General features: G+C 34.3%; 9 protein-coding genes and 1 long non-coding RNA gene across 15 annotated transcripts; 7 read left to right on the top strand and 3 right to left on the bottom strand.

The window, feature by feature from the left end:
- Positions 1 to 10085: 10085 nt before the first annotated feature.
- LOC110721254 lies at positions 10086 to 13369 on the bottom strand. Its single transcript, XR_002511418.1, has 3 exons — positions 13143 to 13369; positions 11383 to 12405; positions 10086 to 10270 (listed from the first exon to the last, which is right to left on the bottom strand). It is a non-coding gene; the product is annotated as an uncharacterized LOC110721254 (long non-coding RNA).
- Positions 13370 to 26270: 12901 nt separating this feature from the next.
- Positions 26271 to 38700, top strand: LOC110721244. The gene is made up of 6 exons (XM_021900395.1): positions 26271 to 26375; positions 33087 to 33576; positions 33674 to 33827; positions 34267 to 34568; positions 35598 to 35681; positions 36867 to 38700. The coding sequence occupies exons 2-4, from the start codon at positions 33090 to 33092 to the stop codon at positions 34271 to 34273; spliced, it is 648 nt and encodes a 215-aa protein (XP_021756087.1). The 5' UTR covers positions 26271 to 26375; positions 33087 to 33089; the 3' UTR covers positions 34274 to 34568; positions 35598 to 35681; positions 36867 to 38700.
- A 12886-nt stretch (positions 38701 to 51586) lies between these two features.
- LOC110695835 lies at positions 51587 to 53728 on the top strand. Its single transcript, XM_021873085.1, has 3 exons — positions 51587 to 51731; positions 52625 to 52668; positions 53148 to 53728. The coding sequence occupies exons 1-3, from the start codon at positions 51635 to 51637 to the stop codon at positions 53502 to 53504; spliced, it is 498 nt and encodes a 165-aa protein (XP_021728777.1). The 5' UTR covers positions 51587 to 51634; the 3' UTR covers positions 53505 to 53728.
- Positions 53729 to 62596: 8868 nt separating this feature from the next.
- On the top strand, positions 62597 to 65095 carry LOC110721236 (protein ABHD17B-like). The gene is made up of 6 exons (XM_021900386.1): positions 62597 to 63339; positions 63419 to 63455; positions 63610 to 63846; positions 63998 to 64045; positions 64148 to 64605; positions 64720 to 65095. Exons 1-6 carry the CDS (start codon positions 63038 to 63040, stop codon positions 64790 to 64792), a joined length of 1155 nt encoding a protein of 384 aa, XP_021756078.1. The 5' UTR covers positions 62597 to 63037; the 3' UTR covers positions 64793 to 65095.
- Positions 65096 to 78020: 12925 nt separating this feature from the next.
- On the top strand, positions 78021 to 86702 carry LOC110721231 (heat shock protein 90-5, chloroplastic-like). The gene is made up of 19 exons (XM_021900384.1): positions 78021 to 78441; positions 78667 to 78740; positions 79208 to 79333; positions 79411 to 79504; positions 79631 to 79714; positions 79811 to 79954; positions 80304 to 80420; positions 81324 to 81368; positions 81448 to 81525; positions 81646 to 81750; positions 81835 to 81975; positions 83520 to 83612; positions 83732 to 83809; positions 83890 to 84144; positions 84381 to 84483; positions 84580 to 84754; positions 84843 to 84948; positions 85958 to 86047; positions 86129 to 86702. Exons 1-19 carry the CDS (start codon positions 78169 to 78171, stop codon positions 86333 to 86335), a joined length of 2388 nt encoding a protein of 795 aa, XP_021756076.1. The 5' UTR covers positions 78021 to 78168; the 3' UTR covers positions 86336 to 86702.
- A 2018-nt stretch (positions 86703 to 88720) lies between these two features.
- LOC110721221 (splicing factor 3B subunit 1-like) lies at positions 88721 to 98640 on the top strand. 2 transcript variants are annotated; one of them, XR_002511417.1, is made up of 5 exons: positions 88722 to 89152; positions 90487 to 95001; positions 96865 to 97240; positions 98213 to 98295; positions 98412 to 98640. XR_002511417.1 is itself a non-coding variant. In XM_021900374.1 (3 exons), exon 3 carries the CDS (start codon positions 90534 to 90536, stop codon positions 94362 to 94364), a length of 3831 nt encoding a protein of 1276 aa, XP_021756066.1. In that variant the 5' UTR covers positions 88721 to 89152; positions 90140 to 90262; positions 90487 to 90533; the 3' UTR covers positions 94365 to 94480. The 2 variants fall into 2 exon arrangements, 1 of the variants encoding a protein (XP_021756066.1); XM_021900374.1 differs by lacking the exons at positions 96865 to 97240; positions 98213 to 98295; positions 98412 to 98640 and adding an exon at positions 90140 to 90262 and having other exon boundaries at positions 88721 to 89152; positions 90487 to 94480.
- A 3415-nt stretch (positions 98641 to 102055) lies between these two features.
- LOC110721212 (DNA-directed RNA polymerase 1B, mitochondrial-like) lies at positions 102056 to 114822 on the top strand. Its single transcript, XM_021900366.1, has 19 exons — positions 102056 to 103106; positions 107115 to 107315; positions 107417 to 107550; positions 107697 to 107766; positions 107872 to 107930; positions 108608 to 108728; positions 108839 to 108952; positions 109028 to 109159; positions 109281 to 109697; positions 109874 to 109924; positions 110608 to 110678; positions 111089 to 111173; positions 111409 to 111561; positions 112542 to 112616; positions 112896 to 112985; positions 113074 to 113121; positions 113269 to 113383; positions 113479 to 113582; positions 113871 to 114822. The coding sequence occupies exons 1-19, from the start codon at positions 102291 to 102293 to the stop codon at positions 113979 to 113981; spliced, it is 2967 nt and encodes a 988-aa protein (XP_021756058.1). The 5' UTR covers positions 102056 to 102290; the 3' UTR covers positions 113982 to 114822.
- Positions 114823 to 117463: 2641 nt separating this feature from the next.
- On the top strand, positions 117464 to 122784 carry LOC110721196 (putative U-box domain-containing protein 42). The gene is made up of 4 exons (XM_021900341.1): positions 117464 to 117546; positions 118472 to 119638; positions 120003 to 120312; positions 120476 to 122784. The coding sequence occupies exons 1-4, from the start codon at positions 117514 to 117516 to the stop codon at positions 122074 to 122076; spliced, it is 3111 nt and encodes a 1036-aa protein (XP_021756033.1). The 5' UTR covers positions 117464 to 117513; the 3' UTR covers positions 122077 to 122784.
- LOC110721204 (putative pentatricopeptide repeat-containing protein At1g68930) lies at positions 117503 to 127050 on the bottom strand. 2 transcript variants are annotated; one of them, XR_002511411.1, is made up of 2 exons: positions 123501 to 127050; positions 117503 to 117616 (listed from the first exon to the last, which is right to left on the bottom strand). XR_002511411.1 is itself a non-coding variant. In XM_021900357.1 (1 exon), exon 1 carries the CDS (start codon positions 126082 to 126084, stop codon positions 123853 to 123855), a length of 2232 nt encoding a protein of 743 aa, XP_021756049.1. In that variant the 5' UTR covers positions 126085 to 127050; the 3' UTR covers positions 122949 to 123852. The 2 variants fall into 2 exon arrangements, 1 of the variants encoding a protein (XP_021756049.1); XM_021900357.1 differs by lacking the exon at positions 117503 to 117616 and having other exon boundaries at positions 122949 to 127050.
- Positions 127051 to 127702: 652 nt separating this feature from the next.
- LOC110721172 (transcription factor bHLH49-like) lies at positions 127703 to 132306 on the bottom strand. 4 transcript variants are annotated; one of them, XM_021900331.1, is made up of 10 exons: positions 132012 to 132306; positions 130221 to 131234; positions 129912 to 130142; positions 129748 to 129813; positions 129610 to 129678; positions 129272 to 129343; positions 128947 to 129150; positions 128464 to 128551; positions 128376 to 128390; positions 127703 to 128297 (listed from the first exon to the last, which is right to left on the bottom strand). In XM_021900331.1, exons 2-10 carry the CDS (start codon positions 131037 to 131039, stop codon positions 128239 to 128241), a joined length of 1623 nt encoding a protein of 540 aa, XP_021756023.1. In that variant the 5' UTR covers positions 131040 to 131234; positions 132012 to 132306; the 3' UTR covers positions 127703 to 128238. The 4 variants fall into 4 exon arrangements, with proteins under 4 accessions (XP_021756023.1, XP_021756007.1, XP_021755999.1 ...); XM_021900315.1 differs by having other exon boundaries at positions 128947 to 129153; positions 131953 to 132305; XM_021900307.1 differs by having other exon boundaries at positions 128947 to 129153; positions 132012 to 132305.
- Between the last annotated feature and the right edge of the window lie 9033 nt (positions 132307 to 141339).

Raw genomic sequence — 141339 nt, 5'->3', positions numbered from 1 at the left:
TAAATCGTACAGTAACTTCAAGAAAGTTGATCATTATCCTGCTGCAGTGGCAAATGATATATTTCTGAAAATCCATCGAAGTGGCAATCCGTTGTTTGCAGATTGTTTTCCACCGGTGATTACGGAAACAAGTTTTGTTTGTATGCACCGTGTCAATGGGATTACCTTGGATTCATGGATCACGAAAAATTCCAATTGGATGTACACTGGTGTTGCCGGAAAACCAACTCAACTTACTGATAAGTTAAAATTGGTTATTCAGTAAGTACACTTGTTTCAATTGAGTTTATGTTATGTTTCTATTTACTTATTAATTGATTTTCACCAAATCAATAAAAACTTCTCCTTTAAGCAGGGATTTGGGCTTTATTGCACTGCATTCTCTCAATTGTGGAGTCAAAATGAGTTTGACTATGAATGAAATCTTAGTAACTGATCAGTGCGAGCCTCCTAGAGTTTTGGCTGTTGCAGCGTCTTCAATATCATCAGATGGTACTAATTTTAACCGCATATGCACCTTTGTTTTAACTTGCTCTTGACTTTTACGACCCATTCGGTTATTGGTAATAAATTGCAGTAATGCTTTAAATTATGGGTAATGATATGTATAAGCATTAAATATACTTCCTATAATGGAATTAAGTTAGAAATTCATGACAAAATCAGTTAGAAATTCATGACAAAATCACGTGTATATCGGTGTAGTTAATGTATTTTATCTTAAATATTTCATTTTATATCTAAGGGCCATGTTTATCATTTTCCTTAACTTATTATTGACTTTTAGTGGATTTGTTGGAATTTTTCCATAGACTTGTGGGTTGAATTTATTGTAATATTAGGCTACTTTTTTTTTTCCTATATTCTTCTCCATTTTTTTTATAATATAATAACACTTTAATGTTAATCATTGATTATTATCCCAATATTGTTTGTGTGTAGATTATAGTGAAGATACTTTGCAGAGCTTGAAAACCCTATTGGAACAAATTTGGACTAAGTGTGGGATCATAAGAGACCAATCTGAAGCTGGTGTGATAACTAGTTCTTTGAATGAGAAGAAAAGCTTGAGGTAATCTTAATCTTTCTTTTGAAAAAATTTCATTCCTTTTATGTTATTGGTTAGTTGGGTATTGACTCTCTTTTACAACTGAATTTAAAGCCAAGTGAGCATGGTAAATAGTGAGAGAGTGATAACCCATTGAATTAGTAGGGTTGTGTGACTTATTAAGATAACTAAGTGAGAGCAAGTCTAAAAAACAATTAAGAAAATTCTCATTGTTAGCGTGTAGTTAGGAAAATCCCAAAAGTAACTATATATACTCTAAGCATTGTATTAAATGTAACATTAGTAACTAATTAGCAGTTAAAGGGCCGTTAGTTTCTATTACTTCACTAAACAAGGTTAAGCCAAGGTTAATTATTGGAGAAAAGTTGAACAATTATTGGATGGTGTTGCATTATTGCCACTAAATCTAGCAAAATTGCCCCTAATCCTTTGCTGCTATCATTTAATTATTTATGTAATTACAGAACATGCAGAATGTTACTATGTTAGTTGTCAGAAGCATCAGACACATAAAGAATTAAGACCTTTGGTTTAAGCTTATTTTATCAGCCTCATTTGTGCTTACACAGATATCTGCCATGGATGTAATTAGAGGTGAGAGGTCATGCTTTAATATATGAAAGTTAGCTCATGCTAATGCTAGTTTATGCTTTAATCTTGTTCTTTTAATATTTTAAAAAGAATTAAGATTGATCTGATACATGCTTTAATATACGGTGATTGTGGCATATATCATGAAACTGAATACAGCAGTTCGTTGGCTTTCCAAAATTCACACAGCACAAATTCATTTGCTAATCTTGATTGAGGAATTCCTAATAGCTCAGGCTCATGGAACCAGGACTCATTTTCTGAACACGTACAACATTCATCTAGTGTGGTGGATGTACATAGAACATATAGAATTATAGATGCAGCATGTCAGTGAATTCTCGCTCGTCACTGATTCAGACCATAGTACAGGTCAAATTAGACCATAATACAACTCATAAACACTGATTAGTGATTATACATTGATTCGGACCCAAATCGGTGTTGGATAATCATACCAATATAAGTTGCATTGTAAAATTCAGACCTGATTGGCTGATTGTTTCTATTTGCTAGGGACATTGATCAATTTCTTAAACCGGCTACTTTTTGGACAAAGGAAGTCAGAATTTATATTGTTATCAAACTTGGAGTGTTTGTTGCGGGCGTGAAGGAGTCGGTTGGTAGGCTTCTGAAACAACCCCAACATGTATTACAATTTCGAAACTTGCTTTCACAAGATTCAAAGATGAGTAATTTTGTTTTGCAAGTTCCGACGAACAACATCGACAAACAAAACCGGCGTTATAATGCTGTGGAAGTTGATTGTTGTATCCAATTCTTGTCGAATACTTTGGCTCATTTTGATGTAATGTGCAGGGTATGCTTATAATTTACTTTATTACTTTTTATATTTTATAAATTGAAACATTTTTGTGAATTAATATTTTTAAGCGTGCTCTCTTTTTATAGGTACAAACAGGTTTCATGAATCGAGTTGAATTGATCGAGCATTATGACTGCAATTATCCAGAAATGATGAATGAGTTATACGAAGCAAAGTAGAAAATTATCAAACTTTTAGAACTAAACATTATAATGATGTAATGATTTCAGCTCGAGGTGTTGTTCAAGCTGAGCTTTTGGCGGCGGTTTAATCCTATTCTAAGGGATGCGCAGTGTTTAATCTGCTGATGTAAAGATCATAAGCATAACAAAGTGAGAAAATGGGACAAGATTTAGCGCTCTCTTGTATAGCAAAGAACTTCATCAATATCCGAGGTTTTTTTCAACTGATACCTTAAATGAATACTACCTTAAATAAAATTTGTCTTAAATAAAATTTTCTAACCCATATTTCTTTAGTTTAACTTATGTTTTCACTTTTTTATAGCCTTGTAAAAGGTTTTTTTCATTAAATACTACTCCGTAAATATCCTTTATAGTATTAAAAAATCATACTACCTCCGGTCCAATTTACTCGCAACAAAGGGGTATTATTTGTGAGACATCAAATATTCATTTGTTGCGAGTAAATTGAACCGGGGATAGTATTAATTTATAATATATTTTTCCGTATTTTTCATTTTTAAATTTGTCTTATTTTATATCTGTTCTGTATCCATATCCGTACCCATATAAGTATTTATGCAACCTAGGTAGCAAATGGGGAATGAAGAAATCAAGATAATGGGTGTGCAAACAGTATATTCAGTTTACTACATTTGTTCCATAAAATTGGTGCCATTAGAGACATAAAAGAACAGAGAATGAGGTCGCAAGTACCAGTCTTGAAGTGGTTGAAGTATTCTTGCAATTCTTTGACCTTAAGATAAGAATGAAAAATTAGAAACAGATTCGTAGGAAGTGTATAACATGCTTAGCATAGGACACTGGAAAGTAAAACATCAAGAAATCCAGGCTGATGAGATTTACCTCCTCAGTAGAAAAGCCAAATTTGCCAAAAACTACCGCAAAGGCAAGATAAATTACACTAGGGTTCACATATTCTGCATGCCAAGAATATGAAACAGCATGAACATCTTCATTTATTTATAAACATATATTTATGTCCAATAAAGGCAGAGATGCGTAAAAACAAAGATCAGAACCACTCAAAAAAAAAAAAAAAAAAAAAAGATCAGAAACCATACCAGCTCTTGCCAATCTTAACACAATGTCATATATGAAATATGGGGGATGATCTTCTGCACCCACCCTCGAGGCTAATTCTTCCTTCAATGCAGTACGGAGCCCTTTCAATGCAGTACGGAGCCCTGAAGCATCACCCAAGAGAGAATTTGCTTTACATATTCATGAGAATATATTCATGAGTAGCAGAATCAACCAAGAACATAATAGAAATCATCTAGGCAAAGTCAATATCAGAAACAAGTACCACATCCTCTCTCATCAAAAGCCCACAAGAAATGGTCCCTGTTGATAAAACGACTCCCTTCTGCCTTACGACGAAGTTCAGCAATACTAATCAAATCAAAAACAGTCAGAGGTGGAGGAACTGTATAACGAAGTTCAACAATTTCTCTCAGTTCAAATTCATTATGGAGCAATATACTAAATGGAATAGTCGATGTCCTTAATCTATCTTTGACCTGCAACAAAACAAATCAATAATAGTTAGAAATTTCTCACTCAAAAAAGAGCATGTATTTCCATGGTTGTAATAATAGGCGAATTAACCATTAAATAACCACAAGTGCAGAATTAAAGGGTTGATGCCATAAAGCATATAATCTACACCATGTTTTTTTTTTACCCGAATAAGTTCCAACAGGTCAGATTTAATAAGCCAATCCAACTCTTCATGGGCAGAAGAGTGCATGTTTAGCTCCACTAAATCCTGTATTGCATCAGCCTCTAAGCTGTACAAGGCCTTGACATCAATACACTCCACAGCTTTGGCAAGCAAAAATTCTTGACACTTCTCGCTCAACACATCCCTAAATATCTCCAACAGTAAAAAAGTATATTCATCAACCTGCTCCAAGAAAAAAGAAACAAAAAAAAAAAAAAAAAAAAAAAACACATCGTGAACAGCTTTAAACTTCATTTCATGATAAACTACTAAAAGCAATTTCGGCAAAATGAACTAGAAGTGATGAAATGACTAAGCATCAAAATGGATACCTTTATGGTGCATATTTATCTAAATAAATGTAAACTCCTTTTTCAGTATGAATGAAGAATTCTAAAAGATTTCTTAGCTAAGGATTTTGTGTTTTCGCGCATTATTGAGGGAGGTTTATGACTTATGAGAACAAAGAACAAATATCTACTCCCCACCGTCCCTTAACCTTTGGTACATTTAATTTTAAGCAGTCTACAAAATAACATTTTCCCAAAAAACATGTTTGACCAATAATATCTTTCACTTTGTGTTACAAATAAATTCCGTTTTGAGAGTTAAAGTTATGAAACTTTGACCGAATTTTTTGGCATATCTATAATGTATAAAATAATCCAGTAAGATTTTGTTAGATTCGTCTAAATGTAAGTTTATTAATATCAACTTTTTATAATTTTCTAAATTATACAATTTGAGTTGTTAAAGGTCAAAGACGACTCTTGAATACCGTACAAAATGATATGGTGCAAGTAAAAAGAAACGGAGCGAGTAAAAGTTATAATATAGTACTACACTGCAACAAATCCAATAACATTTCGAATAATAATCTCCGTATTAGGCATGAATGGGAAATTGGTCAAACTTCAAAAAAGTGTCACCACAACTATAGAAATGTAGCAAGCATTAAGGGAGGGAGGGATTAGTTACAAATAGGAAACTCGCATTCGACATTTTGTACTCCCTCTATTTCAAACTGTTTGCCACACTTTAAAATGACTTCGCTTACATTAAGAACGGGAGTAGGGCATTAGTCATATTCCTTACCGTCAATCTCTGATACTGCATTCATCAGAAAGAATAGAATTATCACACAGAAATTGCAACTAGATGAATCAATACTTGAAAGCTGTACCTGTATCATAGCAGCAACATTACATTCGTTCAAAAGAGAGTACCCATCCCAATTAATATTTGTATTCGCTATCCACTTGCAAACTTCATAGAATGAATCTCCCTGTGAAATAACAAATTCATAAAGATTAATTAATTAACTAAACTTTCAAGAAAGAATGAAAGATATACAGTAGCACACTACTTTCCCATTACTTCCTAATTAGGCTGTAAAAATGATCAAGATTGCAAACAAATTGATGCAAAAGATGTGAGCAGAACTGAAATCCTGCGTGAAATTCAATTGTTTAATTTTGAGCATATGATTTCATACAAACAAATAGGATTGCCACAAAGAATGTTTAGCTATTGTTCAGAATATCATTTGTAATTGTATGTAATTTATCATTTTACTTGAATTTAGGGTTTTAGTTTGGACTGAATTATTTTCCTTTGAGGAACTGGAAGCCTCCATATTATTTTCCTCCCTTGAAAACCATTCACATCTTCATTTTCAATTTCACGAATTATAGTAATAGCTGATTTTATTGTGAATCCCCCTGTTGGTGACCCTTTCCAGTAGATTTCATCCACCGTTTCCTCATCATCAATAACAGAATGTGCAGCAATTTCTCCCAATACATTCTCAGGAAGGTAATCTGAGAAAAGCTCAAGCTTCCAGTCCACATTTTTGTCCCACTGTAGGCGTCGTTCGAAGTACGCCTACGTTAAAAGCATGTGGTGAATATGCTTGGCACTCATAAGAAGTGGGAATTGACATAACGATTAGGGACAAATAAAGTAGAGAAAATAAGAATAATAAAATTCTGGTTGCCCTGTACATCAGAAATGAGGGGGTATTTATAGGGAAATGTGCTGAGGGAGCACTTGGAACCCTAAAATGATAAAAACCCTAAAAATTTATCCCGTGACACGGTCAGACTGTACCGTCAGACGGTACACTTTCCCGTGACACGGTCAGTTTTGGAGTGACGCGGGAAATTTTCTGAAAACGGAATGAAAAACGCGTTAAGGGTTTACGCGGAAAGGACTCGGAACATCCCGTGTCACGACAGACCTCCCGTGTCACGGGAAGTCCCACCGTCAGACGGGAAGGGTTCCCGTGACACGGTCAGGCTGTACCGTGACACGACTCGGAACATCCCGTGTCACGACAGACCTCCCGTGTCACGGGAAGTCCCACCGTCAGACGGGAAGGGTTCCCGTGACACGGTCAGGCTGTACCGTGACACGGTCAGTTCCAGTTCATTTTTCCGTCTAAATTCATTTTTAACCCTAATTTCTTTCGGCTTTTTAAGTGCCGATTGATAATTTCGGCCTTTTTCCTGACTTTTATTATTCGGGCTAAAATAAGAAAACAATGAAATAAAAATAAATAAAATATTTTGGCCAAAAATAAATAATAAAATAAAAAGGTTTGGGCTTAAAATTAATTAACAAGCTTGGGCTAAAATTAAAACTATGCTTTTACCAAATACCAAGACTAATCCATGGACCTTTCAAAAATAAGAATTTAATAAAATACGATTTTTTAAACACTCTCGGGATTAAATACTAAACCCGACCAACAGTGGCGGTGAAAGGTTATTTATCATCGGGTTTGGTTTTGGGGAGACATTTTTAGGTGTCTACAGAAGCCCCCACTTTGACTGAGTTTGTAGAAACGTCAGTTTTGAAAACGATAGTCAAAGTAGTCGATAGGGATGGAGAATGATTTAAGACGTTATGCGATCCTAAATCACTCTGTATACGTCGATACCTGCAGAAAAATGTTAGTTCTACAGATAAAAGAGTAAAGGGATAGAATACGTATCTGGCACCAGTGTGTCGGTGACAAACGAATTTGGCAGCTTCCTAAGCTTGAAGGAATCCACCGAGTGACATTTGTTGAAATGCTTCCCATGCTTGAGGAAAGCCGACTGAAGAGTTTGGTACCTTTCTAAGCCTGAAGAAAGCTACCGGATAATACTTTCCATGCCCAAGGAAAGTCGACGAACGAATTTGGTGTCACTCTATGCTTGAAGAAATCCACCGCTAATGCCTTCCATACTTGAGGAAAGCCGACAAAGGAATTTTGTGGTTTTCTATACTTGAAGAAAAATCCACTGATGATGCTTTCCATGCCTGAGGAAAGCCGACTTGGCGGTTTTCTATACTTGAAGAAAAATCCACCGATAACGCTTTCCAAGCCTGAGGAAAGCCGACTATTGCGGAAAATTGATAAGTATATGGTGATTCGATTATCCCCGAACGTGGGCCGCAGATGATTCACAATTTTAAGCCGATTATCCGACCATATTAAATGCTTAAAATGCCAAAAAAATAGGCTTTGACGCTTTCCAGGGGTAAGATGGTAATTTTAGCCCCCCCTAAAATATCAGTTGGGATTTTCCGCGTAACTGTAGCGGAAAATAATCGCCCAATAAACTCGGAAAGTCAGCCAAACTGGTCAAAAAGCCAAGAATATTCCCTGACCAAGCTCAGTTTTGTCGCGCCACGTCATCAGGTTCCCGTGACACGGTCAGGGATTCCCGTCAGATGGGACTAGAATCCCGTGTCACGAGACTCCTATTTTTTTTTTCTTTTTCTTTTTTTCTTTTCGCTGTTTGAATCAGTCAACAACGGTTATTTTTTTTTCTTTTTTGTCCTTTTCTGTCTTTAAATTTACATGCTTGCTTTCACCATTTCACATTTCTCCTTCACACTTGCTTTCACCCTTCACCATTTTTGCTCCTTTCTTACTAAAAACTGCCGCGCCACGCTTGAGGTTAACCGTCGGCCGTCGAAGCTCGCCGTGACACGGTAACGGCGACCGTGACACGGTTAATCTGATTTTTTTTCTTCTCCCCTTTTTTTTTGCTGCAGTTTTTTGGCTACTGTACTGCGCTGCTGCTGTTTCCGTTGCTGCTTCTGTTTCTGTCCCGGAGTTGCCGCCCAGATTTGTCGGAGCTTCGTCAGGCTTGAAGGTCGCCGTGACACGGTTAGTCTTGACCGTGACACGGTTAGTCTTGCCCGTGTCACGGCAGCTGCGCTGGTGGCCGGAACACGTTTTCGAGTTTTGGAGTTCGAATTTCACCAATTTTGTTGTAATTTCTCGATCTTCTCCTCATTTTCGACCCTTTACAAACATTCATGTAAGCTCCCTTTGATTTTTGCTTTGAATTTGCTTCACATTAACAATTTCATGACAAACCCTAAAAAATCAATTTGGGGGTTTTTTATTTTTAAGCTTTATGTTGAAATTCTTGCCATGATTTTACTTGTATATGTGTACATGTGTGTTTGTGAGAAATTTGAGACAAAAATTGCATGATTTGATGGAGAATTGAGCAAATCACCATTTTTGGGTGCTACTTTGTGAAATTGTGATGATTGTAATTATTATTATGATTATTATGTTGCTTGATATTTATTTTTATTGCTTGATCACGCCTTTATTGCATGTTTAAAGGGAATTTGTACTTGTAATCACGCTTAATAAGATAATTAATAATCTTGTTTAGGGTTAATGTGATTATAATTTCAAGTGATCGCCAATAATAGGTTTATTTGTGCATTATATTCAACCAACATAGATAAACAGGTTTAGGGTAATCCTATTGATTGCATGTTAATTAAAAAGCGCACATGAATACGATCAGAATAAAGTAGAGGCCTATTATTAGGGCAAGTTCAATCTCTTTTAGGTTGGATTTGTACCTTCATCCCCGAACCCTTATTTGGTTCTAGACCTTATGGAGTTGACGATCTCTTGGATCGTTAAGGGGTGTAACCTTCATCCTATGAACGGTTTACAAGTTCCTAAAAAACTTGTTGGCGACTCTTTTGCTCTATCTTCTTCCCTTTTGGACGCCACTGTACTTTAGTGTATGATTACAGTGGGGTTCAAGCTGTTTTTTAGTCGCTTTTTAGGCCTTTTTCGACGCTAAAAAACGTCGCAAAAATAGTTATCAACGCTGCTAAAAAGTGTCGAGAATACGTGAGTCGAGAATTTTGAGGGACACAAAAAGCGTCGAAAATATCGACGCTTTTATGTGTCCTACATAATATACGAAGTGTCAGAAAATACTTATTTCGCGCATTATCCCAAATTTGTGTAATTTTTTAGCGACACTTTTACATGTCCACATACTCAAATTTAGCGACGCTTTTTGTTGTCTTGCGTTTATTCGTGTCAGCCTATGGTATGGCGGGAAACTCTTGAAATATGAAAATGTACAATATGTATACATTAAAAAGCGTTTAAAAAAAAAATTTAAAGCTTTTTTTTTCCTTTTATTAAATTATTACCATCATACATACATTATAGTTATTTAAATTTATCATAAATAAGAGTATGTAGTTAATTACCAAATTTATAAAAAATAAAAAAATAATAATAATAATAATCAACAATAATAAGAGTACGTAGTGAATAACCAAATTTATAAAAGAAAACATCAACACAATATATATATATATATATATATATATATATATATATATATACTAAAAATTAAAAATAAAATAAAACGTCGCATATTATAGTAGCTTGTCCCTAAATAAATACATCACTAATATAAGACTAAAAACCAAAATAGATAGATAGATGATGGCCTTATATATAGTCGCTTGTTTTAATGCTCAAGTGTTCCGACCTATTCTCTTGTTGCACCTACATTGCCTTTTCCAATCTTCAAAAAAAAAAAAAAAAAAAAAAAAAAAAAAAAAAAAAAAAAAAAAAAAAAAAAAAACTATAAATTAGTACATTACATAATATAGGCTCAAGATTCAACATTCTGTATTCAAACAACTAAAAGACCAATGTATTTAAACCAGAACATACATTGCTGAGAAAACTACAATTTTCAGAGCATATTAAGGAATAAGGACTAGTCTACAATAGAAACTAATAAAAGTCTTTGTATCAACCAAGTATAATGAAGCGCCATAATTATACTATGATAAATATCAAAGCATAAGATTAAACAATTTATATGAGGTTCAACACGTATATAAGTAAATATAAACAATGACAAAGCTAATAAAAAGGATAATCGACGCTTATACACACACACACAAGCTCTGAATTTCACACACACACACAAGCATTTTGAATTTCACATTTGATTTCAATCTGATTTTTAGTTCTGAATTCAGTTCTGGATTTCAGCTCTGAATTCAGTTCTGGATTTCAGCTCTGATTTCAAATCTGATTTTTAGTTCTGAAATTCAGTTCTAGATCCAGCACAGCAACAAAACTAGACAAGTAGACAACAATAGATGCAATGGATTAGTACATTAGAATATTGAGAAGACGGAGAGAAATAAAACATGGATTAATATAACACTTGCATATAGTGTCGTTTATATAAATTGTCTGCAGGCCCCTTAATACCAAAGCAATGGTGTAGAACTAAAAAAAAAGTGTATAGTAATAATTAATGTAATAGTAACAATCAATATCTACATTATGCATAAATGAATCATAAAGTTGTTTACATAAAACATGGCAAAATGTTTATGACTTACAGATATGGATATCCATATAACATAAGGAAGTTAAATGCAAAAATATCAAGAATCCATACTCCATGCTCAAAAGGTCAAAAGTCATATTGATTAATTATATCCTACCTTCTTATGAACAAAGAATGTGACTGATGAAAGCTCCATTCAAGGTACGATATTGGATATTAAAGTTTCAAAAATCAAAGCTGATGAATATAAGAAATCAAAGCTGATGAATATAAGAAATCAATAAGCGGCAAGACATGAAGATATCAAGTGTAAGACAATGATCTACCGTGTAATGCCGATTCTAAATAAATAGTTAATAGCTGCTCTTAATCTCAATGGCTTCACAAATAGCTAGTGTTCCAGCCTCAAATCTGAGCTAACAGAGTGGAATATTAAATTAAGATCATACATAAACAAAAAAACTCAATCATGGATATTGATACTATGATATAAAACCTAAGAATGAATATTTCATAATAAAAGCAACAGCTACTGAAGCTAAATGTCACCTAAGCCAAATTTTATACACATAATAAGTACTCATCTTTATTAGAATAAATCACCTTAAGTGTAGAGAGACTAAAGATAATTCATTTACAAGAATAAGTAACCTCTTACATGGAGTAAGACTGTAAGACGCCACCCCTTTCTTAAAGGAAAGCGTTTTGGCTTGGGAAAATTAGTCATATCTCACACCCCACCTAGTTACGTACTCCTTTTCCCATCTACCACAACCACAAATAATTAAGAATAACAGCAATAAAATACAAGAACTTATCAAATAATGAGCATACATCAGACGCTACAATAAACAATACTTGCTCAACCAGTGCACCAAATCAATTCAAGGCATAATATTTGTCGAATTTTCTTACTTAAGCATCCACTGACCTCTTTTGTCCAGTTATTAATACTCCCTAATTACCTATTAAGTTTAATAATAAGCTATGTAGCAAAAGCAAAACCATTACACTAATTTTATTAATTTTAAAAAATAGCTTTATGCATATGTATAAAGTTCCCAAAATATAGTCCCTCTTAGTCCAATTGCCAATGAAATAACTTTTGAAGATTTAAGAGCCCTTCATAACATCTCTACCAAAGTTGCAATATGGTTTTAGGACCATTTTATATTCATGTACTGTCTTCCTGATTGGAATTTGAAACATTTCACTCTGATTGGAATTTGGAACATATTATAAAAGCAAAAGCATGATATGAGAGTCCAATTTTAGAAAACAATACAATCATCCAGAGACATACCCATAAAGGTTATAAATTAGTCCAACTTGGAATGAAATTCAAGTTCCTGCATTCAACAAATAGCAAAATAATCCATAATCTGATTAAATATACAACCTAATCCATAATCTTCAATTTAGGTATCGTTTTTCACTTTGTACCAAAACCTTAATAACCAAAGAATTCCTATATTCAATGAAAAAAAATCTTTTTGATGAGACATCAATATTAAAACAATATAATTCATAGCAAAGTAATCTACTTCACCAATGTACACTAGAAGAACAAGTATAGCACATATATGCCAGGAACAAATTCCTCCCCTTCCACACTGCCCACCGCACAGCTTACTAGTAACCTTTCTCACTCTCTCTCAATGAATTACATTCAATGATTGTTAAAATGCAATCAATTTCCTTGTTTTATTGATTTTCTAAACACAGATAAGCGCCACTATAGACCCCCCTAGTATTCAATTACATCGAACTCTAAAAAATCCAAACCCAATTTATGCAATTTCTGAACTCATACCAAAAAATTGCAAAACAGAATCCCAATTAACAAATTAACACGATACAAGATTAATTAAAGAGATCGAAATCGTCCTTCATTCATACAAAGAATAAAAGAGGGCTAATTATTTGGAATTTTATTCAAATGGTAGAACAAAAAGAAACCCTAAAATATCTATTGCTCATGAATCAAACCCATTTATGACCATAATTTCGTGACATTACTTCTAAACACAGTCTAAAGAACTCAATTTAACAAAACAAAATTCAAGCCATGGAAGAAACAAGGTACCTGAATATTATCGACAAAGATCGAAAGAGATGAAATTGAATGCCATTAAAGGTGAATAGAGATATTCAGCAAGCATATGAGCAGTGCAAGGAGAACCAAGATCTGATTATGACATTCATGACGCTCTAAACCTCAATGCGAATTTAGGATGAAGTAGAGTCGTAGAGAGGATGAATAGTAAGGGTTGAGAACAGAGAATTGAAAGGGGTTTCGTGTTTGCTTTGGGCGGTTTTAATATTCTCAAATTAAATCTGAGATAGTGAACCGAGATAATTACAGTCACGTGACTGGCACAGTCTAGCAATCTAGCATTCTCGACGCTTTTTGGCGTCAAAAATTTATATCGACCTAAAAAGCGTCCAGAAAACACGCATATGGTATTTACCCACTAACACTATTACCTCGGCGTCGAGGCTTAAGCGTCGAGATTTTACTCATTTTGTAGTAGTGTTAGTTCCTTTGTAACTAGTGGAATTTCTACAGAAGTATGTCACTCTATAAATCAGCATAAATCAGCTACATTGTCTTGTAGTTCCTTAAGCTCTAACGTATCATAAAGTGTTAGTTTCTTGAAGGGATTTAGAGCATATCTTGACCAAGGAACACATGAAGCCTTCCAACAAGGTGTAAATGAATTAGCTAAGGTGTAGAACCATGAACTTATTTAGGAACACCAAAAATCATTTGATAAGTCTTTATGAACAGATATGAGCATAGTTCCTACAACAAGGAACTTTGTCAGGTTCGTATTTTTATAGCTAGATAATGAGTTGATTGCATATCATTTATTTTGCTGCTTACATGGGAATCAAGTTGTTTGTAATAGATGTCTAATATGAATTTTCTAAATATTCTAATTAAGGATGTCTATGAGGAACAACCTTTAGGATGTGAAAATCCTAAATCTTTTTGCCATATTTATGAACCTAACAAAGCTCTTTAAGTGTTGAAGCAGGTTCATACTCAATGGCATAGGAGATTATTCAAGTTCCCTCTTGAAGCTAATGAGAAAATTAATTGTTTTATTTTCAAGAGGAACTTATTGATTTATTAGCTGTAAATACTTATATTGTTTATATCTTTGGTGCAACTAACGAATCTTTCTGTAAGGGATTTCTAACCTTGTAAAAGCATGATGGGGAACTCATTTTCTCTTTGGATCAGCATCCAAAATAAGAGAAAGGCATGGTGGTCTAATCGACAAAAATACGACAAGGAACTTTAAAAAAAAGATGGCCAGTGACATCAAAGTGACTTAATGAGTTTCAAGTCAAAAGTGATTGTTCGCATCGGATGTGAGTGTATCAAGAGGATGGAACAAATCCTTGAGGAACTCGTAACTTAGCCATCAAATTTCGGTCCATTGCAAATTTATTGTGATACATGGTGAAATATAACTTGAGGTATGTCCTCTTACGATATTACATAGCTGATGTTGAATTGAGTGTTGTATTTATTAAGGAACTTGCAATATGATGTTTGAATATGTGGAATCTCTTTCTTATGCTTTCACCTAATTAGTAAAGTATGGACTCTTTTAAGGAATAAAATATGTTGAAGTATGGCATGAGCATATATACATATTTCTTTCTTATAATTGTTAAGTGTGGTTTCTTGTGCACATTATAAATGAAGTAAAATACATACATACGCTTAAGTGTAATGTGTCACACTTAATTATGGTGTTGTAAAAGACATATTTACTTGCCTAAAAGTGTCAAAGGGTATCGTTGAGTATTATGTATGTTGTCAAATACAAAAATCCTAAGTTGCCAAAGGAACAATGGAAGAAACTTTGATGGAATAGGACAGGTACATTCCCAAACTATTTTATCTCATATGGTTATATATTCTAGAGGAAACGAACCTATGTTTTTGCCAACTTTCAAATTATCCACACCATTCATCTTCGAAAACAACATTATTCTACAACATTACGTTGAGTGTTCGTGTTGTGTTATGGTTTGTGTTTCTCATTTTCATATCTTACATATACATAACTTTGAAGATCCTTATTCATTATGTTTTCCTTAGCTCATTCATATCCTCCCACTCTATTTTCACTTAATCCATGTGCTCTAAGTTAAACTCATCCCTTTTTATGGTTCAATGATACATGAAGAGTTGATGAATACATGTCGAGGGGGAAGTTGTGAAAGGAATGAAGTGCGTATGATTTATCATTTGATGTCTTGGAGGAATAATCAGCTTGAGGAATTTCCATAATAAATTTCAAGATGAAAAAGAATGATAAGGAACTAAGGTAAAATAAGGGAGGAACCAATTAAAGTGGTTCATATATTTGGTGTGGAACTCAATAGTATATGAGTAAGTTCTATCTTCATTACTGTAAAAGAAAAATTTGAAAGTCACCAAAAAAAAAAAAGGTGATTATTGAATCTTTAGATGATGAAGGATTTTATTCATGAAGCCTGAGAAAGCTAAGGAACAGAAGGAGATATTGAAAGAACTTGATCATGAATATTCAAGTTTCACTTGTGAACATGTTCCTTAAGGAAGGTTGGTGGTTGAAGTGAAGGGAACTTGGTAAGTACATATATATCAAGGTAATTATGTGTGTTGTTGTGTTTCGTTGAACATTCAAGAGTGTGAGATGAAGGTAATTAAACTCTTATGATTGTTAAGAACCTTATCTCAAATTTCTAAACTAAGAGCACAACATTTGTCTCAAGTTCCTTCTACTCGAAATATTTCCATTATCTTCTTTCATATCTTTTGAGCTAAATATTCATTATCCTTTTCTCTAACAAACTTTCAAAATCAATCTTTGCTTGATTTTGTATCTAATCTGTCAAGTTCCTTCATTGGTTTTGAAGTTGGGTCTTTGGATTGTGAATTGGAAACTTGTGTAGCAGCATCCTAGTTTGAAAATTGAGTATCTTAAGCTTTTAGGAATACCAAGTGTTTAACCATTTTTATGGTGGTATGTATGACATTTTCCCTTATGTATGTATGCATAAATGATTAAATTGAATTAATAAATGTGTGCAAGAATACCCTTTTCGATAATGACAAAAGGGGGAAGAATATGTGTGTATGTGATGCTTATTATGTGATGTGCTTATAGAAATGCTTATTGAATAATTATTGTAGCAAAGATAAGTCATATTGATGTACGTCCATATAATGTACTTCAAATTACATGTTATTATCCTTTTATGAGTAGTTCCTTATCGTACATGCATGAATTGTTCAATAGCACCTAATTTGCATGATTAAGGGGGAATATATACACATCTTCTGTTATCTATCTTGTGATAATCATCATTTGTTTGTCATCATCAAAAAGGGGGAAATTGTTGTAAGGTTTTGATGATTGTGAACAAATGATGATTATCTAACTGGTATGTGTATTGAGATGTGCATGAACAAGTCATGAAGCATGAAGATGATTGAGTACAGGTTAGACCATCATTGAAGATGGTTCCCTAAATACAATGTATGGATCGTGCTTGAGTTCCTCAAGGGGAACACAAAGAGAAGAAGTCTAAACGTACAAACGTATTGTTAGACTTTACATGCAGTTCCTAAGAAGAATGAGAAGATGTTCTTTGCAAGGAAGGAGCAGCAGTTCCTCAGGGGGAACAAGTAAAGAGAAGTTCCTTAGAGAAGAGAAGTTCCTTTGCAGGAACAGAAGTGTCGGAGTAGATGCTTCACCAGAGAAGAGAAGTTCCTTGACAAGAACAGAAGCATCGGAGTAGAAGCTTCATCAGAGAAACATGAAGACAGAAAAATAGGAGTATATTTTTCTAGGAATCATGTAAGTATGTTGGAAAAGAGAAATTGTCTGGAACGAGCCTAAGGAACTACATTGGAACTCCAGTCAGTAAGGAACTTAGTGTTGATGACCAGTAAGTTCCTTACTAGTCAGTCTAGAATTCGTTTATAGAAGGAACACGAGTTTGCACAGCATTAGAAGTCTGTTTTCCACGTTAAATAGTCATTGCATTTTGTTTGCCTACTTTATAGGAAGTTAGTTTTGACTTGGTATTAATATTTATTATTAGATTTTATTTTATAAAAGATAAGTTTTTAAAATAAAATCTGATTTTCTCTCGGTCAAAAAGATAACTTATTTTCCTAGTTTCTAGGGATTTAGTTTTCAAATAAACTAATTTATAAAATGATTTTATTTTATAAAACAAATTTTTATAATCAAAATCTGATTTTATTGTAGTCAAAGTCGTGGGAATATTTTTTTCAAAGTGGTTACCTTAAAAGTAGGAGTTCAGTTGAGATTTTGTTTGTTAAGGAACAAAATGAATCTGGTCTATATGTGAAGTTAAATTAATGAACGAGTGTGTTATTTTAACTTATCTTCTTAAAGAAGTCAGTTTTAAACTCCTATTTTTTAGCACAAGGACTTGGTCCCCAAGGAACTTGTGGCTGGAATTCGCAAAACGTGCTGATTGCTTTCCTAACAAAAAGGAAGTTATTGGACAAGTCGTGGAGCAACTAATTGACCCATTATTGTTGCTTATAATCAGAATTAGTTTTCTATTCGTGGGCTTAAAGATTCGGACCATTTCTGATCATAAGGAACATGGGCAATTAGTGGGTTTTCTAATCTTCTATAAATATAACTTTTTTAATTCTTTCAAAACGGTCTGACTTTAGAGAGTCATTCCATATAGTGTCTCGCTTAAGTGGAATAGTTTTTCATGAGAAATATATCATGTCTTCCACGTTGGTGAGTCAGTTCCTTTAGGTTCCAAGTTCCTTACATGTCTCAAAGTGTCCAACATATTAGTTTCGTACATCTATCTTTCATATGTATTTGAGAAATGTTTAAGGGTTTGAGTGAACTCTTGTATTGAGGAATTTGTAAGGGTTTGAGTGAACTCTTTTATTGGGGAATTTATAAGGGTTTGAGTGAACTCTTGCATTGCTGAATTAGAAAGTTTGAGTGAACTTCTATTTGTGAGAAAGAGAATAGAAAGAGAAGTGAGAAGAGAAGTGAGAAGAGAAAGAGAAGTGAGAAGAGAGAAAGAGAAGAGAAAAGTAACAAGTTGGGTGACTTGTTCCTCGGGGCTTTGAGTTCATTGAGGAACTTGAATTAGAGTCTTTAGTTTGTAATAGGTCATTTCCCTATTCTAGTGAAGATTCTTTTCCTAAAATCCCTTGTGGTCGTGGTTTTCCTCCTTGATTAGGGCCAAGGAGTTTTCCACGTAAAAATCTCTCTTGCACTTTTAGTTCCTTTAGCTATCTTTCAGTTCCTTTAGCTTACTTAGTTTTATTTCCGCAAAAAGTTTGGCTAAATTGTCATACTACAATTCAACCCCCCCCCCCTTCTTGTAGTATTCATTGAAACAACAAGCTAACTTGAGGAAAGCGAAAGGAAAGAGACAAGTAATTGAAACAAATTTAGCTTTGAGACGATCTAGGAAACGAGTAGAGGCTAGCAATCTGATCTCTTCGTAACCAGTCGGTGCGTGCGTCCAAATAATCATAATCAAAAGAAGGTCTGTTTGTACACTCTTTCTATATATAGAATCTAAATATATATATAAGATATCTTTTTCTTTTTATTTTGTTGATTGAATTAACAAAATAAAAAGAAAAAGAGAATCTATTTAATAGTCTTAATAATCCAAAGGGTACGTAGAAAAACTTATTCAATACCCTCGACTATGACTTTGGTATCTAATAATTTTTACCTACTATTGGATTTGAACCAATGACTCCCGTCGTATGGAAGCAAAACTCTAACCGCTGAGTTAAGTAGGCCTTCTATCATTACAAAGAGGACTAAATATAACCATTCCATAGATTGATTATAAACCGAATATTTCTTATAAGCAATAGAAATCAAACAGATCAAAGAGATATGATGGTATACCGGAGATATTTCTCTTTTCAAGAAATTATCTACATAAACACAAGGGTTATAGCTCAGCTAGGTAGAGCACCTCGTTTACACGTGCGCTAATTTTTTTCAAGGAAGTCCATCATGCAATCAAAAGAATGAATCTTTTCGAAAAATCGATGTCTTACTCTAGGCTTTGAGGAAACAAAACAAGAGAACAATAGCCTCACAATGAATTCTAGTTCGGTCCAATTCAAGTGTCTATTAAGTTACCAAATATAACCCATTATTGATTTGACATATTGATAGGGTGAATACCCAACCTATTCAATGATAGGCATAATGAGTATAAGGGCCTAAAAAAATCTCTTTTCGTCCTATGAACTTTAAGGTGTATGAAGTTTCATATTGGATTCTATAAGCGAAATGATAGAGACTCCATTTAATTTACAAATTCATCTAGGCCAAAAGCATACCTACATCAAGATAACTCTTCTTTGAAACACTTTGGTAGTGCTTTTGAATCAAAGTTCAAATGAATAATGAATTTGAGCACACGGAACCATTTTCTTTCTATCAAGAAAAATATGGTAGACTAGCTGATATCTATATCAATTAATGAAAAATCCCAATGCAAAAAAATTCATGTTGAGTTTTTGAAATAGTTCAAATCATTTTGAGAATACAAAGTTTGATCGGTTTTACCGAGAAGATCTACGGTTCGAGTCCGTATAGCGCTACTAAATATATAGTAATGAATATTACTAATTTTTTTTAATAAATTAGTAATTTGATTGTTAGTGTAGGCGTCGTTTGATGCGCCTACGTAAAAGCATGTGTGAATACGCTTGACACTCATAGAAAATGGGAATTGACATATACGATTAGGGACAAGGAAAGTAGGAAGCCGCTAACAAGTTTTTAAGGAACTTGTAAACCGTTCACGGATCATAAAAGACAACCACGATAAAGGGACGATGATAGACAACAACGATTGACCCGTGAAGGTTACACCCCATTCATAATCCATGAGATTACTAACTCCATATGGTTCAGAACCACGAAAGGAGGATCAAGGATGATGGTACGAAGTGAGTCATGGAGTCGCATTCGCCCGTATTGGCCTTTACTCGATTCTTATAGTGAAAAGTGATTCATGTGATCTCAAAGACATGCAAACAAAATATTTAATATGCTCCAAACTATTATTGTGCTAAATTGGTTTAATATTAATGCACACATAATTCTAAAATATTGCGATCACTTGATTAAACAACAAGATTAAAAAGGAACCTAAACCGTTTGTCCAAATTATCTTATTAGGCGTGCTTTTCAATTACATATTCCCTTTAAACATGCAATATGGTGAAAATAGTATAGTGCACCCGATTAGACATATTTTAAAGAACATGGCAAAAAAAAGAACATGCTAGTGTTTGAAAAAGAACATGCTAGTGTTTGACAAAAGAACATGTTTGTGTATGACAAGAACATGACATTACAAAGAACATAAAATCTTTACAAAAAGAACATGTTAGTTTTGATGGTTACTCGGGAGGTTGAACGTGTTTGAAAAAGAACATTATATTTGACAAAAAAGAACATGTTATTTTTCATGGTTATTCGGGTCGTTGAACGTGTTTAAAAAAGAACATAATATTTGACAAAAAAAATCATGTTTGCATTTGACAAAGATAGAGGTGATCATTGGGCGGGCCGGACAAGGTTAAAAAATCATCTCACTTCTCAGGATGGGACAAGTTTGGGCCGAAATTTTTGTGCCCAAAATGGTCCGACCGTGCGGGCTTTTCAGATCGAGTAAAAAAATAAACTAAAAGGCATAAAAAGGCATTCCCAAACCCGCAATAAAAATTTAAATTTATGAGCCGGGTCTGACTCGATTTGGGGGCGAAAAAATTCAGCCCAAAACCTGTCCAAAATTGGTCTAGGCCGGTCTAACTTTGATCACCTCTAGCCAAAGAACAGAAAGTCTTTACAAAAAGAATATATATGATAATACATTAAAGAACATGTTCTTTTCCCTGGTTACTCGATATTTTTTTTATTTTTTTAACATTAAAGAGCATATTGTATAATGTAAAGAGCATATATTTCAAACTCAAAGAACATAATAACACTAGTAGAAAAATAAAATAAGGCACCCCCATAAAGGCACCGGTTCAGGCCAAACCGGTGCCCTAAACCGGCCCAAAATTGGGCGCAATTTTACACAAATAGAAAAGGCACCGGTTCAGCCCAAACCGGTGCCAAAAATAAAAAGAGCACCGGCTTGAACCGGTGCCTTTACAAACCGGTTCATTTAAATATTAAAAAAAAACCGCCCTTATAACTACCCCCCAACCCTAATTCATTCTCGGCCGTTTCTCTCTCCTCTCCTCTCCTCTTTCTTTCTCCTCCTCCTCCTCCTCTTTCTCTCTCATCTCCTTCTCTTTCGCCGATCTCCTTCAATCCTTCATTCTTTATCTTTCTGGATCTCTTCCTCCTTTCTATCATCACTCGAAAACCACCAACAATTCGAAGACAACAACATGCAACACTAATTTTGAGGGTTTTCAATCGATTTCTTGGTTTTTTTTACCATTTCAATCGATTTCTGGGTTTTTCGATTTCAATTTTTTTATTTTCAATTATTTCGATTTTGATTGTTTATTCCGATTTCTTGTTTTTTATAATTCGAATTTAATAGTTTTTTTTTTCGATTTTGATTTTTTTAATTTCGATTTATGGGTTTCTTTTTTCTATTTTTTTTTCCTATTTCTGGTTTTTTTTCGATTTCTTTTTTTATGGTGTTTTTTTCGATTTTGATTTTGTTTTTCGATTTCAATTTCGATTTTTGGGTTAATTTTCTGTTAAAATAATTGATTATTTTGGGTTAATGCATGCGGTTTTGGGGTTTTTATTTTCGTGATTTTTAGGTTTTTTTCCTGGGTTTTTTTTTCCCATTTCAATTCTCTTCTAATTGGGTTTTTTTTTTCGATTTTCATTTTTGATTTTGGATCTCTAGGTTTATTTTATTTTTGATTTCATTTTTGTTTTTCGATCTCTGGGGTTTTTTTTTTCAGATTTCAATTTTTTTTTTTCGATTTTAAATTTTTTTATTTTCTGGGTTTTTTCGAATACTGTGTTTTTTAATTTATTTTCTGGATTTTAATTTTTTTATATTTATTTTCAGGGTTTTTTTTATTAATTTAATTTAATTTTATTTATTTTCTGGGTTTTTTTTATGATTTTCGATTTTGATTTTTATTTTATTCGATTTTTTTTCTGGGTTTTTTTTATATTTTTATTTTTCGATTTTCTTTTTAACTGATGTTCTGGTGTTTTTTTTTTTTTTCTTTTCAACTGATTTTCTTTTTTATTTTTTTCGATTTTCTGGATTTTTTTTAATTTTTTTCGCAGCTTAATTAAATCATTTTAATCAATTTATTTTGGTTGTTTTAGTTGGTGCAGGTACTTAGATCTTAAATTGAAGAATCAAGATGCTAGTATATTGATTTAGATGTTTTATGGGTTTTTTTTTATTTTAAAGTTGTAAATTTTTATTTTGATTTATATTGTATTTTTTTTAGTCATATGTTGTAATTTTTTTATTTTGATTTATATGTTGTAATTTTTTTTATTGATCTATACTGTAAATTTTTTTTGATTATATATATAATGAACAGATTTGATTTATATGTTGTGATGTTCGATTTATATTTTGTATTCTCATTTAATTTTAGTTTATTTAATTTTTAAGAAAACAAATTTAATTTTTTTGGCACCGGATAACCGGTGCCAAAAGTGGTGAATTAAATTTTGTTGGTACTTTTTGGCACCGGTTTGAAACGGTGCCTTGTTAAACCCCTTTTTGGCACCCCCCACATTGGCACCGGTTCAAACCGGTGCCTTAGGCCTGGTTTGAACCGGTGCCAAATTCATTTTTTCACGTAGTGTAATCAAACTTAAAGAACATATTATGCATGCGTTCATTATAAATATCTATAATGTTCTTTTTTTCCCCATGCTCTTTTAAATATACCTAATGTTCTGTCTGGGTGCACCATGCGGATGGTGCACGCAGGTGCACCAACCACACATTAGCAATATGGTGATCATAAAAAATATAATAGAATAAACATTAATATTGTAAGAAATTTAATAATAAATTGTTAGTCAAATAAAATCATAATAAACCTAAACTAGCAATATAAAAATAAAATAAGTAATTAAATTAATTAATTAATTACTCACATTTCGCGCGCTCCTTTAAATTGCTACATCATGAATAAATTGTTAGTAATTTCATTAAAAATATAAATCAAATGTAAATTAAATTAAATAAAAAGTAGAGTTGATTTGGTCCAAACCTTGGTCCAACCCTCAGTTAGTTATACTTTTCACGCCTAGGTTTAAGGACACTACTACATTTTTTACCAAATGTAACGGCCTATTTTTATTTTTTTTGAAATAAAATGTAACGGCCTATTATAGGCTAATACAACAGTATTTTAATTTCCGTTGCAATAGAGTAGGTTAATGCCACAGATTTAACACTTATCTTTTATATAATTTAAGAGATGTTTTCTCAACTTCTCACCACATCACTCCAAAACCCAATCTCTCAATTCTCATTCACTCCTCTTTTTTTTTTTTCTCTATATTTATTTAATTATTTTGCCCTCCAAATAACTTCCACCTATCCTTTTTTTTAAAAAATAAAAAATTAAAAAACCCTCTAAACAAAACTTCCACTATTATTTTTCCTAATAACACACACAACCCAAAAAAACCTACCTACATAGTATTTTATTATACTACCCAATTTCTCTTTAAAAACAACAATATTACAATATGCACATTTTTTTTCCAAAATCGTGTGCACTTTTTTTTTTTAATATCGTTACTATAAGTTCCACTATTTTCCTTTTTTAAGATTCTTCCAGTTATTTATTTATATTTATAAAAATCAGTTATCCTTATTATTAATTCAATAATCATCGAAACAAAAAATATATACATAATGTTTTTTATGCAACAACACGTTTTTTTTTCGACAAGTAGTGTGACTGGAGTAACTCCTATAATATTGACGAAGTAACCCCTTATAACACTAAACGTATAACCCTTATAACACTAGCGGATAACACTGAACGAGTAACCCTATAACATTGACAAAGTAACACTTATAACATTGGCAAAGTAACTTCTATGCTAGCTACACGGAGTATCCAACCCACATAAAAGAGTAAGTTACTATGTCACAAACAACTTAACGTATTTAAAATATATTTTTGTTATTAGATCTTTGTAATATCTTTCTATAAAATATATATCTCGTGCATTTTTCACGGGTACACTCTAGTGTTCTTAAAGGTAGAGCTAATGCCACGGTTCTAAAGAACCATTGCAATAGCCTAGCTATTTCAACAAAAAAGGGAGCTGATGCAACAGTATGTGATAATTGTATAATGAATAATTTAAAAGCTCTCGGAAAATTTCAGGACTCCCCCCCTATTTGTTTGCCCAAATATTTTAAAGAATTTGAACCCTTACGCGTGTTACTATCCTAAGGCTTAAAATAAAGAAAAAGGAAAAGAAAAATGAAAAAGTAGAATTATGTACTAACATTTTCTCACAATTCTGAGCACCCAATTTCTCACATTCTCACGTTTTCCCCAATTCTCCATTTTTCCCTAATTCTCCATTTTTGATTCTACACTCCCACCAAATTCTGAGAGGAAAATTACTAAAAAAATTACTCAAAAATTCTAAAAGGAAAATAAGCAAAGAAATCTGAGGAAATAGACTAAGGCGACACTCAGGCAGTGGTGGTTGATAGCGGCACGCAGACGACGGTGGTGGCTGATAGCGGCACTCAGGCGGTCCTATTTTTATCTTGCATGTCCCTTCCTTTGAGCTGATTGGTCGAATTTCTGTTTAAGGTATACAACAAATTTTCGTTTTTGAGATTCTTAATTGAATTTTACGTTATTGTTTTTTAGCGTAATGGGTTTTTTTGGGGGAACTTCATATAAATGGATAACTAAAACCGAATATTCCTCCAGTTTTTTCTTGGGGTTTTCTTTATTTTGTCTACTTTTTCTTTATTCCATTGTGGGTATGTCAGATTTTCATTGTTAATCTTTGATATTTGAATTGTTTGGAGAGTAATCTGAATTGGGTTTTTGATGTTTTTTTTTGGGTTTTTTTTTAATTTAGCTGAATTTCTGAAATTGATGAGAAATCTAGTTGAATTTCATTGTCTTCACTTGTCTGAAAGGCTTTAGGTGCTTCAGTTTTTATTTTATTTTTATTTATTATAACTAAACCTTTTAAAATTTTATTTGGTGAAGTATTTAATTTTTAAGGGTGATGTTCTTGTGTTATACGGAGTGTGTAGCTAAATATATTGCCAACTATAGTATAAATTTAGAAATTCATAACAAATTTACACATTGTTAGGTGTAATTAATGCTTAGTTAATGTCAAATATGTTCTAATTATAGTACCTCAGATTATGTTTAACAATTTTAAATATGTCTTGGCACTATGGTAAACAAGTCACTATCCCTTGTATTTTTTATGCAAGTCACTATCACTTGTGAAAAATGCAGAAACATAATCACTCTCCATTAAGATATTTTTTGTATACCTTTTACAACATTCCCTTTTGAGTGCAGATTTTTATAACGTGAAGTTAGTAGTCTTGTGTATGATTGTGGTTTGCGGTACATCCTAGTCTTATGTAGGAGATAGCCAGATAGGAAGTTAATAGATCTTTGTGTATAGTCACTGGAATAATCACTTTTGATGCAAGTCACTATCTGGAATAATCACTTTTGGTTCATATAGTCGACTCCACTTATGGACTTAGGCTTTGATTGATTTGATATGAAGTTAAAAATTCTCATCTTAAGGCGTTACTTTCATGTTATATACTTATATTAGAGAAATTACTTTTATTCTCCTAGATAGCACACTTTTTTTTTTGAAATAAATACACTTGTTAATGACTTTTAGGAATGAAGTTAATTACATCAAGAATAAATTGAATGATTTAGATTTATATTTTACTAGATATAATGTACTCCGTTTGCATGGGCGGACCCACGTGAGGACAAGGACCATTGTCCCCCACTTTCAAAAAAAAAATCAGAGAAAAAAAGAAAAAGAAAAAGAAAAAAAAAATCTAGAAACCAGCAAAGCCCCAAAGCGTGGGTGAAGAAAAGAAGGAAAGAGAAAGTTAAGGAGAAAAAAAGGGAGGAAAGAGAAAAGTGTTAAAATCAGAAACCTAAGAGAGAGAGATAGTAGAACGGAAGCAGCCAACGGCACCACCGGACCACCGACCACCCGTTGCTGGACTTCTCACCGCAACACCGCCACTACCCGTCAACCCAGCCCACGTATGCCAGTTTTTTTTTTCTTTTTTTATTTATTTATTATTTCCTAATTTTTATGTTAGATTATAAAAATTAAAGAATTAGTTTATGAGTAATTGTGTTTTTTAAATCATGTTTTTGAATTTATTTGTGATTTAGTTTATTTGTTATTAGTTTGTGAATTGAATTGTAAATTTGTGAATTATTTGGTGAATATGGTGAATGGAAGATTTAAACTTTGAAAGTAGACAAGTAGTTTGTGAATTTAATTAATACAAGTATGTAAATTAGTTTGTGACTTTGTGTATTGAATTAGTTAGTGATTTGGTTTTTTAGATTTTGGATGCTTATTGTTAAAAAGATGATTATTGAATATTGAGGCTTTTTAAAAATGAATTAGGATATGTCAAAAATAAATTGATAAGTAGTATGGGTAATCAACTTATGAATGATTGTTTGGTTGCTTTAATAGAGAAAGAAGTGTTTTAATTTTACAAGTCCCCGATGAAGATATCATTGATTGATTTCAAAGAATGAAGACTCGGAGGATATTTTAGTAGTATGTAACCAAATTGTATTATTCAATGGATTTTGAGATTGTAACTTTTTAGTACTCGTATTTTTAGTACTCGTATTAAACAAGTATGTATCCGAATTATATGCGTTGTGTACCCGTTTTTTTAAAAAAATAGGTTGATGTAGTTGAATTATCGAAATTGTCCCCCCACTGTCAAATTTCTAGGTCCGCCACTGTCCGTTTGGTTTGTCTATATGATGGATGAATCAAATTTGGATTGCACTACCCCAATATGTCATTAGTTGCATGAAATTTGTCGAGTTTGCTAAGAAACCTCCCATATATGCTAAGGAGCGATTGATACCATTTAAGAAATGTTAAGTGGTCTAAAGGTTGTGAGTCGATTATTAGAAGCGAGAAAATTATCCAAGTAGTTTTCTCCAATTGATAACTTTGATGTTTAGTTTTTTTTTTTTTTTTTTTTTTTAATTGATTGGTTTTTGACACATTCAATTCAGGTGATGGTGAAGAGGTTGTGGTTAGTGGCAATGGTGGTGAAAATGTAGGTGGGTGGTTATGTGACAGTCATTGTCGATATTTTGGATGGGTCAGCGGTGGTGGTTGGGCTTGGGGTTTTAGATGAGTGGGGGTTTTAATGTTGTTGGTTGCGGTGGTTTACGGTGGTTGGGGTTTTAGGCAAGTAGTGTGGTTTTAGTGAGGTGGTGGCTGAGATGGTTTATGATGATAACGGTTTTAGGTGGGTGGTGTGGTTTAAGTGGTTGCTGGTTGCCGTGGTTTAAGGATGGCTGCAGTGCTTGGGGTTTTTTTTTGGGGGAGGGGGTGTGGTGTGGTTTTAGTTGATTAGTGAATAGTGGCTGTCCTAATTTAGTGTGACATTAGTTCTTGAGGTTTTTAATTAGTTTCCAATGGTGGGTTTCATGTGGGGTGATGGTCAAATTGCATTAAGTCAACGAAAACCGGTTACTTACCTACTATAACAGGTAAAAAAAGGGTAAAAGACCAAGATGGGAATATGGGTGTTATAAGTTGGATTTATGAATTATTAAGATAAGGTTGGATTAAAATCCATTTTCCCTATAGTTTAAAGTGTTTTATTAGTTGTATGAGATTTGGTTTTCTATAAAAAGGAATATGTCAGTGTTATGTTTGATAGTGATAACTCGGTTGTTTGTCAAAGATCTTTTGGACACTATGAGAAATAGAAAGGAGATGGGAAAAAGAGAGTGCAGAGTATTACTACCTTTGTCCCATGCAAATTGTATGAGATTTATTTTTCTATTTTGCAAAATCAATTAGATGGAGGGATTATGAAATGAATAAAAAAAGGTGAATGGAGTTTTTACACAACCAAAATAATTACAAAGTTTTTGAAAAAGCATCTAATTGTTTTTGTTGCTTCTAATGTTTATCAAATTACTATAACTATCCCGAGAACATGTACTTTATTTTTCCTTATATGGACTACTTTTGAGTTTTCCATGTCTTACTAGTTCTATACTCAGTAAATGGATGAACTAACAGTATAGTATAGGCACTTAGTTTGTAACTAATGCAAAAAGAGTCTTATTTGTTATACATCTAGTGAGAGCTTGTTATTCTAGTCATCATGTATAATATACATCTTGTAAGAGCTTTATATAATTATATATGCTTTTAAAGAATGTGTATGTTAGTTTTCTACATGATTCTAACTTACCGCTCCTCACCATACACACACATATATAGCCCTGTACATAAACAAGAGGTTGTACTTTTTGTTATATAACTTGTGCTCCATTTGTTTTGGAGGAAAACATTTTCCTAGATAATAACTTTCCAATCACCTTTCCATTTTCCTTTGTTTGTTTTGGCAAAGGAAGGAGAGCCATTTTCTAAAGGTGAAAAATCGCTCTCCGAAAAAGGAAAACAATTTTCCTTTAAAAAGCAAAAAAAAAGCCACATTTTCTAGTCTAATCTATTTTTTTACTCCCCTTGCTTTATCTTTCCATCGTTCCTCTTCTTTTAACTCCCATTTCTTTTTTCTCTTTAAATTTTTCCATAATCAAACAAAGAATGGAAAATGTTTTCTACAAAAACGTATTCCATTGAAAATGGTTTTCCTTGAAAACATATTTTCCAAAAAAAAAAAAGGTTTTCCATCGAAAACAAACGGAGCCTTGGTGCTCAAGGAATGAATTAGTCTTTCCATCTTCCTCTCTATTCAAACTTTTTTGTCTGAGATAAATTGTCAAATAATAGACTACTTCTTGTTTCACAGAACTGTTTAGTGTTGAACTTGTGTGCCTGACTGAATTCATCAATCACTTCTTCACTTTATTATTGTAAGCTTATTGTACAAGCACTTTTAAAAGGATGAACGACTTAAGAGAGGATGATTTCTACAAGAAGTTCTCATATTGTTCTGTTTTAGAAATTACAATAATGCTCTATTCTGTTTAGTTCAAATCATCTCTTATCACTCTGTTCTTTTTGGATGACATACATGTCTTTTGTAGTTGAGAGTTGGTGACATATTTGTAATTTACAAGCACATCATGTTCTATATTGTATAATTGATGATGTAATGTCGATTAAGTTGGGCCTTACGTGGTTTAGATTAATATTCATTGTATTTATTATAAAAGTTGGGTTAATAATTTATGGTGCTTCCAAAAAAATAAAAGTGTAGCGTGGGTGGTGGCAGTAGGGACATATGCTACTACTGCCATTTTTTTTAAAAAATATGAAAAAATGTTATTCGTAACTGGCATTAAGATTTGCTAGTTACGAATAATATGCTTTCTAATTTGAAAATAGATTATTTGTAATTGGCGTTAAGTTAAGCCAGTTAGGAATAGTACATTAATTGTAACTAACATTAGTCGGTTACGAATAATTTTCACTAATTGTAACGGTGGCATTCGAAACCATCAATGCCAGTTGCAAAAAGTGAATTTTGCCCGTTACAAATAACATTTTTTTTACTAGTATATATATAGGATATATCTTCTCAGCTTCAGATATTTCATATTCTTTCTTAATTCAGTAATACCAACTTGTGTTTAGTTTAAATTTGTTCATCAATTCTTCTTTATCATGCTATTAATACCTTTGCATGTATTATGGTCATGGATTTTCATAATTATTATCAAGCATATACAAGTTGAATTGTACTACCTCGATATGTCGTATGTATGAAATTTTTTGAGTTTTCAAAAGAACCTACATTGAATCTAAGGGAAGATTGATGCCATGTAAGAAATGTGAAGTGGTTGGTTGCAAGTAAATGAAGTCAAAAGACACATTGTTTTAAGAGTGTTATTTGTCATTGAAGATCTGGTATTTTCATGTTAGGGGGTTTAAGTGTATGTTTGATAATGGTGACTCGTATATTAGTCAAAGGTTTTTCGTATATTTTGAGGAATTCAAAGGAGATGGAAAAAAGAGAGTGCATTGTACTATTAACCTAGAAAGAATGTCGAACCAAAAAAAGAAAACTTAGAAAGAATGTGTGTTTGGAGTTTTTACACAACCAAAACATTTACAAAAGCATGTAGTTGTTCTTGTTGCTTCAAATGTGAAAGCATGTACTTTATTTTTCTTATATAGAATAAAACTGAGTTTTAGAGGCAAGGCTACGAATGCTAACACTTAAAGTAAAGTGGTCCGGTGCAATTTTGTTAAATTGAGACCTAAAGTCAATACTTTGAGGAAAAGTATGTTACTAAATTAAAAAACCAAGGCCCTTTTATAGTAGTTTCACTTAAGGACCCTATGCGGTCGACCAACTTGCTCAGAACCTTCGCTGTTGAGTTTTCAATGTCATTCTAGTTCTATACTCAGAAAATGGAGGCACCGTTTAAGCACTTAGTTTGTAACTAATAGTCTTATTTGTTATACATTTTACTAGAGCTTCTTATTGTAGTCATCATATATAATACACATCTTGTAAAAGCTTGTTATATGCTAGCTTTATGACAATTTACTCATAGCTTTCTTGATGATTCTAACTTAAGGTTCCGCACGATACATGTATTAAGCCCAACACATTGTTCAAGGAATTAAATTAGTCATTTCCCCTTCCTCTCTATTCAAACTTTTTTGTCTCGGATTGTCTAATTATAGACTCTCTTGTTTTAGAGAACTATTGATGCTGAACTCTCTTCTGCCCGATTGCTCCTGGAATCTCTTACTTAATTCATCAAATACTTCTTCACTTTAGGTAAGAAATTCCTCTTTCACATTTGTTCATAATAAAAACATATATAACATATGTCTTCTCAACTTTTGCGGTTTCATATTTTTTTTTCTGGGTTATATAATAATACGAACTTGTGTTTAGTTGAAATTTGTTCATCAATTCTTCGTTATCATGGTATTTCCTTTGCATGTATTTTCCTGGTAATTAACCCTCATATACAAGTCGAATTGCACTACCTGATATTTCATATGCATGAAATTTATTGAGTATTCTAAGGAACCTCCCTTGAATGTCAGTGACGATCAATGCCATGTATGAAATGTAAAATGGTTAGTTGGTAAAGAGTAAATAAAGTTAAAAGACACATATTGTTTAAAGGGTTTTATTAGTTGTATAAGATCATATATTTTCATGTTATAGGATAGCTTGAGTGTATGTTTGATACTCTGGTTGGTTTAATAGTCAAGGATTTTTTGTACACTTTGAGGAATTCAAAGGAGATGGAAAAAAGACAATGCATGGTACTATTAATTTAGGAAGATTAGGGTGTTGTTTGGTTGCATAAAAGAAATGGGGGAAATAGAAAATCTTGGGAATTTAAATATTGGGGTTTTGTTTGGTTGACCACAAAACATAAAAATGTGGGAATTTCAAATTCATGGGAATTTTCAATTCCCACAAAACATGGGAATTAAATTACCAAGTGCCCCCTTGGTAACTTGAAATTTCCATGATTTGCAAATTCCTCCATGAATAACAAACAACTTTCAACAATTCATGGGATTTCTAATGTGGGAAGTTAATTCCCATAATTTGTCAAATCCCATGGGAAATTATTTCCCTTTTCAACCAAACGACCCCTAGGTGTATGGATTTTTACAGAACCAAAATAATTACAAAAGCATCTAAGGAACCTCCCTTGAAGCTAAGTGACGATCGATGCCATCATTTTCACGTATGAAATGTAAAATGGTTAGTTGATTTTTTTGCTTGAGATTGGTTAATTATAGTCTTTCTCTTATTTTAGAGAACTATTGATCGTTGTTGGAGTCTCTTACTTAATTCATCTGTTATTCTTCACTTTCTCTTTCTCGGTAAGAAATTCGTCTTTCACATCTGTTCTTAGAAGCATATATAAGATATATCTTTTGAACTTTTGTAATTTCATATTCTTTAATAATTGTGTAACCAGCTAGTGCTAAGTTTAATTTGTTCATCAGTTCTTCTTTATCATGCATTTTCCTTTGCATGTATTTTATTCATGGATTCTGATAACTATTAAGCTTATACAGGTTGGATTGCACTACCCGATATTTCATATGCATGAAATTTGTTGAGTTTGCTAAGGAACTTCCCTTAAAGCTAAGGAAAAATTGATGCCGTGTAGGGAATGTAAAGTTTAAAGATTGCCGCGAGTAATTGAAGTCAATTAAGTCAATTGACACATTGTTGAAAAGGGTTTTATTAGTTATATAAGTATTTTCATGGTAAAGGAATATCTAAGGTAAGTTTGATAGTGATGACTAGATAGAAAGAATAGGTGTATGAAACTTTTACACACCCAAAATAATTATTAGAAAAAGCATCTAATTTGAGAATTTTAATGGTTTCAGCAGTTAGACAATAAAGTGCCGAAATAATGAAAAATTCTCAAGTTAGACAATAAAGTTTGAATACAATAAAGTTAGACAATATAAATTTTCCCTTATGTATTCAAACTTTATTGTCTAAGAATTTTTCATGGTTTCAGCAGTTCGGATTTTTCTGCAATAGTAATACTTTCCTCTTTCATTTGTGTTCTTGAAATCATGGATATGATATGTCTACTGAATTTTGCGATTTTATCTTTTGTCTTATGTATTAATTCTGTATTACCAGCTTGTGTTTAGTTTGAATTTGTACATTCACGTCAATCCTCCTTTATAATCTTTCATTAGTTTTATTAATCTATCACTGTTTTTTCTTGATTTAAAATGTATTAATTGGAAATAGTAATAAAGTTGTATGCACTATTTAGGTTATGGATTTTCCCGATGATTACAGAGCACAAGTCGTCGAAGATAGAATTTCCATTAGTTGTGGTGATAATGTACTGCAATACAAGCAAATAAGGTTAACTGAATTGGAATCAATGGAGTCTCTCCATCATTGTTTGAGAGAAATGGAGAGCAATGAGTGGTTTCCTACTATTCTTTTTCCATTTACTTTTGAGGGTTCTAACAACCCAAATATAGTAATGGTTAAGGTAGTTGATGGCAAACCAATCTCAGAATTTGATGCGAATTGGTTTTTTCCAATCCTGAAGGTTCGCAAAGACTTCACGTTGGAGGACAAATCCTTCAATAATGTGCGTTTGTATGCTAGTATGGGTTTTAAAAAAGTTATGTTAAGTATTGTCAAGAATGTTGTAACATTTAAAGACAAAGCTTTTAGACCCATATTGGATTCTCAGCATATGTACATGGGTGAAGGCAATAAAGTTGTTTTTACTAATTATGAAAAAAGAGGTATATATTAGTACATCTTTATTTCTTTTAGATTTAATAATATAATATAAGATTGATTGATTTTTTTTTTCCATTCATTTTTATTTTGTTTTTTTAGAAGCGCATCATGATTGGATGTTTGAAGCAACTGAGTTATCCAAGTTTTTCAAAAGCATAGGACAATATAAGGCAAGGGGTTCAGTTACCATATATTCGGAACTGAAGGCCTTTGGTGATTGGTTGATTACAACTTGCCATAATGATATACTTGGGTGAGTAAAACGAGTTAATCATATTTTTATTTATTTATATTTATATTTCCTTATTTATGTTGTATGTTAAATGATAATATAATATATGCTACGTATGTAAATTAAAGTATACACTTAATTTTTGTAAAATTTTATTATTAGATAATGACCATTATGCCATGATCGGTTTAAAACGGAAGTTCATTATTGTCTATTCATTTAAAAAAATATATATATGAAAAGTTTACTGTTGAATGACATTTATATACATTTGATTTTGATTCTAAGTTTAGTTGATTTAATTGATCTTTTTGTTTGTTTACAGAGACTTTAATATGATTTTCAAAAATGTGAATTTTTTGGAATGATAGAATGAGAATCGAGTATATTATTGAATTATATGATTCTTTGGAGAGTGGTCGATGTGTAATATATCCTGATGCTGAAGATGCATTTGCAGATTCTGAAAATTACAAGATGTCAAGGCCGACAACTAGAAATTTTCGAGATGTTATTAGTAATACAAAAAACGCAATCCTGAAACATGCGCAAAAGGAGGCTGACGATGACTTTTTGAATAAATCTGACAAATATATTCTAGGACTTCGAACTACATATCCTAGTTGGCGGCGTTCAAATATATTGGGAGCAACTCCTCGTATGATTGCAGCAACTCCTCAATTAAGATTAGGGCATTTGATATTAGAGCAAGGATTAACTCGTCTAAGAGATATATATTGACACGCCTTTCAAGTTACAAATGTAAGTGAATTTTAAGTCTATTTTACTTTTCAATTAATTATTGTTATCAATATTAAGTCTATTTAGTTATAGATTTGTAAGGATAAAATATAATTTTTTCTTTTATAATATAGGTACGATGTCCACTTAAAGAAGTGCAACATATGTATCAATATGTTTTTCCTATACATATGATTGCTTTTGCAAAATTACAAGATCAGATTCAGTTTGATGCTAAAAGCAATGTTCAATCGTTAGGGATGCTCAAGGAATGAGATAAATGAAAGGGACCAAGGGAGAACAAGAAATAAAGGCGGTTTAGCAAACTAGATTTGGAAAGAATTTGACAATTTTCATCTATTCTAATCCTTTTTGTAATGGACTTGATGTGTGTTTGGGAGTAATATGTAATTGTCAAACTTTAGGAGTTAGTTGTGGTCAGTAGTATTAGAACTTAACTAATTTCGGTTGGCTTATTCTGCCTTTCATTTAGACAATGAACGAGCTTACTTATTACACAATTCAGTGTATATGTGAAGTTGAATTCATGCTTTTGAACATCAATGAGGCTTAAATTTTGCATGAAATTAGTTAATAAGACTAGTATTATATAACTGAATTATTGCATTTTTTTATATGGATGATGCTCAATTAGGAAAATTTGATGGGAAAATTTCAATGAGGACTGGTTATGTGGCTAAAAAGTTCTCAATATGCAACATTCACTCACCTTGTGACGATGGCGAAGAAGTTACCAATGTTGTTTGTAATGATGCTGGCTATTAAATAAATAGGAAAAGGCAGAGTTCCTATAGAGATGATGAATAGATGGAAGATGAACCAATGGTGGTAAGAAAGTGTTCAAACCATGTCATGTAACATTTATAAATCCAGTGGAGCAATTGGTTATTGATGGTTGTGGTTTTACTAGAAAAAGCTTATACCTAGGCCTGAGTTCGATGACATGGTATGCAAAATAGTTTACATGATTTATACCTGTAATTAACATTGCTTCAAAGTCACTAAGAAAGTATAGTTTTGTGATTGCAGATTTGCAAGATAGTAACTTACAAAAGGAGTGCAAGTGAAGAAGGTAGAAAAAGTTCTTTAGGTGCGGAATACTTATACACAATGGTAAGGTTGCTTCATTTGACTGGTTCACTGTCACTGTCCACAGTATTCAACTGTCTTGGGAATTAAATTTTGCTGATCCATGATAGTTAATTCCTCGGTGGACATAATGTATTGTAGTTGGTTGGCTCTCTTCCATTGCCATTGCAGGATCAGTGCTGTTAAGCCATTTAGTTTAATAGCTGTCATTCGCCAAGCTATAAATTATAAAGAATCAATCGATTGCACATTGGGAATGGTTTCATAGGCAGCAGTGGCATGTCTTAAATGGTTTGTATAAGTGTAACTATGCTCTTTTGTGCACTAGGAAAAATGACATGATGATAATCTGGGGTATTTGATCATTTTTTATGGTTTAAGAATGCTTATAAGGGATGTCTAGTCTCTGTTTCGTTCTGGAACTAACTTAAGTGGTTGTCAGTTTTGGACTTGATTTGGAGTGTAGTTTTTTTTGGGTATGCAGGTCCACTTATGTGTCGTAACCCTTTTGATGGTGTCTGTAGACATGTAACTTTAGTTTCCAGTTGACATATCTAATCATGTGTCCATGCTCTTATCCTGCCGAAGTGTTGCTCCCTATGTTTGCTATTAACTTTTGACATTTGAGGAAGGCAGGGGGTTGCGATTGTAAAAACTGCTTTCCCAAAAAAAAAAAAAACAAAACCATTGGTCTTGGATCCTAAGAGGTCTAAACTATTGGTTGGGTCTAATAAGAGATTGAGGTTTATTAGAGTTCTGAACTTGGCCAAATAGAACTGTAGGGAGATCAACATGTGCCCTCTGTGCGCGCAACTGACTATTAGATTAGTATGCTTCATGAGGATACATTGAAATAATGCGATTTCTGATGTGATTTCGGCCTCACGTAACTCGCCTTCCTACGGGTTCCCTTGCCGATCTAGTGACACACCAACCACGCCCCTTCCCTTTCTCCGATCATAAAGTTTTCGGCTTTCTAAAGTCTCTGCATTACATTGTATCCGGGTCATAAAGTGTTGACAGGAAAATAAGCAAAGTTGTCATTAGGAAAGGACTGTCATTTGGGGGGGGGGGGCTTGAGCGAGTATCACAGTTTAGATGATAAGAGAAAAGCAATAGGTGCACTGTAGATCAATGTGTGCCACAAGATGATTTTGAAATTCTATTCTTAAACTGAAATTTGAATGCTTGGACATTGCTTATGGGCAGGGTGACCTTCATGAAGATTTCGTCATGTGTTGTACAGTTTATGAAGAGATGACTAGTATGGCTTTTCAACAGACTGTCAGTAGTTGAGATGTGATGAGGATAGCATGGTGGAAAGGGAATTAATGAAACCATTCTTTGGCAAGAGGTGATTTCATTTTATTTGTCTTTTATATCTGCTACAGATAGACATAGCATAGAACATAAGCATGTAAGGTACAATTTCATGGCTTTGGTAATTGTAACTTATCATCCCCTTGAAGAGACCTAGTTCATGCAGGCGATATATGTAAGGTATTGCTACACCTATCTTTACTTTTGGCCTTTGAAACATTTGAGGTGAAATGCAGGATGTTAAACTTGTGTGGAAATAGGTCCCTAAAAACTTGATTTTTCATTATTAATTTTGTGCAGAAATATGCTCATTACATGACCCCATTTGCAAACTATTAACTCCAAAGTTTTGGCAGCATTAAAACTTTCATTGCATCTACTATGGAAAGCCCACACTATTGGGTAATAAATTTATAGATTATATTTATTATTTGTTTGGGCTTTGGACCAACTGACCAAGTATTTACCTATGATGTAGGAAAACAAAGGTGTTTGCTTAGGAGTCGAAGTTATTTCCATGGGAAATTAGGCTTACTGGGAGTTGTGGAAGTGAAGTGTTGCTTGGTTGGTTGTAGGTGTAGGAAATTTGATTTTCTGAGAATTGAGGAAGAAGGCATGCCTTTCTTTTACTGGAAATATAATGATGAGGAAGAAGAATAGCAACAAGTTGGTCGATCTATTCAGAATTAATGAAGTTGGAAAACATACAGGAGAATGCTAGATAGGTGCTGGTTGTTTGTGTTTCTTTTTTAAATCATGCTAATTTTTTGAATTACCTTACATTTTTGTTGCTTAGATCAACCTAAAGTTTGCCTTAATTTCCCTTAAATGAGCCTGATTGGATGTCCCCATGCTATGGCTACTCATCAAATTTGATTACAACTGTGATTGGATGTCTCTCATCTTATTAAACCTATTTTTCATAGTAATTTGTTTGATCTTTTCATTTTTTTATGCTTTTGTTGCTCAATTGATGGAGTATTGATCTGTTTTAATCTATTTTGCAGCATCTATTTTTTCATGGGGTGGTTGGAAATTTGTTACCTATAAATCTATAATTGCTTGGTAAACTTTTGATCTTCTTCCCCCCCCCCCTTTTTTTTTTGAGGTACGATTTTTTTATTTTATCAGGCTGCTTTTTGATAAGGTTGATTTGGTGTTCATTGTTTCCAAGTCCAATGGTTCGATGCGATATGCTGAGATGATGCTTGTCCAGTTTAGTTTGCTGGCAGCAAGATCACCATGACATTGACATATGAACTTCTGAGTATCTTGACACTTTTTCCTGTCGAGTATTGTGCTTAAACTAAATTGACTGTTTTGCTTCATTTTTGCAGATTGGAAGTGTTTCAGATAATGAGTTGCTGGCTTTACTTGACCTGGCTCCTGTCCACTGACACATTGCTATGAATCAAGGTGGCAATCTGCCAATATTATTCACTTACTCGAGGAGGAAGCTACTTGAGTCTTTTAGCCAGAGTTTGTTATTAATCAAAGTTTGTTATTTTGCAGTTGTTACTTGCTTGCTGCGTGTGTTAGTCTGTTAGAGAATCTAAGAGTTTTCTTAACAAATAGGGAGTACACTGTGGCAGTCGATTTCATTCAGAAAAGTTGCTTATGCTTGCACAATTGGACATTTCCCTTCTTGAATTGGGGCATAGCTTGTATTACTGAGTGACTTCCTCTCTTTAATACATTCATATCCTTATCTTTTCTTCTATAATCTTCCATTATTACTGTTTCTTCTCGGTTCTGTGTTGGTTATCTGTTTGGGTTCTTATCACACATCAAATACTGTAAAAAGAGCTTTGGGAAATTTCATTGGCATGAAATGGATTCACCTGATGAATATGGAGATTGTTTGGTTAAAACTTTGTTCCTGTCTTCCCCTTATCAGCCTGAGATTCTTTTTTATTTGGTTGGCGTGGAAGTTGTTTGCAGGAACTCTTTAGGGGTTGTGTTGAAGGTCTGAGTGTCTGACGTGTCCACATTTAGCTAATAGGATTGAAGTATCTCACTTTGGGTTATAAATTCATATAGTACTACAATTAAAATATTGTTTTTATAAGTGACACAAAATTCTGACATTGTTCTTCAGCATCTCCAATTATAAGTTAAAAACAGAGTGTTTCATTTCAAGATGATCATCTGTAGTCTAGCCCAATAGTCTTGTTTGACCCACTCATGAGAATATGAGGGTTTAGACAGTAAAAAAAAATGCATTTTGAGATCAAAGCTCAAATTCAACTTGAAAAAATTAATTTCGAGCAGGTTTTATTTGTCAATTGTCATGGCAAGTTACATCGTATTGTAGTTAAGTAGCTAACTATATATCGTTGCAACTTATAGCTTGATTATATTATATCTTCAATTGCTCAAGGTAACCTACAACATTTTGTAGCAGCTAACCAATTTGGAATTGCTATTGAACATTTACAGTGGTTAATATTATTGCAATTTTGTAAATTAAGCAGATGTAGCTCTATCATTGGAGAGGAAAACGAAGCAACCTATTTCCAAGAAGTGTATGTTGCTCAAATAAGCAAGGTTGCTTGAAAACAAAATCATTAAATTACAATGGAAAACCTTTTTTTTTTTCTTTTCTTTTTTTTTTTTTTCTGTTTTTTTTGGTTCATCCAAGGATTCCAAGCTACAAAACGTTGTATACTACCATTGTTATACTTGTAGCCTAAAATCAATCTATCTATAAAACGTGATCAGTAGAAGAATAAAATTAATAAGGTTACTAGGGCGTGAACAAAAAGAAATTGTCAACATTTTATTCTTTATTGCTCAAGGCCAACACTAGATTGAGTTGCTCTTGCAAAAACGATTATTATCCGATTTTTTAACGATCATTTTACATTTTTACTCATTGTCTTAAGAGATTTTATACTATTAACAAGTTAGTAGCCCAGACGTTGTCCCGGGTTACTACTTTTGAAGTTGTGCAATTGTGGGTTTTTTTTTTTTTTTTTTTTGTGGTTTGGATATTAAAATCTGAAATTGATATAATTGAATGTGTGTTTTTTTTTAATAATTAAATAATGTGGTTTACACTTATGTATATTTCTTTTCCGTTTTTATAACATGACATATTTTTAAAAAAAATATACGTGGCACATGAACGTTTTTATAAATGTCTTTTAATATATTAGTTAGGTCCTTAATTTCAATTGTATAACATATTAGATATCTAAAATAAATTTAAAACATAATCAAATACTTTACCAAAACGACTAATTATAAATTTTAGGAAAAATACACTTTAATAATCCCAATTATGGGCGATTTACCTACAATAATTTCAACTATGGTTTATTATACAGTAATCCCAACTATTAGGTGAGTTTTCCTCCAGCAGTCCCCAAAACCGGTTACCTGCTGAAAGGGTAAACTTTTTTTTTTTGTTTCTTAAATGACACATGTCAGTACATGAGTGGCCTAATATTACAATTAAAAAAAAGGAAAAAAAAAAAACAAAAAAAAAAAACCATCCCAACCACCCCTAGCCCACCGGAAACCGCCACCAACCCTTAGCCAAACCTCCAGACCACCGGAAAATGGTCGACGAACCTGCAGACCACCGGAAAACAGCCGACGGGCCCTCCCAATCCCCAACAGCACCAACCACGATCCACCCCAACCCCTATTGCTCCTCCCGCACGGCCAGCGATGCCAATTACTCCAATCCTCCCGCACGGCATGTAACGCCTCTTTCTCTCTCCTCCGCTGACGAACAACCACCGAATTCTCACGAACACCCACGAATACCCACCAGATTCTCACGAACACCCACGCTGACGATTTGGGTGCGATTTAGGGCTGCGATTTTGGTGCCTTTTGGTGCGATTTGGGGCTGCTGGTGGTTTCTCGGGCAAGGGTTAGGTGATTTGGCCGGTTTCAGGGATGCGGCTGGTCGTGGGAGTTGTTTCTGACTTGGGTGGCTGGTGAAGGTGGTGTTTTAGAGTTGTGGCAGGAGGTGGAGGTGGTGGTTATGGCTGGCATGGTGGTTGCCAGAATTTCTTTTAGTTTTTTTTTTTATTTTAATTTTTTATTTTGGAACCACTCATACGCTGACATGTGTCAAACAACCTACAATAACTAGTTATTGACTTTTGTTCACCGGTTTGGGACTGCTGGAGGAAAACTCACCTAATGTAATCCCCCGTATTTTTATATATTTTATAAATGAAAATTTATTTTATTTATAATATTTATTTGTTATTTTTCATAATTTAATTTCAAAAGTTTCAAATTATTAATCTGGGTCAAAAATTATTTGAACAAATTATTTTATGCACTTTTATTCTACAATTTATGTCCAATCACACAAGCCTAACCCATTTGTTTACTTAATCAACCCATTATTTTTATGAGGCCCAATCTTTCTTTTTACCCTACAATAATTCTCTCCTATAAATACCCCATGAATCTCCAAAAATTTCCCACACAAAAAGGTTAATCTTATTTTCATCCTCCTTTGTTTCATTATTTTGTTTAATGTTAATTTAATTGTTTTGGGTTTTGATTTTAGTATAAAGATTATATTTTTAGTATCAAATTATATTTTAATGGTATAAAGATTATAAATTTCAGATTATATTTATGTTATAAATATCATATTTTATGAATTATAAACCTAGGGTTTCAATTTATTGAAAATCATGATTTTAGGGTTTTTATGAACAATTGATTTAGGGCTTTTATAGTAATGATGTTTTGAAATTTTGGTGATTATAACTAATGATTAGTTTAACTTAATTCCAGATTATTTTGAACATCTAAATTTGTGTTTTAATTTTTAGAATTTTATTCGTTAATATTAATCCCGTTTAAATCCCGGTCAGGTTCTGAAATCATCCGATTTTGACAAAAAAGTAGTGTTTTTCATGTGGAAACAACATTTTAAGAAAGACTCGGGACCTTTGGTAGTGAGCACCTCCCTATCGTGGCCAAATTCAGTCTCTAAATATGATTTTCGGGCAGTTTTTGATTTTCACGAAGTTTTTTTATACTTAAAATATTATCCTTGAGTTTGATTAATAAAATTAATTATGTTTAAAGTTAATTAAGCATAAATATATGTTTTTATTGAAGTTTTAAGTGTTGGAAATAGTTTTTAAGTACTACTACTTTTGATGTTTTATAAAGAGGGTTTAATCACCCATTAAAAAGGGAGATTTTTAGGAGTTTTAAAATAATTTTAAGATTTTTATTAAACTTTAAACTTGCTGTAATTTCATGTATAAGAGTGTATTTTAAGGTTTTTATGAAGAAAATTTAAAGAACTATATATAAGCCTTTAATTTTAACTAAAGGGAAGGTTTTAAAGTGTTGTTTGATTTGGATTTTGAAGGTTTTAAAGTAAGTTAGTATTGCTTTAAATTTGATTGATTGGGTATTGATTGAGATGTTATTATTTGGTTTAGGAGAGGAGTTTATTGAAGGTGATTTCTAGATAGTAAAGTGGCATACCAATTTGTTTACTCAAGGTACGTACAGGTTACGAAACCTTTCTTGTAGGTGCATGTTTAAGGACGGATCGAGAACTTAGTATCATGTATAGGGATGTCTGAGTTAGATTGTTTGGTTATACATTGTGAATTTCATATATATGATGTGCACTATTTTATATTGCAAGAATTGTTTGTGCTCTAATTATGCAAGGTGCGGTTAGAGGCAAAGGTATGTGATTTGTGGAATGATTTATTTATTACTCATTCATGATTATTGAAATATGATGAGTAACGGAAGAATTCAAGTCTTATAAGACAAGGTTAAAGTTTTGGGGTGCCTTAAGCACTCAAGGTGTTTATACACCGAGGTAGTAAAGGAATAAATAATAAATGTTGTTTGTCACTAATAAATCAAGAATTGAAATTGGAAAGTTGTTTTACTTGATTGAATTGATATTGGATTGATAGTATTGTTTGCATATGAGTCATCACCAAGTCTAAACCTGTAAATCACGTAAAGTGCAAGATGGATGAGCAATAAAACTCTGGATTGGTGCACTTCTGGAGTAATGACAATCAGGGGTTGGGGTACACGGGGTATTAGCCGTGTACTTTTCTCGAGGTCGTCTGATCTACGTGTCTCTTATTTCAAATATTATTCAAAACTAGGAGTTAGGTGAGATCTCATACTAACTACGGTCACGGAGTCGCGCCCGTGGTCATTGGATGTTTATTGATGTTTCCGAAAGGAGGCATGAGGTTTTTCTTTTATTGATGTTCCAAATGGGACATGGGTTGGACAACCTTGTCTATTGCTGAATCCAATGAAATAAAGAAAAAAGTTAGTTAATATTAACTAGTGAAGTCTTAATAAATTTGATGGTTGAGTCATGTGCCGAGTCTATAAACTAATGATGCGTAATGGTTGATTATTAGTAGCATGTTAGGGATTTCTTTTATGTTTTGCAGCTTGTATGTACTCAGCTTTGCTGATTGCGTGCTTTTGTGTGTGTCTTTCTTTGGTCATGGCCTTCACCTTTCAATAACCCTGTGACGATCCAATTTTTACACTTGTAATATTGGGGAGCAGATTAACCACGGGTTCTTACATATGCAGCATTCGCATCATGGTTGTGGGATTTTGAATGGAGAGTTGGTTATTATTCGCAGTTTATTTCTTTTCATAAGTTTGAATTTATTTAAACTCTGGTTTTATTTATTTACTACTTTTGTGGGGTTTTGAATAAGGGCCTTAATGGTTCCAAGTTGTATGATTTAATTTGGTTTTAGTTATTGGTTTTGAAACTTATTTATAACTGAGTTAGTTTTTCCGCTGCTATTTTCTGATAAAGCCTTAACGTTTGAACACGTGGCGGTAGCACGCTAGTAATTCTCTTGGATTTTCTTCAGGGTATTTACAGGTTTTAAGAGAGAATTATTGGGGTGTTACACCTAATAGTTGGGATTATTGTAGAATAAACGATAGTTGGGATTATTGTAGGTAAATCGTCCATAGTTGGGATTATTAAAGTGTATTTTTCCTAAATTTTAATTCCAAAACTATCTTAATCTGTTAACTATTACTAAAACAAAATATATTGACATCATTAAGTGACACATGTCAATTTCTTACGAATTTTTTTCCCGCCAAAACTATTTTTGCCATCATCATTTTTTTTTTGAAGAATTCATTTAAGACTATATAAATACAATATTTCTTTCAAAATTAATTGATGAGATTATTTAATCCGTGCAACGCATAGGACTAAGGGCCTATTCTCATTGACTGAACTCAGCTGAACTGAACTGAACTGAACTGAACTAAAATAAATATTTTATAAGAGAAGGAAATTAGGAGCTGAACTGAACTGAACTGAGCTGAGCTGAACTGAACTGAACTGAGTTGAACTGAACTGTGAACTGAACTGAACTGAATTTCAACGTAAGAGAACAGGCCCTAAACTAGCAATTCACTAAGGGCCTGTTCACATATACTGAACTGAGCTGAACTGAACTGATTGGAGTTAAACTGAAGTGAACTGAACTGATTGGAGCTGAACTGAACTGAACTAAACTAAATTGAGCTGAAATAAATATTTTATGAGAGAGGAAAATTAAGAGCTGAACTGAACTGAACTGATTGGAGCTGAACTGAACTGAATGAACTGAAATTAAGTAAATGTGAACAGGCCCTAAGAAGGAAATTAACCATTTCTTATTTTCCTTTGAACCGGTTTGGTTCACTTCATTAGTTTTTTTTTAATGTTGTTTTTTTTTTATTTTGATTTAGGATTTTTTTAAGTTGGAAAATTTAAGTCGTATACAAATATGCAGAGTAATTTTGATCACCAAAAAAAAAATCGTCTAGATTGTATCACAAAAATTTGGAATTTCAAGTAGTATTGTTCTATTAACACCACCGCAAATTTATACGACAATAACGGTTGTTAAGGTATTGTTCATTTTAATTGTATATACTCTATGTTAATGTAGACTATTTTAAATATATTTGAGTTTAATGTGTGTAATAAATCAAACCCAGAAAAAAAAAACTTAAAATCGAAAAAAAATTCAAAATATGAAAACAAAACCCAGAAAACAAAAAAAAAATTGAAATCGGAAAAAACCCTTAATATTTGATTTTAATCGAAAAAAACCCATAAAACAAAATTCATCAATCTGAAAACAAAAACCCAAAAACGCAAAAAAATTGAAATCGAAAAAAACCCTTACTATTTGGATTTTAATCGAAAAAAACCCAGAAAACAAAAAAAAATTGAAATCGAAAAAAAAATCGATTAAAATCTGAAAAAAAAAAATCAAAATCGAAATTGATTAAAATAAAAAAAAATCGATTAAAAATTCGATTAAAATTAAAATCGATTAAAAATTCGATCAAAACAATAACCCAGAAAAAAAAGATTTAAAATCGATTAAAATTAAAAAAAAAATCGATTAAAAAATCAATTAAAACAAAAATCCAGAAAATCGATTAAAACAAAAACCCAGAAAATCGATTAGAACAAAAACCCAGAAAATCGATTAAAACAAAACCCAGAAATTCGATTGAAATCGCTGTTGCATGCGGTCTTCAAAAACCCAGAAAATCGATTCAAATTAGTGTTGCATGTGGTCTTCGTGGTGGTGAGGGAGATGGAGATTGAAAAAGAGAAATATAAGGAGAAGAAGGAGATCGAGAAACAGAAATAGAAATAGAAAGAGGAGATCGAGATCGAGAATGGAGAGGAGGAGAGGAGAGAGAAAGAGGATGAGAGGAGAGAGAAGGATGAGAGGAGTGTTAGGGTTGGGGGGGGTTTAAATGGGACGGGTTTTTTTTTTAATATGTTTATTGCTCCGGTTCACAAAGGCACCGGTTCAAACCGGTGGCCTTTATGTTTTTGGCACCGGTTTGAAGTGAACTGGTGCCATATGTCCTGTTTCATAAAGACGCACATTTTTTAGCCCATTTTTGCCACCGGTTTGGCCTGAACCGGTGCCATTTGGGGTTGCCTTTTTGTATTTTTCTACTAGTGTTCGCAGCTTTTTTTTATTTTTTTTATATCATTTCAAACCTTAACGGAATTTTTGTTGGCACGCAAATCGATGAAACAATTGAATTGAGTTGCAATTTACAATTTATTAGTACTTTTGGGTTGTAATTTGCAGTTTTTTTATATGGCTGTAATTTGCAAAATAAATAAATAAATAAACAAAATTAAATGGCCGCTAGACAATGCACGAAAGATCAGCACAATGCAAGCTGCACTTTGTAATGTTGGTATGGTACTATTATATTGACCTGCAATGCATTGATCCGACTCGCTTTAATCCATTTACAAATTAAAGCAACCCGTTGTAATTTGTACCAATTTATTCTAACCACCCATCCAATTAACCCCTAAGGAAATTGAAGAGGAATTTTCAATTGTGAAACCACGAGAAATTTTAAAGGGAGGAAAGTTAGACATTTGTAAATGCATAACATTGATTAAAATATTATTAAAACACATGATAGAAAGAGAAAAGAGGAGAAAGATAGGAAGAGAGAGGTCTGTAGGTGGACCCCATCTATTTTTTAGTCGGATTGTATCACGTGATGGGGGACCACATGTTGACTGTTCCAGTGAAAGTTTATATGATATCATTGAATCATCAATGGTACTATTTATGCATAAATTTTGTACAACTTAATGCGTATATAATACCATTATGTGCATATACGGTATTACTGTACATTCAGTGGTACCATTTGATCATTAATTGATACCAGAATATGCATTCGTTTGTACATAAGTATAATTACATGAATATCCCTTGTTATGCATTTATAAATGCCTAACTTTTCTCAATTTCTAGTTCCTCGTGAAACCACTAGGATCAAACCTTGGCCTAATCCAAGAGCTTGACCAATTGCTATAAGCCCCTTCAAATTTGTACAATCACAATATATATTATTATTATTATTATTATTATTATTATTATTATTTTGACAGGACAATCACAATACATATTTACCCACATATACATTATCTACCATACACGTTTAATCACATATTGACTAATTAAAAAAAAAAAAACACATACTGATCAAGTTTTTCTTTTTTTATAATTGACCAACCATGGGAAGGCAAACCGCACACACATACAATTCTAGTAACGATGTTTTTTCGGTGGGACAAAATTTTACACGTTAACAACTCTCATGCATTGCTGTTATGTTCATTTGCTTCTATTCTTCTTTAGGGGACATTCAACTTCAATTATTTTTACAAAACCAATGGAATTATAGATTAAATATTTATATATTTTCTCAATTCTTTAACCAATGTAACAATAAATAATAAAATACATGTAATTACTAAAATACTCATGATTATGTTGGTGTGAAATAAACTTGGCAAACCCAAGTAAGTTGGCTTTTGTTCTCGTCGAGTGCATGGCGGCAGACAAGCGCAAAACACCAATGCCTTTCGTTTTACGTTATGTAATCTTCTTCACACAAATCAATTTACCACCTTTTAGCTTTGTCAAAAAATTAACTACTACGGTTATTACTATTTACTAAAGTATTGCTAGTGTAGTACTTATTATGTACTTTATTAATTTTAAAATATATGTCACTTTTACTGTTAATTTATGCTTTTTAGTAATTGTCGCTTTTTAACGATAAATTTGATATTTTTTTTTTAATAATGTAATATTCTTGTGGGCAGGGTTCTCTTGCAACTTCACCATAATTGTACAATATCTAGTGTAGCGATTATTACAAAACGAAAGGAGTACTCTAAAATCTATTTGTACGGGGATAATTACATTAACCTCAAATGGCATGCATGCAAGTATCTAGAGCTAGTGACTGTTTTTTCTATCTAGCTATAAAAGGCTAGAAAATAATAACATAAACGAAATTTGATATTAAATTGAAGGATTTTTTGTGAAAAACTACCTTCTATATACAACTTTTTGTGAAAAACTACCTTTTAAAAAAATTGTTGTAAATGACTACCTCTTTTTAAAAAAATGTTGTAAGGGACTATCACTTGCCGGAATCTGGCCGTTGACTCAAATTTTCGGCGTTGACCATCCACGTGCTGGTCACATGACCTTTAATTTTTTTTTTCTTTTTTTCTAAGCATATGCCACCAGCAATGCCGCCATCTTCACCACCGCCCCACCACCACAACACCTCAAAACACCCTTACAACTGCCCTCACGCATCCCAAAACCAACCCAACCCCACTTGAAACCACCTCCACCCCGTCGAATCCAACACAAGCCCTCAATCGCTCCGCAATTCCGCGACCTTAAAACAACAACATCATTAACTTCGTTCCCCTGTCATCACCGAACCACCACACTCCATCTTTACCTCTTGACGCCACCAATGAACACCACCACACCCCACCAAGTTGCAAGTAGTAGCCATACTAACCACCATCCCTACCACGATACACTAACAACAATAGCGCAACAATCAAATTTAAAAATTAATTATTGCAAAAGTACCAAACAATTGAGGAAAGGAAAGGAAGGGTTTTAGATTTCGAGGGTTCGAAGGAGGGTGGGCGGGATTTCGACAACTGAGAAATACGTGGGTGGGTGGGTTTGACCAGAAATTGATAATTTATTTGAGGGTTGGCCGGAAATCAAGAATTGAGGGAAAGGGGTAAGGAGGGCTAGGGATCGGAAAAGGAGCATTGCAGGGGGTGGGGATGGTCGGAAATTGGAAAAAGGGAGGTGGAAGGGCAACAAGCGTGGTAGTCGGCAGGTGTGTAGGGGTTGTCGGAAGCTGGACAAGGGAGGGGGAGGTGACGGCGAGGGAGTAGGGTGGTCGAAGATTAGAAAAGGGAGGAGGAGGAGGGAGTGGGGTGGTCGAACACGGGAAAAAGCCGCCAAATGGTTTAGTCAACACCGGAAAAGTGAGTCAACGGTGGGATTCTGGCAAGTGGTAGTCATTTACAACATTTTTAAAAAAAGAGGTAGTCATTAACAACATTTTTTAAAAAAGAGGTAGTCATTTACAACAAATTTTTTAAAAGGTAGTTTTTCACAAAATGTTGTATATAAAAGGTAGTTTTTCACAAAAAATCCTAAATTTAATTACTATATTACTTATACGACTTTAGATTTATCTTTTCAATAATTGTAAATTTTACATCGACTGTATTTGTCTAATATAAAACGGAGGGAGTAACGTGTGTAGGAACTAGGAACTCGATCTGTCATCCTCTGCCTCACTTGAAGTGCACCGGCTTCCTCCCCTTGGAACCCTTTTGCATTGTTATAGGCACATAGAATCCGTCAAAACAATTTATTCTGTCAACAAAGTTCTTGCCTCGTGATTTTCTTTGATCTATTGGTAAATACAACTTAGACACATGCTTTTCACGAAGCTTCATGCAAAGCTACATTGATCTGATCTATTAAAGTGCCATTTGTATCAATTTGTTTTAAATTGTAAAGGACCATTTATGCACTTAATTACTCCGTATTATTAATTTTGTAATTTATATTAAAAAAATAATAATAAATAAAAAAAAACTAGTGAATTATAATTCACTCTACGATCTCAGCGTGGTTATGTAAAAATATTGCTCATAAATTGTGAGTCGATGAGACCTAGTCCATGGGCAGTAGATTTATTAATAACTTAGAATTTAAAGAAGTATTTCTTATGTGATTTATCTAATAACTACCCAAAAGATAGGTTTCTTTTCAAGTTAAGAGACCCAAATAATATCCAAAATTATTCTCTAATAGGAATAAACAAGTCATGAAAAATCAAACAATTTAAATTTACACCTTCAATTGGTCTCGGCTCCTAGATTGCATGAATGTGCTGAATTAAACAAAACCCCAGCACTAGGGGTGACATGGCCGAACATGCCATTTTTGACACAACTTGCTCATAGATTGTATAGGTGGCTCTTTGTAAAACGGTGATAACTTAGGGCCTGTTCTCATACGTTGAAATTCAGTTCAGTTCAGCTCAGTTTAGTTCAGTTCAGTTCATCTAAATTCAGTTCAGTTCAGCTCAGTTCAGTTCAGCTGAGTTCAGTCAATGAGAACATGCCCTTAGCTTAAGCAATTTTATTTTATTTTTTGCCAAAAAACACACTTGTATGTAATTTATTTGTCTTTGAAAAGTTATTGAGCTAAGTTGTTTACCACTTTACCTCTAGCAAACTTGAATTACTTTAAAATTATAAGTATTTTGATATATATATATATATATATATATATATATATATATATATATATATATATATATATATATATATATATATATATATATATATAGCGCGCGCCATCCCTTTATATCATTCATGTTGGATATCTTTCTGTTCTAAATTTTAAATCTGATGTTCTAAACTTTTCCACAAGGGTTCTAAATTAAATCAGATGTTCTAAATTAGTAATCACATGGTCTAAACCATAACTTAGTTAAGTTTGATGTTATAAATTTTAAATAACTTGTTCTAAAATTTTGAATCATATGTTCTAAATTTCAAAAAGTGTGTTCTAATATTTTTAATCATTTATCCTAGATTTTAAAACATATGTTCTAATTTTTACTCATATGTTCAAAATTTTTTACTCGTGTTCTAAATTTTTAAATTTTTATTCACATGTTCTAAATCTTAAATCAAATGTTCTAAATTTCATAAAGCAAATTTTCTTAATTTTTACTCACATGTTCTAATTCTTAAATCAGATGTTCTAAATTATTACTCACACAGATATTCTAAATTATTACCCATATATTCTAAACTTTAATTTGAGTCACATGTTCTAAAATTTTACTCAAATGTTCTAAGTTTTAGGTACTTCTCATATAAGTATTTGATCTTACATATGGGTTTATTCTCAATGGATCCATCCCCTATTCGTATATAACCTAATAAAAGAGAACTCGATACTTCAAACCGTTTATTTATTCATAACATATTGCAACACCAGATTTATAGTTTATACCTGAACTCATTGAAAACTATATTCAATTATTATTTTATAACTGTAAAATTTATTAATTATTGTTAGAGATATGAGATATCGGAAAATATATATGTATCTCATATCTCTAACAATTATCTAACATTTCTTACTCAATATAGCTTGCCAATAAATCACACGTTGATTAATTCTAAGTTTTATTATTAGGAAAGAGATTTAGCAATGCATACCAAAGAAGCAATAAACCTCATTTAATTTATTGACTTTAGGATGATATTCAACAATTACTTGGTACATTGGGAAGGCTAAATAAAGAAAAGTAAACAATAAGAAACTCCAGCTCTAATCCAATCTATCCCAATAGAGTTCGATCACGAGGTAGAGTTTCATGAAAAACAATGCATTTTACATATACTTCATACTATATACGATTTGAAATTAAATGTGTATATGTTTTATACTCCGTATTAATTTATAGAATAACGTGAGAAAGAAGTACGTACGCATGTGTTTATAGAATTGAGATTGTAGTTCATATAGCTAAGACTTTGGCCTTAAATAAACAATATAAAATAAATTTACTACATTGAATCCATCAAATTATTAATTTCAACCTAGGTTGTAACAATTTTAGGACCTCTATATAAAATCTTCTTCTGGTATTCTTCAATACTATTATTATTCTTTCACCTTTGTGTAGTTGAAAGAACAAACATACCCATTTTAATTTTCTGCAAGCACAAGATGATGCATGTTTCTCCTCCCTATTTACTTTCACTACTTCTCGTTTGCTTCTTTGTTGGCACCACCGCGAAGATCACAACTTCAATCCCTCACAATGGTACGTCCTTTAATTGAGTTTTTGTATGGATTTTTTTCTTTATTGGTATGAAATTGCATGCATGGTTATTTGGGAGTTAATAAGCTTTTTAATTCATATAATTAATACCAAATAGGTTTCTTCAAACACAAATAATTAACAAAGAGGTTTATATATATATATATATATATATATATATATATATATATATATATATATATATATATATAGTCAATAGTAAGGTGATTTTGCAAATAATTAAATGAGTTGAGGCTAGTTTTTTTTTAGGCTAAATAGCTAATTATTAGCCACAAAACATTGAATAGAAAACTAAGTTATTATTTTCTCTTTTATGGACGTACTCGTACTTCAAAGAGACCTGGCAAATTATATTGTCAATACGAGTAATCACTAATACATACTGTACGTATAACTATATAGGGAAGACTAGAGTATCATATACCATACGATCCACACCCAATACTACGTACTTAATCAACTATGGACTTATAGAGTAAGATATATACAGTAGTTGACATCATAGGTGGCAAATAGGGAGTACCCGTGGCTTTAATCTTAAAGCCGCATGATGTAACTACTGTATATTTATAGCTAGGTTTGGTTCGGACTCCCTATTTTATTTAGTCTGATCCATTAAAAAGTCGAGAATTAAACTAGCTATTATATTGAAATACTACCTCCGTTACATATTAGTTGCAACTTTAGAATATTTTATCTCTCACAAATAATCCCCAAAGTTGCAACTAATATGTAATGGAGGTAGTATATACTTAGATTGGTATGTACTTTGTATCATTGACACTGTAATTGACATATTTATTCGAAATTCTTCCTTAATTACTTTAATTTGTTGGTTGATTGGATGTTTTAATTATTTGATCTCCATTTCTTAGGTGGAATTGCTTCCAGAAAAGACATTACGCTTTCTTATACAAAGGTATAATTTCAATTACGTACCTTCATCCGCATGCACCCAACAATATTAATTTAGCATACAATATTTACAATTTTCTTATAAATTACAAAATACATCATGCAAATAAAAACACGGCAGTCTTTTTTTCATGTATTTTTAAAAAATTGTAAATGAAACAAAATACATCATGTAATGTATTTGAAGAATGGGTGGACGAGATTTGAACCCATTATCTTTATGTCATGTGACTCTGATACCATGCCATGTTAGGACCAACTCAACCAAAAGCTTAAGCTGATGGTTGATGCCCAAGAATATGTTTTATACTCTGTCATATATGTCAAATTCATTACCATTACTATCATTTAATATTTACATTCGAATAATTATACATATCTCTATATCGCAAAATATATAGGGTATAGCCATATATACGTATTTTATTAGTTAAGCACACAATTAGATATGTGCAAAGCTCTTAAATGACATATTTTATACAGGTAACACCAATGATAAAAACTAGCACCGCTACTAGTAAGCTAAACAAGCTTGAAGGAGAGGCGATAAGCTGGGTGATGAATCATCGTACAAGAAGTTTGAATCAAGTGAACATGGAAGTAGTAGAGACTCCAAATAAGAAGTCATCTACAAAAAACAATGTAGTTGTTACAAAATGCGACAATGTATCTTCAAAGGTTTCATCAAAATCAATATCCTCGTCGACTAAAGAAGGTTCAAGTAATGAAAAATGTCAAAAACTTGGAAGAAAACTTATACCAAGAAAACAAGATATGGATACTTTTGTAGCTTATGCTGATTATCGTGGACCGCAACGTCATCCGCCAAGGAACAACTAAGGATAATAATTAATCAAATATGCATGAATTACTTAATTAATACAAGCTTGATCTCTATAGATTTTTGTTTTGGTTGCACCATTAAAAATGGTTTTATAAAACTGTACGTTTTTTTTTATATCTATCGTTTTTTTGTACTTTGATTTATCTTTTGTTTGTTGTTTGTAATCTTATATAGTATACCTATGTCTTTTAAGTAACAAAGATTGTCATCAAGACCTAAGTTTTTCCCTAATGTCTAACATTTTGTAGTTGTATGCTACCAAACTATTACAATAAAAAAAATTCCTTCTTAAAGTCGTCGATCAATCTTTGAAATTATACTATGATGAAGGAAAAAAGAGAAGCTTTTATTCTATATATACGCACTCTTGGAGTAATTAATGTTCGTTAATCCAAAACAAAAGAGGAGAAGAGGAAAATCAAAAGGGGAAAAAAAGTGAGGAGTTAGGGTGTTGTGCGACAGCGGAAGCAAAGGTCGAAAACAAACAAGAAAACAATAAAGAAATTCAATGCAAACAATAAGAACAACACCAAGAATTTACGTGGTTCACTATCGATGTGATAGCTACGTCCACGGGCACCGAGATCGAATGATTTCACTATAAACTGCAAAGATTACAAAGATGATTCTTGTATTTCTCAAGAACGGCTCTCACTCTATCTCTCTTCACCCTAATACTGATATTAGGGAGGTTTTATATTAATCCCTAATTAAAAGATACTTGGGCAAAAAGATAATAAAATAAGATAACCTAAAACCGCAAAATCCGCGTTCCGTATTTTTCCTTCTCCGCCCGGTCAGACCGGGCAAGGTCTGCCCGATCGGGCGAAGGCTCGCCCGGTCGGGCGAAGGCTCGCCCGGTCGGGCGCGAGAGCAGCTTCTTCAACGAATTTGCCAGGCACCTCTTCTTCTTCCGCCCGGTCAGACCGGGCAATGTCCGCCCGATCGGGCGGACAAAGCTACGAAGTACGAGTCACCTAATATACTTATCAACAATCTCCACCTTGACGAGAACTCGTAGTCAGCAAACGACCCCATCAAGACATAGTGAAAAAACATCTCAAGCCAAACCCGATGCAGGACTCATGCATAAGCCATACATCCCGATAAGTCTTCAACCAAGACCCATCACATACTCGTCTCCAAGTATAACAACTCATAATGCTCCACCTGCATCACAAGCCCCGGGCAAGCTCCACCTTAATGCCAACACACCTACACCAGGAGCTCCCCAACTTCGCCCCTCAGGGCCTACTACATCACGTAGTAATCAATATTTAGCAAGTCTAAGCAATGTTTAAACTTGCTAAACGGAACAGGCTTAGTGAAGAAATCAGCCGGGTTGTCAGCAGTCCCAATCTTCTTCACCTTAATCCTCTTGTCAGTACGCAAGAAATGATACCTGACATCAATGTGCTTCGTCCGATCATGGTGTACTTGATCTTTAGCTAAGCAAATCGCACTTAGACTATCACAATACACTGTAGCAAAATCCTGTGCAATACCCAGTTCACCTACTAGGCCTTTGAGCCAAATAGACTCCTTAGCTGCAGAAGTTAAAGCCATATACTCAGCTTCAGTAGTTGACAACGTAACTGATGACTGCAATGTAGACTTCCAACTAACCACAGAACCACCCAAAGTGAACACATAACCAGTCACAGACCTCCTGGTATCCACATCAGCTGCATAATCAGAATCACTGTACCCAGTGACCAAGCATTCCCTACCATTCCCGTACACAAGACCAATATCAGCTGTCCCTCTCAGGTAGCGAAAAATCCTTTTCACCCCTTGCCAGTGTTCCCTCCCAGGTCGAGCCATAAACCTGCTTACAACACTAACAGCATGCGCAATATCCGGCCTAGTACAGACCATAGCATACATCAAACAACCAACCGCGTTTGCATATGGAACTCTAGACATATAAGACAACTCCTCCTCTGATTGAGGTGACATAGACAAAGACAACTTACAACTAACAGTAGTTGGCGTACTTATAGGCTTCGATTTTTCCATCCCAAAACGAGACAGAATCTTTTCAATGTAGCTTTTCTGAGTCAAGAAAAGCTTACCTCTAGCCCGATCCCTGTAGATCTCCATACCCAAAATCTTCCTAGCTGCACCCAAGTCTTTCATGTCAAACTCCGAGTTAAGCATCTCCTTTAATCTAGCAATATCAGATTTATTCTTTGTGGCAACCAACATGTCATCAACATATAACAAAAGATAAATCATGGAACCATTATCCAGCTTACTATGATACACACAGCAATCATATGAATTCCTGTCAAAACCTTGTGAAACCATAAAAGAATCAAACCTTTTGTACCACTGTCGGGGGGATTGCTTAAGTCCATACAATGACTTTAGCAATCTGCAGGCATAGTGTTCCTTTCCAGGAACTTCGAATCCTTCGGGCTGCTTCATCAGAATCTCCTCCTCCAAATCGCCATGAAGGAAAGCCGTTTTAACATCCAACTGCTCCAGCTCAAGATCAAAATGTGCTACAATTGACAATAACACACGGATAGAAGTATGTCGAACCACAGGTGAGAATATCTCAACAAAGTCAACCCCTTCTACCTGACTGAACCCCTTAGCAACTAGCCTAGCCTTAAAACGTATTTGCTCAGTTTCCGACAACCCTTCTTTCTTCTTGTAAATCCATTTACAACCCACAAGCTTCCTCCCTTCCGGTACCTTTACCAGTTCCCACACTCTGTTCTTGTAAAGAGACTGCATCTCTTCACCCATTGCGGCAAGCCATTGCGCAGACTCACTACAACTAATTGCTTGTTTATATGTGGCAGGTTCAAATGACTCTACATCATCAGCTACACTCAATGCATAACCTGTCATCGCATCAACACAGCAATTTCTTCCCTCCATCTCTTCAATCAATCTAACAGGCTTCTTGATAACTCGTTTAGGCATCTCAAGAATGGTGTCAGGTTGACTAGATGACCCCTGATTAGATTGCTCCACCTCATCCCCAGAGTTAGAATGAGTAGGAGTAATCTCAGGTTCAGGAGTACCCGGCACTGGAACATCAGCATCATCATCAATATATTGTACCCGAGGTAAATCAGCAATGGTAGACTGATGTACCTCAAGTACCCCATCTGTCTGTAATAAATTGTCTCCTTCCCTTCTCAAATCTGAAATCTCTGCATTTTTAATTGAATACATGGTGTTTTCATCGAAAGTAACATCCCTACTAAGAATGACCCGACCCTCCGAAGGTGAAAAAATTCTAAACCCCTTCACACCATCCCCGTACCCAACAAAACACCCCTTCTTGGCTCGTGGATCCAGCTTACCCTCAATAACATGATAATAAGCAACACAACCAAAAATCTTCAAATTCGAAAAAATTAGGCAGCTTACCACTCCAGATCTCAAACGGAATTTTGGAATCAATTCCAGAATGAGGACCCCTATTAATGACATAACAAGCTGTTAACACAGCTTCACTCCAGTACCTCCTCCCAAGCCCTGCATTAGAGAGCATGCATCGAACTCTCTCTAGCAGTGTCTGATTAACCCGTTCTGCTACACCGTTCTGCTGTGGTGTCTTCCTGACAGTATGATGCCGACCTATACCCTCATCTGCACAGAACTGATTAAACTCGTCTTTGCAAAACTCTAGCCCATTGTCCGTTCGTAGCTTCTTGATCTTCCTTCCTTGTCGATTTTCCACCAAAGCTTTCCATTGCTTGAAAACTTTGAAGGCCTCATCCTTTGACTTAAGCAACCTAAGCCATGTGTATCGGGACTTGTCATCAACAAATGACACAAAATAGTGGTAACCTCCCATACCTTCAACTCTAGATGGACCCCAGCAATCTGAATGGATGTAATCGAGCACTGCATCAGTAATGTGAGCACCCTTGCTGAACTTTGACCTGTGTTTCTTACCAAACACACAATGCTCACAAAATTCAAGGTTGGCAACCTTGACCCCGGATAGAAGACCCCTCTTGGACAATAGCTGCATCCCCTTCTCCCCCATATGACCAAGCCTCATGTGCCAAATCTTAGTCATCTCCTGGTGAGATACAGATGCGCAAACCGCAGAACTAGGCAGTGTAACACCCTCAAAAACATAGAGGGTGTTCCTTTTGATACCCTTAAGTACCAACTCAGAACCTCTGAAAATACACAACTCCCCATCTGAAAACACACCATTGTACCCCAAGTCATCCAGGGTACCCAATGAAATCAGATTCTTTCCTAAAGCAGGAACATGCCGTACATTAGTCAAAGTTAACCTCCGCCCATCAACAGTCCTCAACCTCATGGAACCAATACCTGTGACCTTACATGGAGCATTGTTACCGACTATAACCATACCCCCATTGCGAGGTTCATATGTATCAAACCAATCTCGACGTGGACACATATGGAACGAACACCCCGAATCTAGAACCCAGTTATCAGATAAATCATCAGACCTAGCAGAACTGACTAATGCTAAATCTTCCTCTGAATTATAGCTCTCATTCGGTTTCTCTTCAACTACAGCAGCCTGGGACTTGTTTTTCCTCACCGGACAATTATTCCTAAAGTGACCCGGTTCTTTACAGTAATAACATGTTTTAGTAGTAGTTTTACTAGATCCATCCTTGCCGTTTCCAGCACCCGACCCAGCATTGTTCCCCTTGTTAAACCCCTTATTCTTTTTAGACTTTCCGGACTTAACAAATAACCCACTACCATTATCCCCATTATCACTCGTAGCTTTCATTCTGAGTTCCCTAGTATGAAGTGCTGCCTTCACTTCTTCTAAGGTTATAGAATCCTTACCAACAACAAAAGACTCTACAAAATTCTCAAAGCTAGACGGTAGAGATACAAGTAAAATCAACGCAGCATCCTCATCATCAATTTTAACATCTAAATTACGTAAATCAAGCAAAATAGAGTTAAGTTTTTCTAGATGTTCCCGTAAGGAAGTACCTGACTGCATCCGGAGGCTAAACAACCGCTGTTTCAGTAATAATTTGTTGGTCAACGACTTAGTCATATACAATGACTCCAGCTTCAGCCACAATCCAGCCGCCGTTTCCTGATCAGCCACCTCCGTGATGATTTGATCATCAAGACTAAGTAATATGGTAGAGTGTGCCTTCTCTTCCATAACTTCTAACTGCGAGTCAGTCGGTCCGTCTCCTGACTCCGAAGTAGTACTCTTTGGAGCCAACGGACGCCATATCTGCTGTTGTTTTAACAGAGCCTTCATCTTAATTTGCCATAGCCCGAAACTATTTTTCCCGGTAAACTTCTCAATTCTTATTGTTGAATCTCCTGCCATTGTTATCTTCAAGAAACTCTCCAAGGATTGAACCTGAGCTCTGATACCAATTGTTGTGCGACAGCGGAAGCAAAGGTCGAAAACAAACAAGAAAACAATAAAGAAATTCAATGCAAACAATAAGAACAACACCAAGAATTTACGTGGTTCACTATCGATGTGATAGCTACGTCCACGGGCACCGAGATCGAATGATTTCACTATAAACTGCAAAGATTACAAAGATGATTCTTGTATTTCTCAAGAACGGCTCTCACTCTATCTCTCTTCACCCTAATACTGATATTAGGGAGGTTTTATATTAATCCCTAATTAAAAGATACTTGGGCAAAAAGATAATAAAATAAGATAACCTAAAACCGCAAAATCCGCGTTCCGTATTTTTCCTTCTCCGCCCGGTCAGACCGGGCAAGGTCTGCCCGATCGGGCGAAGGCTCGCCCGGTCGGGCGAAGGCTCGCCCGGTCGGGCGCGAGAGCAGCTTCTTCAACGAATTTGCCAGGCACCTCTTCTTCTTCCGCCCGGTCAGACCGGGCAATGTCCGCCCGATCGGGCGGACAAAGCTACGAAGTACGAGTCACCTAATATACTTATCAACATAGGGTTTATTAAAAGTCACGTGATTAGCATGTTACTAAATCAATGGTAGAAAACGTGGTCAACATCCATTTTACAACAGTTGGTGATAACTTTCAATAGATTTTTCAGAATGAGTAACCTGTGGTCATTTATAACATTTTTTAATGTAACTTTATTTATATATATATATATATATATATATATATATATATATATATATATATATATATATATATATATATATATATATATAAAAAGGTGATTTCTCATAAAATTTTCTTATTATTTTTTTGAATTTGATTATACTTATGTCAGGCTGTCAACAATGACGGGCTAAAAAGTGATAAGTTTAAGTATAATAAGTAGATCAATTTACTTCGGACTCCATTTAGTCCAAAAGAACAAGGCCTAAACTACTCTTTCAAAATTGCAACATCAGACGGCTAATGGATAATAAATAATGAGATTGGTGTTGTCCACTCTTGGATAAGTTAAGTCCCACTCCACCCTACCTCTTAATCATTCCTCTACCACAACTAATAGAATTATTATCTCTTTGTCCCCGTTTATCTCTTGAAAATGATCACATTGGCATTTAGGTAAAGTACTGATTTTAAAAGCAAATGGACTTTAATATAAATTCTTCCCATCATACTAGATTACTAGATCATCCTTGTATAATTTTTTTTCCCTATGTTCTTTTCACTTCGTTGTAATTAGTAGTGAAATGGCTAATATATATGTTCACTTGGCCTTCAATGATTAACTATAGGCAATTAAGCATTAATTGCAAATAAGGCCTAAAAAAAGTAAATTACAAAGTTTTCTCTCTCATCTCTCTTCAAGGGTTTTAATTTTCTTGGCCTTTTAGCCAAAAATAGTCTAATTACTTCTGATTTTTTTTTCTTTAATTCAATTTAGCTTTTTGCGTTGATAGATGATGTATGACTGTTATTTTTTGGTGTTTAGAGAGCCACAATGACGAGTGATGTAAGAGTCTTCAACAGATTCTTATTATGGTAGATGAGAATCGATCTCAGGATCACCTGAAATTGGGAGGGAAACTCTAACCACTTGAGTTATCCCTTGGCCCTTGCTCACATGTATGACTATTATTACTTTTGGTTCAAAAACAAAATACAATAAATTGATTCATTATTAAAGGATAAATTGATAATACTATAAAAAAATAAAATTTATCTAATAAAAATTAGAATCATAAATCAAATTTATAATCTTGACCCACGACATCATGGAGTCGAAATATATATTAGAACCTTAATACGTGTATTGATATCTTTAATTTGGTCGGGGAAACAACAACTCAATTATGATAGATGGACATTTTCCTCTATTTTGTAATTTTAATTTGCTATATATGGTCTGGTGGGCCACTCCATATTCCATAATCTCCATGTTTAGCCATACATGATTACTACCTGCTTTGTAGATTAGTAGACGATTATTTGTTATCAAATGCTTTGTTTTTTTGGTTATAATATTATACACAGTAATAAATTACTGGTATTATGTGTAATAGGACTACATTTAGGTTTTTGGGAAATTCTACATAATATCCCTGAGGTATTGACTATTCCACGTTGTTCCCCTTCCTTTGAAAAGTTCCATGCTGTAACCTCAAGGTTTCCAAAAGTGATTAAACAGTACCCCTGTTGTTATCCTTCCGGTATATGTTGCCGTTAGTGAGGCCCACTTTACACCTATTTAATTTTTTTTCTCCGTTTTCGTGCTAAAAAATGTCTCATTAAAGGTTTTAGGGGTCATTTTAGCTCTAAAGGATCCAAATTAACCTTGGATTTTGCAAAAAAATAACGTAAAAGCCTCGTTTTGTGAATTTGAATTCTCATAGTTAAATTTAGAATTCATAAAATGGGGCTTTTACGTTACTTTTTTGCAAAATCTGAGTTCAATTTGGATCCTTGAGACTTGAGGACTAAATGACCCCTAAAACCTTTAATGAGACATTTTTTAGCAAGAAAATCGAGAAAAAAAATAAATAGGTGTAAAATGGGCCCCCACTAACGACAACATGTAACGGAGGGATAACGGCAGGGATACAGATTAATTACTTTTGATACCTTGAGGTTACAGCGTGGAAGTTTTCAAAGACAGGGGTACAACGTGGAATAGTCAATAACTCAGGGGTATGATGTAGAATTTCCCTAGGTTTTTTTTTTTAAGTGTGCTAGTGTGTATCAATGTATATGAAGAATAGTTGTCCTAAATCGAAAGAGTAGGAATCTATGATCGTGATTTATTAACAACAAGATTTGTGGGATATATGACATATATCTCCAATTATCATTCTTTTTTTTTTCTTTTTTGAATTATCACCCATTATTAAGCATGTATGTGTATAGAAAAAGATTAAAGTTTTAATTAATGTAATGCCATTAAAATTAACATTCATGTTAGTAATTGGAACTCACCCTCAAAAAGAGTTCATTATTGTCAAGCAAGTCAAAGATCCATATATATGACTATAATTGCTCCTTTGATATCTATTTTTAAGGAAGGAAGAGTATGCTTTTACATTAATTTTCCAAATAAAACTGGAAATTTTTCTCAAATTTATATAATTATACACAATTACTCACTTTAGCTAAGTCACCAGTCTCGCCACTATAGAAATACATGTCATCATCATATTGTGTCCCACTTATTATTAACACATTAAATACTTCGTAGTTATTCACTTATTCCTCTAGATATTTGATCATTATGTAGCACTCTATTTACAATAATTCCATTTTTTAAACTTCTTAGTTTGGGTTTTCCCTACCAAGTATAGTTTCAATCACCACTACGTACACCAACCACCAATTGATATTTCTTAGCTATATTTGGTTATATGAAAAAACACGATAGAAGTGATGTTCTTCTTCATATTACCAACCCTTGACCTATTGATATTATATTTCATTTCAACTCTAAGATATGTCACTTAAGATAGGAGAGTCGGTTAATAGAAGTGTTACATAATATTGAAACAGTGGACTTTGTCCTTAATGTACATTTTTTTAGATTTTAAAAAAATTGTATTTAATTTGTCCACATAACAAAAAAAATCTATGTAATTATTAAAAATATGATTATTTTTTTAGAATATGCCAAATGGCCCAAATATACACATAAAATTGCTATATCTAAATGGAGGGAGTAGGCAATATATCATATTCAAAATCATAATTTTCACCAAAAAAATATTCAAAATCATAATTCATAATTCTATGGGCCTCACATACAAATGGTAGGTATTAATTAATCAAATTTAAACAGAGATAAAGAGGGAAAAGTGTTACAAATTGCATAAAGTTGCTTAAAACAAATTTGCATAATATCTTCTATTGCCTTCTTAAAACCGATAATCACTCTCACTAACAATTAGGCCAATCATTCTACTTTGTTACATCTTTTTCCTTCCAATAAACAAACAAATTTTCCAAAAATAAAACAAAAATATTAAAAAAAATAATAAAAAAAATCCAAAATTATTGCTCTAAATACAGCCAATATTTCCACTTAACAGTTGTTATTTTCCTATTTAACACAAATTATGTGATAATCTCAAACTCATTTGTCCTAACCAAATTTTAATTTTTTGTTTAAAAATTATGGGGTCTGCAACATCATCAATGGCATCAAAATTTGCCTTTTATCCTCCAGATCCACCAACATATAGAATTACAAGTGATGAAACAACTAAAAAACCCGCTCTTTCGAATGTTCTTAGGAGGGAAAATGTTGATGTGTTGAAGTTGTGCACAAAAAGAGGCAATCAAATTGTTGCTGTTTTTATTAATAACCCTTCTGCTACATTAACTGTCCTGTATTCTCATGGTAATGCTGCTGATTTAGGCCAGATTTTTAACATCTTCTCTGAGCTTAGTGCTCATCTTGATGTTAATCTTATGGGGTTAGTGTCACATTTATATTATAAACCTTATATTATACAATTATAGTCCAATTTTATTAATATGTCACACATTTTACAGGTATGATTACTCTGGTTATGGTCAATCTTCTGGGAAGGTATGTAAATGTAATGTCTAATGTAATTATTATAAATTTATAATTATAAGCATGTTAGATAACTTAATTAATTATAGATTTTCTGCTTTTATATTTGCTAATCATTGAATATTAATCATGCTTAAACTTTTGTTTTTGGTAATTGTTTGATTAGCCAAGTGAGCAGGATACATATGCAGATATAGAAGCAGTATATAAATGTCTAGGAGAAAAGTATGGAGTAAAAGATGAAAACCTTATATTATATGGACAGTCTGTAGGAAGCGGTCCAACTCTTGAGCTAGCTATTCGTGTGCCTCGACTGAGGGCTGTAATCCTACATAGTGCTATCCTCTCAGGCATCCGTGTTATGTATCCTGTCAAAAGAAGTTACTGGTTTGACATTTATAAGGTCTATTGTTTTTCTCTTATGCTCATTTCTTTACCACATTATTACTAACATGATCGATATTGGTCACTGTTTGCGAGTCTCAGAGATTAACCTGTCATTGCTCAAAGTTTTCAATCGTAACTCTAACTTTGGTGTATTATTTATGATGCAGAACATAGACAAAGTTCCTCTAGTCAATTGTCCTGTTTTGGTTATCCATGTAAGTACCATGTTTTCGAGTATTTGGATCATTAATTTCTGATAGATTATGAATTTTGACAGTTAACAGTCTGACAGTACATTTGTTTTCGGGGTTTTTAAGGGAACAGCAGATGAAGTAGTGGATTACTCCCATGGTAAAAAGTTGTGGGAATTATGCAAGGAAAAGTATGAACCGTTATGGGTGATAGGAGGACATCACTGCGATTTGGAGCTTTATCCAGAGTACTTGAGACATCTTACAAAGTTCATTTCAGCTATTCAGAAACTACCGCCTTCTCAAGATATAATACTAGAATCTGAACAAATTAGTGCAGATTTGTCAGAATCAGGTGGTGATGTAAAAGGAATTAGTTTTCGGTCTAGTACAGATCAAAGTGAAAAGTCTTCTTCTCGACTAATCAATGAGCACCGTGACAAGTCTAGAACAAGTGTTGATGGTAAGGAGAAGCCGAGGGCAAGCAGTGACAGGAAAGAAAGAGCAAGGAGGAGCATTGATAAACAAAGCAAAACCAGAAATAGTACAGATCAAACTGATAAGCCGAGGAGAAGCTTTGATAGGTAAGCTAGCTAATGCTGAAGATCAAGTAGTGCAGTAGTATCTAATAAAAGTTATATGCAAATGATATACAAGTATTTCGTGTTTTCTAAATTTGTACTGTGTTATTCTGACAGGTTTGGAGACATGGTGAGATCGGTTGGGTTATGCAATGTTGATTGTTTTAAACAAACAGCAACCACAGTTTAATTAACGCGGATCAGAGGACTTCTAGACTGCAATATCTTTACTGAATCTCTCAACATATCGTCAAAATTCATTCTATTCTAAGTTATTCTGATTCCAAAAAGAAACAATAAATCTGATGTGCAAATGCTGAAGATATACTGCGCCTAAAGTGGTGAAAATTTGTATATCATTGAAGAGTATACTTTGGTGTTGGTGTTAAGAAATGCTTAATGGAAAGCTATTCTTTGCTGTGATAGTTGATCGAGTTGTTCATTTTTACATGATTACACAATAAAAGTGTAGAAAGCTGATCTTTTCCTCATAGCCCTTAACTGTGATTAGTCTCTTCTTTGTGCAGTTTCTGAGTATCAGCTGCATGATACTGACCAGGACATATTTTAGATTTCTCCATCATTCGAAAGATTTCTTAACTCGTACATCATTAGATGTAATCAACTATTACAGTCTACATACAAAAGACTGATAGTATGTTCTCTTAGATAATTGAATGTCAACAAGCTTATACAATTATATATATGATTGAACTTGTGCATATAAATATGTAAAGATTGAAAGAAACATGATGCCTGCTTTCGACTTTCAAATTGATTATCACAATTCACAAACACACACGTGATAAATATGCGAAGGGATGGGGGATGGAGGTGTCAATTTCAGTTGAAGAATAAATAATAACAAACTCATACTAATAGTTTAAATTAAACAAGACCAATCAACTTACAAATTAAACATTGTTCATGAACTTCTTGATAAATTCTTACTCCGTATTTTCTAAGATAAAAATACCCCTCCCTCTATTGTAATTATAATAATAAAGGGTTCATCAAACGTTTAGAAATTGATGGAATAGCAAATTGGTGGTTATGTTGTGTTATATGTACCTCAACGCACAGGTGCAAGGGTCTCGACGTAGTTTAAGACCCCTAGTCCCTAAAGTGTTAGTGTCCCGCCAGTGACACCTAGTCTTGTACGTTCCAAAGATGCCATGTTTAATGACTTGATCATCCTCTTCTATGCCAGACGAGATCAATTGTCCATTTTTATCAAGAAAGAAAATATGTTCATCATCTGGGATCCCAACAACAGGAAACCCTTAACTATTCCGGTTGCAATTGAACGTAGCAGTATGCTCTTTTCCTTCCCACCAAAAACAAATAGGACAGCACAAGAGATAACAATAAACAAAAACTCCCAATTAAGAAACATTCACCAATCTTGCAGACATAAATGTGATAAATCAGACCAAAAGAAAGAAAATCCAACAAAATGAAAACAAACCCCCCGGAAACAATCCATCGAATACCAATAACACAACATACTTTCAGAAAAATTGCAATCAATATTTTTTATAATTATGTAAACAAGAGTTCAAAGCCTATACTTTTCACATATCACAATCAAGCTAAGTTATGATACTAAGGTCTTAGTAGAGTAATCGAGATTAATATATAAAACAAATTGAGAACAAACATGACAATATATCCACCAAGAAGATATCTATCAATTCGAAGTCCAAAGTAGATTCGGAAAAGCATACATAATAGAAACCAACCAATTATACCCTAACGAACAGATAAAAGGGTAAATATACCATACAAATGCCCTGTTGCTACTGTAGCCAAACTTCCGTTGATCTATAACAGGGTACTTGGTAATGAACATAAGCAAACGTAGAAGTAGACTTACTCCCTCCGTCCCCGAAAGAACGACTCATTTGGCCTAATTCTTGTCCTAAAAAGAATGACCCATTTACATTAAAAACACCCACTAATTTACAACAATATTTGAACAAAGTTAGCTTCCCATATACCCGTCAAAAAAAAAAAAAAAAAAAGTTAGCTTCTCATATAAAAATTTGATTTTCCATGTAATTTTATTACTTTCGTTCTCTATAGTTTTACAAACTCCATGTAAATTTATCTTTTCAATATACTTTTACTCTTTTTTATTGAACTTTCTTAATACCCGTGTAATCAACTCAAGTAGCTCGTACTTTCGAGGACGGAGGGAGTATTACATATGCCAAAAGAAGACAAGCAAAGACCTTTAAGGGAGTGAAATGAGTTGCTAATTGTCACATCAATTGTTTGAAGGTGCGCAACTGTAAAGTGAGTTCTTTAAACACTTAGGAAGGGAATCAAAATGTGAGCAACCAAGGCTTGCTATATAACTAGCAATGAGGATGCCACCAAAATTATAAGGGTAAAACGTAAAGGGGCACATGTAATGGGGGAAGAAAGTTCAATATCTGAATACACATATGGAAGTTGAAGATATGGGGATATGAGTATTATGTACATAGTTAAGGGTCTGTTCTCATTGACTGAACTGAACTGAAATGAGCTGAGCTGAACTGAACTAAACTAAACTGAACAAGTTGTGTAGTACTCTAATTTTCTCAATGACTTTAACAGTAGAAATGTGTATAAAAAAAAGAACCATTTGAACAATGAATTGGATCGATATTATTATTATTATTATTATTATTATTATTATCGTCGTTGTAATAAGAGCTTAAAAGAATGAAATTTGGTTTTATATCATTAGCAATATCATTAGACATGAACTGAACTGAACTGAATTTCAACGTATGAGAACAGGCCCTTAGTATTATATACTCCTGGATCACGGTACTCCATACCTAATATACTTGAGTTATTTTGCCTAAGTCATATGTTATTTTGCTTAAAACCTTGTGTCATTTTGCAAAAATAATATGTTTTTCACTTATTTACTTCAACATCATGCATAAAAAAAAAACATGCATTTATTAAAATAATATGTACTTAATTAAAAAATAACATATATATAAATTGAAATAATAAGAGGTTCACATCAAAATAACATGAATTTTATAAACCTGAAGTACATCGAAGGATCAATATTGAAAAAAAAATAATTTGCAATTATTAAGTATTATAAAATTATTTTAAAATAACAAATATATAAATTGAAATAATAAGAAGTTCATATTAGAATAATATAAATTTTATAAACCTGGAGTACCATGCACACGGTACTCCAAGAGTAGCATGGAATTTGCAAATTTCTAGTCTCCTCTAGATGATGGAACATTAAGTAGCTTTTAGACTCACAAGTACATCAATTTTACAAAGGGATTCATTAAATAAATAGCCATGATCATAATCTTCACCCAAACATCGCCCCTATCCCCTAAATTCTCTCACACACAACAGCAACAACTACCAACGCTTAAGGTCCATTCTTGAGCCAAAAGGAAAAAATTAGATTATAAATAAAAGCCTATAATATATTGGCAACCAAATTTAACATAAACGGTCCCTCTAGGTTTTCCTTGGGAGAGTGTGTCTAGTTATCTTCTAGGGTTTCCTTCTTTGGAAGGTTTTTGTCGTTTTTTCTATTATGTATTTCAATGGCTTCTGAATCTTTGGAAGCTAGCACTGTGATGGCCAATAACAATAAACAAATCACTATTTCCCCTATTATAGATAAAGAAACAAAGAACAAAAAAAAAAACAGAGGATTCCAAACTCCGGAAGTTGAAAGGGCGGTTGAGTGGATTGATGAAGCGGAAGAGGAGGAAGAAGCTAGGGTGGAATTAGGGCTTGTAGGTAAAATTTGGACTGAGCGCAATGTCCTTTGAAAGGGCAACCATGGGCAATTTTTTTTTTTTTTTTTTTTTTTTTTTTTTATAGACATGCCTTGCTCCTTGGTGAAATTGAAGATAGAGTGAAACCTTTGGATGTTGAATTAAAGGAATTGCCAATGTGGGTTAGGGTCTACAATCTGCCATTTAGAGGAAGGATGAACTCTTCTAATGTCGAAGCAATTGGAAAGAAAATTGGAAAGAAAATTGGAAAATTTATTAAAATGGAGAATTCAGGATGTGCTGGTATTGACAAATCGATTTGATTAAGAGTGCTTGTTGATGTGAACAAACCCCTCCTCCAGAAAGTGAAAGTTAAAATGTGTGGTGGGATTGAAGAATTCTTTGAGGTTAAGTATGAGAAACCTCCCCTTTTCTGCTACTACTGCGAAAGATTGGGTCATAGCGTAAAAGACTGTGACTCTGTGAGGCTTTCCAGGAAGATGAGAATCCAACTCTGAAATATGGGGGGTGGCTCAGAGCCTCCCCTTGGAAGAGAAGTATGGCTGATGATAGTAACTCTATGGATAAGAATAAACCCTCGTGTGCAAAAGGCTTATTTGTAACAAAGCCAAAGATGCCGGTGAAGAAGGTGATGAATGCTGTTCTTGAGAAGTTGAATGACTGTGTTTTATCTCCTGTGTTTGAAAAAGGGGTGAGTAACTCTCCCTGTCTCCATAACTCTCTTGATAGTGAGGAGATTAGGGGAAATGAAATGAATAAGGTGAACTCGGAGGAGGAGAATTTAGTAATTGATCATCAGATCAACGAGGGGCTGGGAAATTTAGAGAGCAGGAAGGCTGATAATAACAAAGTTAACAATAATATAAGGAAAGTTGTTATAAAATGGAGAGGAAAAAATCAAAAGGGGGATACTATTTGCAATGTGCTGACTGGAAAGGTGAGAAAATTGAGGGTTGGATAAGGTGGGGGAGAGGAAAAAGATATGAGTGAAACTGATCAGGATGAAAAATAAAAAAAGCAAACTGTGAAGAAGGGAGGAGAGCTTGCTGGAGTTCTTGATTCGATGATGACTGATGAAGTGGCGAGCCCCACAAATTGGGCTCACGGTGACCAATGAGACACACCCTTTCATGGAATTGCCTTGGTTTGGGTAGTCCACAGGCAATTAGTGCGCTTAGGCGCATTGTCATAACTGAAGCCCCGGGATTGTGTTTCTACAGGAAACTAAGCTTAGTTCGTTTGAGATGGAAAAAATAAAACAAATATTAAAATTTTATGGGATGATTGCGGTTGGGTACAAAGGTGAAGGAAGGAGAAGAAGTGGTGGGATTGCACTTCTGTGGAGAAAGGAGTGGGAGGTGGATATTCAGAGCTACTCACTTAATCATATCGATGCATTTGTCAAGTGTGATGATATGGTGAGTTGGAGGTTCACAGGTCTTTATGGTTTTCCAGAGGATGATAACAAATGTAAAACTGGTGAGCTACTTGTCTATTTAAACAATGATGATGGCAGACCTTAGCTTTGTGTTGGTGACTTAAAGTTGATGTTATGGTCATCCGAGAAGAAGGGTGGGGCAAATTTCAAGTACAATGATGTAGTGATTTTGAGGGAAGCTATGGATAGGTGTCAACTGTCAGATCACTAAATCCGTTTTGGGCCCAATTTAGTATTTTGGTCAAACTTCCTCATTATTCATCGGAATCGGGCTTATAATATATTGTTGGAAAGGTCTTTTCAAGTCCAATGGGGAGTTGATACCACCGTCGATGAGTAAATGCTTTCATACCCTTATCATAAACCAAACTAAAATGGGCTGGACGTTTTTATAAATAGAGTACGAAAATAATTTCGAAAACAGAAAGATGTATTTTTATTAAAACAACCACATTACTAGACTTTTCACACTTTCACTTCGTTCGATAATCATTGACGCGAAAGATATTCATCACTGGGTTTGATTTTTGGGGAGACACATTTGGGTGTCTACACCTACTTTCACCAGGGTGAGAGTGAAAGACCTAAAATAACAATGGACTATGATAAAAAAAAATAATAAAAAAAAAAGATAAAAAAAGTAGGAAGACACAAAACTTCAACATGGCTATATTGAACCACCCAAAGTTAATTAACCCGATCTTTATGATCTTTATCAATTTGGATACAAGTTTTGGGACTTCATTCATACGCTTTATTGGACCAGGAATAAAAGGCACCCTTAGCTTGCTCTTGATCTCAACCAACCCCATAGCTTCAATAAAAGCTTGAAAGTATCTAGTTTTATAATTCGTAGTATGTAATTGTAGACACCCATTTGTGTCTCCCCAAAAACCAAACCCAGTGATGAGTACCTTTCATGTCGAATCATAATCGAATGAAGTGAAAGTGTGGAAAGTCTAGTGTTGCGGATAGTTTTAATTTCTTTTCTCTTCTCTCTGTTTTGAAAACTTATTTTAAGAAAACAGTCAATCCAGTTTGGTTGGTCCATGATATGGGTCCAATAGTAGTGTAGTTGGATGGGGCTTGACAAAAGATTTCCAACGATATATTATAAGCTCAATTCCGATGAATATTGAGGAAGTTATGGTCAATTTACTGAACTGGGCCTGGTTTGAGCCTTATATGCGGCCCAATGATCTAGAAGAGGGCTTAATATAGATTTATCATTCCTAATGCAATTAGGAATGGTTTTAGTCTTCTAGATTCTTCTAGAAGGTTCTTTTCATTCCTAATTCAATTAGCATTGATAAATTGACTTTTGTTGACTTTTCAGAGTTTTAATTAAAATGAAAGAGCATTTTTGAGGAAAAATAAGATTTTATCCTCCTGTACGGCAATTTTTATCTGATTTTAAGAAAACGCGTGAATTTCTGAATCAGCGCCAAACACCAGCTGTAGCGCCTGGCGCTACTCTTGGCGCCTGACGCTAGCATTGGTGTCTGGTGCTAATGTTGGTGTCTGGCGCCAATAGCCAGCGTTGGCGCTAATTCAATTTTATGTGCGCCAGAACTCTATTTTGTTATTTTATCTTTTTGGCTGATTTTCTTTTTAAATAACGTCGTAAAACTCCGTTTTCATTCACGAATTCTCACCTACAATCATCGATTCTCTCCAATCTACCAACTCTCATCAAGACTTACTCTCTCTCTCTCTCTCTCTCTCTCTCTCTCTTTCTAAACTAGCTTCTTTCAAATATAAAAAATTCCGCATTCATTAGATCTAGATACACCTAGCCATATTCGAAGTTGTCTTCGCCCTAGACGTGAAAGGTTTAATTTCTGAGGGTTTGGTCCCAAATCTCTTTTTCCATTATTTAATTTTATTGTTTTGTTTATTATTTTCCTTGAAGTTACTAATGTGTGTATTTTGTTATTAGAAAGAGGTACGAGGCATCCAAGTAAGTGTTTTAATTGATTCTATTGATGTTATGGTATAGAAATCATGCTTAGATTGTTATTTTGATTCCTAGTATCATGTTAGAATGTTTTCCTTAATTTGATGTTTAGGGTGACAACAATAAATTCCTAGTATCATGTCTAGGGTAACTTTAATATCAAGTATGATTAAAAGTATGATGCCTTTTATATTCTTCATAATATTTATGATTGTTAGTATCATGTTAGGGCTAAAGATTTGATTTTTATGCTTAGTGACATGCTAAGGTTTGTTAGTAATCTTGTTAGTATCATGCCTAGGATCTTGCTATTTTTATTATGCTTTAACATGATTATTATTATGATAATGATTTTATTATTATGATAATGATTTTATTATTATTATTATTATTATTATTATTATTATTATTATTATGTTGCTTGATGAAATTTATTTATTTCTTGATCACACCTTTTATGCATGTTTACAGGGAATTTGTACTTCTAATCACGCTTAATGAGATAATTAATAATCTTGTTTAGGGTTTATATGATTATAATTCAAGTGATCGCCAATAATAGTTTTATTTGTGCATTAATATTCAACCAACATAGATAAACAGGTTTAGGGTTAATCCTATTGATTGCATGTTAGTCAGAAAGCGCACATGAATACGATCTGAATAAAGTAGAGGCCTATTATTAGGGCAAGTTCAATCTCTTTTAGGTTGGATTTGTACCTTCATCCCCGAATCCTATTTGGTTCAAGACCTTATGGATTTGACGATCTCTTGGATCGTTAAGGGGTGTAACCTTCACCTCATGAACGGTTTACAAGTTCCTAAAAAACTTGTTGGCGACTCTTTTGCTCTATCTTCTTTCCCTTTGGATGCCACTGTACTTTAGTATATGATCACAGTGGGATTCAAGCTAGGGGATTAACGCTTGAAATATTCCCTACAGTAACTATATTTATATCCAACTTATCTCACACATTAAAAATCAGAATATAATTCCCATGCACATAAGGAAGGTTATTTATAGGAAGGCTTTAAATCCCCTTTCGGAGTTAACTCTATCACGAATAGAGTTAATGGCATACACTACTATGCATAAAATTTGCTCTTGCAAATCCTTACAACTTATCAAACAATGAATAAATTGTTCATGCATATTGAGAATACCCAGAGTTACTCTGTTAGCATTCCAACCCAACCATAGTCTTCCTCTTTTAGAACAAGAGTAGTTACAAGCCCAAATCAGGCAACACCAATCTTTCTCTAAAAACTCGTTCATTTCATCTTATTTTTTCTAAATTAAAATTATTTTTACTGAACTGAAATTATTTTTGCTGAAGTGACACTTATTTTAGGAAAATTTGACATTTGCTACCGGTAAAAACACCTTACTTCACATTTACTACCGCTTTAATTTTTTTTTTTATTTTACTACCACCCAAATCCCAAAGTTATAGATATCATTACCTTTAGCCTTGTGTCGTTACCATTTCCGTTAGTGGGGACCAAAACCACCGTCCAACCACCTCAATGCCACCTTCCAGCCACTGCTCCATCTTCAACCACCCTCATTGCCACCATCTAACCTTCATTTCCTCATCACCGCCGACGTATAAATGATCCTCTAACGCTGGCGACCTCACCCATCCATTTACCCCATCAACGCTACCCCAAAACCACCATGACCAACTTGTCCAAACCACACCACCACACCACTGCAAAAACGACGTTAGACACAAACGCGCGGCTGCGCATGGAATCCCCCCTCAATGCCCTCCGTCGCGATCCCTCATCACGACCCGAACTCTCGGCGTCTCCCCGACCACCACAACACCCAAAAAATTGTTTCCCTTTCCCCCAAATCGACCCCTTTCCTCTAACCGGAAACAACTGATTTCCCCTTTCCCTAACCTAAATCGAGCCGAAAACGACTGATTTCCCCTTTCCCCAACCTGAATCGAGCCGAAAACGACCAATTTTCCCTTTCCCCAACCTGAATCGACCCCCTCCCCTTCCCCCACCCAAAAACCAGCACCAATACTTAAACCCATTCCCCAAAACCACCTTAAACGGGTTTTAAGGTTTCGAATCCACACGTTCAGGATGGTTTCGGGCAGCGTGGACTTTGGGAAATGGTTGTGGTGGAGTTCGTCGGCATCGGGGGACCGTTTGGGCGTCGGCACGAACAACGAAATCCGACACATGGAAAGGGATGGTGGGCTGGTGGCTGACGGGGAGGGGGAGATGGTTGGGAAATTTTTTCAAAAAGTTTTTTTTTTAATTTTTTTAATAAATTAAATTATTATTTAATGAAATAATGGGTCCCACTTAACGGAATCTGAATTCCATTAAGTGGTAGCAATATCTATAAATTTGGGATTTGGGTGGTAGGTAAATAAAATAAAAAATTAAAGCGGTTGTAAATGTGAAGCAAGGTGCTTTCGCTGGTAGCTTAGCAAATATCAAATTTTCCTTTATTTTACTGAATTGATTTTTTTTTGTACTAATTTTCTATTTAAATTTTTGTTAAAGTTACTGATTTTTGTTGAATTAAAATTATTTTTGCTAAATTGAAATTATGTTTATTAAACTAAAATTATTTTTGTTGATTTTCTGTTATATTTGTTTTTTAAAGTTATTGTTTTGTGCTGAAATGAACTTATTTTTACTGAACTAAACTTATTTTTAATAAAATGAAATTATATTTACTAAATATTATATTTTTTATAAAGTGAAGTGAACAAGGCCTAATAGCATCATAATTATGAGTTTTTAACTTTTGTTTTAAGCAAACCAATCACATCTCCATTAAGTAGCCTTTTTGGCATCAATGACCCCTAGTATTTTATGTGAGGACACTGGAGAGAGATTACCAATTTACCATCCATCACCGTCTTTATGTTTAGCAACAAGCATGAGCTATCCTCCTCTTTTCACCAAGCAAGCTATAAGAATATTACATTTTATTTTTGAGGAAAGGTCTAGAAAATTTTATTCCATTAGAAGCTATAAGCATTGAACATTGAGCTACTTATAATCTTAATTTTTCACGACATCACTTGAAAACTAGGGTCGGCTATTAGGATGTGCAAACAGCCCAATAGCACAGGGTCTCACAATTTTTGGAGCCCCAAAAGTCTGACAAACTAGATTAGTATAGTAAAAAAAAAAAATCAACGCTAATAAGAACATGTAATTGAACTTGGCATATGGCCTGTTCACATTTACTGAACTGAACTGATTGGAGCTGAACTGGACTGAATTGAGCTGAAATGAATATTTTATGAGAGAAGAAAATTAGGAGCTGAACTGAATTGAACTGAACTAATTGGAGCTGAATAGAACTGAAATTAAGTTGAAGTAAACAAGCCCATAGTTGATATAAGATCTTTGTAAGATCTTTAAGGGGGAAAGATTGAATCTCGTTGTCTGTGCAAGTGTGAGTGTGCATGCATTCACTTTATAATTTCTTTTTCTTTCCTTCCCTTTCTAAGAGTAGTCCGTATTTATTATGCTTAATTTTATTTATTTAATTTTTTTCCCCAAAATCTTAATAATTATCTCTACATAGTATATATCATATTGTCTATATTTATGTCATTTTAAAAGTGAACTACCTATTCTTTTAAATAGTAATGAATGTAAAAGTGTCTAACCGAATATTCGTATGAAGTAGAGTACCTACTTCAAATATTATTTGTGACTTAAAAAAATAGCTAACGATTTACGGTGTTTAGCTATTGTATAAAAAAATAAAAAATAAAAATTAGCGAACGAAATTAACACTATAAAGTTGTGTAAATAGCACAGGGCCCCTAAATGTTTAAGACGACCCTGTTGAAAGCACCAATGTGCCCCTTCCTCTATTTTCATATTTTTAAAAAGTGAATTGCTAAACACCGCCAACAAAAATGATCACCACCGCCAACATTCGGTGTGAATGGACAATTGTACCCTTATTACTTCACCACCCCTTATCCTCCCGATGACCCACAACCCATTCTGATCTGCGATGACCACCACCACCCTGATCGGCGACCCACCATACCCTCCTCTGTGATGACCCAGGTGGTTTAATATATATATTTTTTTATTTCAAGCAACCTCTTAACCGGTTTTGGGCTTCGGTTACCGTGCACCTTAACCGATTTCATGGTAACTGAAGCCCAAAATCGATTATCGTGCCCGGTAACCGGTTTTCAGATCCGGTTGGTACGGTTGTCAGAAAAAAAAACCACCACCTTTCCGCCAAAGAGGGAAGATGGTGGGTCATCTTTGAGGGGGATGTGGTGGGTCGCCGGTCAGTGTGGTGGTGGTTGTTAGTCGTCAATTGGAGTGGTGGTGTCAAGGTGTTTGTGATTGGTGGCAAGAGAGAAGATAGTGGTGAAGTACTAAGGGTATGGTTGTCAATGCATGTTGACCTTAAGTTTTGATGATGACTTAAAGAACCTAAGCAAACCCATATAAGTTTAACTTTCGTTTTTAGCTTTGATTAATGACAGGTTTATGCTATGAAATTCTTGAGTAAGAAGGGAGCGTGGAACAAGATCTAAGTCAGCTATGGGAGGATAAAGAAGTCAATCAGAAGTCGTGTTCCTTTAGTGAGGAATTGAAGCTCCAAAGTTGAAGCTTCGAAGGAGAGTTCCTTGTGTGAGGAACTGAAGCTTCAAAGTCGAAGCTTCTCAGAGTTTCAAGGAGTCTAATGTATTTTATCTTTTATTTTAGGTTTCTTGTATTTATGCTAAATACAATGATAATTTAGGATTTAAGTGGATTTAAATTTATTTATGATAAAGATTTTATTTTCCATATTTTAACTTGTTAATTTTCGAAAATATCTTTTAAGTTAAAATATCTTTTGTGAAAGGATTTTCTGTTTTATTTTTATCCTATTCTTTGGAAAATCTGTTTTGGAAAAATATTCTCTTAAACGTGTGTTTTACTTTGTCAAAATAAGTTGAGATAATTTAGGAAGCAATAAAACCACTTCCTAGTATTTCGATTTACTTGCTGCCCAAGATCCCACTCCTTGCACTTCCTAGTTTTAAGGGAGTTGTGGTTGAGTGGTGATTGAGGCAACGATTTTTTTAAATTTCTAATTTTTCGATAAATAGATTCGGTTTTTTGTTGAGAAAAACATACTTGAGCATTACAATCTTTTAGCTTTCAAAAGAGTCATAATCCACTTAAGTCCGTGAGTGTCTTTGTACTTAGCAATTTAGAGTTTAATCTTGAGTTGTATTGGGATAGAGTTTCGGGAAACTCTAAGAGTGTTTTATTGTTTTGAGTGAAGCAAAGAGAAAGAGAGAGTTAGAGAGATCAACTGATTGAGGGATCAGTTGAAGGGAGCTTAAGTTCGTTGAGGAACTTGAGTTTAGAGTCTTAATTTGTAATAGGTTGTTTGCCCTATTATTATTAAGAGTTGAGTTTAAAATCGCTTGTGGTCGTGGCTTTTCTTCTTGATTAGGGCCAAGAAGTTTTCCACGTAAAATCTCTCTTTGCACTTTTAGTTTTTGTTTGAGTTCCTTTATAAATTCCGCAAAAATTACCCTACTTCCTCTACAATACAATTCATCCCCCTCTTGTATTGTTCATTCGAGTCAACAATGCACACTAAATGTTGGTGATTTTGATCATTTTGAATGGCGGTATTTAACACCTCCTTTAAAAATATACTTTCTAATTATTTTTTTCAAAATCATTTAATAACTACCTTATTAGACATTTAGACCCCATTCAATTCACATTATTTTTGTTTAACTAAAATTATTTTTATTAATTTTCTATCATATTTTTTCTTTAGAGTTACTAAATTTTACTGATTTGAATTTATTTTTACAGAACTGAAATTATTTTTATTGAACTAAATTAAATTTACTAAACTGAAATTATTTTACTCAATATATTTTTTTTCAAGGTGAAGTAAACATGACATTAATTCTAATTTCCCAAATCCCCTCAAAAAAATAAAATAATTTCCCACATATGAAAAATAAATTTTGTATTATTAATTTTAATATCTTTCATCTTTCAATTTTTTTTTTAAATATCTTTTAGTTATACCTTATGCTGCTGTGCATTATTCCTTTCGTCCCTAAATTACATTTTACTCAGTAGCTTTTTTATTAAGGGCTCCGAGTACTTAATTATAAAATCGTTTACAGTAAACGATAAGATGAATAGATGATGATGTGGGAATCATCTACACCTTACAATATCCCACACGCAACACTCCAAGGAACTACTACTACTCCATTTTGAATTTCCTCCTCCATTTTCTAGAACCCTCTACTCTCTCCCTTAAACCCTTTCAACTGAGAGCCTAAAAGAGGGGCTTTCACTCTTCATTCCTCACTTATCTTCATTCAAAATCCCTCCTTTCTCTCTCTTCAATGGCACCTGTTCTTAGCAGAACTATGGCTTCTGCATCTTTAGCTTCACTTCCTTCTGCTTCTTCTTTCACCCTCAAAAATACCCACAACAAAGTTTTGAATTTGAGCAGTAGTTTTTTCCCGCATAATAAATTACCCAGGAATTGCCCAAAGTTTAGCATTGAGAAGAAGTTTCAGAGAAAACCCAATAAATTGTCTGTTCGTTGTGATGCTGCTGTTGCTGAACAAGAGGCTCCTGAGGCTGAGGGTGAGAAGTTTGAGTACCAGGCTGAGGTGGGTTTTCTATTACGCGTCGATTGGTGTAATTAATATTTTGATGCGTGTATCGTTTTATTTATTGTTTATTTTTTTTAATTGAGTGGATTTTTTTGTTGGGTAATTGTTATTGGATTTGACAATTTGATATGATTCAAAACTAGGTGAATTTAGTTCAATCAATGATTTTGTTTGAGGGTTTTCGATAAGGTTGAGTGTAATTGCTGTGGTTTTTCATTGCAGGTGAGTAGGTTGCTGGATTTGATTGTTCACAGTTTATACAGTCACAAGGAAGTGTTTCTCCGAGAACTTGTTAGGTTTGTTTCTTTCACTCGCAAAGAGTGACATTATATGTACTATTTTTTTCATTTCACATGTAATTTGGAGTTTGTAAATTGTGCGATTATTGTAAAGCAATAGAACTTGAAGGTTTTAACAAGCCAGCAAGTCGCGCCATGGTGGCTTCGTTGTTACCTTGTTATCATTAAATCCGGCATCTGCTTTAGGCTCGGCTTTAGGGCACTTAAGTCCTTAGGGTAGTTGTGTTTTTAAAATTTGACAAGAAAACAAAGATTTGATTAAACCTTAATGAATTCATTTTCAGGAAGTTGTAGTTGCTTTATCATGTCTTGATTACCTCAGTTGAACTTCGGTTCTCTAAACATGCATTTGCAATATCTTGACAAAATGGAGGTTTTTTGATCTTGCATAAATGCGTAGAGTAGGAAGAAAATTAAATAAAAATGAGCAATATCAACTGATTAGAATTGATTTTTCTGTTCAGTAACGCAAGTGATGCATTGGACAAGCTAAGATTTTCAAGTGTGACCGATCCCTCTCTACTTGGGGAAGCAGGAGAGCTTGAAATTCGGATCAAACCTGATCCAGATAATGGGACCATCACAATTAGGTATGCATTCGATCAGTCGATATGCTGCAATTTCATTAATTATCGAATTCTGAGTTTGTATGTATCTCAATCTTTAGGGATACTGGTATTGGAATGACAAAAGAGGAGCTTGTTGATTGTTTGGGTACTATTGCACAGAGTGGCACTTCCAAGTTCTTAAAAGCATTGAAGGTACTCGAAACCTTTTTTTGTGATATAGTTGTATGTTTTGATTAAAGTAATCTGTGCATGAAATCATTAATAATTTACTGTACTTTTCATAAGCTTTATCTCCTAAAGTTTTCTGTTTATGTGCAGGAAAACCAAGACCTTGGTGCAGACAATGGTTTAATTGGACAATTTGGTGTTGGATTTTATTCTGCCTTTCTGGTTGCAGACAGGGTACTGAGATTGTGCAAACTTTGTTTTGTTGTTACTTTGATTATGGAGTTAATGAACGAGACAGATTTTTAAACTAGAATTTGCTCCTCTCGTCAGGTTGTTGTGTCTACAAAGAGCCCAAGGTCTGACAAGCAGTATATCTGGGAAGCAGCAGCTGACAGTAGCTCATATGTAATCAGGGAAGAAACTGACCCTGAAAAGATCCTGAAGCGTGGAACAGAAATCACGCTGTACCTAAGGGTATATATGTTTTTACTTGCTGATTCCATATGTTGTTATGTACAATAATTTCTACTGGAGTTTAAAATGCTTTTCATGTTTGTGGTGACTTTGATGTGTGTGCTGTGTTCATTAGTTTCTATGATTTCTGCAATCTGCATATTGGCTAGATAAATCATTTTTTGTTCAAGCTAGAAGTACATTTCTGGACAAGAATATGCCTTTTATTGCTTTATAATACCTATGAAGTTGCATAAGCTCATTTGCTTGATTGCTTGTGCGTGAGGAAACTTGAGGGTCATCTTGGTCATATACCTGCTAATTTTTTTTATTTATTTATTTATTTTTTTTTATTTCCTAATTTTTTCAGCCTGATGACAAGTACGAATTCTCAGATCCTGCCAGAATTCAGAATTTGGTGAAGAACTACTCACAATTTGTTTCTTTTCCCATCTACACATGGCAAGAAAAATCAAAAACTGTGGAGGTAACATGTTTTTCCTTTTACATGTAGCAATGTCACTGTTAAGTTTATGAGAAACATAGAATACATGTGCAGATGTGCTACATTAGTACTTGTTATGTTTGATTTTTACTGCAGATTGAACTCCTAGCTTTTGCTTGAATTTTCCTTGTCGCTTTTGTATATGGTCTATCATTTAATGATTCGAAATGTGAAGGTTTAGAAGTTTTGGTTTGTTCTTTCTTTGCCACCTTTTGGTAGTGGTGAAATTGATTTGATTGAATTGTAGTATCCCGAACTCAATGGATTTTAGAAATAACAATCAATCAATCTAACTTAATTTGCAATCTATATTATAGTGCAAATGTTTTCCCCTCAACATACTGGGTATGTATGTAGTTGAGGCTTTAAAAAGGCTTTAAATCAAGCATTTTTTTTTTCTTTTTTCGTTTGGGGTTTGAGGGGGCAGGTTTGGATAAGGGTTGCAAGTAATGTGTATTCCGTGAGATCACATAATGTCATACTTTAATTGATAATTTGTTATTGCATAGAAGTATTTGGATGATTTAGATTCCGGTATCTTAGTGGGTTGAAAAGGTGTTAAAAAAAAGTTTGTTGAAGTTATCTTAGCTTATAATGTCAATGAGACAACGGAGTTCATTTTGAATATTTATTTTAATTTCCATAGCAAGTTAAATTGAAATAGAATTTTGGATTCCAGTAAACTGAATTTGAAATTTAAATATTTATAACACTTAATAAAACACCAACATTGAACTTCCTAACAAATAACAATCTACAAATTCTTCATTGTGAATCTGACTTGATTACATGTATTTAGTCCAAAGAACTTGCACAGAGACGCCCCTACCATTTAAAAAGTTGTTTGATGTTCAGCATGATGTGAACTTTTTGTTGGCCTTGCAGGTGGAGGAAGAAGAAGAACCAAAAGAGGGAGAAGAGAAACCAGAGGTGGATTTCATTCTGCTCTTGAAGTTGATATATGCTAGAGTAGTGGTATTTTGCTTTAATTTTATTGTTCTTCTTCTAGGATGGAAAGAAGAAAACAAAGACTGTCACTGAAAAATATTGGGACTGGGAGTTGACCAATGAGACTAAGCCCATATGGGTGAGTGCTTTCCTCTTTCATTGGAATGTTATCTAAAATTGTTGCATCTTGGACTCTTTTGCTTTCTGAGTGTACTATGAGAAATTACTGATCATGATGCATTTTGAATTTACGTCTCAGATGCGAAGTGCTAAAGAAGTCCCAAAAGACGAGTACTATGAATTCTACAAGAAGACTTTCAATGAATTCTTGGACCCACTTACATATACTCACTTCACGACAGAGGTATTATATATCTAGCCTTTTCTTGTTTTGGCCTTCAATTGATACGTATTTGGTTGTACTTGACATGAGCAAATGTAATTGCAGGGAGAAGTGGAGTTTCGGAGTGTTCTCTTTATCCCTGGGATGGCACCTATGAATAACGAAGATGTTATAAGTCCTAAGACAAAGAACATACGGCTGTATGTAAAACGTGTCTTCATTTCAGATGATTTCGATGGTGAACTGGTCCGTATTCCCCCTTGTTTCTTTATATCTTGCCTTTCTCGGAAATTCCCTTTAGCTAACCAAGCAAGTGAGTCTTGCAAATTATACAATTGGGTGGTCTATATAAATCCATGGCACTATGTCTTTCTGTTCATGCTATATGTGGCACTTGAATTATGTAGATTTCTCAGGCAGAGTTACAGTTCTGTCACTTCTATGAGCTGTGTAATTATGTGTGTGTGTGTGTGTGTTTTTTTTTTTTTTTTTTTTTTTTTTTTTTTTTTATTTTTTATTTGTGTTTAAAAAAAATTCTATCAGCTGTAATTATACATACATATATATATATATATATATATATATATATATATATATATATATATATATATATATATAATCAGAAAGTTGAAAATGGTTTAATAAGTTCAAAAGACAGGTGGAGCTCATGTTTTATGTTTTCGGGAAAACGTTTAGGGTTGAAAGTGAATTTATTGATCAGTAGTTCAGTACTAGTCGTAGAAGGAACTACAAGTTATGAACCTGGAAGTATAAGTTAGAAGATACTCCTTTTGTGTGCATATTATCGTCCTCTTAGGCATGGGTAGAATGAGCATGCATATTAAGAGTAGATAATTGGATAATGTAGGTATTTTAGGTGGATAATGAAAATGTAAGTATTGAAAATGCGGTAGGAGAGTTTAATGAGGGCCCTACATCACATGAGACATAAGAAAGAGAGTGAGATATAAGTGTTCAGGCCTACACCACATATCACTTAAGGTAGCTACTCACACTTATTTGGGGATTGCTTGAAGTTGTATACAGTGTAATTATTTGAGGTAGTTAGATAATTAGCCCCCCCCCCCTGCGGGTGCGGTGGCTCTCCTAGGTCTTATCACTGAATGTCAATGCGTAGCTGCGATTTTTGTTTAATCTTGATATTGATCCGTCTGCCATTTTTAAGACATTCTATTTGATTTTTGGCTTTCCCTTTCAAACTTTTGGCAATTGAATTGTGAGGTGAATGTTGATGCCTTTCAAAGTCGGATTGTGGTTGATGCCTGCTTTGAGCAAGTTGTTCTAGTTTGCTTGACAAGATGTTTCATGTGTCATACTTTGCAGTTACATCTTGTCTAAACCATAGTCAGGGTAAACTAGCCACCTATAAAGAGATTTAACCTAATCTTTATTAGGTTTAATTTTGTTCAGGAGTATCAGTAGGTTGAATATCTGCTCAAAATAAATGACTCTACGTACATGGGTATAGAAGTATGTATTTCATTTTGCACTAAGGACATGCAACTTTTCATAAAATGATCAAGTATTTACATGGGTGAACACTCCTTTATTTTAATGCTAATAACCAATAAACCAAATCTATGCAATTTATGGAGGTTGACTTGTTGATTTTTGATACTAAGTGACGTAGAGTTTCAAACATTGCTTGCAAATTGTTTTGTAGAGTGAGGTGGTCAATGGCACTTAGAAATAGTTTTCAAGGTTAACATTCATGCAGGCAACTTGGACAAGTACTAATTTTTTACTGTCATATCTTTATTCCTCTGCAGTTCCCTCGATATTTGAGTTTTGTGAAGGGTGTGGTGGATTCTAATGATCTTCCTCTAAATGTGTCTCGAGAAATTCTTCAAGAAAGCAGAATTGTAAGGCCTACTTCCTTTTCCTTTTTTTTGGTTGATCTTGCTGGTTTCTTTATATGGTTGTATAATTTGATTAATATTTGTATGATCATTGGTCTGAACTTGATCCTACTGTGATGCAGGTAAGAATCATGAGAAAAAGATTAGTAAGAAAGACATTTGACATGGTGCAAGAGTTATCAGAGAGTGAAAATAAAGAGGTTAGCAATACTCTAATCTAATTGCATGATCCTCTACTGAAGACTATCTCTAATACTGATATAATGTGAATTTGCTTTAGGACTACAAAAAATTTTGGGAGAACTTTGGTAAGTTTCTAAAATTGGGTTGTATCGAGGACACTGGAAACCACAAACGGCTTACACCTCTTTTGCGGTTCTACTCATCAAAAAGCGAGGAAGACTTGATAAGCTTAGATGATTATGTTGAAAACATGGGTGAGAACCAAAATGCTATCTACTACTTGGCAACAGACAGCCTTAAAAGTGCAAAGAGTGCTCCGTTCTTGGAGAAGTTGATGCAAAAGGAAATTGAGGTATGTTGTGTTTTTTAAATTAACTATGATCTATTAGATATCAAATCTCTGGTTGAACTGACCCATATGTATTTTTAAAGCTTCATTTGCATTTGCTGCAGATTAGCCTTTTCTAATGAAAAATGATTCTCCTTGCTTAGCTTATCAGATGGAAAACTTTTCCACTTAATTGTATCAATAATTGTATGATGTTTCTAAACCTGTGTACCAATGTTCTCGTTGGTGATTTGTTACAGGTTCTGTTCTTGATTGAGCCTATAGATGAGGTTGCCATCCAGAACTTGCAAACATATAAAGAGAAAAAGTTTGTTGATATCAGCAAGGAAGACCTGGAACTTGGTTAGTCTGCTTTTTCCATCTTTCCTGTATGGAATGTAATCTATGTAACATGATCAAAGAACTTTCTAACCTTTTTTTTTTTTTATAAATTCTCAGGTGATGAGGACGAAGTAAAGGAACGGGAGACTAAACAAGAGTTTAATCTTCTGTGTGATTGGATGAAGCAACAACTTGGTGATAAGGTTGCAAAGGTCCAAGTATCAAAACGTCTTGCCTCATCTCCTTGTGTGCTTGTTTCTGGAAAGTTTGGGTGGTCAGCGAACATGGAAAGGTATGCTAATTATGTTGTGTCTTCTTGGTTTCAAGTTTGGGCAAGTTTATGTGTTACGAATTTGATCGCAATTACTGCTCTCCTTTAGGTTGATGAAAGCTCAAACTCTTGGAGACACCTCAAGCTTGGAGTTCATGAGGGGCCGGAGAATATTAGAGATCAATCCTGATCACCCCATTGTTAAAGACCTTTATGTAAGTTTTATATTATATTTATTTAGCTCTAACTCACAATGATGAAACAGGAATGAAAATAAACTCATATGTTTCTAAAATCTGTTAATAAGTGTTACAAACATTAATAATGGCCCATAGGTAATACTCCCTGTGTTTTTAAATACTTGCTTCATTTCTCCATGCGCGGAGTTTTAGGGGAAATTGGAGAAAGTAATAAAATATGGAAGTAGTGGGTTAGGTGGAAGAATATAAAATTATTAAAACCAAAAGTAGTGGAGAAAATTGGAGGAGAGAGAATATGAAATTAATAAAATATTATTCATGTTAGGTCCACCAGTGAGATAAATGAATCAAATATTGTAAAAGCTTTCCAAATAAGGAAATGGAACAAGTATTTAAAAACGGCCGAAAAAGAAAAGTGGAGCGAGTATTTAAAAACGGAGGGAGTAGATTACAAATTGTGAAAAAGTAGAGAGAGGTGGGTGGTTCTGGAGCCTTTGTTAGAGAGAAATTTTAGAGGAAAACCTTACTAAACTACTTATAGAGTTATAGTATGCGCAAATTGTTAAGTTGCAGGCTTTAGTGCTAGCTGAATCATCTTTTCTTGAAGCTCCTCAGAATTGCAATTGCAATATACTGTTTGATATATCCATCTGTTGAAATTAGATGGCTTGAAATAAAGTATACCCTAAGTTTTTGCTTGACAAGTGCATATCTTTGATCTTATTTTAATATTGTAATGGCTTCTACAAATATGGAAATATCATATTTGGCTAAACTGTTACTCCCTCCGTTCATTAGAGATTTCCCCATCCCATTTTCTTCACATTTGCTAAGAGTTGTATTGGGTAGGTTGGTATAATTGCTATTTATACATAGGGGTAGTAAATAAAGTAAAGAGGTGGTGGGGATCATGTTAATAAAAGAGGAAATTGGGCAGTCTTTTAAGGACTATTCATAGTGGGACAGAGGGAATATCTATGTTGAGTGGGTGACTAATGGGTTATTTTTATTTTGGTGTTTATAGGCTGCCTGCAAGAATGCACCGGACAGCAATGATGCCATAAGAGCTGTTGATCTCCTATATGAAACAGCCCTTGTATCCAGTGGATTCACGGTGAGTTACAAACTCCTACGGAAATCAGCTTTTGGTATTTTCATGTGATTAGTTTTAACATGCGATGTATGTTGTTTGCAGCCTGACAGCCCTTCAGACTTAGGAAACAAGATCTATGAGATGATGACAATGGCCCTTGGAGGGAGATGGGGAAGATTAGATGAAAGTGCAGAAGGCTCATCGGAAGACAATTCATCAGAAAGTGGTGCGACAGCTGAAGAAGCTACAGATGGCCAAGTGGTTGAACCCTCTGAAGTCATTACAGAGAATGACCCATGGCAAGATTGATGATTGTAGTTATTGTTTGGTAGATTGAACATTTTTGGCTCAGATATTTTACTCATTTTGTGGGGAGATATCGTCCATGGAATTGTATGGAAGAGGGAAGGGATAGCTAGACATGGCAGAGTACGGTGCATTTTCGCCTACTTTTTGAGGGAGTCGATTATACTAGTACTTTTCTTGGTCAGAAGATTTCTAGGATAGAGCTAATATTTAGAAAATCTTATTTTATTATTATTTTAGGTGCTTATATGATTGTCAAAAAAAGCCTAATGTGTGTTTGCAAAAATGCATTGAGCATCCGGAAATAAAATTATGCATATTTTAAAGAACATGGGCGAAAAAAAGAATATTATAGACATTTTTTTAAGAATGCAAGCATATGTTCTTTGAGTTTGATCATTATGTTCTTAGAATTTAAACTATTTGCTCATTGATGTATTATGATGTTCTTTTACTAAAAAGTTTATGTTATCTGCAATGTTATGTTTTTTGTCAAACATATATTAATGTGCTTTTTTTCAAACACTAGATTGTTCTTTATGTTTTTTTTATTTTTATCGAGTATATCGTGTACATGGTTTACTCGGATATACAAGTCAAATACTCGTTGAATTTATTAGTTTGTTTTCTGAAATATGATTTGCGTTGGTGAGTTTCCATGGGGAGGAAATTGAAGGATACAAACATCACAAAGGTAAATAAATGTAAATGTGATAACCTATATCATTGATATTTTTTTTTATTATTATTTATTTATTTAGAAGGGGGTATATTGTCCCATTTAAAATGTGGATTGCTAAATACCTCCAACGTTTTTTTTTTATCAAACCGCCAACAAAAGTGATGAAGAGACAAAATTACCTTTACTCATCCCTACTTTGCTTTCTCTCTCCTAAGTCCACTAAGCTCAAACTCAACCATCAACCACCACAAAATCAACCACCATTGCCACCATAACCCACGACCAACATCACGCCACCATGACCACCACCATCTACCATCACCACCCACAAGCCACAACCACCAGATTTTTTGTTTGTGTTGTTGCCTTGCTGGAACCACCAACAACAGCCAAGAATCATCGGTAAAAACGACCTACCACGGCACCACCTTCCCTCATTGGCAGGAGGGTGGTGGTTTCTTTATATTCCGATGACCACTAGCCAGCACAATCGGCATGAAAACCGATCACCCGGGGCGGAAAACGGTTTCCAACGCCGGTTGACCATGATAATCGACGTTCAAAACTAGTTACCTTTCCCGAGTGATCGGTTTTGCACGTCGGTTGACCATGGTGACCAGCGCCTAAACCGGTTACCGTGGTGTTTTGGCTTTGTGTGAGCATCAGTGATTATGAAAAAAAATTGGGGATGAACTACTTTGCCGACCATCGTGATGTCCCCTGTGGTAATTGTCGTCGCTGCTCTTCCACCTCCTACGTACGGCTGCTGCTTCCCTTCACCTCCGATGTACATCCGATGTTGTGGTTGATGGTAGTTGAGAAGTGGTGGTTGTGCCTTTTGTGGGTGATGAGAGAGAAAAAAAATTAAAAGAGATAGAAGAAGATGGGTAGGGTCTAAATAAAGGTGGGCATGGGCCGTGCCGGCATGCAGGCGGCACGAGCCCGACACAATTCCAGCACGACCCAGCCACTAGCACCACACGGCACGGTGGCCCACTTGTGGGCCGTGGGCCGTGCCGTGAACACAAATCTTGAAATTTGGCACGGCACGAGCACGATCGTCGGCACGCCAGCACGTTAATTTTATAATATATTTATCGATTTTGTATAATATATATATTTTTAAAAATAAAAAAAAAATTAAAAAACCGTGGTGGCCCGCGGCACGGCACCCGCTTGGCGGGCCGTGCCGTGGGCTAGGGTGTGCCAAAACTTGGCACGGCACGACCCGCCACCAAACCGGCACGACACGAGCCCCACCCCGGCACGACCAAGCACGACACGATGCCCATCTTTAGGTTTAAATAAGGGTAAATTTGTGTCCATTCAACATAAATGTTGGAGGTTTTGATAAATATTGTTGATGGTATTTAACATCGAGATAAATTGAACAAAACCGGCCATAATTAAAAAAAAAAAGGGAAATTCTCATTGGTAGCCTCATACTTTTGCTTATTTCCATTGGTAGCCACTTTTTATATGAATTATTTTTGGTAGCATCAAACTTTTAAAAGTTTACTTCCGTAGCCGTATTTACTATAAACCGTTAAATGGTGTTAAAATTAACTAAATAAAGTAATTTTTTTTAAAAAATATTTATTTTAATCACCCCTTTTCGGCTTTCCCCCCACGTAGTCACGCACTAGCCCCCCATCTACCTCCCTTACCTGGTCCCATCTCCATCCTTCTCTGCCAGCGCCGCCGCTACCCGGGAAAGTTGTTTTTAATTTTTATTTTTTTAAGATTAATTCAATTATGATATAACTAACTTTAGTTAAGTATTTTTTAATTATTATAAAACTAATCTCAGTTAAAGTTAACAGTTTTAGCTAAATATGGCTACAAAGTAAAATTTTAAAAGTTTGAGACTAGCAATAATTCATATAAAAAGTGGCTACCAATGAAAATAAGCAAAAGTACGAACCTACCAATGAGAATTTCCCTAAAAAAAAAAAAAAAAACGTTCTCTCTCTTATTAACCAGTAAAAATTGTATGAACCCTAATTTTTTCCTTCGTAATCGCGCTACTCTAATTCTCAAAAATTGCTACTCTAGTTCTTCGCTCCTACTAGACGTTCAGATTTTACACATTGTTTCTTCAAATCATTGCTCGAAGTCGTTCGAATCGCAAGTATAAGGTATCGATTTTGTTAAATTTTTGCAATTATACTAATTTTGGAAATTATGTGATTAAGCTTTTGATTTTGTAAAAATTTGTTGATTCTCGAAATCCTTGCTTTGTTGATTTTTTTCTTTATCAATTTGTTGCTGCATGTTAGTATTGCTAACTCTGCAAGTTTTTGGGGTTTTTAATTATGCAAGTAATATAGAGGCTATGTCAGATAGACTGTGGATTTCCTAATTGTTGCTAGTGGAGTTTTTGATGATGGATTTTCAAAAAAATCTGCTAGTGATTAGGATTACGAATGAGGTTATACGGATGAACAACGAGCTCATGCTCAAGTAATAAGATTAAGGCAGCATTAGCATACTTTAGTTTTAAGTACTTTCTGAAATATATGTCATAATTTCTTTCTTTGAGTTGTATGATGATATATAATTCTAATTTTTAAGTGATGGCTGATTTTGCAAAGCCTAATTCCAAATGACATTTGAATTATTATGCTGATAGGAAATTGTCTAATTATCTATTGATGTTTATAAATAATGAACATGCTAATCACCTTCCAATATACTGTATTTCCAATTGGCTGTATAATGTACCAAGTATAACATTGAGCTTCAAATTGTGTAATTTGGATTGTTTTTAGGGCGAAATTTTTTGCCCTCTTTGACTGTGATCAAAGAGGACGAAATTTTAGTTGCCCTTCGAAGCTAATAGGGAGAAATTTTCACCTAAGAGGGAGATTTACGTGGATCTTATTTATTGTAGTGATTGTTTATCTTGCCTTGTTTGTTTGTGTTGCACTGTTGCTGCCCTTGTTGGCAATGAGGGACACTGTTTATGTAATCTTTATTTTCAAATTGTCTCATGAGGAATTTAAAAAAATATTTAGAGGGTTTTTTGACGAGTATAATTTTGGATATTTTGCCAAAAAAAATAAAATAATTTAGAACTAAATCAGTTTATTTACCATTTTATCCATTTCCAATCCTCTCTCCAGTCACCACCTCCCATCCCCTACACCGTCATAGCGCCATCAAGCACACAACTAATTAAACCGCCACATAACAATTACCAACAGTTTACATCTTTCATTATCGTGCACCGCATCTTCTTTTCCCAGGTATCTATTTCTCTCTTTAGATTCGTGTTTTTAATTCCTGCTCATACTTTTCTGATTTGCAATTTCAATTTAATCTCTTGATTGTATGCTTGATTGTTTCTTTTCTTGCAATTTTCTGTGAATTTATGATTTGATTAGCTTGAATTTTTTTCTTTGATTGAGATTATTGTTTATGTTTTAATTTGCTGGTTGAACTCATTAGATTTTATTTATTTTTGGTACAGATTTCTGTTGAAGTGAATAGGAAGGGTTATCAGTTTAGATTTGAGAAATGGCGTCAATAGACCCAGAGATAGCAAAAACTCAGGAGGAGAGGAAGAAGATGGAGCAGGAACTAGCCTCACTTTCATCTCTTACCTATGATACTGATCTTTATGGGAGTAGTGGGAGGGAGGATTATGTCCAGTCAATCCCTGTTGATGACGATGAAGATAATGCCGATGCTATGGATAATGAGGTGGCTCGGAAATTGGCTTCTTACACGGCTCCGAAGTCTCTTTTAAAGGAAATGCCTGGTGCTGGGGCTGACTATGATGATGGGTTGAGGAAGCCACAAAGGATTATTGATCGTGAGGATGATTATCGGAGGAGGAGGCTTGATCGGGTTATTTCTCCTGCGAGGCATGATGCTTTTGCAATGGGGGATAAGACCCCGGATGTTGGTGTCAGGACTTATGCTGATGTGATGAGGGAGGAGGCGCTGAGGAGAGATAAGGAGGAGACGTTGCGATTGATTGCTAAAAAGAAGAAAGAAGAGGAGGAGCAGAAGAAGAGTTTGGAAGAGGAGAAAGGAGCTGGTGGTGGTGTTGCTGCTCAAGCTCAGCCTTCTCAGAAGAGGAGAAATAGGTGGGATCAATCTCAGGATCAGCAAGGGGATGAGGGTGTAGCAAAGAAAGCGAAGTCTTCCTCTGACTGGGATTTAGCCGATTCTACCCCTGGAATTGGAAGGTGGGATGCCACTCCTACACCAGGGAGACTTGGCGATGCTACACCATCTGCTCGGAAGAATAGGTGGGATGAGACACCAACTCCTGGCCGTGCACAAGATTCTGATTCTACTCCGTCTGCTGGTGGGCTCACTCCTGGTGCCACTCCTGCTGGATCGACTTGGGATGCCACTCCAAAAATCACTGGTATGGCAACACCAACACCAAAACGTCAGAGATCAAGGTGGGATGAGACTCCAGCTACCATGGGGAGTGCAACACCCATGGCTGGGGCAACTCCTGCGGCTATGACCCCTGGTGTGACACCTGTTGGTGGAGTTGATATGGCTACACCTACTCCTGGGCAGATTAATCTGCGTGGCCCTGTAACTCCAGAACAGTATAACTTGATGAAGTGGGAGAAGGATATTGAAGAGAGGAACAGACCCTTGACTGATGAAGAGCTTGATTCCATGTTCCCACCTGAAGGATATAAGATCTTGGATCCTCCTGCTTCATATGTGCCAATTAGGACTCCAGCAAGGAAGCTTCTTGCCACACCCACTCCAATGGGGACTCCACTTTATCAAATACCAGTTGAAGACAGGAATCAGCAATTTGATGTTGGAAAGGAGCCTGCTAATGGGTTGCCATTTATGAAACCTGAGGATTATCAATATTTTCAGGCGTTGTTGAATGATGAAAACGAGGAAGAGCTGTCACCCGAGGAGCAGAAGGAAAGAAAGATTATGAAGTTGCTACTTAAAGTGAAAAATGGTACTCCTCCTCAGAGGAAGACTGCATTGCGACAACTCACTGACAAAGCAAGAGAATTTGGTGCTGGTCCGTTGTTTAACCAAATTTTGCCTCTGCTTATGCAGCCGACATTGGAAGACCAAGAACGACATCTTCTTGTGAAAGTTATTGACAGGGTGCTGTACAAGCTTGATGAGTTGGTTCGACCTTTTGTGCACAAAATTCTTGTGGTTATTGAGCCACTCTTAATTGATGAAGACTACTACGCTCGTGTTGAGGGGAGGGAGATTATTTCAAACTTGAGCAAGGCTGCTGGATTGGCTACTATGATTGCTGCCATGAGACCGGATATTGATAATATTGATGAGTATGTCAGGAATACAACCGCAAGGGCTTTTAGTGTTGTTGCTTCAGCTCTAGGTATACCTGCCCTGTTGCCATTTTTAAAGGCAGTTTGTCAAAGTAAGAAGTCATGGCAAGCTAGGCATACAGGTATTAAGATTGTCCAACAGATAGCCATTTTGATTGGTTGTGCTGTTCTGCCGCACTTAAGATCTTTGGTGGAGATCATAGAACATGGTCTTAATGATGAGAACCAGAAGGTCAGAACAATTACTGCGCTTTCTCTGGCAGCTCTAGCTGAGGCTTCAGCCCCGTATGGTATTGAGAGTTTTGACTCTGTATTGAAACCTTTGTGGAAAGGTATCAGATCACACCGTGGAAAGGTCTTGGCTGCATTCCTGAAGGCCATCGGTTTTATCATTCCGTTGATGGATGCTCTTTATGCTAGCTACTATACAAAAGAAGTTATGTTTATTCTTATTCGAGAGTTCCAGTCACCAGATGAAGAAATGAAGAAGATTGTTCTGAAAGTGGTTAAGCAGTGTGTTAGCACTGAGGGTGTAGAGGCTGACTACATTAGAAGTGATATCCTTCCTGAATTCTTTAAGAACTTTTGGGTTAGGAGAATGGCTCTTGACCGAAGAAATTACAAGCAGCTTGTGGAAACTACTGTAGAGATAGCCAACAAGGTTGGCGTTGCTGATATAGTTGGTAGGATAGTGGAGGATCTTAAAGATGAGAGTGAACCCTATAGGCGTATGGTCATGGAGACAATAGAGAAAGTTGTGACAAACTTGGGGGCATCTGATATTGAATCTCGCTTGGAGGAGCTTCTGATTGATGGTATTCTGTACGCCTTTCAAGAGCAGACAAGTGATGATGCCAATGTCATGCTTAATGGTTTTGGTGCTGTGGTCAATGCCCTTGGCCAAAGGGTCAAACCTTATCTCCCCCAGATATGTGGTACAATTAAGTGGCGTTTGAATAACAAGAGTGCAAAAGTAAGACAGCAGGCTGCTGACCTTATCTCCCGAATTGCAGTGGTTATGAAACAGTGTGGAGAGGAGCAGCTTATGGGACACTTGGGTGTGGTTTTGTACGAGTATCTAGGAGAGGAGTATCCAGAAGTGCTGGGTTCAATCTTGGGAGCACTGAAAGCAATTGTTAACGTCATTGGTATGACCAAGATGACTCCACCAATCAAAGATCTGCTACCTAGGTTGACTCCTATTTTAAAGAACAGGCATGAGAAAGTACAGGAGAACTGCATTGATCTTGTGGGACGTATTGCAGATCGTGGAGCAGAATTTGTTCCTGCAAGAGAGTGGATGAGGATATGCTTTGAGCTTCTGGAGATGCTCAAGGCTCACAAGAAAGGAATTCGAAGAGCCACTGTCAACACCTTTGGGTACATCGCCAAAGCTATTGGACCTCAGGATGTCTTGGCTACTCTTCTTAACAACCTTAAGGTGCAAGAACGTCAGAATCGTGTTTGTACAACCGTGGCTATTGCAATCGTTGCTGAGACTTGCTCACCTTTCACCGTTTTGCCAGCTCTTATGAATGAATACCGTGTTCCTGAGCTTAACGTGCAGAATGGTGTCCTCAAATCTCTGTCTTTCCTCTTTGAATATATTGGTGAAATGGGAAAGGATTATATCTATGCCGTGACTCCTCTCCTTGAAGATGCTCTTATGGACAGGGACCTGGTTCATCGTCAGACTGCAGCTTCTGCCGTGAAACATATGGCTCTTGGTGTTGCAGGTCTAGGCTGTGAAGATGCTTTGGTGCACCTTATGAATTACGTGTGGCCCAATATCTTCGAGACTTCACCTCACGTTATTAACGCTGTTACAGAAGCCATTGAGGGAATGAGAGTTGCATTGGGTGCCGCTGCAATACTGAACTACTGTCTGCAGGGTTTGTTCCACCCAGCAAGGAAAGTAAGGGAAGTCTACTGGAAGATATATAATTCTCTGTATATTGGAGCTCAGGATGCTCTTGTTGCTGCTTATCCGACTTTGGAAAATGAAGGAGAAAACATTTATAGTAGACCCGAGTTGTTGATGTTTGTGTAAAGTTAGATGATGCATTTCAGATTTTGCAGATCTCTCGTTCCACCCTTTGAAACTGTTTCTTAACTAAACTGTTGTAGTGACCTATTCTGAGTAATTGTTTAGATTTGTGTTCAATACTTCTGTTGCTTTTGTTAAGTTTTGCTGTTATTGCTGAATTTTCACTTTTTTTTAAGCAGAAGTCTGATTTCCGTAAACAAGCGTTGTTGTTAGACACTATTCTCCTGAATGTGCTTCAAACAGGATTCCAACCTGAAAGGAGAATGACTGTATGAGGCTGGTAGTCTTCACTAAAATCCCTAGTTTGTCCCAAGAGAATTAATGATTTTATGGGGTTTTATAATTAAGCACTAGATTTTTGAGTTAATTTATGGGGTTTTATAAGTATGTGTGTTGATGTCCGTTTTGTAAGTGATTGTTTCTGATTGGCCTTAGCAGCCTACATTATTCTAAGCAGGTTGTTTCATTTAGTACCATGAATAACAACTAAGCTGATTTGGTTGGCCACTTGGCCTATTCATCTTGGCTGTTCTATTCTCATGTTAAATGGAACTGATCTTTCCAGGTGCTTTTTTTGGACTGTTGTGCTGTTGCTGCTCTGCTTTATCAACTGCTTGATGTTCTCCTAATACTGTTCAAGGTATTAATGTTGCATTTTTGTTTCCTCATGTGTTGCTTTATTAGAAGAATGTAGTTTATCTTGAGGTTTTTGCTTTGCGTTTGCTATGTTTTTTGTTATAAAAGTTGGAAAAATGGCAGAAAGGGTCATAGGTAATTTCGTCATTGCCTTTTAATTTGACTAAGCAGACCGACTAGCAGTGTTTGCATTATGATCTTTGGTTAGGTATTGATTTTTGAATGATATTGACTTCCCGTAGCTTTCTAAGACTATTAGACTATTATTCATGCTAATTACTTGACATATAGCATTCAATTTTATTTTTATTTTAATTTTTTTAATATTATTATTATTATTATTTTATTTTTTTTTTTTTTTTTTTTTTTTTCTATATATACCATTGAGTCCTGTGACAAATCCTCCTTACCCTACAAATATGCTTCTCATAAGGCTTTTGTTTTTTTCAAAGTTTTATTATGTTTTAATTTTATGGGTCTTGTCCTTTCTTATAAGAGGTTTAACTATTCCTATTAGTTAATGATGAAATAATTAGAAAGTGATCTAAGCAAGGAGGGTTCGTTAAATCATCATTATTTGATTTTCGAGATGAAAGTAGAAAGTTTATAGAGACCACTGAGCTTTGCTTTTAAGGAAGTGTGCAGTAGTGATATTGGCAGTTTGGCACTAGTGTTATTATCATCCCAGTATAGAATAAGCTTGTCCTGCTTTCCCTTCTCACTTTTGTAAGTTATATTGTTTAAATTAATCTTTTATTCATTTTGCTTTATCAACTTTACCTGTAAAAGTTCCTTTCAAAAAAAAAAAAAAAAAACAAACAAACAAAATTATACCTATAAAAGTAGTGAGGGACAATAGAATGAGTACCCCATGACAAGCCACTCAGTCTAGAAAACCCTGTTGTGGATTGGGAGTATTTTGAAGACTTTGCTTGGCCAAATTCAGGCTACTTTGTTGTTTTTATAAATTTGAAGGCAGGTTTGGGAAGACTTGTCAATAGTCATCTTATAATATTAGGGATTATGTCTTTTCAAAGATTATTTGTGGGTAGTATAATACTCTCAAGATGGTTAAAGGCGATTATTGTATCAGTACGTGACTTGCAGAATTTCGGGCAAAAATTGGCAGTTCTGTGTGACTTGCACTTTTTGAGGTTTTTTGGGGATTAGTCCCTTTTATGACCGTTGTACAAAAAAAAAAAAATTGGAGGTGGTTAAGACTTGAGACATTTTCTTCTTTGAGGAAATGAACTATTTTTATTTTATTTTATTTTATTTACTTGTTTATTTATTTTAAAAGATGGCCTATAAGGCTATAATAGAGTCAATTGGTAGAGGATTAATATTTGTTTTATTTCAGTATTGAGGCTTTTTGCGTGCTGGCATTAGCTCAAGGCTATATCTCAAGGACTAGGCACTTTATTTTAGCAATAGATGTAGTATGTCATCAAGTAGCCTCTTTGATACTGGCTATAAAATTGTAGTATATATCTTCATTAAATCATTACTGTGCAGAAGCCTTTTAATGCTGCATGAACCACACTGATTATCTTCAGTTGGAATTTGTGCATTTACCCTTCTCTTTTAGGAAACTTTCTTTTAATTTTATTCATTGCTGGTGCTTCTGAATAAATATATTTGTATTTTAGTGACTGAGCAATTTATTAAAAAAACTTGATGATTTTGAATGCTATGCGTTTATTGCTGCTCTTGTTCAATTTGGACTCTGATCATTTTTTCTACTCAAATGTGATTTTGACTAAAATTATTTGGACTTTGAGGAAAGGTTAACGAGATTACATGCCTTTATTTTGTGTCACTTGATTGTTAGGCTGTTCAATATTTATGGTGAGATAATTTTTTTCAGGTTTGATCTGTCTGGAATGTGTAGCAATGAAAAAATATGAAAGAGGAAGTAGAAGAGAAAAGGAGGGTCAGGCATGCATTCGAGCGTTTTTTTTTTTGTTTTTTTTTTAAAAAGCCTATAAACTTTGATATACTTTATTTTGTGATTAATTGAAAAAGATATATTTTATGATCTGCTGAGTCTGTATGTTGTAATAGATGGTGGCTAAGCTGCATGCCATATTGCATCCATTTCTCCTTTGCAGATATTAAAGGCCCTGGAAAAAAAAACTGAGAGATTATATTGTATGCTACTATGACTGAGCATCAAAAGAATTTTCAGGGCCACCTCATCAATCGAACTTCGGAGAATCATTTAGCGATGAATGTAAGCTTAGGTAAGGAATTCATTTTAAGATGATGCTTGTCCACACTGATTAACCTCCTGTAGCTTCTTAGAAGCATCTCTCTTTTATAAAATATTTAGTAGTTTAGTACATCTTTTCCAATTCTATGATACTAAAATTATACTTCGTATATGGCAATGATGATGTGGATCATGTGTTATGTACTTTTCTTGGAAATTTGGCATGCCTATATAAAGCTTTGTTTGAGAATTGCGATTATTATCTTTGAGAATCAAGCTTATTTTTTGACTGTTATTATCTTCTCTTTGTTTTTTTTAGTTGCCTGCCATTTTTGGGAATGTACCAACTCATCAAAGCGCTAGGAAAAAGAAAGGGCTGGTGTATAGGGTTGCATTGTGACCAACTCTCAGATGTATTAGTGTGTTGATGGCTTTGTGGTTGTTGAAATTGGCCAGAATTGGGTATTAGAGGTTGATGGATTGTTATGAAACGGTAGTCCATGAGCCATAATTATCTTATAAATTAGCTGTATTGGCAGTGTCAGTGATTTAATTTGTAGTGTGACTAGCATCCACGAGGGCTTTCTATAAATTTAGTGGTTTATGTGTAGCTCAGGAAAATTTTAAATTGAGCATTGACAATAGTTTATAGTGCGGCCTATTTACAGCTATAAATAGGTGCTGTAATATTTGCTTAGAGATTGCCTATAATAGAGTCAATTATTGGTAAAGTAGCCTGAATAGAGTTAATGGATTTAGTATGTCATCAAGTAGATTTATACTGAGTATGTAAAATAATGAATCAATTCCAGATTAGTTCTTTATTTGTTAAGAATTGATTTATATTTCATATTTTAGGATCTGATTTTGTTAGGTCCTAATTCAAGATCATGATATTAATTTCAGATCTAATTCATAAGATGAACTACATTTATGTGTTTGCATACTTATTAAGATGTAGATTTCAGGATTTATTTGCTTCCCTTGCTTGTTTACTGTACAGGTGAAGGTATTTGGGCATTGGCTGGCATTTGGACTTCCAGTGAGAGTTCGATGAGGAATCCCCTCCAGATTTCTTCACAGCAGGTAGTCTAACTAAATCTTAATGTTCTATTTGCACTTTTGCATACCATTACAGTTTACAAGCTTAGAATAATGACATGGCCAGTTTTAGAGTTCTCTAATCACTCTTTCTTCCCCAGGTTGAAGTTGTGGGAGTCTCATTAGACGAGGCAAGAGGAAAAACAGTACCAGCCATGGATCAGTGGGTTACAGTATGGGATCAGGAGTTCGAGACCCCCCTAACTGTACCCAAGTTAGCAATGTTAGTGATCGAGGTCAAAGAATTTAAGCGAGTACATGTAAAATGTGGAATTTGTGATTAGAAAAAACTCATTACAATTATGAATAAAATTGTCTAATTTTAATCTATTACGGATTGGGGAAAAAAAATTCCTCAAACTAATTTTAGCCATTTGTATTAAATTTATAACTAAAATGCCCCTCTATAATAACCTAAGGGGTCGTTTGGTTTGAAAGGGGTAATCGTAATGAAATGAAGAAAGGGAAAGAAATGGAATGAAAAACCCTTCAATTTGCTATGTTGTTTGTTTTGAAAAACAATGAGAAATTAGCAACCAGTCCCACCACCACATCACTATCACACAACCACCCATTTCTTTCAATTCCCACCTTATTCATCCACCACCAAGCCAACTCACCGCTCCTCCCCCACCAGTCGTCGCCGTTCGCTGCGCTACCCTTCCCTCCCTCGTAAATCTTCCCACAACCCTCCAAAAAACCCTAAACAATCCTCTCCCCCCTTAAAACCATCAGTCGCCTCTCCTACCACCCTCGAAACCCTAGGCTAGAGGGTGGTAGGAGTGGCGGCTGACGGTTTTATGGGGAGGGAGAAGAGTGTTTAGGGTTTTGCGGGGCTGTGGGAAATTTTACAGGGGAGGGGGTAGATTTGTGAGGCAAGGAGAAGGGCAGTGAGGGGCAGAGGAGGTGCCGCGTGCGGCGACTGGTCAAGGGAGGAGCGGCAGTGCGGCGGCTGTTTTTTTTTTTAGGAAAATGACATGTTAGGTTATAAAATTCCCATTAGACATTTTATCAATTGGTTAAAAATGAGCTGGTTTTGAAATTACGAAAACAAGGATTTTTTTTGTAAATAACTACCCCAAAATGTACCCTGTATTGAAATAACCACCTTTTTTTTTTTGAAATTAAAAAAAAATTACCCATTAATGTCAAAATCAGTAGATTTCACCACCTTTTTCCAATTCCGGCAATTTTTTTAACTAGTTCGGCTAGTTTTTCGATTTAGGGGCCCACAAAATTATAAAAAAAAAAAAAAAAAAAAAAAAACCACACCCACCACTACCACCTCTGGAAGGCGGCAGCTCTGCCACCTCTAGCACCCCTCCCTTTCCCTATTTCCATTTTCGGCATCCACTCCCCTTCCTGGACCTGTTCCTGCAATCTCCTCCACTTTTCAATCTCACCACCACCTTTACAACCACCATCACCCATCTTTTCTATAGTTCTATCCATAGCCACCAACTCACAACTGTCAACCCATATCTCTAGAATAATAAGCAACTCTCTAAATCTCCTCCTCTTCCTCTCTCTTCTTTAATCAATTACAAACTCACTCAAGAATCTTATCAAACCAACAAATCAAAACCCTAAAAAATAGAAAATAAAATTATAAAACAAATTGAAGAGTGCAACCTTGGAATGAGCAAAGGAAGCAACGACATGGGGGTTTCGTGAGGAAACAGCAACGCGGGTAAGGGTATTTTGAGAAAGTGACAAAGTGGGTGAGGGTTTGGTGGTGAAGCGGCTATGTGGTAAGGGGTCAGCGGTGGGGGCTAAGTGGGGTTTCGGGAGCAAAGGTTGGGGCTTGGTGAGGTTCGTCGTGCGGGAGTGGTGGTTGGTTGGGGTAAGGGTGGTGCGACAGGTGGTTGATTTGAGTGGGGTGGCAGGAGATGGGGGAGCTGCCGGGGGCTGGGGTCAAGGGAATTGTTTTTTAATTTTGTTTGTTTTAGCAATTATATGGTGACACGTGTACCCTAAGTCGGAAAATGGGCTGAAATTGAAGAAAGGTGGTGAAATCTACTGGTTTTGACATTAATAGGTGATATTTTTTAATTTTGAAAAAAAAAATAGGTGGTTAACTCAATATAGGGTACATATTGGGGTGGTTATTTACAAAAAATCCCGAAAACAATGTTGATGCAAAAGCATATGACTAGAGGTGTCAAATTGTCAATTCGAGTAATTGAGTCTGATTCTATTAGATTTTTAGTTCGGGTCTAGTTCAGGTTTGAATCATGTTAAATCATTATGCCCATGCAGGTTGAATTTCGAATCAGGTCACTTTTACATCAAATCAAGTCTAGTCGAATCGGGTTACTTTTTGACACATTGTTACTCCGTATACCCCTTGAGTTTCGGGCTTGCAACGGGATCACGACTGATCTTGCGGATTTAGTAATTTCATAAGGGCCCGACTCATACCCAACGCTAAGCACAATTCTAATTTATAGGCCTTTAGTGTAGATCCGAATACATGTGGTTACAAGTCTTACAGTTCTCCAACTTCTCGAGAAAATCGGGTCGAATACTTGGACGTTTTCCCAAAGTAAGCTTAAGTAGCAAAATATATACGTAAATGGTTGCGTGGCAAAAGTATTTACCAAACTAAGCTTTCAGGGTAAAACGCTGTCTCGGACAGCGTTTTATGCCCTAGTTTTTTTTTATAAAAAATTCAACTTAAAAACGCTGTCTCATACAACGTTTTACATGTTGACTTTTGTTTTTTAAATTTCGTAATTTTTGATATTAAAAAAAAAAAAATACACTAAAACGCTGCCTGAGGCAGCGGTTTTAGTGTATAATTTTTTTTTTTTTTTTTTTTAGTTTAAAAAAAAAGAAAAAAAATATTAAAGCTGTTGTGTTCTTGAGCTGCCCCATTTTCCTAGCTTAATTAACCTTTTTTCTTCTTTGTTCTACACGTAATGTTCATGCACTATAGATTAGTGTCTCCTTCTAGGATTTTTTATATTTGGTTTTTACCAATTATTTGACCCTCTTCCTATTTTCACTCCTTTAATCAAAGTTTCTACGGTTCTTTTCTCCTTTACTTTCACTATACTCCTACCTTTAACCTTTTATGTCCTCTGTTGTGGCTTTACTTGAGCAACACACCTTCGTTTTGGATGGTATGTAGAATTTGCTCATGAATTGATTTTGTTAAACACAAAACAATGACAGCAATCAAAGCATATGTATTTTCAGTATATTGCAATCATGTGAATATGGACTTAAATACAAAGAGGAGAAGAAGATAGGAAGCAACAATCGTATCCCAACCCCAACCGCAATACTCGAATACGATATGATAATTATCACATATTGATAATTATCCACCCAAATAATACAATCATTATCACATATTGATAATTATCCACCCCAAAGAATACAATCATTATCATAATAACGCAATGGTGTATAATATTTTTTTTTCTTTTTTTGTTTTTAAACTAGAAATTAAAAAAAAAATTAAAAAAATAAAATAAAATTATACTGCCTCAGGCAGCGTTTTAGTGTAAATTTTTATTTTTATTTTTTAATCAAAAATTACGAAATTTAAAAAACAAAAGTCAACATGTAAAACGCTGTTTGAGACAGCGTTTTTAAGTTAAATTTTTTATAAAAAAAAACCAGGGGATAAAACGCTGTACATCGTTTTATCCTGGAAGCTTAGTTTGGTAAATACTTTTGCCACGCAACCATTTACGTATATATTTTCCTCCTTAAGCTTACTTTGGGAAAAGGTGGTAGACAAACAAAAAACACTTTGTATGTAGATTGTATTCCAACCAAAATCTTGCTACAATCTTAGGTTTAAGCAGGGTTTTTGGCGGATATCTGTCTTAGCGCCGGCCTTCTCCTTTCTTCTTCTCTTTCCTCTGTTTCTCCCATTTCAATTTCAACGCCTATTTTTTCCTCTAATTTTTTCTGGGTATTAACTTATATCTTCAAATTTCTGCTGGATCTTAGAAAACAGTCAAAAGATGTGGAAAAAAGCCTCAAAATTTGAGATTTTGATGAAGATTAGAAACTCAGGAGAGCTTAAACCCTCTTCAAATGTCTTTAGATGGAAGGAATCATCACAAGATTCAGCACAAATCAGGCAATTTTTAGGGCAAAATAGTGTTAATCCCAGGTTTCCAATGTTGGGTTATGGGCGAAATGGTGAGTTATTATGTCGAAATAGTGAGATGGGTGGTTCTAATTTCATGTTTTATGCAAACCCTTTTGGTATTTCTGGGTTTTATGCCCAATCAACGAGTTGTTCTTATGCAACTGCTGCGGCGGCTGAGGAGATAGTGACAGCATCGTCTGAAGAAGATGATGAAATCCGTGAATTGGTGGATGAAATCAACAAATTAGAGAGGGTAAAGCCGCAATTGATACGGCGAAAGGAGCCGATCAATATGGTTGCTGGGATGACTGCAGGGAGGTACAATGTACTTAGGAAGAGACAGATAAAAGTGGAGACTGAAGCATGGAATGAGGCAGCGAGAGAGTATCAGGAGTTGTTGGCTGATATGTGTGAGCAGAAGCTTGCCCCTAATTTGCCTTACATGAAGTCTTTGTTTTTGGGTTGGTTTGAGCCTTTGAAGGATGCAATTAAGGCTCATCAGGAGGCGTGTAAGGTAGGGAGGAACCGGCCGCTTTATGGTGAGTGTTTCGATGAATTGCCGGCGGATATGATGGCTGTTATCACAATGCATAAGTTGATGGGTTTGTTGATGACTGGCTCTGGTAATGGGGGTACCACTGTGATCCAGGCGGCTACCCAAATCGGCGAAGCTGTTGAACAGGAGGTAATGCTCAGCTTACAACTTTTAGTGTACATTATATTTCATACTGTGTTTGGGAAAATAATTAATGTGGATATCTATGGAAAAGTAAAATAAAGGAAAACTTTAGTAGTTAAACTGTGTAGATTAGTGCAGTTCTTTTCAATTGTTTGGATGTTAAATGTGGTTAACCATTTGAAATGTAAGTAATGGGGAAAACTTCTTTAGTTGTACTTTAGTAACTTAGTAAGCCTGCTGTCTATTGGATGTCTTGAATTGTGATGATGGCCTAGAGTGATTGGTTCAATGGTGCTTTCTTTGTTATACTAGATTGGTTTTCGGTCATGTCCTAGATCAATATGTGACACAGGAACAAGTACCTGGTTTTACAATTTAGTGATACACAATAAACCCTAGATGGATAAACCCTACTCCTAATAATAATACAATGACACTTTAATATAGGGTTTTCAACTAACATAAACCCTAGATGGATAATATTCTAAACTAATAAGATATATAAAATATTAAGATTCCTAATGCAATTAAAATAAATTACGATGATTAGAGTGTAACATCTTTTAGTAATGGAGGTATTATACTATTATATTATAATAACTGCACAAGGGCTAATTTTATCAAAGGGTTTGCTACATCAGGCCTCTTCACTAAAAATCACATTGATTGATGATACATGTAATTGCTGCAATATTGGGCTATGTAGCTCTTTTATTCGGATAATTTCTATCTTAACACTTCTAAATTTCTAATCATTATATAATTAATAAGATATGATGCTGCTTCCATTCTTTTTTATGACACATTCCCTTTATCACGCTAACACAAAGGCTTAATGATTAATATCTTTAATTATCAATAAGCAAAAATCATAGAAAGCCATCTCCGAGAATTTGGAGGCCCTATGCCGAGTACAAAAATGTGGCCCCTATAAAATTTTTAAAACATAAGGAGTTAATACGAAGTAAATGTTTTTTAACAACATACAAATTATTTAATGTAAAATTAAAACGAAGCACAAGATTAGCACAATTTTGATTTGAAATTACTACATCCTCCTTAATTATTTGAAAATCAAAATATGGAAAATTAGAGAGAGAATTCAGAGAGCTTAATTTGATTTAATGAGGTAAGCTCTTGATTTTCACACGGGGAATAAAGAAGGATGGTTGAGGAAGAAAACTTTCTTTATTTTTTTAGGCCCCTAATTTTTTGGGCCTTGTTGACCAACCCAAAGCCGTGGAAAGTTGATATCATGAAATATATATTAAGATGATTCTAACAAGACCCTACATGAATATGTTTCATCATAGTTATAAATCACAAAAGCTAGGCATTGTAGAGTTTGTGTATAGTGCCAAAAGTCAAAATATGTCCAATAAAAAAGATGGGATTAAGTATATGATAAACAAAACCTTTCAATAAACAAGTCAATTTTTCTTGGGTGAGATTGACACATGTGTGATATCAAAAGTAACACTTCCTAATTTTTTTAATGTTTCAATTTACCGTCACACAATATTTACGACTTTATTTTAATCAGACTTGGGGTAGTTGGGAGGAGTAGAAATTTGTTTGTATAGATCTTATAGAATAGAATTAGAAATGAAGATGTTAAAAGGAAAGTTGTACTAGTAGACACATTGGGATTAAAATAAGGTAGAACCAATTCCGTTGGTTTTGAGCATGTTAGATAGAGACTAAAAAATTTACGATTGGAAAGGAAAGTAGAGGGTTGGGATCAAGGTGATCTTAGAAGATATTGAGGAAGATCAAAGATGACCTAAATAGAAGGAATTAAGATGGACATGAAAAAGTTGGATTTTCAAGAGCATATGACATTGGACATAAGGATAGAATTATGGTTAGCGTCTTAGCGAGTACAGGGGATGAATTCTTGGTTCATGTAGCTGACCCCATTTTTGGGATTAATGCTTTGATTGTGTTTGTTATTTAGTGGGTTAGTTGGTGTATTAACAAATTGTAAGAAGATATAATGGGGTTAATATCTTGTTACAAACTAAGTGACGTGACCGGAGAAAAATAACAAAAATATAAAGTAGGATGAGGACCATGAGAGGAGAGAGATGTAATATTAATATATAATGGTTTGCCACAAATGTGACCATGAGAGGAGAGAAATGTAAAACACACACACACACACACACAAATAATGTTTTGTTCTCCTTTGTTTGAGATTATTGATGGTCACATCGGTTGAGAAATTGGATCATTGAAGTTATCGTGTCATTAGTATAGGATATTTTTTTAGCAATTGGTATTTGTTTTAACCTCCTAGCCAATGAGGCATAGGGATCATTTTAGAATTGGACCCCAAAGGAAACTTGGGCATTTATACTTGGATTTTATACGCAATTTAATTACATAGTATAACAATTAAAAATTTGCGAGTGCAATTTGCAGGGTGCAAATTTTGCAATTGTGACTTTTATAGGCTTTCTTATAACTTGGATATGCTATTTTAGGGTTAATTTATTAAAAACAAGTCTACATGGTTATAATTCATAGACATTAGCACATCATTTAATTGAAGAAAGTACCTTATGTATACAAATTATGATACAAGTCATGAGTAAGCTTAAGTCATGAGTAAGCTTCTTAAAAACTGTTGAATTCACAAACATAAAACAAAACTGACTATAATTTGATTAATCCTTGCTTTATCTTGAAGTACTCCCTCCATCCTTTATGTTTGCCTTGGTCCCTTTTTAGTTTGTTCTTTTGAGTTTGTCACATAATTTAATGCCCATGAGGGACCAATACTTAATTATCACATTCACTTCATTGGTCCCTCCAATTTTTTTCTCTCATCAACTTTGTCCAAGCAAAAATTAAATTAATCAAACAGGGCAACAATAGTGGACAAGATTAAATATTATGAAGTTCGTAACAATAATACTTCCTCCATTTTATTATTATTATTTTTTTATTTTTTATTTTTTATTTTTTTTACATGTTTGTCTTTAGCTCGATTCACACATTTCCCTTTGATCGTATTTTGTAATTTATACGTTATTAAAAATAGTCATGTAGGATCTTGTTTTATTTTTAATAATTTTTGCCTATTGGTAATTAAATATATTAATGGTTGAATATGTTCATTGGCAAACGTGACTAAGGAAATGTGTCAACTAAAAAGAAGCGGAGGAAGTATTAATGAAATAATGACTAACTAGCCTTTTGGTCCGTTTGAACGGGTTATTATTTAGGTTTTTATATGTAGGTATGTTTTTCAATAGTTGGAACTTGGAACTTTGGTGTAAAATACAAATTAATTGTTTCATGACCATTGAGGTGAATGAAGTTCACTTTTAAAACTTAAAAGAAAAAAATTAGGTATATATACATGAATATTGTGGAATATGAAATGACATATTAGTTTAAGCTATATTTTAAGTTTAAGAGATGAAAAGACTATTTTTATTATACTTCATATGTCTATGTAATTGTACTAATTAGTCTAATAAGTTCAGCTTAATCTTATTATGGTGGAATTGAAACTCTTCATTTTCTTACTTAAATTTACAAGTTACAGAATGCATAAAGGTTTTAAAGTTGTATAATATATTTATTTTAATTTTCATATTAAAAAGGGAATACAAAAAAGGAAAGTTTAAGGAAGGTGACATGTGGCATATAAGTGATTTGTGATGACATGTGGCATATAAATGATTTGTGTTTTTAAAACTAAGTATAGAAGTATAGATATAGATAGATAGATAGTGACTTTGTAGCCAATAATTACTATATAATGATCGATAATAAAGAAAACAGAAATATATCTAATCCTAATCATATTAATGTTAGCAATAGTAAATAATAGGTGATTAGATTTTTTTTTTTTTTTTTTTGCTCTTTTGATCTTGTCAGTCTTGGTGTAGCTGTAACAAGATAAGTAAGTAATATGAAGAAGGTGAAGAGAACCAAGCCTAAATTGCTATTATGTTACACATTGTTGGTAAACTAGCTAACTCAATTTGATGTTTGTGTCAGGCTAAAATTCGAAAATTCTTGGAAAAATCAAAGAAAAAACCTGCAACTAACAACAATGATGAGGATGATTCAGCAAAAGCGCAACAGAGGCTTGCAAAAAAGGTGACAACTTTGATGAAGAAGCAAAAAATTTCGCAGGTTCGAGAAATAGTGAGAGGACAAGATGATTCGAAGCCATGGAGCCAGGACAACCAAGTTAAGGTTTGTAATTCCTGCTACCATTCTTGGCTGTGGTTGAACATTTGACGTTCATGACTACGTTTCTATTAATTATGGTGCGTGTATGTGCATTATTGTTTTAGGTGGGCTGCAAATTAATTCAACTTCTAGCAGAAACAGCATATATACAACCTCCAGCAGATCAATTAGCAGATGGTCCACCTGACATTCGCCCTGCGTTCATCCACACTCAAAAAACTGTTTGTAAAGAATCACAGTAAGTTTTAGTTTAAAAGATTTTCTACATGGTACCTTCCCCAGCACCCAACCCCCCCTCCCCCCCACCCCCCCCCCCAAAAAAATAAAAAAGAAAAAGAAAAGATGAATCATTAAGCTACTGTTATTGGCTTTCTTATTGAGCAGAAAAGGACTCCGTAGGAGGTATGGAGTTATAGAATGTGATCCTTTGGTCCGCAGGGGTTTGGAAAAAACTGTGAGTACATTCTGGCTCCCAAGTGTTGCCTTGCCATTCTTCCCTTGTTTGTATTGATTTAATCAAGAATAATGGTATTGATTTTTTGGTTGAATGTTCAATCAGGCAAGGCACATGGTGATTCCTTATATGCCAATGTTGATTCCTCCGTTGAACTGGACTGGGTATGCATTTTTAATTTTGTGTTGTACCTTTTCCGATTAGCAAGCCCTTCTGGTTTTTCTGTTTTCTTCTTTTAATCTCATGAAATGACCTTTCCCGGCATTACTTTTCTGATGATGGCAACAACTAATTGACCTTGTACTGTATTTTTTCATGTGCGAGAATCGGGAGTTTTGTTCTGATAATGGATAGGGACATCAATAATCAATAAAACATAATTGATGTCCCTATCCAAACATGTTTTGCTTTCATGTGCTGTTTTTGAGTGAAGAGGAAAGAATACAGAGAATGTTTGATTAGTGTCAGATTATGTAATTTGCATCTTTGACATGTCTTCTCGGAACATACATCTTAGTCTACACTGGTCTGGGGCCTGAGCGTTGCCTTAAGTACTTACTTTATATATCATATTATATATTACTTAAAACCCGAATCAATGCTAGATATATATAATTTGAGTTAAATTTGAAAGCACAAGTTAAAGGTGGTTAATATGTTAAGACCTTCATGGCTGGTCATGAGCTCAAACACTAAACAAAGCGTTTTTATTAGCATGTAATAATTTTATTGTGAATGGTGTGGTATATTTCTAGGACATGAGAAAGGGGCCATGTGGCATGTTTATAATATGTATTATAGATTTTAGATTTTAGATTTTGAACCTTGTTTGCTTTGTTAGGTACGACAAAGGAGCATACCTATATCTTCCGTCTTATATCATGCGAACTCATGGAGTTAAACAACAAAGAGATGCTATTAAAAGGGTTGCAAGGGACAACAATTTATGTACCGTTTTTGAGGTTTGGTTTATTGTTTGATGCTATTTAAGGAATGTTCTTCCTAGTTTTTGTCCAACTGTTTTATGTTTCTCATGTTGAAAAATAATTTAGTTTCTGTTATGGTGATTCAGGCTCTTGATACCCTTGGTAACACCAAATGGAGGGTCAATAAAAAGGTGCTTAGTATCATAGACAGGATATGGGCCAGTGGAGGTTGCCTTGCCGACTTAGTTGACCGCGAAGATGTATGTTTGTCCATCAAGAAGTTTGCTTTTGGTAATGTTTTGTTCTTCTTGTTGCTAATGTTAGTCATGTTGCAGATGCCCTTACCAGAGGAACCAGATACAGATGATGCGGAAGAAATTAAGAAATGGAAGTGGAAAGTTAAACATGTCAAGAAAGATAATGCAGAAAGACACTCTCAACGTTGTGATACAGAACTCAAGCTAGCTGTGAGACATTGTCTTTGCATAAACTTTTGTCACTTGCTCAATTTTTAGTAATGATAGTTACTTATTCATGCCTCTTTTTTTTTTTTTTTTTTTTTTTTTTTTTTTTTTGTGATAAGAGTAGGTGGCCAGAAAGATGAAGGATGAGGAGGGATTTTATTATCCACACAACCTGGATTTCCGAGGCCGTGCATACCCCATGCACCCTCATTTGAATCATCTTGGTTCTGACTTATGTCGGGGAATCCTAGAGTTTGCTGAGGGACGTCCTCTTGGAAAGTCAGGACTTAACTGGCTCAAAGTACACGTGGCAAATTTATATGCTGGTGGTGTTGACAAATTGTCATATGAGGGTCGGGTAGCATTTACGGAGAATCGTCTGGATGATGTTTTTGATTCTGCAGATAGGCCTTTGGAAGGTAGACGCTGGTGGTTAACTGCAGAAGATCCTTTCCAGTGCTTGGCAGCATGCATTAATCTTACTGATGCATTAAGAAGCTCATCTCCAGAAGACTATCTATCTCATATTCCTATCCATCAGGTACTTCATTTCATATGGAATCAAAATTTCTCTTTAAGCCTTTTAAGGAGCTTTTTTTTTTTTTTTTTTTTTGCTGAAAATCCATCTCTTCCTTACTATAAATGTCTTTTAAGGTTATACCGAATGAGACTTGACTTCCTTTTTTTCTTTATTGTGGTGGTTTTCATCTTCGCAAGGATGGTTCATGTAATGGTTTACAACATTATGCTGCCCTCGGAAGAGACAAGGTAATGTGCCTCTTGTTACGTTGTCTACCTTTTTTTTTTTTGGTTCTGTTTTATGGCAAGATGGATGCATTTTCCAAAGAACCTTGATGAATTAATGCTAGTTATGAGAAGAAATTCAGATATTGTTTTTGCTTTCTTAGCATGTCAGGTGAAAACCAGATTTGCTTTCTTAGCTATGATGTGTACATGTTTTGCGTTAATTTTGACTAAGCTTTTGTATACGAAATATTTTTTTTTTCTCTTAAAGGTACAGATAACAAAGCTTCAATTATTTTATAATTAGGCTTGAGAATCCTCAAGTAGTAGCAGATTAAATCATAGAGAAAATGAAGAATGTTTATCTGCTGTTAAAAATATCACGGTGGAGTAATATAAGTATGAAATAAATTATTACGTTTTTAATTCTAAAATAGTTATAAAAAAAAAGGAAAAAAAAAAAAAAGAAAATACGAAGGAAAAAAGTCAAAAGAAAAGCAAATTTATGGGCATTAAGACGTAGATCATTTATGCTATATGTGCCCTGAATCCAGTCAGCCGGCTGCCAATTAATGGCTAGCTGACTTAGTGAGGCAGGCAATTATCTCTAAGTAATGTGACATATAGGAATAGCAAAGTAGCTATGCCTGGAGTGCTGATGCAATTTTTCTTTTTACTGATGAATGTGATGATCATTATTTGTTCAGCTTGGAGCGGAGGCTGTGAATCTTGTCGCTGGGGGTAAACCTGCTGATGTTTACTCTGGGATTGCTGCTCGGTAAGCCAATAACTCCTAAAAATTAATTGGACTTTTAAGTTATGTGAACTTTTAATAATGAAAAAAGCTAATTAAAAGAATGTGTTTCTGCACATGACATCACTGAGTTGTAGTATGTAGCTCCAAGATTCAGATTTTTCTGTTGGGCTGGCAAATCATTTTTAATAGTTGATCACATGCATTCTGTAGGCATTTGTACAAAAATTAGGTTGATGGCTTGTGCTATTTGTGTAGAGAAACTAGCTGCAATTTGGGTTCTATTCCTAATTATAGATGTTTAAAGGAAACAAGTGATGCATCTGATCTCATCTTGCTACAAGATCAATTATATGTACTCTTCATAGCTGTGAGGAACTCTGTATTTATGGCCCAACTTTTCCAATAATTGCCACCCAATTGCTTCCATGCAGAGTTTTTGAAATAATGCGTGGTGATGCTGAAAAAGATCCTTCAATTGAACCTAATGCATTCCATGCAAAGCTTCTGTTAAACCAGGTATCTCATCCTACTTTGAATGACTCTAACAAGGGGATTATTGCTCAAAGAATTCAGTTGGTTTGAGAATCTTTGTTTGTGACATCAAATATGTAAATCTTAGGTTTGATCATGATAGTTTTGGACAATATGTATATGCTGTATATAATTTCTATATTTTAAGTTCAGTCTTTCTTTTTATCTGAATAGCTGATAACCTGGAATAACACTTGGCTAATTTGATGCCAAAACCTAGGTGGATAGGAAGCTGGTTAAGCAGACTGTGATGACATCGGTGTATGGTGTAACTTATATTGGTGCTCGTGATCAAATTAAAAGGAGATTGAAAGAACGTGATGCCATTTTAGATGATAATGATTTGTTTGCTGCATCGTGCTATGCTGCTAAGGTCAGTAAATGCAATTACGGCATGCTTGTTTTGTGTTGCTTTTGTTTTAAGTTTCATCAAGGATTCAAGGGAGGGCAGCTTGTTATCTATACATGTATATTTAGTCTAATTCAGACACTCGTTTTTCAACCTTTAAATCTGGCAAGATAGGATATGCTTCATGAGTTGTGGAAGCCTAAGTATTGTACTACAATTACTATAAACACCCACTATCAAACCAAGGTTAAAGGAATATGTTCTGTTAAGACTTGGTGAAAAAGACAAAAGGGGAATGCAACGTGATTGGGCCATAGAAACGAAATAAAAAGGAAATGGACTATATCAGGAATTCAGGACTTAAGCGAGTGAATAGTAGTGAGGATTTAAATAGCATTGATGAAATATTGGTCTTTCCCTTCTACTGTGGTTTATCTTTTATAGTCTGCATGTACAATGTGTAAAGTTGATAACTGTTCACCTATCTTGAGATTATACATGCTGGTGTGGTATTATTGCTATTCATTGGTAAGACCGGACCAACCCGGACCGGACCGAAAAATTGAATTTCAAGAACCAAAGACCGGGCCCAGGTTGGATCGATTTTGGAATTTTTATCAAAATTTCTAAATTTTAAATAATTTTTGGAAAATTTAGAAAAAAAATAAAATAAAACAATATTTTAACGTCTTTTTTTTGTATGTTTAGTACAAAAAATCTCATACAACCAAATTTTTTCTAGCTTATTAAGAATAATCTTAATCATTATTAAAAAATTTATTTATAATTTTAAGCAAAAAGCCGGTCCGATCCAAGACTGGACCAAAAACCGGGAAAACCCCAAAGACCGGACCGATTAATTTGGTCTGGACCAAATTTTGAACACCCCTATGTGGTTTTCTTCCAGTGGTCAATTAAACTGGTATTTAGCTGTGAATTATTTTTTCACCTGAATTGCCTTGTTTTACATTATTCATTTGTATTTTTGTTTTTTGCATGAGCAGACCACCATGACTGCACTAGAAGAAATGTTTGAAGCAGCACGTAGCATTATGGGCTGGCTTGGTGACTGTGCAAAGGTTTGTAATTTCTGACCTACCTGCCTGCTACAAATTTATGTAGGCAAGCAATTGTGATTTTGAGCCGTAAGTTAGATTACTGTTATTGAAAGAAAATATTGAACTTAACAAAGAGCCATTTTTATTTATTTATTACTTATTATTTATTTAATTTTATTTTAATAATATTATTAAATATCTAGTTTAGTGTTTTTTTTTCCCTTTGAATGAAATGTGTTTTAGACATTTATTGTTTGTAAACTCATTTTGTCAGTCTATCTATGTTTGCCTGTAAAACAGATCATAGCATCTGAAAACCAGCCTGTGCGATGGTCAACACCCCTTGGACTCCCTGTTGTTCAACCTTATCGTAATCATGGAAGACGACTTGTAACATTCTAAGCTCCTGCCCTTTTGACTACTAGTTGTTTCTGAAGGTTTGTCTTTTACTCCTAACACACAGTTGGTATGATTGCAGGTAAAAACTTCACTTCAGGTTTTAACCCTTCGCTGTGATACTGATAAGGTAACCCTTACTCTGTAGAAGTAAAGTTATAGTGCACAGGTTCTCATTCCAGTATCCCTCCTCCCCCCATTTCCCCCATCTCACAGACAGTCAGTTGTGTGCTTATTTTTCATATAAGGCTGATATTATATTATGTATTTATGCTAGGTTATGGCTAAGCGCCAAAGAACAGCATTTCCTCCAAATTTTGTTCACTCCCTTGATGGTTCCCACATGATGATGACTGCCATTGCCTGCAAAAAGGCTGGTATGAATTTTGCAGGTCAGTTTTGTATGCTCCACTTTTCCTTATTCTGGCTAAAGGGGATTAATGCATATCTCACTCTAACAAGGAATTTGGTCCGCTTGTTTTTGTAGGAGTTCATGATTCATATTGGACACATGCATGTGATGTTGACAAAATGAACCAGATATTAAGGGAGAAGTTTGTTGAGCTCTATGAACAACCTATACTCGAGAATGTAAGTTTTTATATATGATGAGTACCCTTTTGCTCCGTGAAGTTTTGGTCTCCCATAAAAGTCGTGTTTCGTTTGCCTTATATATTTGGGTCTGTTTGAGTAGGAAAAGGCAAAAAACTTTCATTTGGAGGGTTTTATTTATTATTTTATTGTCTTGATAACTCTAGAAATCCATGGTTCCTTAAAATGGACCCCTTGGACCTGAACTTTGGCTCATTGCAGCCAACCTTTAGTTTATTGGCTTTCATCGATGTATCTGTATATAACTTGAGGGATACATGTGTGCAGTTGTTGGAGAGCTTTCAAGAATCTTTCCCAACATTACAATTTCCTCCTCTCCCTGAACGTGGAGATTTTGACTTACGAGAGGTTTTGGAGTCTCCTTATTTCTTCAATTAGTCTGACAACAAGAAGTCCATGATTGATTTATTTAGTATATAGCCTTCACCTGACCAAACACAAAGATGATGATGGACCAATAAAAAATTCTCAGTATTTGTTGGTTCATTAACTAAGGAAAGTGTTGGATTCATATCTTCCCGCATGTGATAATGGAGATGGCGAAAGGAACGAAGTCTCTTTGGATCATCTGCCTGCACATTGGATGATGATGCAGATCTGCTTAGTCTCTTGGATTAGAGCTGTTCCCTCCGTGTTTTATTTGCTGGGAATCCTGCTTTTATGTATCTTGAGCCTAAATTAAAAAGAGCAACAGAGAAAGCGAGCTCCTTGATGGAAAACTGGAAAGAAAACTTGATGGCAGTTGCAGTAAGCAGATTCTACAGCAGCTGTTCATGTGTCAACGGGTGCAGCAATAGGTTGGTGATGCAAGAATCACCTTAGGTGAAAAATACTTGGGTGCCAGGCATTTTTGTAACTGGTTAGCGATTACTTTATTTATGGGACAGTACACAGAATAAAGAGCGACTATATCCATAGACGGATTGTTGTCTGCATAGATTCATATACGCCTTTGTGCTACTAATGTATATAGTGTTCTTATCTCCCTCTCTGATCAATTATACGAAATTTTGTGCGAGCTATGTAGAATTATGTTGTAGGAACAAATTTTTGGCATGGAAGTATCTTGTATTAAGAATATTTGAGTTTTCCCAAACATCAAATTTGATGCAACTCTTGAACTGTGTTGTTACATTTTGTATAGTGAAAGGATACATTTGAACATTGTACTGTCCTATAAACGAGTATAAATGTATTTGATCCATTCTCTTTGCATCTATGTCGATTGCGTTGTTTAACCTGAAATAAATCAATGTCAAAGTAGAACAATTTCAATCTTACACTTGGGCTTGATGGTTTATTGAACACTTTGGCTGATGCAATATTATGTACAAAACTACAAACAATCACAATCCCTTAGTATGTACTCTCTCCATCTCAAAATAATTGACATATTTAATTATTTCACTATTTATATTTTGTATGCAAACTTTATCGTTAGTTTATTTTAATAGCGTACTAAAACAAATTTTATATTATGGGACGGAAGTACAAAATTACAAGTTTGCGGAACAAATTGTAAATTTGTAATGCTTGTCGTTGAACCAGTAAAGGATAGTTATTGGACCTGCAAGTTTTTTTAATTTCAAATGAAAGCAAGTAATTTTGTCAAATTAATATTCCAGTTTTCAAATTTTATACCAAGTATTTTGACCTCTTCCCTACACTATTATTATTATCTTTTGTTATCTGTTTCAAATTTTCAATATCCTAGTTGCTATAATGGTTAAAGCTAACCAATTAACCATTTAATTTGAATCTAAGTGAAAAAGACATTGTTATTTTATATTCCCAATAATTACCCTCGTTAAGTTTTTTTAAATTTTAACTTACAAAATTATTTACACCCTATCTTTTTCAATTGAATTGGTCAAGTCTCTAATTTGTTTCATTTTAATTTGTCTTAAATTAGGGATTTCAAATTACTAATTACAACATGGACTTACATAAAACTATGAAGTGGGTTTCTGGGAAACTGATGTAGGAAGAGTTGAAATAAAGTACTCCAGTATTGTGCTTTGATAAGAATTATGCAAGATAATTTTTTTTTTTTTTTTGGTGCAAAAGGGGGCAAAGCCCAAGAACTACAAAGAACTAAGCAATAAAACGAGGGGTAGTCCCCTAAGAAGTCCTCCCTAATAAGATCCTTTATTTCGATTGGAGGAACACCGAAATAAAGGCACTTATTAGTTTGAACCACCCCTAAATTAGCTAGTCTATCAGCTACTTTATTCCCCTCACGAAAGCAATGAAAAATACGAATATTACAACCAAAAGCACGAATGAAATTACGACAATTACGAAGCATATTAAAACAATTTTTAGACTTCCTCTGAATCTCCAATATATAATTTTTTTTCATCATGAAACTTTATATCAATTATTTAGTTGTGTTGGGTCTATAGACCGCCTTGGCCCAAGTTCTAAGTATGGTGTAAAATTTTCACAACATTCCATTAACCAAGATAGTTGACATCCACGACATAATGATTGAATGTGTAAAAGAGGTTCCTGATAAAGAGCAAAAAAATAATAAGCCAAGTACAAGACCTATCACCTCAGTTTCATTTTACTTGACAACAGGGCCTCTCTTAGATACGGTACACTGAATAATTAAAACATGCTTATGTACTTCCACTTTTGAAGGCAACAAGGTGCTAGCAACTTGATCATTAAAAAATAATTTGCTTATTAACAAATCAATTGGAAACATAAAGTCCACCTCCCATGATCATGACAACAAATGTCAAAGCTGTGCTTACCAAGTCTCCTTGCACAGTTTAAACATTCAAGTCTGATAGAACTATCCCACTCTAATCACCAGATGCAGTCCGTCCATATTTTCATGACATTTAGAGATCAATTTGACAGTTTACGCCCACGACAGGCCAAAGCTTTGTAAGAGCCATATATATCTGCTGGGTCCGGGTCACCCACCTTGACAGGTCACACGCACACTCTAATCCACATTAGTATGATATTGTCCACTCTGAGCCTAGTCCGCACGGATTTGTTTTTGGGCACCTTCCCAAAAGGCCTCATACTTATAAGGAGTCTCTCACTTCCTTAATCTTTCCATGTGGGACTTAGGATGAATACCCCAACTGTACCTTTCACAACATACAGGAAGGGGTTAATTGTGAATCTGAAGCTGTAAAATCCTTTTATGCAAAGACTGTGTACCTTAGCATGTTAAAATAAAAATTTCCTTTATAACCCATACTGATTTCCTCAACTTAAAAATAAGAATTGTAAAGATATACTAATGGGAGTGTTTGAGATGAGAAATTAAAAGTGATAAATCAAAATGATATTACTTTATCAACAGAGGAAGTAGTTTATTACGCGACAAAAGTGCAACTATATTCTGAAGACCAAAAAAATAAGTACTGCTGCAAATGAGACACGAATCAATCATAGAATGATGGAATGAGAAATTAAGTGCATTTAGATTAAGCAAGGTTTGATAAAATCAAGAATAATTCATAAGTGACATAGGTTTACAGTGAGACTGCATCAAACCTTTAACAAGATATAACAGGCTAGGTTCATATTACTATTGTATATTCCAGTTAATTAATAAGAATTTGCCTGATGTCAATTAGTTTTTTACAATCTTCTTTGATGACAGTAAAGTGCAGAATAAGAGACAAATCAGAAAAAAAAAGTCTTACATACAACAAAACAAGTAAGCTCCTAGACTTTGCTCAACTAGGATATGACTCAGTCTAATGAATTGTGAAAATGAGTGCCAGCAAGTTAACCTCAATAGAATTTTGTAATTAGTTTAGAAAACAACAACCGATGACTGATTCAAGAACAACTCTCTCACCTTAAGAAGCATCTCCAAGAGCAAAAACCGAGTAAGAAATGAGAAGGTAGGCTCTGATAAAGGAAGCTGACAGACGCCATGTCAACCAGCAATTCCGATGAAGTTTTGGTGGTACGAATTTTTGCTAGTCCTTTTCTCTTTTTACTTACATTTATATATGCAGTATGCTCCTTCAACTATCCTGCAGTTCACAAACACATTACTTGGTTCCGAATTACAAATGTTAGGATAAGTAAAATCTTACAAACATTAATCACACAGAGGAAAAATATGGTAGAGAATGAAAAAATGACATAAGCAGTTTGCAATATAGATGAACACCCCCCATCTACTCTGTTTGTAGTGTGTATATATCTGTGTGAACTCTTATATTCCTTCGTTTTCCTTTTTTGGACTGAAAAAAAAGGCATTAGAAATTTTCACTACACAATTTTTTTTAAAGAAACTATGTAACTATGTCGATAAAATTTGTTACCATGTAAGGAAATTCAATTACTAATACCAAGAAAATTTAGAAATCATGTGAAAAAACTCTTTATGGCGAGATCAGAATGATCTGAATTAAGTTAAGCACAAGGATATAGCAGAACAAAAATATGAAACTAAAAAAGGAAAGGGAGGGGGGCTTCTTCGATATCTTAATATGAAAGCAGAAGTAAATACAGCTGAAATAGGACCATAACAGAAGAAGTTATAAAATATAAGAAAACACATAAAGGATCTATCCGTTTGGTTGGACAGAAAATATTTTTTCATTTTCAGGAAGGAATTGAGCATGTTTTTCGTTTTGGAAATTAGGAAGTCTAATTTTCTTACATAATTAGTTCATCCCAATTCCAACCCAAGAGCATATACCTTCCCTGTTAGTAGCCACAATATGTTCATACATTAATTCCAGCTAAAATTTACAATGGAAGAGATGAATGAGAGAGAAGCTCACCAATGCCTTATAATTATCTCCCAAAGAATGGAATAAAAAGGGTGAATGAAATCACACATATTCAGTATAATGTTTTCTATTTTCTTGTTTCCTCAGTGTGATGGAGATGTAAAGCATTTCAAGAGTATTAGCAAACAGCTACTGGCATCGCTCTCAGAGATAATAGAATCGATTCCAAGTGCAAATCCAGAACATAACAACATCCTTGCTGTCGCAAGCTATTTCTATCGCACTTCTTCAGCTATTAGGGGGCTTCAGAGTTCAGAGAGCAGCCTGGCTAATGAAACTGAGATACTACAATCTCTATCTCAAAGCAGTGATATGGCGAAAGACATCTTAGGAAAACTTCAACAAAATGGACAGACAATCATGGATGATGAAGTGAAGAACATGATAAAACAGCTAGAAGATATTATCAATCGAATGGGTTATGACTTGAGTTTAATACCACCATCTGCATTCAAGGATGAAGAATATGCAGATATCACAATCAGCTCACTCTCAGAGGAGATGAGAAATTTTCGTTTTGAGACCAGCCTATTACAAGAAACCAAGCCCAACCAACAGAAAACAAATCAACTGTATCTGGAGGATCACCCAGATGCGGAATCAATGACAATAGAATCAGACCTCTATTCAACCAGCATGGTAGTCTGCTCAGAAAACTCTCATGTATCAGATATTCCACAGATAATGGAAGCCATTAGAAGTGCAAGTGAAAGCAGCAATAGACACGTTGGAAACATGAGTAACAGATTATCAAGAAGTATGACAGAAGTTGATACTCATATGGAACCAATGTATAAGAGTTTCATTTGTCCACTTACTAACCAGGTCATGGATGACCCAGTGACCATAAGTAGTGGACTGACGTACGAGAGGAGGGCAATCACAGAGTATTTCAAAAAATTTGGAAATTCAGAAGAAGTTAACTGTCCTATCACCAGGGAGAAGCTCCAGAGCAGGGCTATGAGCCCCAATTTAGCTTTAAGAAGCATATTACAGGAGTGGAAAGACAGAAATGATTCTGCGCGACTTAAAGTCATACGTGCAGCTTTGTCCATAGGCAGCACAGAGAGTATGATACTTGAAGCATTGAAGGATTTGCAGAACCTCTGCCAAAGGAATCCCAAGAAAATACAGGAAGTGTACAGCATAGGAATAATACCATTGCTTGTCAGGCTTCTGGAATTAAGAGACAAAACTGTGAGATGTTTAACACTGGGAATGATTCGTCTATTAGTTGAGCAAGGTGAAGCAAAGGTTAGTGCCCTTCTCTCCCTCTCCCCCACCCTCCCCTAATAAGGAGACTTTCCTTTTATTATCCATATGAATCGAACTATCTAAGGAAAAATGAATGTTAGATTTGGCTAACAAGTAGATAGTAGAGGCAAAAGGACAAAGAAGTGATCGGCTAACAGAAAGGTCCAAGAGAAGTAATGTATCACCTGTAAGAATAACAGATATCCAAAGCTAATGAACCAAATGGTACAGATATTATAAATCCTTTATATTCGGCCTAATAGTTTGTGACTGGCAACAGTTGCATTTATGCACAAAAAGCAGCTAATTTTTTTTTTTTAACAATATTTATTTATTCATCTGACTGATAGTACTGGATGAGCAGGAGCAAATTGCGAAGACACCAGTGATATCTGCAACAATCAGAATGCTGTCCAGCAGCTACCAACCAATAAGACACGCTGCACTATTACTCCTAATTGAGTTTTCCAAGTCTAACTTTCTCTCAGAGAAAATAGGCCATGTCACTGGAGGAATTCTGATTCTGCTCCAAACAAAGTACAACAGATCTGTAGACACCTTTGCTTCAGAAGCAGCAGACCAAATTTTGAATAATATGGAGCGGTGTCCCAGCAATATTAAGTTCATGGCAGAAATAGGATACTTGGAACCTCTTCTTAGCAATTTGATTGAAGGTAAACCTAATACTTACTTCTCATTGTTTTGAAATATCAATTTATCATTCACAAATCATGCCAGTTTCCCTTAAATTTTCTGTGCAAAGGTAGCCAACTAGAAGTATCTAATGCATTTAGACAAAATGATCTAAACCATGAAAAATCTTGAAACTTTGAGCAGGATCTGAGGAGAGGAAGTTGGAAATGATGACCTACCTAGGTGAAATAGTACTTAAAGATGACAGCAAGACTTACGTGGCAGAGAGAACAACTCCTGTTCTCATCCAAATGCTGCACAACAGAAATCCCTTAACTAGAAAAGCTGTATTTAAAGCCCTTGTTCAAATATCCTCTTACTCAGCCAGTGGTAGAATACTAGTAGAAGCTGGAATTGTAGGAGATATGATTGAAGAAATATTTACCAAAAAAATATATAGTGAACCAATGGATTCACTTAAAGAAGCTTCGGCAATACTAGCAAATATCCTTGAATCTGGGATCGGATTTGAGAATCTGACTGTAAATAGTCAAGGCCATACCATGGTTTCAGGTTATGTCATATTCAACATCGTCTACATGATCAAAAATTCCACCCCGGATGATCTGAATTTGAATCTTATCAGAATCCTTTATTGTATGGCAAAATCTATGAAGTCAGATAACCCAATTACGTCAGCAGTGAGGGAAGGTGAAGCAAGCTATACACTTATTGAACTCATCAACAACCCAAGTGATGAAATTGCAGTAGCAGCAATAAAACTTCTAATTCTACTCTCATCCCACATAGGGCATTTACTAATTGACAGACTCTGCAAGTTAAATGGCCAACCTGAGGGTCTTATACAAAGCCCTGCCAACTCTAGTCAGATCACTGAAAGGCAAGCTCTATCAGTCTCATTTCTGGCTAAACTTCCTCATCAAAACCTCACTCTCAATCAGGCCTTGCTCAGTAAGAACACAATCCCTGAAATCTTGCAATCAATAAGTCAAATCCAAAGCAGCGGAACAAGACAAAACAGGTATGCCTGTATGTACTTGGAGGGGCTAGTGGGAGTACTAGTTAGATTCACAGCAACATTACATAATTCTCAAATGTTGTTTTTGGCAATAAATCACAATTTCACTGCGGTTTTGACTGATTTGTTATTGGAAACATCAAGAGATGAGGTACAAATCTTAGCTTCTACAGGATTAGATAAACTCTCAGCACAATCAACACGTCTCTCAAAGCCACCAGGGCCATCACAAAGAAAGCGGAAGAAATTCTTCAATCTGTTCTACCAGGCCAGGTTTTTAGCCTCTGGGTCATCAAGGAAAACCAAAGTGGAACTTTGTGTAGTTCATAAAGGTGTTTGCTCCAAAAAAGATACATTTTGCTTGATTGAAGCAGGGGCAGTTGAGAGACTCTTATTATGCCTGGATCATCAGAATGTTCAGGTGGCTGAAGCTGCATTATCAGCATTATCGACATTACTGGATGATAACGTTGATGTGGAACAGAGTGTGAACATACTGGATGAGATGAATACGATACAACGAGTGTTAAAAGCAGTGCGATATCACAAGAATGAAATTCTGTGGCAGAAAGCATTTTGGATGATTGAGAGGTTCTTAGTGAAAGGTGGGCAAAGATCTTTATCTCTTGTATCACAAGATAAGTTATTTTATATTACAGTGGTGACTGCCTTCCATCATGGAGATGCATACACAAGGCAGATGGCAGAAAATATTCTACGGTACCTAGATAAGATGCCAAGTCTCACTGGCACCTTTACCACTTGATTTTTCCAATGGTGAATGTGAAAGTCCTGGTTTAGAGTGATTAAGTAGATGGAGATCCTAGAAATAAATTGAATGATGAAGAAAAAATAGATTTTAGTGATTTAGTCTGAAAATGACCCTTGTATAGACTCGGGGGGCTTACTAGATGTATATTGTTCTTTATGAATAGAGGAAATCACTGTGAGAAAGGGATTCTATTTTCCCTTGTATATGAAACTATTTTACTTTCAGATTTACCAGGCTCATAAATAATCAAGAAGAAACTGAGACAATGAAACCTTTTTACATTTATAAAATGCAGTTGATCTTTTCCATCAAACTACTTTTCAGCCAAAAAGGCTCCAAGCTATTAATGGAGTATTGAATAGCCGGATTATTCATTTCGGAGTTACTTAGGGCCATACCGTCAGGCAACTTTTGGTAAGTATCCACTAGCTCTAACCTTAAGAATTAAGATGTGTTTTTGGTAAGTTATACTTTTTTTTTTTTTTTATAAGATGTGTTTTAGAATTAAGATGTGTTTTTGGTAAGTTATACTCTTTTTATAAAGACTAAAATAAACCCGGTCCACATTAATTACTGTGGTTGCTGCATATTGACTGTTGACACTATCCTTCACTTCGAGAATCCTTGGTTATTTACAAGTAAAAACCTAGTCACTAGGAATCTTGTTATATTCATCTATATATGAATTTTCAAATCATCAACTTATTTTATAATTTTCACTTGTAAATAACAGTACAAACGTGCCAAAGCAATATGGTACAACTAAAGAAATGCATGAAGTATGTGTTTAGACTGCAGATCTAGTATGAAATTAATCTGTAAGCCTAAAATTCAAACTGTTGATAAAAAACATGTGCATGTAAATATTTACAGTGAAATCTTATAGTCATAATAGATTAATACTCAGTTTAATTTGTCCAAGCAATATACAAATCATTACAGTATACAAGACTTTTTAGTAAGACACTCGCGGCTCGCCTAGAGAAAAATTAGAGCATATGAAACCTCATCAAACAATTGCAGAGGTGTTTTATTCAACTCTAGACTGGAAAAGACACTCAACAGACCTATTACTTGACAGCAGCTAAGTATAGGACAGTTAATTATTAACACATAATATTTACTATATAGTCCATTGTACTCCAAAATTGATCAATTATCTTGATACTGACTGAATCAGCTTTCATTGATGATGAGAGGATTATACGTTTATTCATGTCAGTAGTCTCAGTACCAAAACAATGTGTGTTGGTAACCTTCATAGAACAGGGAATTAATGAAACTATGAAGTGCTTTTGTGAACACTATTATGAAGTATGAAAGTCCAATGATGTTCTACCTATGTGCATGATAGAGAAGTACCCATGGAAACATGAAATAAAATTGACCTGAAATTACAAACAAGGGTAAAGGCTCACTTGTCCACTGATGTTTGCAGTCCTTATTCAGGATTGTATCCCAGTTCAGCAAGCAGCCTCATGAGTAACAGCGTAGCTGAAAGACAATCTCAAACTCTCATTGTCAAACCACTCTGAATGGAAGCAATCAGAGTCATGCATCTCTGACAAGCTCCAAGCTTTCCTCTATTGTCTTAGCCTCAAGAAAACTGCATTTACATGAGCAAATGCTTCAGACTGTTACCTGAACTAGGCTGTTCATATAACCTTTTCCTCATTGCATTGTCCCCACAGGTGCAAAGACTTCACAATAAAGATGTAAGAAACCAAGTAAAGCGCTCAATATCCTCACTATCATACTTGATAACAGAGTTCACCAAAAATCTCCACACGAACAAGTTCCATTCTTGAATAAATGAAAGCGGACAGAATCTCTTACAAGTATTTCTCTCTGTGTAATTTTAGATATGAACTTTGTCGCAGTGTGGCAATCACCACAAACCCTAAGATTCTTAACCACTCTAATAGGGAGGCCAGGCGGTACAAACATCAAGCCGAAAACAATTGCAAGTCTCTCACTGTGATGCTTTAGTATTCGCATCTTTTCAGAATCCTCAACATCGTGAAGAACAGAGCTCAAATCAGGTTTATAACCTTCCTCAATCATCTTCAGGTTCAACTTTTCCATCTCAGCATATATCTGGTCCAAATACGGGCTGGACTGATCGTCAGCAGAGAATACATGTACTTTATTTTTAAACTTAATCCAACTATAACCAGGCTCTTTCCTTATGCCTCTATCTCTCATTCCCTTCCTCAACTGAGCAACATGTTCCCATTTCCCTTCAGCAGCATATAGGCTGGAAAGCAAGACATAACCTGCAGGGTGTTGAGGGTCTAGTTCAAATAGAGAATCGGCAGCCCAATTTGCAATTTCCATGTTCCCATAGACTCTACATGAACTCAGGACTGTACCCCAAGCAATTGCATCAGGGATGTAAGGCATTTCAGAAATAAAACTTTTGGCTTCTTCTAACCTCCCAGCACGACTGAAAAGATCAATCATGCAAGTATAGTGATCAGGAGTTGCAGCTACACCATGTTTTTTCACCATCAAGTCAAAATACTGTTTTCCTTCTTCTACTAGACCTGCTCTGCTACATGCTGAGAGAACACCGACAAAAGTAGCTTCATCGGGCTTAAGTCCATGAGAAAGCATTTCCTCAAAAAAATGCATTGTTTCACGGGCCTTTCCAAATTGAGCATATCCAGAAATTAATGCAGTCCAGGTGATTTCATCCCTCACATTCATCTCTTTAAACAACTTTAAGGAATCTTCAATACTTCCACATCTTCCGTACAAGGTAATGAGTGCATTAGAGACAGCAACAAAGGATATTAAACCAGACAATAAAGCTTGATTGTGAAATTGAACACCCTCTTCCAAACAAGATAAATCAGCACACGAACTAACAACACTTCCTAACGTAATGTCATCTGGTTCAATTGAGTTCTTTTGCATCTCGAGGAAAGTTTTAATAGCTTCCTCCGACAGACCACTCTGACTATAACCCACTAGCATTGCAGTCCATGAGACAGTATTTTTGTGTGTCATTCTCTCGAAAACTGTCCTTGCATACTGTATGTAATTACACTTGCAATACATGTCAATGAGAGCACTGCCAACAAATACGTTCCCTTGATATCCTGTTCGTATTATATAAGTATGAAGTTCTTTCCCTTCTTTCAAGAATCCCATTCTCCCACAAGCAGCTAAGACACTTCCAAAAGTAAACTGGTCCATGGCAAAACCTTCCTCTCGCATCTTTCTCATCAAAACAACAGCTTCCCTGTCAAATCCATTTTGAGTAAGTCCTGTTATCATAGTTGTCCATGTAATTGAATCTTTATATGGCATACTATGCAACAAACACCATGACTCATCAAACATCCCAAGACGCGAAAACCCTGCAATCATAGTATTATACATCACCAAATTCCTCTCCGGTGCCTCCTCAAAAACCTGTTGTGCATCACGAACAAATCCCAACTTGGAATACATATCAACCAACGGATTAGCCACAAACATATAAGAAAGAAACCCACACTTCACAATCTGCCCATGAAGCTGCCTACCCAAATCAACACAATCCATATTCGACGACAATATAAGCATCGTCGAAAACGTTATCCTATTTAAGTTCATAGTACCCTCCTCCAACATAGTCCTATAACCCATCACAGCACAATTAAATTTCCCACAATTAGCATAACCTGAAATAAAAGCATTCCATGTAATACCATCTTTTATTGGAATAGAATGAAAGAACTCCAGCATTTCGACAAGACGGCCCGCCTTGGAATAAGCCGATAATAGAATGTTCCAAGAAAAGGGGTTTGGTTGAGGCATTTGATCGAACACATGGCGTGCATAAACTAAATTTCCGAAGTGATTGTATGTGCTGATAAGATTGTTTGATAGAAAAGTATCTGGGTATTTCTGGATTTTGATGATGAAGCAGTGAAGCTTCTTTACAAGTTTAAAGTTTAGAGTTTCGCAACATTTTTTGAGGATTGAGGAGTAGTAGTTTGAGGTTGCTGACATTGTCTTTTGACCGTTAAATGTGGCGGGGAGATATTATTTGGTTTTCATTTTTGTATTTTTTTGTATTTGTAAATTTCGTGGGAAAATGTGTTTCAAATCTGTTTTTTTTTTTTTTTTTTTTTTTTTTTTTTTTTTTTTTGGGGAGAGGGGGCTCTTAGAGTTATAAGGACTTATAACCATAAACAATATTGTACGGCGTAATCCGACATCTGAAAATTCTTTCAATATTTTAACTTGTGATTCAAAATAATACGTGTTTCGGGTGAAAATAATAGGACCTTGCCGAAGGTTCTTTGCAGTGGCTGAAGACTGACTCGATTCAAATAATGTCGGGCCGAGGAAGACCCCTCCGACGCCGAAGTCAGTATAATGTGTAGAGAGAGAAAATTATGCAAGAGAATTAATTGCTTGAAGCTTTTGTGAATGAATGTAAAATGGCACAATTGACGGCTTTTATACCTTTGCACAATAGAAGAGATGGGCCCAAAGCCAAATGGGCTTACTATGTTGACCGGACCTTGACTTGACTTTGACTTGGCAATGATGATTGGAGAGATGAACCTTTGACCTTGGACTTTTAATTTAATCATTTATGGACTAGACCCAATTAGACTAAATTGGACCCAAACACTACATAATACAATTATTTAAATTGCCATTTTAAAAAATTAATTTACTAACAACTAGTTATTACCTTATTGTGAACATGTTCCCCTAATAGCTAATTTGACAAATACGTCTAACATATGCTAATTGATATCTATTGAGCTGAAATTTAATTGGAATATAAAGAGTAAACTTTCTTTATTGAAGTGAAATGAAATGAAAAATATGATAAACAAATCCTAAAGAACAATAACTACTCTTATAACTACAAGATTGAAGCGAGAAATTCTTCCCAAGACCCAAATTTTTCTATTAAATTTCCAAGGATGAAGTAGTAGAATTTCATGAGGCAAACGAGCAAAAAAAAAAAAAAAAAAAAAATAATAATAATAATAATAATAATAATGTGTATACAAGAATGGATGTCGAAATGCATTTCACCTCCTAGATTTAGTAAAAGCATTGCAATTGATTCCTTACACTCACATTATTATCCTCTTAGATTTGAGTGTGCATATTACTTCTTAAAATAGATGGTAAAACATTACTTAAGTTTATGAATATACTAAAAAAAAAAGATGAAAAGAGGGAGATTTAATGGCAGGGTCTGCAATACATTGTTGAAGAAGTTGGGTGAAGAGAGTTCAATTTAAGCTCCGTTTATTTTGATTAAAAAAAAAAACATATTTTCCATGAATATAATTTCCAATCAAACATTTTAATTGTGAAAAGAAAGAATGTCACGTTTATCTTTGCACTATAAACAATTAAGCACCCATATTCTTCTCCCCTCGTCTATCTTGCTTCCACTCCCATTTTCCTCTCCCTCAACAATATTATTTTTGAAGCACACGGAATAAAATCATTTTTACAATTGTATTTTTCTTTGAAAAAAATTCCATGGAAAATTATTTTTCCATAATATATATAAATATATTGCATCATAACAAACAAAGCCTTGTAATGGAACAATCATTTAGAGACGGACCAAAATAGTATAAAAGACGATTAATTAAAGATGAAGGAAGTACGTAGTATTAATTTGCTTGTTTTTTTTTTTGGTTCACTGTTCTTGCAGGATTAGCAAACTACCTGTGCATGACTACTATAATTCAAAACAACCAAAAAATACACCATTCTACAATAATTAACTAAGAGAAAGATAAATATATTTTACATTCCATACTGAAATATGATGAATTGATGAGAAAGAAAAAATTTTGAACACTAGTCGCCCCTCCGGCCCTCCCCTCATGGCCTCATGCCAAAGCAAAAGAGGATCAATAACCCCATAAGTAGCCACATAATTCTCTGCAACGTTTCGACATTTTAGAGGTTGTACATCAAGGTACGCCTCAACCTTATGCTTCTCCAACTTCTGAGTTGTGCTTAACCATTAAAAGGCATTATTATATATTCTTCAAATTTTAATGTACAAAGAGCATCAAAAGCTTGTGATGGAATTTGTTCTCTAAGAAACAGAGTTGTTAGGAATATACATCTTGTACTTGAAACGATAAGTTGGGGATTTCTTGAAGCTTCTTCAAATCACGGTTTTCCTTCAACGTCAGGCATCCAATCTCCGGTAAGAGTGGACGAGGGAACTCCTATGAACAGCATTTAAATGTTTATATTGATGAAAAGGTGGCTCAAAAACAGAGATCAAGATTCGGCTTTCATTTGACCTGTTGGCGTTGAACCTGCAGATATTAGAGGGAAACGTCAGACAAGTACAGTGGTGGTAGAACAAATCCAAGGGTTGAGAATTCTTACCGCTTGTTTCTTGGTTGTCAAGGGGTGAACTGGCATTGAAACCCATCTGCACAACATTGTGAAGCTCGCCATCCCACGCATTAGGTAACTGTTTGAACACATACATATTAATAAACAACAATAGAAGGGCCAAAACTAGTACCATATATTTGACAGCCAAAAAAGATTTCTTATATCAAGTTTGGTTCAGGCCACTCTTTAGTCCAGGTTGTATTCATATGATGAGTCAATTGCTTCAATTTTAGGTCGTTTGATACTATTTTGGTCGGGTAGTATTTTAGTTTATTATCAATTAACATATTATAGTATGATAAAACGAACAATAAAATATTGACATGTCGAAATAATTTCTGGATCAATACAGTTATATCTGTGTCTGTAAATTTGGGCACAATTTGGATTAAGGTTGCGTAAATCACTGTTTCAGATCAGGTATTGGAAACGGGTCAAAATTGAGACATTCACTTGATAGAACACTCTTACCTGCAAAGCGGATTCTTTGTACCCTCCTCCCATATTTGATAATTGCGAATTAATCACCCTCCTCAGTATATCAGAAGAGGTTCCAGAGCCAGGTAGACTAGGAGGCATAATGGATGGCTGAGTTTGATTTAGGGAAGGGTAAGGCATTTGAATCTCTGGAGAAAACGGAAGACCAGAAGAAGGACCAGCTCTTGCTGAAAACATCTGCTGTAAAATTAAAATAATTAATATACAGCATCAGGAAACCAGGTTTGTTATAAGTCTGTTTACAAATGCACTTCATTCCGACAATTTAGCAACTAAAAAGCATTCGATTGTTACTCACATCTTTTGCGAGAAGACGCTCAATATTGAAGTCCAGTCGAGGATTAACTGTTGCTAATTTCATTGATAAAAACTGGGGTAAAAAACAGCAGAACAAAAGAAACATAAGCCATGATGTTTGAAGAAACACATGTGAAGATAGTTGCACAGTTGGAAAATTCATGCCTTGGAACAATTATAGAAAATTTATCTAACCAGTAGAAAGAAAAACAATATCCTAAAAGGTCAGTGTTGGAGCCAAAGACTTGACATATTGGTGCATTGAAGTATACAGAAACAACCAAGAACTGAAAGTAAGACAAGGTAAAAATCATAAGATAAATCATATTCTGTCTGTACCTCAACCTGCCGCTGTAATGATTGTACGTAATTAATTATTTCATCTAGCATAACTGCTTTACCCGTGACCTGCGAAACAGAGCTTTAGTTGAGAGTTCCAAAAGATGAAACCCACAGGATAATAAGTTCAAAGATCACCTTACTGCAACCAGGAACAAGGTCTTGAAGAAATTTCATCCTCTCGCTGATTTTCTCTCTCCTAACCTATAGTCAAGATAAACGATCATCAATCATCATTCATCGGTAATAAAGATAGAGAGACACTAATACTATACTAGTATAATCACTAAGAAAGTCCTTACCCTTTCAGCTAGACTATGACTGTTAGTAGCCTGCCCTCTTCGTGCTCTCACATGTATATATTCTTCCTTTGCTGAATCAGAAGCCTGAGAACTCTGTTTGACATGTTTTCCATTTGACTTATTGCCAGTTGGTGTTAAATTCTGTTCTCCCTTCTGTTGAATTTCTGAAATGTTCTTCCTAGTTTCATCGGAATGCTGCTGAGTTCCATTGGATCGCTCAGCCTCAGCATCCTAAAGTGAAAAGCAAATGAATACCGTATAATTCAACATTAAGCAGCAAAATCTAAGGCATAGAGTAGCTTTTCTTACCTGATTACCCCTTTTTCTTTTCTTTCCACCCGCAGTTTTAGCTGTTGAAGGTACCCCTTGCTCTTGGGCAGCACCACCACTAAATTCAGGTTCATCAGAGTCATTTCCAGACATGGAAACAGGTTGTTTAGCCTCTTCACGAGACCTTTCTACCATTGTCTCGTTTTTGGGCGAATTCCCTTCCACAGCCCCATGTTCTGGAGTCACGGAAACATCTTTGGAGGTTTCAGCAAAGCTTGCCTCTGGATTTTGAGGATGTCTACCAGCCAAGGTTTTATAGGCATTTCCTGGCAAGACCTCTTGTGGACCTTGCATCATTGCCCCCCCTCGAAAATAAGGACTATCAGACTGATGGATGCCTAAAGGATTCAACATATCTCCAAAATGCCCCCCGCTGAAGCTAGAAAACCGAGCCGCACGCTCAATGAAAGCAGAGTCCGCAGGAAACTGAGATAAGCTATGAGGCAGCATCCCTGACATGCTTGGTAAAAATAAGCCACTTTTGAGCATTGATAGTGGATCAGAAACGCCTGCACCATTATGAACATTCATTTCGCTGAAGCCTAAGGGTGCTGTGTTAACAGAATGTTCCCAAACTGTTGGACTAAATGAATCCACCATTGAACCGGAGGAACAGGAAGGACCAACTGCATCTCCACAAACAGCCATAGAATTCCCACTCGACACCAAACCCATTGATGAATTAGCGTAATTAGGAATGTCATATCGCCAATCAGCTGATATACCAGGGGGGTGGTAAGTCAAGGGTTCTTCATTCCTCTTCTCAACTTCCGATTTATCTTTATCATTCATTTCCATACCAACTTCAAACTATCAACAACAGTCCAAATCAGACCAACAATTTTCCTACTTTCTTATTCCCTACACTCTCCTTCAAGGTTTTCGGGTTTTGTTTCCAGTAATTCTAACTTCTATGTTCTAACACAAGCAGGAGAAAGAACCAAAAACCCCTCACAAGAACCCCAATTTCGTAATTGAATTAAGAACAGAAACCTGAAAAGCCAACAACAACCCACCAAAAATTTAAACTCAAAAATCAAATGAAACAATACATAATAACCATTTGAAAATTAAATTTAAAAATCAAGCAAAAAAAAAGTTTAAGAAGACAATGACAAAGATTCCCGTCCCCCACCACCACACACAACGACCAAAATAAGCTCAATGAACCCAAAGAAATGCTACTATTGTAGACTGACAAACTTGCTACGGCGCTAGTTATAGCAAAACCAGATAATAGAAGGAAAGAGTAAAGTCATGTTACCTACTTCAATCAATGAAGTGAAAGCAACATAGCATCATTAAAACGAAACCCCAGTGTACCTATCTATTCGAAATAAAACACGAAACCAAACACGAACACGACTCGTTTACCCGAATTGCCAAGTCTAATAGCAACATAACATCATTAAAACGAAACCCCAGTGTACCCACTTCATGTACTGAGATCAACACCACAATGTTAACAGCCAAACAACAACTTCTATAAAAGCAATGACTGAACTAAACATGTACAGCAACTAAAAATGGTATCCACCAATTAATACTCAGTAAGAATCTATTCAAACACCCAGAAATTGCAGAAAAAAGACTATAAGTGCAGTCAATTTGTACCAATTCATTGATTTCAGCATAATAAATAACACCCTCAGAAATTGATGAGAAATAAAAATTAAAATTAACATAAACCCTAGTCAGAGCAAATTAATACCCCTCTTTTTTCTCTGAATCATAAAGAAATTGAGCTAATAGTGGGAAGATAAAAGATACCCATTTCAGATTTTGAGCTACTTTTAGTACTCTGACCTCCATTGAAGCTTTTTACTGAAGAAAACTTTATTGAATTTTGGCTTCTTTTTTTTTTGGGCTTGAAAATTTCACCTTCTTGTTTGGTTTTCTTCTGATTTTATATGATTTTTGAATTGCCCAGAAGCTGATATTTTGTCTAATAAACGTCCAGGAAAAAATAATTAGTTGGTAAGAAAAATAAGCAAAAGTTAATGTAAAATTTAGTAGAGAGAGAAAGAAGAGAAGCTAGAGAGAGAAAAGAGAAAGAGTAATGACAAAGGTCCTGCATTTATACCCACGCCTGCATTAAAAAGAGAGCTCTTGATGATTAACCACCGCCACTGCTACTGTCAACATAATTAATTGTTTTTAATTAAGACCAAACTTTACCTTAATCGATTAATCACAAGTTTTTACTTAAATAAAAATAGGGGTAATGCTATATGCAGCTCTTAGGGTTGCATATAAGCATTTAGGGCATGTTCTTATTGACTGAAATCAGCTGAACCGAACTAAACTGAACTGAACTGAACTCAGCTAAACTGAACTGAACTTAACTGAACTGAACTCAGCTGAACTGAATTGAAATGAATATTTTATAAGAGAAGGAAATTAGGAGCTGAACTGAACTGAACTGAATTGAGCTGAACTGAACTGAACTGAACTCAGCTGAACTGAACTGAACTGAACTGAATTTCAACGTAAGAGAACAGGCCCTTAATATACTTCCTTTTTTAGTATTAAGTTGTGAATTTATCAACAATTTACGAGTAAATCGGTGTAATAAATGTTAATTTTATGTTTATTCTTTGCACTTTTAGCTTTTTATATGCAGCCCTTAGGGCTGCATATATCTTTTTCCATAAAAGTAATTGATGATGTACATGTACATGTACTTCTTCTATTTTTATTTACTTACAACACAGTCTTGTGAAACACGATTTGAGATCGAGATTATATTATATAAACCGACGAATTATTTCACACATATACCTAACCAAATTGTAATTTTCATGTTAAAATTATTTTGATAAAATTGCTCGTATAGCCTCACTAATCATCTTCTAAAACTACGTGACTAAAGGACATGTTCAGCTGTTCTCTTTAGCTTAATTTCAGTTCGATTCAGGGTCTGTTTGTAAAGATATCACACCAAATTTGCATACACTTGTATAAGTAAGTAATACAAAGGTATCACATCAAATCTGTAATGTTTTAGTTCAATCCTTAATATTGCTTACGAAATAAAGCACATTTTACCCATGAGACAAACAATTACGAGTAAAACCAAAGGATGTATATCAATACACATTATTTATGCAACATTAAAGGTTAAGTACTTCATATACGGAGTATTATTACCACTTTGTTTCGTACTAGACTACTAGTATACAGAATAATTGACTATAAGAACTAGTTGTACGTATGATACTATTAAAATAATTAAAATCTTGTTGATTGTATGTATGTATTCTTATGTGTGAACTTTAGGATAAAAAATAAAAAAAGTACTAAGTGTAATTATGCTAATTGCTAGGTCTAGGCTAGCAACTGACATTGCCAACTTTCAGATTTGTAGATTTTCTGTAATCTTATGGCGTTGTCCTTCTTAACCATCTGGGGAGCAGAGCTATTACCAATTCTTTTATTTGAATATTTGTTTATTTGGTCAACATACAACTTCTTGACCATCTTCCCCAAGTACGCTACTTTTATTGTTTTTCTATTTCTTTTTATTCTTTTTCCTCCCCTTTTTCTTCATTGTTGGTTTTCCTTAGGGTGCTCTATCTCTTAGGGTGCTCATAAAAGGTCTTGACTATGTTCACCAATTGGTCATCTTTGTCAAATCCATCAAGATGTAATTTTTTTTTTTTTTATAAATATTCGGTAGTAAATATTCCCTCCGTTTCTAATAGTTCCATTACTTTGCAATTGTGCGTTCTCCAATGAACATCTTTGACTATGAATAACTCGGACTATGTATAAGAAAAAATTATAAAAAATTAATATTTAGATTATTTATAATTAGGGGAATCTAATTAGATCTCATATGCTTATTCATTTATATCGTATAGCTCATAAAATATGGTCACAGTTATTTTATTTTGACCATATGAATAGTAAGTGAATCGAACTTTTAGAAACGGAGTTAGTATTATTTATATACTCCGTACTTAGTATTTCTCTTGATAATGTACACTATAACAAGATTTTTCTAACAAGTGCGAGTGTATTTTTCTTTAAGAAAAAAAAAATTATTATCTAGTTTTGTTAGTTAACATTTTAAGAAATATAGAATGATACTTAAATTAAATATAATAGTTGAATTCAATGGATTCAAATACTAAGGGTCTGTTCTCATTGACTGAATTGAAATGAATATTTTATAAGAGAAGGAAGTTAGGAGCTGAACTGAACTAAACTGAGCTGGACTGAACTGAACTGAACTGAATTTCTAACGTAAGAAAACAGGCCCTAAGTATTATTCTTGAGTAGTACAAGTGAGTTCAAGTAGAGTAACTTTTGATTGTAATGTCAATTGATTTATTTTGGATCAGTAGATTATAAATCAATCTCAACCACACTTAAATTCAAAAGCTAGCATTAGTTCATGTCACGTCAATTTTTTCGATTATCTAGTTGCGAGTAACAATTAGGACATTAAAATAAGATTAGTTGTGTTAAGTCTAATTAAAACCTAGTTGTTGTTGGCTTAATTTACAACACTGTTGTAGGCAAATTTTTATATGTGGCTGGTCACATGGTGTGCCCAGTCCGTTTCATATAATGGACTCCGTTATACCAAACGGGTCCGTTATTTTAAATTAAAAAAAGGTGTTTTTCTTTTTTTTCATTTTATTACATCAAAAGGTTCTTCTTTCCCAAAGTTTTCTCATTTTCTCTGTTTTCATTTTCTCTCTCCTCAAACTATTCTTCTTCCATTTTCTCTCTCCTCGAATTCTTCTCCTCTAAATTGTTCTTTTCGTTGATAATGACTAAAATCAAGATAATCTTCCCCAAGGGAAAGAAAGGATCGACATATACACTGAACTCTCCTACTTTTGATATAAATCAAACCCTAATTTTAGTAATTTTTCGATTTTTCTGTCATATATGATCTGCAATTTGAACAAGTATCGTGAGATTGTTCTTGGTGGTGTGAAAGAATTCGTGAGTAGAAATCAAGCAATTTATGAAGAATTACTAGAGAATGAAAAGAAAAAAAAAGGCAGATGAAATGGAGGCTGCTAAGAAGATGCTGGAGGAGTTTGCTAATGTAGAAGATACAACAATAGTTACTTTTTTCATTATGTAGGGATTACTTTTAAAAATTACAGTGTACTTGTTTTAGGGGTTACTCGTTGGTTTTATAGGGAGGGGTTACTTATTGATTTTACAAGGGTTATTTGTAAAGTTTTAGGGGGTTATTACTTGTTACTCGAAGTTTATTAAGAGTTACTTGTTAGTTTTACAGAATTTGTTATTGAGTTAGAGGGATTACTTGTTAATTTTTGTTAAATTTCAGGTGTTACTTATTAGTTTTATAGGGGTTACTTGATATTTTTAGGAGTTACATGTTAATTTTTGTCAGGGTTACTTGTTTATTTTAGTGGTTACTTGTTAGTTTAACAGGGGTTACTTGTTAATTTTTGTTAGGGTTACTTGTTAATTTTTGTTAGGGTTACTTGTTTATTTTAGGGGTTACTTGTTAATTATACAGGGGTTACTTGTTGAATTTTATAGTGGTTACTTGTTAATTTTTATTAGGGTTACTTGTTTATTTTTGTTAGGGTTACTTGTTAATTTTATAGGGGTTACTTGTTAATTTTTGTTAGGGTTACTTGTTTATTTTAGGGGTTACTTGTTAATTATTGTTAGGGTTACTTGTTTATTTTAGGGGTTACTTGTTAATTTTTGTTAGGGTTACTTGTTAATTTTTATAGGGGTTACTTGTTTATTTTAGGGGTTACTTGTTAATTATTGTTAGGGTTATTTGTTAATTTTTGTTAGGGTTACTTGTTTATTTTAGGAGTTAGTTGTTAACTATTGTTAGGGTTACTTGTTTATTTTAGGGGTTACTTGTTGATTTTATAGGGGTTACTTGTTATTTTTTGTTAGGGTTACTTGTTTATTTTAGGGGTTACTTGTTAATTTTTGTTAAGGTTACTTGTTTATTTTAGGGGTTACTTTTTAGTTTAACAAGGGTTACTTGTTAATTTTTGTTATGGTTACTTGTTTATTTTAGGGGTTACTTGTTAATTTTTGTTAGGGATACTTGTTATTTTAGGGGTTACTTGTTAGTTTAACAGGCGTAACTTGTTAATTTTATAGGGGTTACTTGTTAATTTTTGTTAGGGTTACTTGTTTATTTTAGGGGCTACTTGTTAATTTTTGTTAGGGTTACTTGTTTATTTTAGGGGCTACTTGTTAATTTTTGTTAGGGTTACTTGTTTATTTTAGGGGTAACTTGTTAGTTTAACAGAGGTTACTTGTTAATTTTATAGGGGGTTACTTGTTAATTTTTGTTAGGGTTACTTGTTTATTTTAGGGGTTACTTGTTAATTTTTGTTATGATTACTTGTTTACTTTAGGGGTTACTTGTTAGTTTAACAGGGGTTACTTGTTAATTTTTGTTAGGGTTACTTGTTTATTTTAGGGGTTACTTGTTAGTTTAACAGGGGTTACTTGTTAATTTTACAGGGGTTAGTTATTAGTTTTACAGGGGTTACATGTTAATTTTACAGGGGTTACTTGTTAATTTCTTCAATTTCATTGTATCTGTTTTCATCTTCCAGATCCAATACCTGATTACTGGTTTGGATTTCAAGATTCATCAAAGAATCTTCAATTTGTTCGATCTCTAATGATTCTTGTGAATCAGGTATTTTTTCGAATTCTTCTGCCATTGTTATTCTTTAATTTCTGGAAGAAAAATTGTGTGAGGTTTCGCTCAATTTTCGCATTCGTTCCTCGTAAATGAGCTGTTATGGGTTTTAAGGTTTAGAAATTTGCGCGTGTTTTGTAGAGCCATTTTGTTCAGCGCTTGTTTCCTAATCCCGTTAAACGCGCATCGTTCTCCGTTATTTTGCTGACTTGGAAGCAGGCCACACGGTGTGGCCTGCTGCACCAAAAAGGCGCCGACTGTTTTATGCTCTAGAAAACTTATGTTTCCTTTTCTTACTCACATTTCAAGATATAAACATCACTATTTTATACTTTAAGCTTTGAAATATTGGCCAATACGGAATATAATAAAAATTACGAAGTAAAATCAATAATGTAGGTGTAAGGAGTTTTAACTCAAGTGAGTGCATATGGTGTAAGATACTCCTGATAATTGATTCATAAGAATTTGATTTACTATCCTTATAACAAGGTACACTTTAATTTTCTTATAGAGATCATATGATAGAATATCATAATGAACTGGTGTTAGTCTATGGGAACTAATTGTGTTCCTTATGCACATTCATTGCAATTGGCTTCACTCCAATTAGAGAGGGTGGGCCGGTGGGGTGTTACATAGGATGGTTTCAACTATATGCAATGCTATGGTGCATATGCGCTAAGACACATTGGCTTGACTAGGTCCTTTTAACTATTGGTATTTATTTGCTTTTAAAGTTTTAAAGGGTTATTTCTCTATATTCCTAAAAAAAGCTTTTTTCCCTCTTTGTGGAGTATATGAAAAATTAGGTTTCGGTGAATTTTAATCAAACTGCTTTCTGTCAATGGCCATTTTTCTCATGGTAAAAAAAATTTAACATGAATGGCATTTTTGTTCGTTCTTGTATTGGCCTTTTGGATACTCCTGCTCTCACTTATGCTTCTCGTCCCATCCCTAGCTAGGAGTATTCGGTGTGTCTTGGTCGCCCCCTATCCCTAGTCCTATTAAAATAAATTTTGATGGTGCTATTGAGGGTGGTTCATGGGTTGAAGGCATTGTTCTATGAGATCATAAGGAAAACAATGTTGGTAGTAGCTATTTTAATATTGGTATTTGGTAAGAGTACTTTGCTTATGGAGGAAGCTATATCCCTTCGTAATGGTCTTAAACAGGCATAGTCATAAAAATTTAGTACATGTAGAAAATTCAGTATTGACAAAAGACATTAAAGAGCTGCTTTGAAATTTCATCTCTATTAATTTCCGCCAAATTTCTCTAGGTTATTTTATGCAAGCTTACCAAAATATCGATTATTTATAGATGTAAGGGTTTTATTTTATTTTATTTTATTTTTTATTTTTTTATAAATCCGATAAGTTAGGGTATAGTCATGAGAGAAGATTATATCCTAACTACTTGTTTACTTTCCTTTTAAAAAGAAAATCATTGTAGATCCAGATTATTGCATCCAATTCCAATAATTTTGTATGTTCCTTCATTTTATTTAAAACTATTCCATAATTACAACTGCATATTCATAGGTACTTCATTTTTTTAGTTGACACGTTTTGACTTTATCACAATTCACACACTTTATTTTGATCTTGTTTTATGATTTATACACAATGAAAAGTATAGTCACATTGGATCTTGTTATAATCATTATGATATATATATTTTCAAGATATCAATTTTTTATAATTTTTTCTTATCGATAATAAAGGATATTAATGGTTAAATTTGTGCATTGACAAACATGACTAAAAAAAGGGTGTCAACACACTACTGTAAAACGGACTAATAACTTTAACCATATTTTTCTATTAATTTAGGAATACGTACTAAGGATATTATGAAAATTAAATATTATTAGATTTGTCTAAATTTATATTTCAAAATATACATCAAACTTTTCAATTTTAACTTTGAGATAATCAATCAATAACAATATTCAATAACAATATACTAAAAGACACACCATCAATGACACGTGTTATCTTCTGGTGTATCCTTAATATATTTTTTAAATTTAAAAAATAAAAAATAAAACTTTTAAAAATTGATAGATTATATACGCAAAATATTTACTTCCAAAATTTAGGGAAAAAAATCGTAGAACAATATATTTATAAACATAAATATCTAACCATATCTTGGTATAAATAAATTCCTATATTAGTAATTACTTTTTAATGTATAATAATTATTTATAGTAAAAAAAATCATGAATATATATTTTTCAACTTGGTGAATGAAAAATTATCATATTTGAAATATAAATAAATTGCCATCAAGGTTCAAAATTGAAGGAAGCAATATAATATGTATTCAAAAAAGATTAAATTAAAAATAAAAAAATAAGTAGCTTGATTTGAGATTTTAAAATTAAAAAAAAAAAAAAATTGATACCCCGTGACAAAAATTGAAAAATCGTGCATGACACGGGATCTAACCTAATTAAAATTAATAATAGTCAAATCAATATTGTGCATTGACCAAACATAATTTCACTCTGTTTCAAAACAAATGCCCCCGATTTGACTGAGTTGCAATATGACCATTGACCAAACATATCATAAGACGATTTTAACATTTGTGGAAAAGTTTGAAAAGGGAGTGTATGGACACATTTTAGAAAATTAGAGGAAGTATTATTTTCTTAAATTGGCATGGAGAGGGGTAAATTTGTAAGGTGGATAAGTGGACATGGTGATATGATTATTATAATTATTGGATGCACCTTGAGTTATACTCCCTCCGTGTTTTTTAAATAAAATGTTTTGACTTTTTGCATTATTTACTTAATTCACTTTGATCAATATTAGTGATTTATACATAAAAAACAGTATAGTCTTATGGTTACTTTTCGGAATCATTTCACTGAATAGTTTGTTAATATTCAATTGTTATAATTTTTACTTATTATTAATTAAAGATATTATTGGTCAAAAGCATAAATACCTAGAAAACACGATTCACTTAGAAAAATATGGAGGGAGTAGTTGTTGACGTTGTGAGCATTGGCAAACATTTTATTTTTAAACCATAGAGAAAGTACATTAGAAGATAAAGAGGGGGAATAATGGCGGGCAATTGATTCAAATTAATGCATAAAAAAAATAAATTAATTAAAAAGCTTAAGAGCAATATAAATGCTATATGTAGCCTTTAGAGTTAAGAATAAACATTTAATATTTTTCATTATTTGATGTTAATTTAAAAATGAATGACAAAATCACGTGCAAATCAGCATAATTAAAAATACATTTTTATTTATTGTTTTTCATTTTTAGCTCCTTATATCCAATCCTAAGGGATATATATATAGCATTTTCATTTATATTTTACGGAGTATTTGAACTACATGAGAATTTATGTAGTTAGTCAACTTAAATTAGTCAATTTAATCATGAGCATCCACAATGGTTGATAAGAGGGTATAGCTTGTAATTATTTTAATTATAAACGGTTGGAGCTAGTAGCTTACCAATTTGGAGCTACAATAGTCGTTGTTTGGTGAAACAACATAGCTCTACAAATTTATGTAGTTTCTCAAAGACCAATGCATGTGTTGTTCAATATATAATGTATCCTTTTGGCAAGTGATTAATTGTTTTGCGTTTAATTGATGTAGCTTGCCATTGTGGAGGTTGCAGCTTAAATTGATGTAGGTTGAGAATAATGATATCTCAAGCCAAAGCTACATCTCTTGCAGGAGTTGAAGCTAACCATTGTAAATGCCCTAAAACCTCTAAGGGAATTGTACAATTAATTTACCATTTTCAATTAAAAAAGTAAATAATGATGTCACTATTAGTTTTGACAGGAAAACCTTTTTTTGAGAAGTTCACACTTGAAAGATAATAATTTCGTGATAATTACTTAAATTATAGTATAGATTATAGATAAGTTATGTAAATGACTATAGGTTATATATGGGGTTCAATTGCACATGGATGGTCCAATCCAAAGAATTTTTCAGTTTTATTAGAACTAATCTTTATTATATTAGTTGAACTACTTTTTGATGATTAAATTAGAAGTGTAATAATTCACATTGGGTTATTGTTGTTTAAGAATCAAAGTTTTTAAATTTTTTTTTTTTATTGTTGATTCATGAAAAAATCCAATTAATGATGCATTTATATGATTCCAGTAAACCCTACTTTTCTTTTTCAAAGAAAAAACCCTACTTTTTTTTTAATTGAATTTGAAGCAACTAATTATATTGTAAATTTTGTGCCTACCTAAACTGGTATGCTTTTTCATTTTTATGAGGAGAATGATCCGATACCTCTCACATGTTAGTCATCAGCAACACCGATTAATAATGCTTGAAAGCATATTGAAGATTTGAAGCCCTAGCTTCAATAATCGATATTGATTGCCTAACTAGGGAGGATAAATGAATCCTCTACTCCT

The sequence above is a fragment of the Chenopodium quinoa genome, unplaced genomic scaffold, assembly GCF_001683475.1.
Source record: "Chenopodium quinoa cultivar QQ74 unplaced genomic scaffold, ASM168347v1, whole genome shotgun sequence".
Taxonomy (NCBI): Eukaryota; Viridiplantae; Streptophyta; class Magnoliopsida; order Caryophyllales; family Amaranthaceae; genus Chenopodium; species Chenopodium quinoa.
Note: the sequence above shows the minus strand (reverse complement) of the source record. Positions and strands in the feature narration are given on the sequence as shown.

Excerpts from the sequence above, each read along its gene's own strand:
- LOC110721244 (XM_021900395.1), top strand. The coding sequence starts at position 33,090 with ATGGATTTTCCCGATGATTACAGAGCACAAGTCGTCGAAGATAGAATT. Across the intron at positions 33,577-33,673 it reads TACTAATTATGAAAAAAGAG|AAGCGCATCATGATTGGATG; the intron begins GTATATATTAGT and ends TTGTTTTTTTAG.
- LOC110695835 (XM_021873085.1), top strand. The coding sequence starts at position 51,635 with ATGATGCATGTTTCTCCTCCCTATTTACTTTCACTACTTCTCGTTTGC. Across the intron at positions 51,732-52,624 it reads AACTTCAATCCCTCACAATG|GTGGAATTGCTTCCAGAAAA; the intron begins GTACGTCCTTTA and ends TCCATTTCTTAG. Across the intron at positions 52,669-53,147 it reads TTACGCTTTCTTATACAAAG|GTAACACCAATGATAAAAAC; the intron begins GTATAATTTCAA and ends TATTTTATACAG.
- LOC110721236 (XM_021900386.1), top strand. The coding sequence starts at position 63,038 with ATGGGGTCTGCAACATCATCAATGGCATCAAAATTTGCCTTTTATCCT. Across the intron at positions 63,340-63,418 it reads CTTGATGTTAATCTTATGGG|GTATGATTACTCTGGTTATG; the intron begins GTTAGTGTCACA and ends CACATTTTACAG. Across the intron at positions 63,456-63,609 it reads ATGGTCAATCTTCTGGGAAG|CCAAGTGAGCAGGATACATA; the intron begins GTATGTAAATGT and ends TTGTTTGATTAG.
- LOC110721231 (XM_021900384.1), top strand. The coding sequence starts at position 78,169 with ATGGCACCTGTTCTTAGCAGAACTATGGCTTCTGCATCTTTAGCTTCA. Across the intron at positions 79,715-79,810 it reads CCTTTCTGGTTGCAGACAGG|GTTGTTGTGTCTACAAAGAG; the intron begins GTACTGAGATTG and ends TCCTCTCGTCAG. Across the intron at positions 84,484-84,579 it reads CAAGGAAGACCTGGAACTTG|GTGATGAGGACGAAGTAAAG; the intron begins GTTAGTCTGCTT and ends ATAAATTCTCAG.
- LOC110721221 (XM_021900374.1), top strand. The coding sequence starts at position 90,534 with ATGGCGTCAATAGACCCAGAGATAGCAAAAACTCAGGAGGAGAGGAAG.
- LOC110721212 (XM_021900366.1), top strand. The coding sequence starts at position 102,291 with ATGTGGAAAAAAGCCTCAAAATTTGAGATTTTGATGAAGATTAGAAAC. Across the intron at positions 109,925-110,607 it reads CTGCCCTCGGAAGAGACAAG|CTTGGAGCGGAGGCTGTGAA; the intron begins GTAATGTGCCTC and ends TTATTTGTTCAG. Across the intron at positions 113,384-113,478 it reads GGCTGGTATGAATTTTGCAG|GAGTTCATGATTCATATTGG; the intron begins GTCAGTTTTGTA and ends TTGTTTTTGTAG.
- LOC110721196 (XM_021900341.1), top strand. The coding sequence starts at position 117,514 with ATGTCAACCAGCAATTCCGATGAAGTTTTGGTG. Across the intron at positions 117,547-118,471 it reads ATTCCGATGAAGTTTTGGTG|TGTGATGGAGATGTAAAGCA; the intron begins GTACGAATTTTT and ends TTGTTTCCTCAG. Across the intron at positions 120,313-120,475 it reads TCTTAGCAATTTGATTGAAG|GATCTGAGGAGAGGAAGTTG; the intron begins GTAAACCTAATA and ends AACTTTGAGCAG.
- LOC110721204 (XM_021900357.1), bottom strand. The coding sequence starts at position 126,084 with ATGTCAGCAACCTCAAACTACTACTCCTCAATCCTCAAAAAATGTTGC.
- LOC110721172 (XM_021900315.1), bottom strand. The coding sequence starts at position 131,039 with ATGGAAATGAATGATAAAGATAAATCGGAAGTTGAGAAGAGGAATGAA. Across the intron at positions 130,143-130,220 it reads AAAGAAAAAGGGGTAATCAG|GATGCTGAGGCTGAGCGATC; the intron begins GTAAGAAAAGCT and ends TTTTCACTTTAG. Across the intron at positions 129,679-129,747 it reads TTGTTCCTGGTTGCAGTAAG|GTCACGGGTAAAGCAGTTAT; the intron begins GTGATCTTTGAA and ends TCTGTTTCGCAG.